This window comes from Bos indicus x Bos taurus, chromosome 21, assembly GCF_003369695.1.
Source record: "Bos indicus x Bos taurus breed Angus x Brahman F1 hybrid chromosome 21, Bos_hybrid_MaternalHap_v2.0, whole genome shotgun sequence".
Lineage (NCBI taxonomy): Eukaryota > Metazoa > Chordata > Mammalia > Artiodactyla > Bovidae > Bos > Bos indicus x Bos taurus.
In genome coordinates this window covers 21432991-21575701 of record NC_040096.1, presented here as the reverse complement: position 1 = coordinate 21575701, position 142711 = coordinate 21432991, and the positions used below count along the sequence as shown (strand labels likewise).

General features: G+C 49.1%; 2 protein-coding genes across 6 annotated transcripts; one reads left to right on the top strand and one right to left on the bottom strand.

The window, feature by feature from the left end:
* The first annotated feature begins 31405 nt into the window (after nucleotides 1-31405).
* Nucleotides 31406-47783, top strand: IDH2 (isocitrate dehydrogenase (NADP(+)) 2, mitochondrial). Its single transcript, XM_027520852.1, has 11 exons — nucleotides 31406-31651; nucleotides 39995-40086; nucleotides 41476-41641; nucleotides 42134-42294; nucleotides 42386-42529; nucleotides 43382-43518; nucleotides 43700-43851; nucleotides 46201-46313; nucleotides 46486-46583; nucleotides 46658-46750; nucleotides 47374-47783. Exons 1-11 carry the CDS (start codon nucleotides 31537-31539, stop codon nucleotides 47459-47461), a joined length of 1359 nt encoding a protein of 452 aa, XP_027376653.1. The 5' UTR covers nucleotides 31406-31536; the 3' UTR covers nucleotides 47462-47783.
* A 1769-nt stretch (nucleotides 47784-49552) lies between these two features.
* ZNF710 (zinc finger protein 710) lies at nucleotides 49553-123473 on the bottom strand. Of its 5 annotated transcripts, none has more exons than XM_027522116.1 (4): nucleotides 61898-64965; nucleotides 58271-58462; nucleotides 57474-57648; nucleotides 49553-52385 (listed from the first exon to the last, which is right to left on the bottom strand). In XM_027522116.1, exons 1-4 carry the CDS (start codon nucleotides 63353-63355, stop codon nucleotides 52216-52218), a joined length of 1995 nt encoding a protein of 664 aa, XP_027377917.1. In that variant the 5' UTR covers nucleotides 63356-64965; the 3' UTR covers nucleotides 49553-52215. The 5 variants fall into 5 exon arrangements, with proteins under 5 accessions (XP_027377917.1, XP_027377914.1, XP_027377916.1 ...); XM_027522113.1 differs by lacking the exon at nucleotides 49553-52385 and adding an exon at nucleotides 123350-123473 and having other exon boundaries at nucleotides 57233-57648; nucleotides 61898-63383; XM_027522115.1 differs by lacking the exon at nucleotides 49553-52385 and adding an exon at nucleotides 122380-122649 and having other exon boundaries at nucleotides 57233-57648; nucleotides 61898-63383.
* Nucleotides 123474-142711: the final 19238 nt, after the last annotated feature.

Here is a 142711-nt window from a genome sequence, read left to right as displayed (position 1 = left end):
CAGTACTCTTGCCTGGAAAATCCCATGGACGGAGGAGCCTGGTAGGCTGCAGTCCACGGGGTCGCTAAGAGTCGGACACGACTGAGTGACTTCACTTTCACTTTTCACTTTCATGCATTGGAGAAGGAAATGGCAACCCACTCCAGTGTTCTTGCCTGGAGAATTCCAGGGATGGGGGAGCCTGGACTGCCGTCTATGGGGTCGCACAGAGTCGGATACGACTAAAGCAACTTATCAGGGTAGCAGGTAGCATACTATTGTCTACAGTGGCTGTGTTAGGGGAAGCACACTGACTGAAACTGCCCCCCCTGGCCAGACACCCTGTAACCATTTGCATGCGTTGTTTTATGACAGGAGGTCCTGGTAAGGAACATAGAACTAATAAGCCACCAGCAACCGGAAGAGTTCAGGAAAGGTCAAAAGGAGACACTATGTGTCTGACTACCTCCCTGAATCCTTCTCACTGGCATCCATCTTGGCTGAGTGATGCATGTGCCACCAGGAAGGACTCTGATTCAGAATGATTGGCTAAAGACAACCTGGAAACTAATGCCATCAACATAAAACCCAAGATTGCGAGCCACATGGCAAAGCAGTCCTCCTGGGCTTCCTTACCCCACTGCTTTCTGCCCGGGCGCCCCTTCCCAATAAAATCTCTTGCTTTGTCAGCGCATGTGTCTCTTCAGACAATTCATTTCCGAGTGTTAGACAAGAGCCCACTTTCGGGCCCTGGAAGGGGTCCCCCCTCCTGCAACAGCTGTATCATTTTACATTCTCACCAACAGTGTGTTAAAGTTCCGATTTCTGAAAAGACAACCTACTAAATGGGAGAAAATATTTGCAAATGATATAACAAATAATAGTTAATATTAAATGTACATAAAGAGCTCATACACCTCAACATAAAAAACTCCCAAACAACCCCATTGAAATATGGGTGGAAGATCTGAATAGACATTTTTCCAAAGAAGACTTACAGATGGCCAACAAGCACATGAAAAGATGCCCAACACTGTTAATCATCAGAGAAATGCAAATTAAAGCCACAATAAGAGATCACCAAACATCTGTTAGAATGGTTATCATCAAAAAGACACAAGTAAATGGTGAGGATGTGGAGAAAAGGGAATCCTCATACACCAGTGGTGGGCATATAAATTAGTGTAGTCACTGTAGAAAACCACACTGAGGTTTCTCAGAAAACTAAAAATAGAACTGCCAAACGACCCAGCAATCCCACTCCTAGGTATACCTCCCCCCAAAATTAAAACACTAATCTGAAAAAGTACACACACCACAATGTTCACAGCAGCATTATTTATAATTGCCGAGATATAGAAGCAACCCAAGCGTCCATCAACAGATGAATGGATAAAGAAGATGTAGGATAAAACAACAACAACAACATAATGAATATTACTCAGCCATAAAAAGGAAAGAATTTGCCAGTTGCGACAACATGGTTGGATCTATAGGGTATTATGCTCGGTGAAATAAGTCAGACGATATCACTTATATGTGTAATCTAAAAAATAAACTAGCGAATATAACAAAAAGAGACTCATAGATATAGAGAATAATCTAGTAGGTTAACTATGGGAAGAGGAGACAGGGGAGGGAAAAGATAGGGGCAGAGAATTAAGAGGCACAAACTTCTACATATAAAATAAATAAACTGCAAGAATATATTGTAGGAAACAGGGAATACAGCCAATATTTTGAAATAACTATAAATGGAATTGGAGAAGGCAATGGCACCCCACTCCAGTGGAATTGGAGAAGGCAATGGCACCCCACTCCAGTACTCTTGGCTGGAAAATCCCATGGGCGGACGAGCCTGATGGGCTACAGTCCATGGGGTCGCTGGGAGGCGGGCAGGACTGAGCGACTTCACTTTCACTTTTCACTTTCGTGCATTGGAGAAGGAAATGGCAACCCACTCCAGTGTTCTTGCCTGGAGGATCCCAGGGACGGGGGAGCCTGGTGGGCTGCCATCTGTGGGGTCTCACAGAGTCGGACACGACTGAAGCGACTTAGCAGCAGTAGCAGCAGCATAAATGGAATACCACCTTTAAAAATTGTGAATCATGGCCTTCCCTGGTGGCTGAGTGGTAAAGAATCCTCCTGCCAATGCAGAAGACACAAGTTCAACCTGGGAAGGTCCCACATGACACAGAGAATCTAAGCCAGTGTGCCATGACTATAGAGCCTGTGCACACCAAGCCCGGGAGCTGCAACTACGGAGCCCATGTGCCACAACTGCTGAAGCCTACATGCTCTAGAGCCCGTGCTCTGCAATAAGAGGAGCTACTGCAATGAGGAGTTTGCCAGCACAACTAGTGAGTAGCACCCACTCGCTGAAACTAGAGAAAACCCCTCACAGCAAGGAAGACCCGGCACTGCCAAAAATAAATAAATAAATAAAATTTATTAAAAAAAATTGTGAATCACTATGTTGGACACCTGAAGCTTATATAATATTTTACATCAAGTCATACCTCAGTAAAACACAAAAGAGTTGTGGGAATTCCCTGGTGGTCCAGTGGTTAGGACTCAGCGCTTTCACTGCTGTGGCCCACATTCAATCCCTGATTGAACTAAGATCCCTCAAGCACACGGTGCACCAAAGAGGGGGAAAATGTTCCAGTTACTCCGCATCCTCACCCACGTTTGTCATTCTCTTGTTCTTCTTCCCTGACTCTGAGTCCGGGACGGGTGGACAGCAGAGGAGACAGAGGATGGAGAAGGGAGAGGAAGGGGCTTGGGAGGCAGTGGTGCTAGACTCCGGCCATCGGGGCCTGGAACACAAGGCGTCTTGACGCTTGAGCCCGGGGAACGGTGAGGAAGATGCCAGGGGTCCCACTTCCTGTGACAGGAGTGAGAGGAGATTCTGTTTAGATCTCAAGGGCCAGGGCCATCCCAGCTGGCACACAGCTCACGGCCTGGGCACTTGGTCCCTGCCTGAATTTACCTCGTGGGCAGACCATCTCCAGGCCAAGGGAGGAAGGCCTGGAGGGCTGGGATCAGCGCAAGGGGCCGTAAGGGGCTGCACGCCTGGGTGACTCTGCCTGTGGGCGGGCCCCCCGCCCCTCCCTGAGTAGACACTGCCACCTTCTGGCCTTTGTTGATCAACTGCCCCACCCCATCCCAGGAGGAGCTTTGTCTTAATCAAGAAAGGGAACTGAAATGAGGTTTCCTTTACGTAAGTGAACCTGTGTGTGTGTGTGTGTGTGTTTAGTCACTGACTATGACCCCCACGGACTGTAGCCCACCAGGCTCCTCTGTCCATGGGATTCTCCAGACAAGAACACTGGAGCGGATTGGCATGCCCTCCTCCAGGGGATCTTCCTACCCAGGGACCAAACCTGTCTCCTGTCATGGCAGGCGGGTTCTCACCACTGAGCCACCTGGGAAGCCTGAGGTTTCCTCTACCTGTTTACAATCCTGTCTTCCTGGGGCCCACCCAGGTTGCCTGCCTCAGAGCCTTTTCAACCTGTTGGTCTAGCCCACTAAGAGCTTAACGCGAGGGCTGCTGCTATACTGCTCCAGAGATAGGCTTTGTCTGCCTTGATTTTCTGTTGACTGGGGGCAGGGTCTCACTGTGGACTGCCGTCACTGCTGGGGTAAAGGGTCCAGTCACAAGCGCTGTTTCCAGGGTCTCTCCATTGTTTCTTTGTTTGCTGGTTGGTCGGTTGGTGTTTTGGTTTTGGTTTTGGTTTTTTGGAGGGGGCGGAAATCCTCAACTATTGTTCCCTCTTAGGCAGGCCCGCTGGGATTCCATGACTAGTTAACCAGTTTCTCAAGTTTCTGAAGGTGTTTCTCTTTTTTTTTTTAAAACAGTTTAACTTCCCCCCTCCCCCCGCACCCCCCCCCCCCTTTTGTCTCATTACTTGAAGTGTGGACAAACACTTTCCTCCAGGCCCCATAAGAACCACTGTAACTTGGCCCCAGGCCCTTTGGGGGACTTCCCTGGTGGTCCAGTGGCTAAGTCGCTGAGCTTCCAATGCAGGGTGCCAGGGGTTAGAGCCTTGGTCATGGAAATAGTAATAGCTCCCACATGTTGCAACTAAAGATCTTAAATGCCACAACTAAGACCTGGCACAGCCAAATAAATACACACTAAAAAAAATTTTTTTTTAGGAAGCCCTTTGTTTGGCTGTCTCAAACTCAGTGTTAAAACCCAAATCCTCTCCAGCAGTAGACCCCACTGGAAGACCACTCTTCAATCTTCACCAAGACCAGTTCCTGGGTCTTCCCATTCCCAAGTCCCAAATCGCTAGACTACCATGTTGACTGGTTTCTTGTCTTAGACTCCAGGATGTCCAATAATGTTGTCCTGGCCTTGTCCAGGGAGGCCCTGAGTCCCTGGGGATTCGGTGGGGGGAAGGAGGAACCTGGCGGAGGGGCCAAGGCTTCCCCGGTATACACCGCATCCACCGATGGTCCACCCCCCATTGCCCACCTCCTTCCCTGACTTGAAGATTCTCTTCCCACTCCACATTTCCTCCCTCCTCACCGCAGGGCAGATCCATTCATTAGCCACCTGCAACAATGCAATTCCTTCTTCCTCTTCCCCTAGGCGGCATGTTTCAGAGGTTCCTATGGAGACTGGCCTTCTGGAGGTTGAGAGGTCATGGCCAGACCACACGTCCCAGCCAGATCGCAGCCAGTTGTTCAGAGGGCGTCCTTCCCTTCTACCCAAAGGTGGTGGCTGTCAGATATTCTGGAAACAAGGATGCTCACTCCTAGAGTCCTCAGGGATTGCTAAGGGGAGCTTGGGGCTTCCCAGGCAGTGCTACTGGTAAAGAATCTGCCTGCCAAAGCAGGAGATATAAGAGATGTGGGTTCTGTCTCTGAGTTGGAAAGATCCCATGGAAGAGGGCATGCTAACCCACTCCAGTATTCTTACCTGGAAAATTCCATGGACAGAAGAGCCTGGAGGGCTACTACAGTCCATAGGGTTGCACAGAGTCAGATGTAACTGAAGCGACTTTGCATGCATACATACAAGGGCACTCTGAGGTTGTCTCTATTCCGCAGGCTCGACCCAGGGTTTCAGAAGCTGTCCAGACTGTGACGTCCGGCAGGGCAGACACACATCAGCCCTTTTGCTCCCCAAGGGCCCCGTGGGGTGACCGTGAGTGACAGTAACAGGGAAAGAGACATGGTAGGAGATGGGAGGAACCACCCCTCTGTTCCTGGGGAGTGTTCCTGGGGGCTGCGCCTCTGACCATCAGACCTAAAAGGACCAGGTCCTGCTGACACACCCCCAACCCCACTGGCCATCCTCTTTCTGGAATTTTCTGCAAACCATTTTTTTTTAAATGGTCTTTCAGCCACGTCTGACTGTTTGTGACCCCATGGACTGTAGCCCACCAGGCTCTTCTGGCCATGGGATTCTCCAGGCAAGAATACTGGAGTGGGGTTGTCATACCCTCCTCCAGGGGATCTTCCCAACCAAGGGAAAGGTCTCAGGTCTCCTGCAGTACAGGTGGATTCTTTACTGTCTGAGCCACCAGGAAACACCACTATGAAGCTCTTTGAAAAAAAAAATATATATTTCATACCTAAGTACGTGGGACTGGAATTGGGTTTATAAAGTTTCCTTAGTTTATTTATTTTATTTTTTGGCTGTGCCTTGGGGCATGAGGGGTCATAGTTTCTGGACCAGGGATTGAACCCTTGCCCCATGCATTGAAGTCTTAACCACTGGACCACCAGGAAAGTCCCTATAATGTTGATTTTATATTTAGTCTCACATAAAAGTTTTCAATAGCCTCCCGCAGATCCTGGAACAACGAAGTCCTTACCAAGTCTGGAACATCCCATGGACGGAGGAGCCTGGTGGGCTGCAGTCCATGGGGTCGCTAAGAGTCGGACACAAGTGAGCGACTTCACTTTCGCTTTTCACTTTCATGCATTGGAGAAGGAAATGGCAACCCACTCCAGTACTCTTGCCTGGAAAATCCCATGGACGGAGGAGCCCAGTGGGCTGCAGTCCATGGGGTCGCTAAGAGTTGGACACAAGTGAGCGACTTCACTTTCGCTTTTCACTTTCATGCATTGGAGAAGGAAATGGCAACCCACTCCAGTGTTCTTGCCTGGAGAATCCCAGGGACGGGGGAGCCTGGTGGGCTGCCGTCTATGGGGTCGCACAGAGTCGGACACGACTGAAGCAACTTAGCAGCAGCAGCAGCAGCAGCAGCAGTACCAAGTCTTGAAGGCCCACGAGGAACCAGCCCCTGCCCCGTCCCCTGAACTCACCACCCAGCCCTCTCCCCTGGCTCACCACACTCATCTTCTCGAGGTCCCACCATTCCAGGCCTGATCCAGCCCCAGGGACTTTGCACTGACTGTTCTTCTGCTCAGAATATTCTTCACACCGGTGGCCTCATGGCCGGCTCCTTGTTGTTTGGTTTGTAGCTTAGACGTCAGCCTCCCCTGACTACTCCAGTCTAGAGTAGCCTCCCCTTCCATAAGCTCTATCTCCTCATCCTATTTCACTTTCTTCTCCATACATAACTCTCTCTGAAGCTTACACTTCAGGATCCCTCACTCACATAGGCCCCTTCCAAGGGTCTCCCTAATTTTGTATTATTTTCTCAGAAAGGATCCCTTCCTCGGCCAATCCAACTGTGTAAGCTCCAGGCCCCTCAGAATCTAGACTCATCTGTACCCAGAGCAAAGGACCAGGCTGTATTTGGAACATCCTGTGCCTGCCATTGGCAGGAAGACAGACTCAGCATTCCTCCTGCCAGGCTATTTCAACACTCGTGGCCTCCCTGATCTCTTTGGGTCTGGATGCCAAGAGGAAACCTTGCCCAGGAATCTGGGTAACTGCCCTGCTCACTGTACCCAGGATTCAAGGTTGAGGTGGGGGGCAGAGTGGGAGTGGTGGTGGGGGAGAGAATGAGGGATGTCCAAACTCCAAAGGCAGCTCTCTGTGCATCTCCCTTCTGGACACCCCTGCCCTGACTCCCCGAAACAGACATAAACATTCTCGATCAGCAGCCATACCACTCTCTATTTAGCGAGGAGACTGAAAAATCTACACTTCTGTAGAATCTTTAATCTCTTTCTTTTCTAAGATATTTTGGCAAAGCTAATCCTAAAGTCTATCACTGACTCCTCTCACCAGCTTGAGCATATATTCAGTGCGCAGGTTTTAACCCTCCTGCTGCCTTGCGACCTGGCTAAGTGATCACACAACTTTTCCATTGGGCCTTCTGCATAACCACCACCGAGTAATCGGAGAGGAAACCTAATTACCTCCTAATGAAGTTCAGGTCTAAATGATTGAAGAAGGACTTTCCTGGTGGTCTGGAGGCTAAGACTCTGTGCTCCCAATGCAGGGGGTCCGGGTTCAATCCCTGGTCAGGGAACTAGATCCCACATGCCACAACTAAAGATCCTGCATGCCCCACCTAAGATCTGGTGCAGCCAGATAAATAAAAATAAATAGTCATAAAATTTTTTAAATGACTGAAGAGGTAACTCTGGTTCAAAGGAAAAGAGCTAATGCTTCCAATAAATTTCTATATCTACGCTGAATTCAGGGAGGCAGGTTCCAAAGACATATTTTCTATTTAATTAAGTGAGGGGAGACTTGGGGAGACCACAACACCCTGTGGTACATCCCATGACACAGTGGAAAACTCACTAACCTGCCGTTGAAAGTCCTGCTCTGTTCTGGGCAAAATGATTACCTTCTTCACGGAGTTACTATGCACGTTGTCCCAGTCAGCTCAGGCTGCTGTAACAGATCACCCCAGACAGGTGGCTGAAACAGGTAACTTGTACTTCTCACATTTCTGGAGGCTGGGGCTCCAAGAACAAGATGCCGGCTGATTCCATGTCTGATGAGAACCCATTTCCAAGCTGCAGACACCTGGCTTCCCCTTGTAACCTTCCCTGGTGGAAAGAAATCCGGAGACACCCTCAAGCCATTACTGGGAGCCACGGTGAGCTGTCCTTAGGATCCAGGCAGACTGCCACCTCCTGGTGGCCAAAGCAGTAAGAAAGTTGATGGTGAATGAACTTATTGAGCTTAAGGACTGCAGACACACAACATTCACAAAGACTCCCGTCTGTGATGTTGGGCAGTGACTCCTGCGAGGACTGTGCCTGACCCCACCCCATACACGTGTTACTTCTGACTTCAGCTCATCTCTTTTTAACTTCCACTGACCAACTGGTTGTCACACACTCCGCCAGTCTCCTGCATGTTCCCAACTGTTCACCCCCTCACTCTCTGCCTCCCACTTGTCAGAGGAAATAGATGCCATCAGGCAGCCACGTCCTCCCCAGGAAAGAAGGGGGAGACTCTCCCATCTGCCGTCGGGGTCTCAGAGCCCTCAGGGTCTGGGGTCTCAGCCACCTCTCGCCTTTACCCTTCTCTCTCACTGGCATATTCAGCCTCACCTCTGCCAGCTCCTTTTCCTGAGCATTTAAATTCGCCAAAGGTTGGGAACTCTCTGGAGGTCCATTAGTTAGGACTCTGAACTCTCACGGCTGAGGGGCCAGGGTTCAGTCCACGTTGCTGTTGTTCAGTGGCTAAGTCGTGTCTAACTGTCTTAAAACCCAAATTCCCAAAGCCCTCCTTCCGCCTCGGCTCTCCCTTCTGATTCCTTTTCCCTGAAAGAGAGGTCTACACTGGCTGACCCACTTTGCTAACTCCTAGCCTTTCCTCAAGCCATCGCTGGGAAAGCACCTGCTTTCCCTGTGGCAGCCGCCGTGCCACCCAGCAGAGAAACAGGAGTGCCCACTGCCAAGGTCAGAGATGGCCTCTGGTTTGTCTTTTTGGTTGAGCTACGTCTTTGTTGCAGCACACAGGCTTTTCTCTAGTTTCAGTGCGTGGGCTCAGCAGTTGTGGCACTGGAGCCTAGTTGGCATGCAGCATTTGGCATCTTAGCTCTATGACCAGGGATTGAACCTGTGTCCCCTGGATTGGAAGGCAGATTCTTAACCACTGGACCCCCAGGGAAGCCCCACAGATGGTCTCTGGATGGCTAAACCCAGGGAACACCTCTCAGTGCTCCATTTCTTGTCTGTTCTGTAGTTTTCCCACTTCCGTCCATCCTTTGGGAATCTCACACTTTCTGTGACAGCCCTTCTGGGTCTCCTCTTCCTCCAGGGCCCTCGGGTGTTGGTGCCCCGCAGGGTTTCATCCACCCTCCCGCCTCCTCTCATCTCCTCCATCCTCACAGCACACTGTCTTCCTGAGCAATCTTTTCAGACCCAAGGCTTCCACCACTATCTCTAGGCTGAGAACATTTAGGAGGAAGTAACATGTTGAAGGTGCTTCCCAGGTGGTGTAGCGGTCAAGAATCCATCTGCCGATGCAGGAGACGTGGGTTCTATCCCTGGGTCAGGAAACTCCCTTGGAGGAGGAAATGACAACCTTCTTCAGTATTCTTGCCTGGGATATCCCATGGACAGAGGAGCCTGGTGGGCTACAGTCCATGGGGTCACAAAGACTTGGACATGATTAGAGACCAAACACACTCACAACATGCTGAAGAATGCAAAATAAGCATATATGGGAGGTCTAGTGGTTAAGATTCCATGCTTCCAATGCAGGGGGCACAAGTTTGATCCCTGGTTGGGGAACTAAGATCCCACATGCTACATGGCTCAGTCAAAAATGGAAAAAAAAAAAGCACATATGAACTGAGACTACCGTGTGAAGGAAGACAGTTGAGGGAGAAAGGAAAAACACTGGGTCCTTCCCTTATGACTATGGGCAGATGAGCACGCCACCCTACGTCCTGGATTTCTCACAGAACTGGAATAAAAATAGTACACACTTCATAGGGTTGTTATGAGGCTTAAGCGGGATAATTCTAGAATAAGCACCCAGTGTCTGTACTTGTCAACATCATGACTCTGTTATTTGCAAGGGTAGAGAAGCAATAGGGAGAAGAGAGGTTAAGCTGAGACATGGTAGCTTGGATCCAGGTTTTGAAATATATGAAAGCGGTAGACTGATGGGGTCTCTTTGCCAAGGGCATTCCTAACCCAACAACACAGACACCATGGGGCTCAGAGCCAAGCTGGAAGCTCCTTCCCAGGCCTGCTGCTCTCCTTCTGGCCATCTGGTTGACCTTGTGAGCCCCTGACGTGGGTTCAGCAAGTGGTTGGCTACAATGCCCTACGTGCATGTCCCAGGCATTCCCAAGACAGTCTGTTCTGAAGCAGGGGGAGGTGCCGGTGGCTGGGAATGATAAACTGTTTAGAGTCAGGGAAGGAAAGGTCACCTTTGGGCTGTGACCTGGGGGAAGGGACACTTGTCCCAGAGGAACAAGCACTAGTCCTTAAGAAGTACATTGAACCTGCCCTTGGCACTTGTCCAGTCGCCAGGTCTTAAACACAAATGCTACTTGTTGGTGACACAGGCTTCAAATGAAGGCTCGTAGGCTAATTTGTGATAAGTGTGCTAAGTCGCTTCAGTTGTGTCTGACTCTTTGCAATCCTATGGACCATAGCCCACCAGTTTCCTCTGTCCATGGGATTCTCCAGGCAAGAATACTGGAGTAGGTTGCCATGCCCTCCTCCAGGGAATCTTCCCCACCCAGGGTTTGAACCCGAGTCTCTTATATTGCCTGCATTGGTAGGTGGGTTCTTTAACACTAGCTCCACCATCAGCCTGCAATGCAGGAGATCTGGATTCAACCCCTGGGTTGGGAAGATCCCCTGGAGGAGAATAAGGCAACCCACTAACAGTATTCTTGCCTAGAGAATCCCCATGGACGAGCCTGGGTCAGCAGGGTTGCAAAAAGTCAGATACAACTGAGTAACTAAGCACCACACACAGGCCACCAATTCCGTGATGGCTGCAGCCAACTTACACAAGCTCAAGAGTTCCAACTGTTAAATTTTCAGGAATTTTGTAAGCCAATTATTAAGCATAGGCACTATCAAAAATTAAGTTATGTAAACTCACAATGAAATAAACCATACTGAATGACTCTAAACTCATTGATTCCTATTTTATGGTATTTTACTAGTATTTCTCCTCTTCAGGATATTTACATGTATTGTATCTATCTGATGGAAAACTCTAACGTGGAAATACTATACAACTCTGTGTTCAGTGATGTTATGTTAGTAGTTCAAAATTGGCCATGGTGGAAGTATCTATAGTACAGAAATGCTACAAATCAACTTACAAACACACCCTCCATAGAGTTGGTTGTTAACATTTACTGGGGACTTTCCTGGTGGTCTAGTTGTTAAGAATCTGCCTTGCAATACAGGGGACACAGGTTTGATCCCTGGTGGGGGAACTAAGATCCCACATGCCTTGGAGCAACTAAGCCTGTGATCCGTTGCAACTACTGAGCTCATGCGCACCAGAGCCCACACATCACAGCTAGAGAGTCCGTGCACCGCAATGCAGAGCCTATGTGCTGCAACTAAGACCCGATGCAGCCAAATCAATTAATTAAAAAAACAAAACATTTACCAGCACTCCCCTGGGTAAACTGATGTCTAGAAAAAAAATTTTTTTTGGCCCTGTGACTTGTGGGATCTCAGTTCTCAGACCAAGGATTGAGCCAGGGCCGTGGCAGTGAAAGCCCATTATCCCAACCACCAGGCCACCAGGGAACTCCTACTGAAATTTTGCCTTTAGCCGCTTCTTATGGGCTCAGCTGGTAAAGAATCTGCCTGCTAAGCGGGAGACCTGGGTTTGATCCCTGGATTGGGAAGATCCCCTGGAGAAGGGAACAGCTATCCACTCCAGTATTCTGGCCTGGAGAATTCCATGGATTGTATTGTCCATGGGCTCCCAAAGAGTCAGACGTGACTGAACGACTTTTACTTCTTATGAGTTTCAGCAGTCTCCATCAGCCCCACAGAAACTGGACCTTCTAGGTTTGGTAGTGTAGCAGTGTTAGTTGCTCAGTCGTGTCTGACTCTTTGCGACCCCATGGATTGTAGCTTGCCATGCTACTTTGTCCATGGGACTCTCCAGGCAAGAATCCTGGAGTGGGTTGCCATTTCCTCCTCCAGGGGATCTTCCCGACCTAGGGACCGAACCTGGGTCTCCTCCATTGCAGGCAGATCATTTACCGTCTGAGCCACCAGGTAATCTCACTGGACTATATCCCACAGAATGTGAATGTTACTGTGTTCAGTCGCTAAGTCATATCCAACTCTTTGGAACTGCAAAGAGTTGCAAATGGACTGCAGTATGCCAGGCTTCCCTGTCTTTCACTGTCTCCTGAAGTTTGCTCAAACTCATGTCCATTGAGTTGGTGATGCCATCCAACCATCTCATCTTCTGTCACCCCCTTCTCCTCCTACCCTCAATCTGTCCCAGCATCAAGGTCTTTTCCAGTGACTCGGCGTTTCATATCAGGTGGCCACAGTATTGGAGCTTCAGCTTCAGCATCAGTCCTTCCAGTGAAAATAATGGTGGCCATTACTGATCACTTAACACTTGTCTCACCCTCCTTTGGGTTGCCCTTACAACATCACCATGAGCTTGGTATTAAATTTTACTCTACCATTTTACAATGATAAAGTGAGCCACAGAGAAATTAAGTAATTCTCTCTCAAGGTAACCAGAAAAAAAAAAAAGTAACCAGAAAAAATAAGGTGGAATCCTCTCCTAAGCACTACAGATAAAGAATAATCTGATAAGGAAATGTGATTAAGTGGCACAACTGCCACACCTTTAAGGCGCCAGCCCTGACTTTAATTTTCCCTACCAAAGGGCATTCATCTTGATGTTGTTTTATTGTTCTTAGTCACATTAAATAAAACAGAATATGTCCTATCCCAGAACTTTAGACTTTAATGAATAAGTAAGACTGTTCTGGAGTTAACTGATCCACTCTTTCAGTTGGCGTGTTATCATTCAGTCTCTCAGTCGTGTCCAGCTCTCTTCGACCCCATGGACTTGCAGCACACCAGGCTTCCCTGTCCTTCAGCATCTCCTAGAGTTTGCTCAAACTCACATCCATTGAGTTGGTAATGCCACCCAACCATCTCGTCCTCTGTCATCCCCTTCTCCTCCTGCCTTCAATCTTTCCCAGCATCAGAGTCTTTTCCAATGAGTTGGCTCTTTGCATCAGGTAGACAAAGTATTGGAGCTTCAGCTTCAGCATCAGCCCTTCCAATAAATATTCAGGGTTGATTTCCTTTAGAATTGACTGGTTTGATCTCCTTTCAGTTGATGTAGTACTTCTAAACAATCAATTATTAATTAGGAACTGAGATCCAGCTATGAAACCAACTCAGTTCAAGACCTGCACACCTCTCATGAAAGCTAAAGACCAGAGTCTTTAAAGTTCCCACAACTTGTAAAAGGTTACAGAGCTTGTAAGAGATGAAGACAAGATATTAACTAGGCCTGCCTGGATTCCAGAGTCCCTGCTCCAATAAGAGGCATATGATGACTGGGTTAAAAAGCAAAATTCAACTAAGTAAATTTAAAGGTTTAATTGTCCTTATTTAATGATTCATGAATTGAGCAGCAGTCCATCTGGCAAAGGAGCTCTGAGGAACTATTCAAAAGGGAAGACTTTATAGGCAGAAGGCAGTACAAGGAAGTTATTCTAGCTGAGAGTGGATTGTTTCAGGCAAGGTCACCTTCCTTTAAGGGGAGGCTGGTACTATCAGGCAGGTAACCCTTACTAGTGCTGACCAGGTAATTCCAGATTGGCTGATTAAAGATCACATTCCTGGGAGAGGCTGAAAATGCCAAGAGGTTAGGGCTTTTTGTTTTTTTATTTTATTGAAGTATAGTTGATTTGCAGTGTTGTGTTAGGCGCTTCCCTGGTAGCCCAGCTGGTAAAGAATCTGCCTGCAAAGCAGGAGACCCTGGTTTAATTCCTGGGTTGGGAAGATCCCCTGGAGAAGGGATAGGCTACCCACTCCAGTATTCTTGGGCTTCCCTGGTGGCTCAGTTGGTAAAGAATCAGCCTGCAATGGCTACCCACTCCAGTATTCTGGTGTGGAGAATTCCATGGGCTGTAGTTTTGGAGAAGGAAATGGCAACCTACTCCAATATTCTAGCCTGGATAATCACATGGACAGAGGAGCCTGGTGGGTACAGTCCATGGGGTCACAGAGTCGGACACGACTGAGTGACTAATTTTCATTTTCAGTGTCGTGTTATAGGTTAGTTATTAAGTCTTGACTTGCTGATATGGGGTTTAGCACAAGGGAATTCATTTGGAGTCTGTTGTCTCTTTTTCAACACTATTGGGCATTTACTTTAAAAAGCCTTGTAGAGGCATATTTGTGCTAGGTTGCTTCAGTCATGTCTGACTTTTTGCAACCCTATGACCATAGCCCACCAGACTCCTCTGTCCATGGGTTTCTCCTGGCAAGATACTGGAGTGGATTGCCATGCCCTCCTCTGGGGGATCTTCCCAGAAGAATATTTAATGGTAAAGAAAAAAGCCTGTTAAGTAGTAAATTAAGGGACTTACCTGGTGGTCCAGTGGCTGAGATCCTGAACTCCCAAACAAGGGGTCCCAGTTTCATCCCTGGTCAGGGAACTAGATCCCAAATGCTGCAACCTGCATGCCACAACTAAGACCCAGTGCAGCCAAATAAATAAAATACATTTTCAAAAGTATTAAATTAAAAATGGACGCTAAAAAGAATCTGAATTTTATCAATTCTTGGGTACATATTGTTTTTCACATTTAACATGTCTGGAATCGGGTGCATCAAAAACCAATTCCAGGGGAATTATAGATATCAATGTGAAAGGTAAAACAATAAAGCTTCTAGAAGATATTACAGGGCTAAGAAAAGATTTATCAAACAGGAAATAAGACATAAACATAAAAGGCTAATAAGTTGGACTAAATTAAAATTAAGATTTTTTTTTGCATCAAAAGACATTTGAAGTGAATGAGAAGGTGAGCCAGTGAATGGGGGAGAAAACTTTTGCAATACATATATCTGAAAAGGGGACTCATATCAGAATGTATATTGAACTCCTACAAATCACAAACTGGCGAACAATCCAATGGAAAAAAATAAGCAAAAAGCTTGAAACAGGCACTTCACAAAAGAGAATATTCAAATGGACAATAAGGATATGAAAAGAAGCTCAATCTCATTAGTCTCCAGGGACATTCAACTTGTTAGTCTAACACGCTGACCAATTGCTCCCCAGAGAACATGGGAAATGCAATTTAAAACCACCATGAGAACCACAATACACCCACAAGAATGCCTAAAACTGAAAAGAATGAGAATGTCGACTGTTAGCATGAGATGCAGAGAAACCAAAGCTCTCTTAACGTTGCAGGAAGAATATAAATTAGACACTCAGAAAATTGTTTGGCAGTGTCTGTTAAAGTCAAAGGCTTGTCAGTATCATCCAACAGAATTTCATACAAATGTGCAGCAAAAGATGAGAACCAGAATATTCATAGAAGCATCATTAATAATAGCCCCTACCTGGAAACCACCCAAATGCCATCTGTAGTAGAATGGACGCATTGCGGCAGATTCATGAACAGAATTTTATATAGAAGCAGAACTAATAAATTACAGCTACATGCAAAAACATGGATGAATTTCACAAACAGCATTGAGAACAAGTAAGACACAACGGAGTACATACAGTATGATTCCATTTACAGAAAAACAAAAATAGGCAAAAGCAGTCTATTTCAGTAGAAGTTAGGATAGCAAATGGGAAGTTGGGAAAGGTAGTGCCTAGAAGGTGGTTTAAGGAGGGTTTGGGGGACCCTGGTGATGTTGTGTTTCCTGATATGGGTAGTGATTCAGTCAACATTTGTAAGTTGTACACTAATAATTTGTGTACTTTCTGTATATGTGTGTTAGTCGCTCAGTAGTGTCCAACTTTTTGCAACCCCATGGACTGTAGCCCACCAGGCTCCTCTGTCCCTGGGATTCTCCAGGCAAGAATACTAGAGTGGGTTGCCATTTCGTCCTCCAGGGGATCTTCCTGACACACGGTCTCCTGCATCGGCAGGCAGATTGTTTACCGTCTGAGCCACCATATGTGTGTATAGATATATATTATACTTCAGTAAAAAGTATACCAAATAAAGATAAAATCAAACAATTTGAGACCGAGAAGGTTAATTACTCACAGATCTTTGTTGAAAGACCTGTTCAATGATGTCATCCAGTTATCAGGAAATTGAACTCAGCAGGTAGGAGTGGAATGTAAGAACCACTGCAGAGCCAAGAAACAGGCAAACACGTAGATAAATCTATTTGGAAAAAAAATGGAGGGGCTCAGAAAACCCAGTGGAACCTAAAATGCTATGGAATAATAACATGGAAAATAGGAGAGGAGAAATTGGACAGAAATTATCTAATTTTACATATTTCTAAGAAGGATAAAGACAATGAGTTGTAAACGTTTTACAGTCAAGTCAAGAATTTAATTTCTAAGCAAGTAAAAATATAATGCACAATTTTGAAACCAGTGAAAGGATGAGAAAGAATAAAGAAGTCTGCATTGTTATAGTAGAAAACTAAAAAAGGGGGGGCTTTCCTGGCAGTCCAGCAGTTAAGACTCCGTGCTCCCAGTGCTGGGGGCAACGGGTTCAATCCCTGGCTAGAGAACAGGATCTTGCATGCTGCGTGGCGAAGCCAAAAATAAAAAAGAAGAAGAAGCACTTAAAGACAAGCATGGAAAATAGAAAATGCAAAATAAAGTGACAGGCATAAGTTTACAATTTTCAGTAATCCCTATACATGTAAATAGTTTAAATGTGTCTGTTAAAAGACAGGGGCTTTTAAATTTGTTACAAAAACAAAATTCAACTACATGTGATTACATGTAAAACCTAATGACAGAAAAGAGGAAAGTAAGAAGCATGAAAAATATATATATATACCAGGCAAATACCAATGAAAATAAAGCTGATGTTGCAATATAAGATAAATCTTAAAGAAAAAAGCAGTATTAAGTATAAGGATGATCATAGGTCAATGATGAAAGGAAAAATTCACTAGAAAAATATCGCACATACACCTACACTTTACAACATAGCTTCAAAATATATAAAGCACACATGGATGGAATTACAAAGAGAAACGAACACGTTCACAACCATCCTGGGAGAGCTTACCATCTCTCTCAGAAACTAAGAGATTCAGCTTAAAAAATGTGTAAGAATATAGACTGGAAGAACACAGTGACAAGAATGTTCTAACGTGCAGTCACAGAATGCTGTATCTTACAATTCACGTGTATGTTCAGTGGCTCAGTCATCTCCGACTGTTTGCAAACCCATGGACTGTAGCCTGCCAGGCTCCTCTGTTCATGGGATTTTCCAGGCAAGAATACTGGAGTGGGTTGACATTTCTTCCTCTGGGGGATCTTTCAAACCCAGCAATCAAACCTGAGAGTCTCCTGGGTCTCCTGCATTGGCAGGCAGATTTTTACCACTAGTGCCACCTGGGAAGTCTTAGGGAACTACATTTTTTTGTCTTCAAGAACACACAGAAGTTACAAATGTGGCTACACGTGGGACCACAAGGAGGAGTCAATAAGTGCCGAAGAAGCATGAAAACTTGTGCTATAAAATATAACATCACTATCAAGCAGAAAGCCCCCAAACCTACTCTGGCACAACAAAAATAGGACAAACTAACATCGGGGCCTTCCCAATGCAATGGGAAGGACACACTTTACATAACATTTTGGTTATTTTTTTTTTAAGCTTGAATCTAAGGATAAGGAAACCATCAGACAAAAGAAACAAAGCAATTGCGAAGGACAGTCTACAAAACAGCTGCCCTGGAATTCTTCAAAAATAGCAAAAGTATACACCTCCCACTGATTCTCCCACGAAAGAAGAAGGTACTGCTTTAGATTAGAGAAAGCTATGAAGGACTTCCCTGGTGGTCCAGTGGTTAAGACTCTGAACTCTCAATGCAGAGGGCCTGGGTTTGATCCTGAGTCAGGGAACTAAATCCCACATGCCACAACTAAGACTCAGTGTAGCCAAATAAATAAATATTAAAAAAAAAGAATCTAATGAGATGTGACAACCAAATGCCATGCCTGAGCCTTGATTCTGGATCACAGACCATCTTCCCAAATTTAAAGGAATGACTGGGACAGTCTTGGGACAATTTAATACAGACTATAGATTATATAGCATTACCGTATAAATGTTAAATTTCTTGTGTGCGATAACGTGTCCCCCCGCCCTTTTTTTTTTTTTTTTTAAGCTCTTAGTGCTTTCCTCTAGGGTAATTCTCCAACCTCTTGGTCTTAGGCTCCCTTTACAGATGGTGATTGCAGCCATGAAATTAAAAGACGCTTACTCCTTGGAAGGAAAGTTATGACCAACCTAGACAGCATATTCAAAAGCAGAGACATTACTTTGCCAACAAAGGTCCGTTTAGTCCAGGCTATGATTTTTACAGTGGTCATGTATGGATGTGAGAGTTGGACTGTGAAGAAGGCTGAGCACCGAAGAATTGATGCTTTTGAACTGTGGTGTTGGAGAAGACTCTTTCGAGTCCTTTGGACTGCAAGGACATCCAACCAGTCCATTCTGAAGGAGATCAGTCCTGGGTGTTCTTTGGAAGGAATGATGCTGAAGCCGAAACTCCAGTACTTTGGCCACCTCATGCGAACAGTTGACTCATTGGAAAATACCCTGATGCTGGGAGGGATTGGGGGCAGGAGGAGAAGGGGACAACAGAGGATGAGATGGCTGGATGGCATCACCCACTCGATGGATGTGAGTCTGAGTGAACTCCAGGAGTTGGTGATGGACAAGGAGGCCTGGCGTGCTGCAATTCATGGAGTCGCAAAGAGTTGGATACGACTGAGCGACTGCACTGAACTGAACTGAATGAACACCCTGAGAAGTTGTTGAGAACTCCAAAGGGTGTTTGTTTACACAGATTATTTAAAACCCTATCTGGGGCTTCCCAGGCGGTACAATGGTAAGGAATTCGCCTGCCAATGCAGGAGACTCAGATTCAATCTCTGGTCTGGGAAGATGCCCTGGAGGAGGAAATGGCAACCCACTCCAGTATTTTGCCTGGGAAATCCCATGGACAGAGGAGCCTGGCAGGCTACAGTTCATTGGATCACAAAGAGTTGGACGTGACTGAGCACACACACGAAAAGCTATTTACTAAATTAAAAGTTAAAACAAAATTTGAAATATGTTTATATATTCACTTAAAAATAACTACATTTTCCAAAATAAAAGAGTTAGTGAGGAGAGCTGTTTTGTGTACATTTTGCAACGCTCTTCATATCTGACTTCTCAGAAGTATTAGTAGCTGGATTCTCACGCCCGCTTCAGCATTCAGTCTGTTGCTGTATTTTGTTTTGGTTGAAGTGTTTGAAGAAAATCCAGCCTCACGCAGATATGCAGTTGGAAAAAAAGAGGAGTGTTTCAATAGCTTTTTCAGATGTTAGGATTCTTCTCCCCTCCTCCATGCTCTCATTATCAAACACCATTTGATTTTTAAAGATCAACAATACCAAAAACACAAAGTAGAATAAAAGAAAAGTTTTTTATAAATATAATTTAATTAAAGCTGTTTACAACTATTATCTCCCACAGGAGTTACACATGAATTTTAAAAGTATAAGAGGAATGGTCCAGCGGTTAAGACTCTGTGCTTCCACTGCAGGGGGCACGGGATTAGTCCCTGGTCCAGAAAGTTCCACTTGCCTCACAGAATGGCCAAGAGAAAAAGAGAGAGAGATGAGAGAGGCAGCACAAGTGGCACACAGGGTTAGACGAGCCAGCAGGGGTCTGTGGAACTTGAGGGTTCACTGCCACAGGAAGGAGGACCAGGCGTGAGTGGGTTTTTTTTAAGATTTACTTTGAATGAGAAAGTGGTAAGTAGCACAAGCAACTGAGAGTGTGCCCCTAACATGAGAGCTCTTCCTCTTCCCACTTCTCTCTCTCTGTGCTGTGCTCAGTTGTATCCCACTCTTTGCGACCCCACTGACTGTAGCCCGCCATGCTCCTCTGTCCATGGGATTCTCCAGGCAAGAATCCTGGAGTGGGTTTCCATGCCCTCCTTCAGGGGATCTTCCCGATCCAGGAATTGAACCCACGTCCCTTGAGTCTCCTGCATTGGCAGATGGGTTCTTTGTCACCAGCACCACCTGGGAAGCCCTCCTACTCCTCACTCCAAGGTATAATTTTTTGGGGAAAACAAAATGTCCTATATCTAGTTAGTTGTGTTACCTACTATTACATCTCTAGTCTGTTTTCCTGCTGTTGCTGCTGCTAAGTCGCTTCAGTCGTGTCCGACTCTGTGCAACCCCACAGACGGCAGCCCAGCAGGCTGCCCCATCCCTGGGATTCTCCAGGCAAGAACACTGGAGTGGGTTGCCATTTCCTTCTCCAATGCATGAAAGTGAAAAGTGAAAGTGAAGTCGCTTAGTCGAGTCCGACTCTTAGCGACCCCATGGACTGCAGCCTACCAGGCTCCTCTGTCCATGGGATTTTCCAGGCAAGAGTACTGGAGTGGGGTGCCATTGCTTTCTCCGAGTCTGTTTTCCTACACTAAGCAATTCAGCAGGACCGAATGTCCTACAGTTTAACTAATTCTGACACGATCTACTTGCTGAAAGCATTAGATCCTTCAGATTAAGAGCTCAGATCTACAACACTGGTGCTTATCACCAGCCAGGGACATTTCAGTTGCATTTCTGACTCACCCACTAAAAACTGGGGATTTACATGACCCCTTCCTTGGGCCCCATAATTTCCTAGGACAACTCACAAAACACTGGAAAGGTTGATTCACAGTTCTCAGTTTATTTTAAAGGATGTATAAAGGCCTCAGATAAACAGCCAGATGAAGAGGTAATAGGGTGAGGTCCAAAGGGGTCCTGGGCACAGGAGATTCTGTCTCAGTGGACCTGAGATGCTCAAAAAGGATTACCTATGAATAACAGAAGGAAACTCCTATCTCTTAGGAAATTTCAACAGTTTTGTGAGCTCTGTGCCAGGAACTAGGGGCAAAGACCAAATATATTCTCTACCACAACTTTCTTATAAGGCAGGCATGGCATTGACTGATACCTGGCTTAAAGTCTAAAAATCATGCCCAGATAACACATGTAAGCATTTATAGTTTAGCAGATAAAACTTTCATTTCAGTTAAAATTGAACACGTGTCTGAACCATTGATCTTGATCAAGTTAGGGCCAATGACTGTGATTTGTTCACATCCCCACAGTCGTGGATCAGAAAATATTCTGATCAAATAATCTGCAAAGGAGATAACCTAGCTTCGAATCTATACTATAAAAGCAAAGAGACAATGATTTTCTGCTCAGTTATCACGTTTAGGATCTTTCCAAGGAATGTAACAGGACCAAGGAAGCACCTCTTGCTGTCTGTGCCAAAAGTTTCATGCACTGTCCTTGAGCACGGAAATGGTCAGCTGACCGGCTATATGCAGTCCACAGTGGTTCTCCCACAAACATCCACACAACTGTCACACAGCTCTTTTCATCCAGTGTGAAGCCATGATAAATGACTGCAAGAAGCATTATCACCTTTCGTTTCTTCATAAAAATCTGAATCCCTGTTATTGTTGTTCAGTTGCTAAGTTGTGTCCGATGCTTTTCAACCCCACGGATTGCCTCACGCCAGGCTTCTGTGTCCTCCACTATCTCCCGGAGTTTGCTCAAATTCATGTCCATTGAGTCCATGATGCAATCTAACCATCTCATTCTCTGCCATCCCCTTTTTATTTTGCCCTCAATCTTTTCCAGCATGAGGGTCTTTTCCAATAAGTTGATTCTTCGCGTCCAGTGGCCAAAGTACTGGAGCTTCAGCTTCAGCATCAGGCCTTCCAATGAATACTCAGGCTTGATTTCCTATAAGATTGACTGGTTTGACCTCCTTGCAGTCCAAGGGACTCTCAAGAGTCTTCAGCACCACAATTCAAAAGCATCAAGTCTTCAGCACTCAGCCTTCTTTATGGTTCAACTCTCACATCTGTAAATGACTTGTGGAAAAAGCCCACAGCTTTGACTATACAGACCTTTGTCAGCAAAACGATGTCTCTGCTTTTTTAATATACTGTCTAGGTTTGTCATAGCTTTCTTTCCAAGGAGCAAGCACCTTTTAATTTCAAGGCTTGTAGTCACCATCTGAGTCCATGAGTCCTCTTTATCTCTTTCATAGTAGTATCCACTGCCATCCAAACTGTAGCAAATTTTACATCCTAGTGCAAATGCTCCCAGAAAAACATCTTTTCTTTTCACTATTTTAAAATGCATTAAAAAGTAGGCTTTTAATTTATTTGGCTTTTAATTTGATTTAAATTTATTTGGCTATGCAGGGTCTTAGTTGTGGCAGGTGGGCTCTTAGTTGGAGCATACAGGATCTAGTTCCCTAACTAGGGGTCAAACCCAGGCCCCCGGGGCTGGGAGCAAAGAGTCTTAAAAACTTGACCACCAAGGAAGTCCCAAAACATCTTAACCTTTTCTTCATAATCTGGAAGTTTACTTTTATGTATGGTTATTATGTCTATCTAGGAGTAGTTTCTCCTTATGATTTTTTTTCTAATTCTGGATCATTCTCATATTTGTCAACTTCCAGTAAAGGACTCCAAGCTGGCACAGCTGCTGCAGGCTGGGCTCCAGGCCACAGGGATACCTCAGGTCATCTTGGGACTTGTCCATGTGCCAGATGTGCACCATGGTCTGGGCCTGGGGGGCTGCGGGGCTGTGCTTTCCACCATAGTGGGCATTGCAAGCACCAGGCGCTCTGTGACCTGCGTGGGCTGAGCTGGGCAGAGTCCCTGGTGGCCTCTTTTAGGGGGCATCCCAGTTTGGGCCACTGCCCAATCCTGGTTTGCCAGTCACTGAGACTGTGTAAGACCTGACTCAGGGTATTCACTTACAATAACAAATGTATGAGTGATACCTTCTCAAAGGTTAATTGCAATGTGGATTCTGAAACCACACAAATGTGCTTTTCTCCTCTGTTACATTCAGACCTCTCACATTCAAATCCATTCTCTTTACCCATGCATGACTTTTTAACATCACGCATTGGTCATTTGGAAAATACTGGCTCAGTGAGTTATGCAGATCTTCCCAAAGTGGACACAGTTCCTTATACAACATGAAAAAAAAAATCACATTTGTTAATATCACTAATCTCACTAGAAACATTATTAAGAATTGGAAAGCTCTCAAGCTCAGGGTATCCACAAGTTTTCCAAAATTTTAGTTTTCCCTTGAAAGCTCCAGTTTAAACAAATCATTGGTAACAGACACTATAAGCTATTTTCTTGAAGTGACTGGTTCATTTCATTCATTTTTGAGAAAATACCTACCAGATACTTGTGTCTGAATGGCTTCTCTATCAGTTGTTCTTTCTAGTTAAAATGATGTTCTGTGAAGAAAGCAGCTGGTGCAGCTCACAACTTAAATAAAGCATTCCAGTTCTTTCTAAGTTCTTTTCTAGGAGACAACCATCTTACATGGGTCTGCAGCCCAAGTGCTTCGTATGCATTTCCATTTGTATTATTATGTATATTATATAGGACATTAGAAAGATGTATACCCAAGAGTTATGACCTAATCAAATAATTAATTTTTACTGCTTTATTAAGATCTTATTAATGGACTTAAAAAAAAAAAAAGAGTGCAAGGTGGTGAGAAATAAAATCATCATGGTTTGGTGCCTTTGTCATGACTCAGGCTAAGTTGTAAGCAGTTATCCCCACCGTTGCTTTTGCATCATTTGGGCAAATGTTAGCACAGTGAGAAATATAACTGACTTACTACTATGATCATAATTTAGATCTCGTGGTCCCCCCCTTCCTCAGGGTCTGCGGACCATACCCTGAGAACCGTTGGCTGCTGCTAGGTTGCACCGTCTTGTTTTAACCTCCACCTAACTTTACATTCATTGAGTTCTGAGCTTTCCTTCTCAGGTGTCCCCAGGAAGAGCCCAGCACCTGAGCTGGCGGCTTCCAGTCGGAGCCAGATCCGAGGGGGAGGTGAGGGGGCAGGTGGGGTGTGTGGGTGTGTGTAGGGGGGAGGGGTGGGGGTGGGGGGGGCAGGGGAGGGATGGGGGGGCAGGGGGGTTGGGGTGGGGGTGGGGCCCCCCCCCCTCCGCAGGGCACTGCAGCTGTACCCGAGCTGCCCTCGCCCCTCTTTCCCTTACCTCACTTCCTCTTTCCCTCCCCTAGCCCCCTTAACTCTTTGCTTTCCCCCAAGTACGGAGGAAAAGCTTCAATTTAAAGAAAGCTGCCAGAGTGAATAATTCTGGGATAAGAGGCACACTGCACAGCACATAAACTACTGTGACAATTTGTTTCAAAATTAAAAAGGCTCTAATTATCCATATCCATAGATATCTTTTTTAAAAAAAACAACAATTTATTATTTATTTATTTGGGCTGTGCTGGGTCTTGCGTGGGGCTTCTATTGTTGTGGAGCACAGGCTCTAGGCACTCTGGCTTAGCTGCTTTGCAGCCTGTGGGATCTTCCCAAGAACAGAGATCCATGGCGCCTCCCCGCATGGCCCCTGGACCACCAGGGAAGCTCTATCTATAGATATCTTGATTGTTCTTTTTCTGGTTTCATATTTTCTTGTTATGTAATTGTCAACCACCATAGAATTGTATAAAGTAAAAACTGAGAGTCTCTGACTATACCCCTCTCCCAGGCTGTCTTTGGTATCTGTGCCTCTAATTTTTCCCACATATGTATGTATAAGATAGGATGCATGTGTGCGTGCTAAGTCACTTTAGTCGTAGCCTGTCAGGCTCCTCTGTCCATGGGATATACCAGGCAAGAATGGGTTGCTGTACCTTCCTCCAGGGGATCTTCCCAACCCAGGGACTGAACCAGTACCACCTCAGTTCAGTTCAGTAGTTCAGTCCTGTCTGACTCTTTGCGACCCCATGGACTGCAGCACGCCAGGCCTCCCTGTCCATCACCAACTCCTGGAGCTTACTCAAACTCATGTCCATTGAGTCGGTGATGCCATCCAACCATCTCATCCTCTGTCGTCCCCTTTTCCTCCAGTACCATCTGGGAAGCCATAAAATAGGATATTTATCTGCAACTTTCTATTTTCACTTAATATGTCACAGTGCATTTTTCTATATCAGCAAATATCTACTTCATTCTTTCTTATTTGTTCATTTATTTATTCGGCTGTGAGGGTTTTAGTTGCAGTACTCGAGATCTTTAGTTGCGGCATGTGGGATCTTTTCATTCTTTTTTTTTAGTTGCAGCATGTGGGATCCAGTTCCCTCACCAGGGACTGAACCTTGGCCCCCTGCATTGGGAGTAAGGAGTCTCAGCCTCTGGACCAGCAGGGAAGTTCCCATTCTAAGCGTTTTATCTGCATGAATTTATTTAATCTTAAGAATCTGCCTACAATGCAGGAGGCACCCTGTAATGCAGAAGACCTGGGTTCAATCCTTGGGTCAGGAACATCCCCTGGAGAAGGAAATGGCAACCCACTCCAGTATTCTTGCCTGGTATATCCCATGGACAGAGGAGCTGGGAGGGCTACAGTCCATGGGGTAGCATGCTAAGTCGGACACGACTTAGTGACTAAACCACCCATAACTGCTGGGAGTAGGTACTGTTATTATCCCCATTTGCAGTTGAAGCAACTGAGGCTCAGATTTGAACAGGCAATGAGAGAATTATAACAAAAGATTTCTACAAACGGAGAAAACTTTATGCTCTGGGACTCTGTTACCAATAGAGTAATGAAGCCTCTGATTCTTTTTAATGCCTTTCAATCATTTCACCTTCCTTCAACTTTGGATCTCTGGTTTTATTAGGAATTTTGAGGATCAACGTAAGTAATCTAAGAGAAAATTTCATGAAATTAGTGTTTTTAAATCTTCCAAATTTGTTTCTGGACTCCGCCTGTTACTGTCCATAGATTTATTTTACAAAGCTAAGATCAGGGTAGTAGTTCCTGTTCTTTTTTTAGGAGGAGGGGTCTGTTTACCTTTCAATATGATTAAAGTGTAAATGAATGTTGTGCCCCTCCCCCTTATCCCCAAGGGACAGTGCAGGCTTGAGAAGTTGAACTTGTACTTGGCCAACAAGGATGAGTTGAGTCTGTCTATTGAGAGGGGGTGGTGGTGGTGGTGGTGGTGGCAGTGGAAAGAACCCACTTGATGGAAGGAAGGGACAGTGCAACTGCTCAGAGCCAAGGACTACTCAGGGGAATGGCTAAATCTAGGGTTTGTGTGGAGAGGGAATAGTAGAAGAGAAGGGTGGAGAGGTAAGTGAAGGTTATGAATTGCTATAAGCCCTTCAGATTTTATTGTATCAGGCGTGAAGAGCTACTTCCCTAATTTGAGTGGAGTGACTGCTCAGGCCTGTGCTTTAGGATGACGAGGCTGGAAGTGGCTGGCGGCGAGGGCAGATGGGAGGGGGAGTGAGCACAGACTACTGGCAGGGAAATCACTTTAGAGATGACCATAAATAGCTCTGCTATCAACACCTCCCCCACAACCCTCCCCCTTCCCATTTTCTGACTTCTAATAATGGCCTCACCATTCTCCCAGTGCCAGGGATGGAAGTCTGAGTCACTGTGCCTCCGCCCCCGTCCAGCAAGCTGCAATTCCTGCAGATGCCATCTCTAAACCGCCTCTGGTCTTGCTCCTTCTTGAGGGTCCTCCCTGGACCCCGAGTCGGGCCTGTCTCTGGTTCAGGCCTCCCTTCCCTAGGCCTGCTCCCCTACTCTCTGACATCCCCTCACTGCTGGGCCAGATGTTCCCAGATGTTACCCTTCTGCCAACAAACAGAACATGAAACAAACATAGGGTGAAACGAAACCCCTGTGGTGTCCACCTGGAGGAAGTACAAGGCCCTCACTCTCCTTGTCTGCCTGGTCAGCTTCCTCCCCGTCTTTTTTTCCTTCTTAATTTACTATTTATTTTGACTGTGATGGGTCTTTGTTGGTGCCTGGGCTTTTCCGCTAGTTGCAGAGAACAGGGGCTACTCTGTAGTTGTAGTGCGTGGGCTTCTCACTGCAGTGGCTTCCCTTGTTGCGGAGCGCGGGCTCTAGGGCATGTGGGTTTCAGTAGTTGCTACAGGTGGGCGTAGTGGTTTCCGTTCCCGGGCTCTAGAGCACAGGTTCAGTAGTTGTGGCACAAGGGCTTACTTGCTCTGCGGCTTGTGGGATCCTCCCAGACCAGGGATAGACTGGTGTCTTCTGCATTGGCAGGAAGGTTCTTTACTACTGAGCCACCAGAGAAGCCCCTCCCATGTCTTAAAGATCAGTGAGCACACATGTGATGGGTGTTTCTGCCCTGAGCTCACCAGGGTCTCCTCCAGCAGAGGTGATTTTCTGTTTGCCGGATGCCTGGTGTGTCATCCAAACTCCTCTTGGGACACTTTCCTGTTATGTTTGGTTTGTGCTTGATTTGTGGCTTCCTAAGGGTAAAGACTGAGTGACATGCATTTTTGTGCCTCCACCGGGAACTGTGGAGAATAGCAAAGAGATAAGAAAGCCTTCCTCAGTGATCAGTGCAAAGAAATAGAGGAAAACAATAGAATGGGAAAGACTAGCGATCTCTTCAAGAAAATTAGAGATACCAAGGGAACATTTCATGCAAAGATGGGCTCGATAAAGGACAGGAATGGTAGGGACCTAACAGAAGCAGATGATATTAAGAAGAGGTGGCAAGAATACACAGAACTGTGCAAAAAATATCTTCACGACGCAGATAATCACAATGGTGTGATCACTCATGTAGAGCCAGACATTCTGGAATGTGAAGTCAAGTGGGCCTTAGGAAGCATCACTAGGAACAAAGCTAGTGGGGGTGATGGAATTCCAGTTGACCTATTTCAAATCCTAAAAGATGATGCTGTGAAAGTGCTGCACTCAATATACCAGCAAATTTGGAAAACCCAGCAGTGGCCACAGGACTAGAAAAGGTCAGTTTTCATTCCAATCCCTAAGAAAGGCAATGCTAAAGAACACTCAGACTACTGCACAATTGCACTCATCTCACACACTAGTAAAGTAATGCTTTACTAGCTTTACCATAAACTTCCAGATGTTCAAGCTGGTTTTAGAAAAGGCAGAGGAACCAGAGATCAAATTGCCCACATCTGCTGGATCATTGAAAAAGCAAGAGAGTTCCAGAAAAACATCTATTTCTGCTTTATTGACTATGCCAAAGCCTTTGACTGTGTGGATCACAAAATTCTGAAAGAGAAGGGAATACCAGACCACCTGACCTGCCTCTTGAGAAATCTGTATGCAGGTCAGGAAGCAACACTTAGAACTGGACATGGAACAACAGACTGGTTCCAAAAAGGAAAAGGAGTACGTCAAGGCTGTATATTGTCACCCTGCTTATTTAACTTCTATGCAGAGTACATCATGAGAAACGCTGGACTGGAATCAATATGCCGGGAGAAATATCAATAACCTCAGATATGCAGCTGATACCACCCTTATGGCAGAAAATGAACTAAAGAGCCTCTTGATGAAAGTGAAAGAGGAGACTGAAAAAGTTGGCTTAAAGCTCAACATTCAGAAAACTAAGATCATGGCATCCAGTCCCATCATTTCATGCAAATAGATGGGGAAACAGTGGAAACAGTGACAGACTTCATTTTTTTAGGCTCCAAAATCACTGCAGATGGTGACTGCAGCCATGAAATTAAAAGACACTTACTCCTTGGAAGGAAAGTTATGACCAACCTCGACAGCATATTAAAAAGCAGAGACATTCCTTTGCCAACAATGGTCCATCTAGTCAAGGCTATGGTTTTTCTAGTAGTCATGTATGGATGTGAGAATTGGACTACAAAGAAAGCTGAGCACTGAAGAATTGCTTTTGAACTGTGGTGTTGGAAAAGACTCTTGAGAGTCCCTTGGACTGCAAGGAGATCCAACCAGTCCATCCTAAAGGAGATCAGTCCTGAGTGTTCATTGGAAGGACTGATGTTGAAGCTGAAACTCCAATACTTTGGCCACCTGATGCAAAGAGGTGACTCTTTTGAAAAGACCCTGACGCTGGGAAAGATTGAAGGCAGGAGAAGGGGACGACAGAGGATGAGATGGTTGGATGGCATCATTGACTCAATGGACATGAGTTTGAGCAGACTCCGGGAGTTGGTGATGGATAAGGAGGCCTGGTGTGCTGCAGCCCATGGGGTTGCAAAGAGCTGGACACGACTGTGCGACTGAACTGAACTGAGCAGGGAATCTGCACATGACCTAGACTCAACAACTTAGTTGAAGTTGACTGAAAATGTGCAAGGGTGGGAGTTTCCAATTCTGCTGACCCCAAACTGGAGGATCTAAGCACCTTTCCTTGAAACATCATCTTTCTCTGAGGTGGCTTCAAGGCTAGTAGTTATCACCACCAAAAATTCCAAACAAGTACAATAAATAGGGACTCTGGTTCCTTCTCTTTTTCCTTAAAAGAATGATGGACTCTTAGCCAGGTATATGGATGTGAACTGGCTTCCCTGGTGGTTCAGACAGTAAAGAAGTTACCTGTAATGCGGGAGACCCAGGTTTGATCCCTGAGAAGGAATGACTACCCACTCCAGTATTCTTCCCTGGAGAATTCCATGGACAGAGGAGCCTAGCAAACAAAATGCATATCACTCAGTCTTTACCCTCAGGGTCACAAAGAGTCGGACATGACTGACACTTCACTTTCATGCGTATGAACCAGAGTTCTGCTACTTCCCAGCTGTGTCTTTTTGAGCAAGTGTTCTAACCTCTCTGAACCAATGGAGCTGACACCAACCGCCTCACCAAATGATACTGGATGGACAAGGCTGCCATAGAGCTGGAGCCCTGGGAGGTGGGGCAGTGAGAAGAGTTTAATCGGAAGATTTTGCCTTGATTATCCTGGGCTGCTGCTGTGCTTGCAAAGGACCCATATGTTCCCACCCTGATCCCTCTACAGGTAAGGGCCAGACTCTGGAATACGCTGAGACTCTAGTACTGCCTCTTGCCAGGTCTCAATACCCTGGTCCACAATATAAAGAAACAATATGTGGAGGGCAATTTCTTTATAACCATTTCAGATGTGGCAGTACAGGTAAGTTGTACATAACAGAATCTGATCTTTTGAGCCAAAAGGAGGCTGGGGGGGAGGGCATTCTCCCAGTTTATAGGTATAAACAGTGAGGCCTTTGTACCTGATGATACTAGGATGGCATGAAAGCCAAATACCAGAGGCTTCCACGGTCTCTGCTTGTGGGTTTTTGTTTTTTTCTTTTCTTTTTTCTACTTGGGTTTTGAGCAAGAGAATTGGGAACAAAATGAAAGGGATGATGGGTTATTCTGGGACATGCTGGCTCAAGATCAGGCCTCTGAATAAGGCCTTAGACTTTGGGGGGGCCCCCAAACAGCCCCGCTTTGGGCCCAATCTACTAGATCTCTGGGCCAAAGCGGTAGCTCTGCCTGGCTGAGGCAGGGAGAAGGAAACTTTGAAGTCAGTAATTCAAGGTCACTTTGCTGGCCCAGCTCCATCTGGCAATGTTGACTCTGAGGCAATGAAGGGGAGAGCTGGGAACACAGGGCAGAAAGAGGTGGCTAGCATTGGAGGGAGCTGGTGTAACTGGGAAAGTGGGGGGCTGGCCTCAGATGTTTCTAAATAAAACCCAGCCCCAGCTGAGACTTTGGTTGTTTATGGCAGAACCGACCAGTATTGTCTTTTGTATGAACAGGCAAAAACGTGCCTGGTAGATTATTCAGCCAGGCTGCCTGAGTACTGCCTGATAAGCATCGGTGGTTGTACAGGGTGTGTCAAGGCTTTAACATATGTTTTTTCACCCAAGTCTTCTGGCAGCCCTGTTACTGTTATCGTTCCCCTCTCGGAAGGGAGGGTACAGACTCTGGCTACGCTGAATGACTTCGAGGACTAGCAGCTTGACCTGCTGAAGCAGTGGGACTCCAGTTCTTGAGTCGGGTCAGTCTACCTAACGCGTAGGAGGATCCGAGAGCGAATCTGAGAAGACCCGAGGTGGCCATGATTTTAGTTCAAGAACGCGGAACCCGCACTGGTTTAATGCGCCCGGAAATTTCAGCCCAGCCAATGCGAAGGATGCAGTTGTTTGTTCAAATTTGCCTTTTTGGGCTTAAGCTGATGCGTCAGCAATTGACACTCTGGTTTAAATAGGGCATCCTGGAATGAGAGTTATTCCTCGCTAACGGGTCCCCCAATCCTCCAGCTCCCATCCCCTGCTCCCGGGTGCCAGTCGGTCTCAGCGTGTTCCAGGGTCTGGCCTTTACCTGTAGAGGGATCACGGTCTCACTCGCCTCTCGCTCCCGTGGAGCCGAGCCTCCTCCGGTGCCCAGGGAACCCCGCGGGGTGCGGGGGCGGAGCCTCGGCTGGTGCAGGGCCGGGGGAGGAGTCCCCCAGGCCGGACTCCGCCTCCTCCCGGTGAGGCCCAATAGGGTGGCGGCCCCGGCAGCCCCGCCCCGGCCCTGCCCGCGCGGCCCGCGCTTCGCAGGCCTTCGCAGCCCGCCGCCAGGCAGCAGCCGGCGCTCGGATCTCGCCTACCCGGGTTCCTTCGTTCGCTCATCCGCCAGTCCGACCGCCCACCCGCTCGGGATGGCTGGTTACCTGCGAGTCGTACGCTCGCTCTGCAGAGCCTCTGGCTCCGGGTCGGCCTGGGCGCCAGCAGCCTTGACAGCCCCCAACTTGCAAGAGCAGCCGCGGCGCCACTGTGAGTGCCACGAGGAGGGTCCGGGCGGGGTGCGCGCCCGGCACCGCGACGTGGCGGCCTTCCGGGCGGGGACCAGCGAGCGCGACCCGGGACGCCCGCGGGCCGGGGACGGCGGGGTAGAGCACACAAAGAGCCGGCGCACGGGGGCTTGCTCCCTTGCCCCACCTTCCAGGCTGTGCCAGTCGCAGGGGTGGGGACTTGAAGAAAGGTGGCAACTGGTAGCCCGGGGCGATCTCGGCCCTTGCAGCCCTGTGCCCCCAGATTTTCCCGCAGGGGGTTCTGGGGGTATCCCGGGCTCAGAGGGTATCCTGCCCGCCCTGCGCTCCTGGAGGGAGACAAAGCAACCGAGTGCGTGCCGGAGCGCCTGGCCCGTTCCCCAGCGAGAGGGAGGGTCTCGGCGCGGTCCCCGATCAGACAAAGGAGGGGAGGGAGGAGGCAGCCACTTCCCCTTCCTTCTCACCCTGGGCGCTAGGTAACCCCTGCTCGCTGTCAGGCACTCGTCGGCTATTTTTGGAGCCTTTTAGGCTACAGCTGGAGGAGCGTCCTTTTTATTTTCGCTTTGTTTGGACGCCCCCGTTCTCCTTGTCGACGCACTTGAAGCTCCATCCTGGGGCCTGTCCTTGGCTTGACCGGCCTCTTCTCGCCAGCCGGCTCCCGCGCCACTCCTGGGCCCTGCCCAGCTCACCCGACCAGGAGACCTGGCAACCGAACCACAATGTCACTTTTCCAAATCGTGCGTCATAACTTCTGTGGTACCCTTAGTCCACTGCTTCGGAGAGACGGCAGTAGTCTTTTTTTTTTTTTTGGCCTTGCCAGGTCTTCGTTTCGGCATATGGGATCTAGTTCCCTTATTCGGGATCGAACTGGGGCCCCCTGTATTTGGAGCACGGAGTCGTAGCCACTGGACCACCAAGGAAGTCCCGAAACGACAGTAGTCTTGATAAGTAGGGCGTCCAGGGACGGGGGAGCCTGGTGGGCGGCCGTCTGTGGGGTCTCACAGAGTCGGACAACACTGAAGTGACTTAGCAGCAGCAGCAGCAGCCTGAACTTCCATTACCAAGGCAGGCTTGCCCCTCTGACATTGGTCTGCCCCCTGGCTGTCCATCGCAGGCTGCAAAAGGCAGGGAACAATGTGGGTCCCTTGGCCCTGGCTACTGCCTGTTGCCATGGAAACCCCTCTCCTGCCTGGCCCGCAGCCCCTTGGAGTGAGGACAAGGGGGTGGGGCCCAGGCAACTTGGTCTTACTGCTGGAGTAGGTAATCTTTAACCTAGTGTGGGAGCAGCTGACCAGAACCCAGAAAGGCCCCGGCCCTCTCCTTTCAAGGAGAAAGGGGCATTTCTGTTTTTGTATACTCATGGAATTTGTCTTTAAGGAGCCAGCCCTGCAACTCAAGGTTCCATGGGTCCCCAGACCCCAGACAAAGTTTCCCATATGGCACCACCTTCAGCAAAATATGGCAGGAGTTAGATACATTCGCCACTTCTCCCTTTTATTTTTTCTTCTGCACATATGGTAAAAAACAAAATTAAATTAAAAAAAAAAAAACCACATAAACAAGAAAACAGAGCCCCTTTGGGGGCCTGAATTTTGGTAACATGTAAAAAGAGCAGCCAGTGGCAGGTCCTTTCAGAAGCCCCTAAGAGGGGTTTAGTTATTAATGAGGAGAAAGCCTGGTGTTTGAGTTGGACATGCATGCGACCGTACAGTTGTGACCTCTGCTAGCTTGTTACTTGGCAACACTGCTGGAGACAGAATACTTGGCATTCCCCTTGATGACAAGAAAAGAATATGCTTTGGCTAAAATACTCTTGTGTTTTTGCTGCCGGGTAATTCCCACACGTGTCTCTTTCTAGTTTTGCAACTCACAGGCCTCCTGCTGGTGGTGGTTTTGATAAGTTCGCCTGGGGAAGTGAGGGTGGGCTCTTCTCAACCGCTCAGCGGGAACTTTATCTGGCCTTCCTTCGCTCCGCTCCTAGCCTTGGAACTTCTTAATTTCCTCACCCCCCTGTTCCTCAACTTTTCAGATCTCCATGACCTGCTTCAGATCTTGGTGACTTGTTTACCCTTTTAGATTTCAGAGGAAATTATTTAACAATTGTTCGAAGTTGTGCAGACCTATCAGTAGTGTTCTTACGTGTTCTCCACTGAGCCTTGTTTCAGCTGCATCAGATAAGACCATAGCTACCCCATCAGACGTGGCGCTGCTGCTGCTGCTGCTAAGTCGCTTCAGTCGTGTCCAACTCTTAGCGACCCCATGGACTGCGCCCGCCAGGTTCCTCCATCCATGGGATTTTCCAGGCAAGAGTACTGGAGTGGGGTGCCATTGCCTTCTCCGCAGATGTGGCGCTAGGGGTAAAGAAACCGTCTGCCAATGCAGGAGACATAAGAGATGCAGGTTGAGTCCCGAGTTGGGAAGCTCCCCTGGAGAAGGGCATGGCAGCCCACTCCAGTATTCTTCCCTGGAGAATCCCATGGACAGAAGAGCCTGACATTCATAAGGTTGCAAAGAGTTGGACACACTGAAGCGACTTAGCATGCACGTACCCCATCCGGGGTGTTTTGGGTGGTCATGTTTCGGCCCTGTAGGTTTTAAAGAAAAACTTCTGGAAGGGCCTGGGGCCTGTCCCCCAGATCCTTTATGGAAAGCTGAGGCCTCTTTTACTGATTCCAGGATGGGGTGTTGGAAATTGCTCTCTGATTACAGGAAGTCAGCCTTGTGACTTGCTCTGGAGTTTACACTTCTGTAAACCCATGTTTAAAATGCCAACAGATGGCAAATATTAACGCGATAAATTGTGAGCTACTCCAGCCCGTTACCTGGCCACCCAAGTACATTCGTGATGGTCTGGTGCCATTTCGTGGTGAGAACTCACCGGCCTCTGTGTGGTAAGGCATCCCGGGATGGGGGAGGGGATGGAGTAACTTTCTGACCAAAGAGTAGGTTATGACAGGGCAGCCCTGACCAGACTGAACTGACCGTAGCTTGACATTCATTCATGGACTTCAGCAAATATTGTGCTTCTACTATGTGCCAGGCACTGTGCCAGGGACACTCTGGGGACAGAGCTGGGCATAAGGGACAAAGACTTATGGAGCTTAAATCCTAATGTGAGGAAGGACAGTAGACAAGGTCGAAGTTGGCTAGTGTGATGTACGTGACAAGAGCCAAGGAGAACAAATAAGGCAGAAAGATGCGGGCGAAGGTCTGGGTAGGGCTGCCAGGTAAGACCCCAGTGAATGAAGGATAGTAAGTCTCCTATACGACCTAGTTCTGTTCCTAAGACCCATTTGTTCGTAAGTCCAACAAAGTTAGCTTAGGTACCCAGCTAACACAATGGGCTATTTAGTACTGTACTGTGATAGGTTTATAATACTTTTCACATGAATGGTCCATGAAAAAATAAAGAAAACATTTTTAATTGTACAGAACAGTGCCTTGAAAAGTACAGGAGTACAGTACAACACTGGCACACAGGTGCTGGCATCGAGTGAACAGGCACGAAGAGTTACTGAGTGGAGGTGGGAGACGGTAGAGCGGAAGGGTCGTCAGCAACATGAGACGGAGGGCAAGAGACGGAGGGCAAGCTGCGGTGTCGCTCACGCCGGATGCTGGTGGCACGGGTTCCGGTTCCTTGCTGGAACCAGATGCATGTTCGAATCTTTGAAAGTCTGCATCTTGAAAGTTCATACGTAGGGGACTTACTGTACTGAGGGAATAAGGGAATGAAAACAGGCCGTTTAGTGTTCAGGGGAAGAGGGAATGCTGATGCCAAGGCCATGATGCAGGAGGGTACCTTTGCTTGTTGGAGAAGCAGAAAGTCAGGCTGGCTCAGAGCGTGCGATGGGAGATGAGATCAGGCTGTGGGGGTTGGGGGGGCTTGTAGGCCACTTTGGAGGATTTTGGCCTTTTCTGAGTGAAAGAGGAGGCTTTTCAGGGCTTTGAGAGGAGTGTAACTTGATTTACATTTTAACAGGACCGTTGCTAGCATCAGGGACCTGGTAGGAGGGTTGCTTGGACCTTGGTGGCAGTTGGATTCTGGGCTTATTTTGTAGGAAGAGCCTGTAGAATGTTTGTGATGGTTTGGACGTAGATGCAAGAGAAAGGCAGGCGTGAAGGAGGACACCAAAGAAAATGCTAGAGCCTCTTCTGGAATTGCTGCCCAGCCTTCTTGAACCCTCAGGAATTGGGGGCTTCCCCCCACATTCTACTAGGTCTCTCTGCTGACAGGAGCGTGGGTGGGAATGTGGTGCAACCAGTCACATAGACAGAGGCGGGTGAGGGGTGCCTGTCACGGGAGGGCCCTTTAGCTCAGAAGCTAGATCTCTTTACTTGAGCAGCAAGTAGATCCTGAAACCCGGGCTGGGTTTTGAAATCCTTACTCCATGTTCCCTGGCTGGGAGTTGGCCTAACGGACCTCTTGGGACTGGTGTAATTCCATCCTACACTCGGCCCAAGAGGATAGTATTTGTGCAGTGGGTCATCTGAAGATTTCATGGTGACTGTTACTTGGATTTCAGGTCACCTGTCACCACCTGTCTCCCAGAGAGAGGCAGATGGTGGGGTTGTCTCCACCATAGTGGCTAAACAATAGGCAAGCTTTCAAACTCAGATGCCTTGGGGTGCTCTGGAGGGCACATGGCAGGGCTCGGACAGAGGGAGAGGCTGACCTCTATCAGCCTGTCCTTCATCCTTGCTGTGGGCGAGCAGGGGCTCAGTGGGATGAAGTGACTCCTTCTTTAAGAAGGACTGGATTTTTATGTATAATCTTTTTTTTTTTTTTAAACTGGTTTAAACTGGTTTAAAAAGCATTTTTTAATTTCTTATTTTTTTACGGTGGTAAAACTGCACAAGAAGAACTTCCACCTTAACCATTTTCATGTGTGCAGTTCAGCGGAGTAAAATACACTCACCTCGTTGTTCAGCAGTCTCCACAGCTTTTTCATCTTGCAAAACTGGAGCTCAGTACCCATTAAACAACTCTGCTTCCTTTCCTCCCCGCCCCCGCCCCTGGTAACCACCATTCTACTTTCTGTTTCTGTAATTCTGACCACTCTAGGTACCTCATGTAAGTAGAATCGGACAATATTTGTGTTTTGTGTGACTGTCTTGCTTCACTTAGCAGGATGTCCTCAAGTGTTTTCCACGTTTAGCACGTGTCAGCATTCCTTCCTTTTTAAGGCTGAATAGGCTTTCGTTGTCTATATATAGCACATTTTAAAAAATATTCAGATTAAAATGTATTGTTCTTCTGAGTCAGGTATAGGAATTGTGAAAAGCTTGGGTGATATAGTTATTAAATCCTTACATACTTAATACTATTTCTAATTTATTATGAGTTACTTCCCAAAAATGTTAGTCACAGCTGAATTGAAAAAGTATTTGAGTACTACATAAAGTTTCCATGCTATGCTAAGTCACTTCAGTCGTGTCCGACTCTGTGTGACCCCGTGGATTGCAGCCTAACAGGCTCCTCTGTCCATGGGATTTTCCAGGCAAGAGTACTGGAGTGGGGTGCCATTGTCTTCTCCGAAAGTTTCCATAGGAGCAGGCATATAAGGCTTTGTCATATACTTATGGAGAATTGTTGTAGGTGTTACAGTTTATGAGGTCCCCAGTTTGACTTAATGGGTTGAATAAGTCTCTGCTACTAGCTGCATTGTAATTTCCAAAAGTAATAATGCATGTAATTAGAAATAAAATAAGAAAAACTTTTTTTTTAAACTTTTTATTTTGTATTGGGATATAGCCGATTGATGGTGTTGTTTAGATTCCACATATAAGGGATGTCATACGATGTTTTTCTTTCTCTGTCTGACTTGCTTCACTCAGTATGACACTGTCTAGGTACATCCATGTTGCTGCAAATTATTTCATTCTTTTTAATGGCTGAGTAATATTCCATTGTATATATGTACCACATCTTCTTTATCCATTCCAATAGAGAAGCTTTTTAAATTAAAGATCTTCTTCTCAAAAACAAATAAGTTATTTGGGAAAGGTGGTGATGTTGTTTATATAAGTATACCACATTGTAAGTCTGATCCAAAGGGAATTTACCATTGTGGAATTTGAAACAAAAGAACAAGTGGCAAAGGCTATTGAGGTAGGGCCAGATCCATCCCCGAAACTTGGAAGCGCTTCCTTTTTTAGTTTGAAAGCAAGTACATCCATGTTTAAGTTGTGTGGGGCCCAGTTTTGGAAAAAACTCAGAATCATGAACATAGTTTAACTTTTTGGCGAAAAGTTTTTTCTTAAACATCCTGGATTAGTTTCCAAAAGGTTCTTTTCTCATCTTGAATGTTCATATCACACTTTATTTCTCCATTCATCTGTTGATGGACACTTGGGTTGCTTCCACCTCTTGGCTATTGTGAATAATTCTGTTGTAAACATGGTTACACAGATAACTTTTTGAGACCCGGCTTTTAGTTATTTAATCAATTTTTTGAGGAACCGTCATACTGGTTCCCATAGTGGCCCCACCATTTTCTATTCTCACTAGCAATGTACAGGGGTTCCAATTTCCATCCTCATCAACACTTGTTACTTTATGGCTTTTGTTTTTGTTTTGATAGTAGCTGTCTTAAGGGGTGTGAGGTGGTGTCTCATTGTGGTTTTGGTTTGCATTTCCCTAATGATTAGTGATGTTGAACATATTTGTATGAGCTTATTGACGGTTTTTTGAGAAATAGCTATTCAAGTCCTTTGCCCCTTTATTAATCAGGTTTGTTGTTGTTGTTGAAAGGGCCTGTTTTTTTAAGCCTTGGTCACCAAACAGCATTAAAAAAAAAAAGGAAAAAAAAAAAAAAAAGACCCACTACAAAATGACCCACCCCACAAACAAAATGAGCCACAAACAAACAAGAAGACCCACCCCACAAACAAAATAAGCCTCTGCTGCTGTGGCTCACACCTCCGATCCCTGTTCCCAGCTCCTTTGGGCAGTTGCTTTGAGGAAGGCTGACACTTGACTTTGATAATAATGCCTCTTGCTCTCTCTGTTATCAATGGTGATAGTGATAGGGTTAGTCACTCAGTCGTGTCCGACTCTTTGTGACCCCATGGACTGTAGCCCGCCAGGCTCCTCTGTCCATGGGATTCTCCAGGCAAGAATACTGGAGTGGGTTGCCTTTCCCTTCTCCAGGGGATCTTCCCAACTCAGGGATTGAACCTGGGTCTCCTGTATGACGGGTGGATTCTTTACCATCTGAGTCGGTTTTCCTTCCCCCCCTCATTCTTTAAGGGTGGGCACTGCTGTGTTGAGGTGTTTCAGGAAAGGCCATTTACCCTCGACACCTGGTTGTAAATAAGCGGGCCCTGTGGTCTCTGAGGGTTTGACATTTGCATACACAGCTGGGAGGGCTGCCTGCTGTGGTCTTGACATTGAACTCCCCCACTGAGGTGTGGTGTCCACAGGCTGCTGTGCCTGAAGCTTAGAGCTTGAGTGGAGCCCAAGCTGAGGCTGAAACCTTTAGGACTGGCCCCAAATGGACCTCTCCTTAGGGATTTGGATTATGGTAGCCTTAGTACATTTAAAGGTCTTCCCCTGGTAGCTCAGCAGTGAAGGTTCCACCTGCCAAGAAAGAGACGGGGGTTCGATCCCTGGGTCAGGAAGATCCTCTGGAGAAGGAAATGGCAACCTGTTCCAGTGTTCTAGCCTGGAGAATTCCATGCATGGACAAAGGAGCCTGGCAGGCAACAGTCCATGGGGTCCCAAAGTGTTGGACATGACTGGGCAACTTAACAGCAAGTACATTAAAAGAAATTGATGGCTCTCATCACATTAACTCATAGAAGATGCATCTGAAAATTAAGCGAGCTAGCTCTACAACAGCCCAACAGGTCCAACAGGTTTCTGCAGGGCCACTCCTGCTTTAGACCAGACTTGCTGAAGGTCCAAAGTCCCCACTGCACCTTGGGAGGAGCTGGAGCAGTGCCAGCCGTGTTCCATCTTGTTCCCTGGGGGAAGAAATATTTGGAGCCTGTGTTTGCTTTCTGCTTCTCTCCGTCTGGCCCACAGGGGCATCCAGAGGCTATGCTTGAGCCAAGGCCCTGGGATCTATCCTGACCCTGACACAAGCCATGCTCCCTGGGTCTCATTTTTCTTCCTTTTTAGATTAAAAAAAAAAAATCTGTTTGCACATCTTTGGAGAGTGAGTCATCCGGCTACACATAATTCACTTGCTGCTTCTGCAGGAGGGGGAGCGAATGCTGGGCAGTGGGACCTGGCTGACACGCCTCCCTGCGTGGTGAAGGGTGGGTCTGGCCAGGAGGAGAAGGGCTCTCCCACCGACCTCCTCTTCTCACGGCTGTGATATGCTGTGCGTGTGTCTGGTTCTAGATGCCGACAAGAGGATCAAGGTGGCGAAGCCAGTGGTGGAGATGGACGGCGATGAGATGACCCGTATTATCTGGCAGTTCATCAAAGAGAAGGTAGTTCCCTCCCAAAGTGGGCGGCCTTGCACATGGCCGGCTGGGCTCAGTGATCAGTCCCAGCTCCTGTCTCCTGAGCCCTGCTTCAGGTCCCCGGGATTCACCCATCACCCTGGTGGACAGGAGCAACCCTATTTGTCTCCTTCCACCCACCCTTCTGTCATGTCCAGACCACTCATGGGCCTTGTTATTTTATTTATTTTTAAAATATTTATTTATTTGGCTGCATTGGGTCTTAGCTGTGGCTCTCAGGCTCAGTTCCACAGCATGTGGGATCTTATTTCCCAGACCGGGGATTGAACCCACATCCTCTGAATTGGAAGGCAGGTTCTCAACCACTGGATCACCGGGGGAGTCCCTGCTCTTATTATTTTTTAAAATACTTCTTTTTTTGGCTGTGTCAGGTCTTCACTGTATCATGGGGGAATTTTTCATTTCGGCCTATGGACTTTAGCCGTGATGCAGTCTCAATAGTCATGGTGCGTGGACTTAGATCAGGCACGGGACTGTCCTCAGCCATCTTTGTCTTGTACCAAGGTTAAAGCATTTTAAAGAATGTGATTAAACATAATCGCATATCATGTCTTTTTTTTGGCTAAATTAAGCTTTTGTTTTACTCTTCAGATTAATTAACACATATATACAGATACAGGAAATATAAGAAACACACTGGAGGAATTCAATCTGTGTTGCAGATTGCATATTTATCTCCTTTCAGAGAGCTGGCACAGGTTGACTTATCCTTTAGGAGTTTCTTTTTTGTTTTTAATTTATTTTTTATTGAAGTACAGTTGAGTATGTTGTCTTGATCCACTGCGTTCCGATGCACTCCCTTGAGGGAGTGAAAGATGAGCAGGGATCATGAACCTTTCCTTAGCCGTCTGGGGATGTCATCGTGAGTCGTGGCGTGGTGTCTGTTGGGGACAGTGATGTGTTTGAGCCACCACTGCACGTGGTTCCCAGGGTGGCTGCTTGACTGCTCCAGAGTCTCTGTGGGCTGGGTCTGCCCAGGGGAATACACGGTCCATGTGAAGACCCCCGCCTTGTGTGTCTGTCCCCAAGAACAAGGTTGAGAATTGCCGCTTCTGAATGGGGAAGGAGAGGGAACCCACTGTTCGGAGAACTCTAGATGTGTTTGGAGTGGAGTTTGGCTGAGTTGATGGGCCACTGCGGGGGATCGGTGGTGTTTTATGTGGTCCACGCTGGGGAAGAGCCCTCCAAGGGGCTTCAGCCTGATCTGCCAGCCTCTCTCCAGAGCCCCAGCTTCCTGCCAGCTTTGGCCAGCCCTCCAGAAGTCTTTCTTCTTCCCCTTCCACACGGGGTGAACCCAGGTGCCCCTGAATCCCAGTCAATCTGGGCTGATGCCTGGCCCTGGCTGTCTGTTTCTAGCTCATCCTGCCCCACGTGGACGTCCAGCTCAAGTATTTCGACCTGGGGCTCCCGAACCGTGACCAGACCAATGATCAGGTCACCATCGACTCCGCGTTGGCCACCCAGAAGTACAGTGTGGCTGTGAAGTGTGCCACCATCACCCCCGACGAGGCCCGTGTGGAAGGTGCGAGGGGGTGGGGGTGGGGCAGCTGGGACGGTGGGGGTGGGGACAAGGAGTTGGAGGGTCGCTGTCTTAGGCTGAGCGTGGCGGGTGGGGCTGGAAGCACAGCGTCTGGACTGAGGCTGTGTGTTGCCAGGTTCGTCAGGCTGGGCTCCGCCCAGCGTGAAGCGGCAATGATACGGCTGACAGAGTGCTCACCGTGTGCCAGCTACTGTTCTGGGCACTTTACACACAACATGCATTTAAGTCTCACAACAAGCCAAAAGGCCAGGGGTTTTATCAACGGTTTCGTTTTATGGGCTCTTGCCTGAGGTGACACAGCTGGATCTTGAAGCTAAGAAATCTGATTCAGGAGCGCCCATGGCCACTCTCGACTCTGCTGCTTCCCCAGGGTGGTTTTTAGGAGCCCCCTTCTAGCTACATTCCCGCTTAGGGTTCAAATCCTGGTCGGAAGGTTTGGGCTGCAGTGGGGCCACTTCCTCTTTGTCCTCATAGAGTTCAAGCTGAAGAAGATGTGGAAGAGCCCCAATGGAACCATCCGGAACATCCTCGGGGGAACGGTCTTCCGGGAGCCCATCATCTGTAAGAACATCCCGCGTCTCGTCCCTGGCTGGACCAAGCCCATCACCATTGGCAGGCATGCCCACGGCGACCAGGTTGGCCCCGGTGGGAGTGGGGCTCCGAGGGCCTGGGACAACCTGCCCCCAGCTGGAGCCCTGGGCCTGAGCCATCTTCTCGTCTCTGCAGTACAAAGCCACAGACTTTGTGGTTGACCGGGCTGGCACATTCAAGGTGGTCTTCACCCCGAAGGATGGCAGCGGCCCTAAGGAATGGGAGGTGTACAACTTTCCTGCTGGTGGCGTGGGCATGGGCATGTATAACACGGATGAGGTGAGCAGCGGCGCCTGGGCTCCCTCCCCCACCCATGTCTCTGTCTCCAGCCACATCGGGTTGGTGGTTCTGACTCTTCCTGTGTCGGTGGCCTGAAGGTCTGAGGCCTGAGAGCAAATGCATCTTTAAGTGTATTCAGGGGGCCCTATGGTACGCCTAGCATCCTGTGCTCATTCTCGGGTGCGTCTTGGGGCATATTGGTTGTCAGCTCTTGGTTTACAGCAAACTGGGTAAGTGCTTCTTTCCCTCCCTACCCCCATTTCTTGGCTTTCCTTTCCTCTGTGGTTGGCCTCATTCTTAGGCCGTGAAGAAATGGCCAACGTTGGCTCCGGGCTTATCCCTGCCAACCTGGCTATCCTGGCAGAAAAGAGCCTTTTTGGCTCCTGGTTCCAGCAAAAGTAGATGGCTTGGGTCACATGGCCATCTCCCAGCCAATCGTGAAGGCCCAGGGGAGGAAGGGCTCTGACTGGATAAACCCGGGACACAGGAAAGACAAGTAGGTGGGCTGAGGGCATGGCCCCACCCTAGCCATATGGTTTTGGAAATGGGGAAGGTGATAGCTTTTCCAAGTAAAGCTGGGCGTCTGCTTTCTCCCAGAAATTGGGAGTAGGGTGCTGGGCCAGCAGCAACAGCAGATGCTCACTCCAGGAAAATAAAAAGTGAAAGTGTTTGTCGCTCAGTCGTGTCTAACTCTCCATGTCTGTAGCCCGCCAGGCTCCTCTGTCCACGGAATCCTCACTCCAGAGGGCTGGGTGAACCCTGACTGCCTGGGTCGAGTGCGGGGAGGGGACTGCTGTTCCCAGGGCTGGGCCTGCCTGGGGGACCATTCCAGGGACCTCTCTCTCCCTGCAGTCCATCTCAGGTTTTGCACACAGCTGCTTCCAGTATGCCATCCAGAAGAAGTGGCCACTCTACATGAGCACCAAGAACACCATCCTGAAAGCTTACGACGGGCGCTTCAAGGACATCTTCCAGGCCATCTTTGAGAAGTAATGGCTTCTCCCTTTACTGTTTCCCAGGGAGTCCATGACCCTCCTTCCTGGTCCGCTCAGTCTTACCCACCTGGGGAAGCTGTCCTAGTGTGTCTGTCTTGGCCCTGAGACTCAGGGAGGGATTCCCCAACCTGTCAGCCTCCTGCCCTCTCCTCACCACAAGCCCTTTTGCTCCCAGGCACTACAAGACTGAGTTCGACAAACATAAGATCTGGTACGAGCACCGGCTCATTGATGACATGGTGGCTCAGGTCCTCAAGTCCTCAGGCGGCTTTGTGTGGGCCTGCAAGAACTACGATGGAGACGTGCAGTCGGACATCCTGGCCCAGGGTACGTGCCCCGCGGGGATGGGGTGGACCGTCGTTTTTCCCTTGCTGGGAGAGAGGGTGGGCCGGGAGTCGGGGCGCTGGTTTGCACACCCTTTTGGGAGGAAACTGCTCCAGTGGAGCAGCTGGACTGGGGCTTGCCTGCTCATCACAGGGTCTGCTGTAGACACATGGACCAGGCGCTCTCTGGTGTCTGAGTGAGGAAGGGTCATCTGTTATGTTTGGACTGGGTTATTGCTAAGGCTGCTGTTCCAGAGGAAGTAGTCCACAGCAATTTAGGTCCTAAAGGCCAGGCTTGTTAGCCCTGAGGTTGTTCCCATCCGTGAAAGGGCCTATCCATGCAGGAGATGTTCCTGTCCATGCAGGAGACTCAAGAGACACGGGTTCAGTCCCTGGGTTGGGAAGATCCCCTGGAGGAGGGCATGGCAGCCCACTCCAGTATTCTTGCCTGGAGAATCCCATCGAGAGAGGAGGCTGGTGGGCTACAGTCCATGGGGTCACAAGGAGTCAGACATGGCTGAAGTGACTTAGCACAGCACAGCGCATGGAAGGGCCAGGTGACTCTGCTTGGCTCCAGATTTGGACGAGGTTTGGCTGTAGTAGAAAAATGGGAGTAAGTATTCGGTTGACTGAAAAGTTTGTTCAGGTTTTTCTGTAACATCTTTGGCCAAGTTTTTAGCCAACCCAGTACAAGCAGATGGTCTTTAAATTGCAAAGAATTTGTTCTGCACAGTAAATCTTGTGGATATAGGAGAATATTGGGGGATGATGGCAAACCCCCCAGCCCTACAGCATCCTAAAAGACAAGCTGAGTTGCAGCAGAAAGCCATTAGGGAGGAACAGAAAGAAATATTCAGTTGTAATGGGAACGAGGGGCTTCCCAGCTGATTCAGTGGTAAAGAATCTGCCTGCCAATGCAGGAGACGAGGGTTCGATCCCTGGTCCAAGAAGATCCTCTGGAGAAGGAAATGGCAACTCACTTCAGTATTCTTGCCTGAGGATCCCATGGACAGAGGAACCTAGGCTCCAGTTCATGGGGTCGCAGACAGTCGGATACAATTGAGCAGGCACAGATACAGTCATATTGGGACTGAGAGCAAGAAAGATAATGGGAAGAGGCAACATGCATGCATAGGGAGTGGAAGAGAAACCAGGCTTTGTGAGAGAGGGAGGCGAGGTCTAGCTCCCATGAGGAAAAAGTAAAACCCATGTCAGGCTGCAGTGAAAAGGCAGAGGGTCTCTGTACTTCATAAAAACCTTCGACTTTATTTTGAAAAGTTCAGTGTGACCCTCTCACTAGAACAATTCCTATCTAGGATGGAAGGATGACAAGCCCTAGCACACAAGAGAAAGGCATGAAGTGTATAAGGACTAGTGAGTATGAAGGTCCCACATGAAAATGGAGAAGGGATCCCCCTTTCTCTGCCCCAACAGCAAAAATTCTTAGGCAAATAATTTCCCTCTAGAAGTTGCCCACTTTTTCTTTCTTGGGCATTTATAGTTCTTATTATGGTGCTGTGGGGTGCTTTTGAAGCCCAGGAGACCTTGACCATAGTAAACATTGACATCTGGATTTGAAAAAATTTGGAAGTAGATCACAAAGCTCTTTTTAAATTTTTAAATATTTATTGTTTTTTTGACTGTGCCAGGTCTTTGTTGTGGCATACAGGATCTTTGATCTTTGTTGCCGCCCTTTGGGATCTTTAGTTTCGTCATGTGGGATCTAGGTCCCTGACCGGGGATCGAACCTATGCCCCCTGCTTTGGGAGTGATGAGTTTTATCCACTGGACCACCAGGGATGTCCCAAATCGTAAAACTTTCAAGTGGCCTAAAAGAGCAGAGAGCTTCCTGGGTAGCTCAAACAGTAAAGAATCTGCCTGCATTTTGGAAGACCTGGGTTTGATCCCTGGGTTGGCAAGATCCCCTGGAGGAGGGCATGGCAACCCATTCCAGTATTCTTGCCTGAAGAATTCCATGGACAGAGGAGCCTGGCGGGCTACAGTGTGTGGGGTTGCGAAGAGTCGGTCACGACTGAGCAACTAACACACATACTCAAAAGAGCAGATAAAGTGATGACTGTAAAATAGCTGGCCACAGGCTTTATTCTTCCTGCTTGAATGAGCCTCTTGGTCACCTGCCAGGGTAGGTGGGTAGAACTTTGGAGCGGGGGGAGTCTTGCGCCCTGGGGGGCCATAGATTCTGGGGCACGTGGAGGTAGAGGATGTGGGTGTATGCCAGCAGGTGAATGAGAACCACCTCTGAGTGCCACCTGCCCTGTGCTGGGCCCTGGAGACCCAACACAAGTGCCTGAGGAGAGGTGCTGGCACTGAGGGGGGTCTTCCTGCTCTCCAGGCTTTGGCTCCCTTGGTCTGATGACGTCCGTGCTGGTCTGCCCGGATGGGAAGACCATTGAGGCTGAGGCTGCTCATGGCACAGTCACCCGCCACTATCGGGAGCACCAGAAGGTGAGTGCCAGGGCGGTGGCTGTGTGCCCTTCTATCCCTGGAGCCCAAGCCCACTGGCCCTGAGGGCTGGGTGCATGGGCCTGGTCCTGTCAGTCTAGAGGGGGCATCTGTGTCCAGGGGGCCTTTTCATTGGCTGCTTGGCTCTTCATCCCCCTGCGACCTCTTCCTCCAGGGCCGGCCGACCAGCACCAACCCCATCGCCAGCATCTTTGCCTGGACGCGTGGCCTAGAACACCGGGGCAAGTTGGATGGGAACCAGGACCTCATCAGGTGAGTTGGTTCTGGGCAGGTTCTGGGCTCCAGCTCCATACAGCTGGGGTCTCACTCTGCCCCGTGCCCTGCAGGTTCGCCCAGACCCTGGAGAAGGTGTGCGTCGAGACGGTGGAGAGCGGAGCCATGACCAAGGACCTGGCGGGCTGCATCCACGGCCTCAGCAAGTGAGTGGTCTGGGGTCAAGGCAGGGCTGGGCTTCCGGGGGCTCAGGGTCAGGTGGATCGTAGCCCAGGGTCCCTTGTAGAGGCTTCTTCCTAAGTCAGCTTGGCTGCCAGGGGACAGGACAGGTCCATGGCCCTGAGTGATGGTGGCTGGGGCTAGCCTCCCCACACCAGGCTCAGTGAATGGGTCCCTGTCCCTAGGCCGGCTGCTCAGAACCTTCCATCCCCTGCCACAACCACCTCCTGGCTTCTCTCAGAAGAGCTTTACTGAGCTGCCTGTTGTAATCTGGAAAAGCAAAGCCAAGCCTCGCTGGGTTCCTGTTGAGTTTGCTGTGGCCCCCTCCCCCGCTTTTTTTTGCCCACTCCATGCTGTATGTAGGATCTTAGCTCCCCGACCAGGGATTGAACCTGCACCCCCTGCAGTGGAAGTGCAGATTCTTAACCACTGCACCACCGGGGAAGTCCCGCTGTGGCCTCTTGACAGTGCGCTCCAGGTAGCCTCTGGCCTGTAGCCCTCCGCACAACGGCACGAGAAGCCTACTGTCTGGACGCTGCCCTGGATGCGGCGGCAGCGGCGGGGCGGCGTCTGCCAGAACCACTCTCACATGCACGTGCTCTCTCGACAGTGTGAAGCTGAACGAACACTTCCTGAACACCTCGGACTTCCTGGACACCATCAAGAGCAACCTGGACAGAGCTCTGGGCCAGCAGTAGCGGGCCAGGGTTGCTGCCAGCTGCCGAGCTGGCCGGGCTGGAGGCGAGCGGGCAGCCAGGGGTCCCCCTGCCCCCCCGACCGACACGCCCCGCGGCGGAGGGTGAGCCTCTTAGCCCCTGTTAGGAGGCCTTTCTAGGGGACGTTTTTTTTTTTTATAAGCAAGAAGTTTTTAAAAGTATCTGTGTGTTTCCCCTCATGGTGACGTGAGGCAGAAACAGTGTGTTTTACCTCAGCCGGTGGTATCTTTTGCATACTGTAATTTATATTGCCCTCGGGACACATGGTGCCATATTTAGCTACTAAAAAGTTCTTCACAAAACAGGTCTGCTGTGTTTGTCCCTGAGGGGAAGGAGGCAGCCAGGGCTGAAGAGGCAGACGCCTTCAAAGGGCTGGTGGATTCCAGCAGGGGCAGATTGGGATGCCCAGGCTGCCGCAGGCCTCTGCGGTCCAGGGGCCGGGTGCGGGGGGTGGGGGTGACCGGGCAGCAGGTCTTCGTGGGGCGTTCACTGGGATTTCCCAGCACGTTCTGGTTTCTATATCCTCTTCTCCTTTTTGAGAGTAATCACTTCCCACTTGATTCTGGTTATACTTTTTTGTGTTTTGTTGTTGCTGTTATTGTTGGTTTTAACCAACAATATTTTTTGTCATTGTTGGTTTTAACCTTCTAAACGTCCCCAGACCTCTTGATTTGCCTGTTTCTCAGTCCTCAAAACAGGTCCCACAGAGTCACCGCCTCAGTTCTCTTGCCCACGGTTGCTTAGAGCTTGAGCCTGGGAGTGTGCGTGGGGCTCCCGTGTGGTTGATCCAGGCCACTGAATCCCAGGCTCGGGCTCCTCTTCACTATTTTTTGGCAAAACTAGAACACTAAGATTATAGAGTTGTTTATACATGCTAGTGGTAAAGAACCTGCCTGCCAACGCAGGAGATGTAAGAGATGCGGTTCGATCCCTGGGTCAGGAAGATCCCCTGAAGGAGGGCATGGCCACCCACTTCAGTATTCTCGCCTGGAAAATCCCACGGACAGAGGAGCCTTGCGAGTTACAGTTCATAGGGTCACAGAGTCGGACTGAAGCGACTTGGCAAGCAAGCAAGCAATACAGCTAAACAGATCCAATTTAAAGGGCTGTGCTTTATGCAGGGATTATATTCTACTTTTGGTGTTAAATGTCCTGGGCAAGAGTTGTGACTTTTTGTTTTTTTTTTGGCCATCCTGTGTGGCTTATGAGTCTTGGTTCTGTGACCAGGATGGTACCCAGAACCTTTACTGTTAAAGTGCAGTCTTAAAAAAAAAAAAAAAAAAGTGCAGTCTTGTGCTCAGTCGTGTCCAACTCTTTGTGACTCCATGGACTATAGCCCGCCAGGTTCCTCTGTCCATGGGATTTCCCAGGAAAGAATATTGGGAGTGGGTTGCCATTTCCTCCTCCTGACCCAGGGATCAAACCCGTGTCTCCTGCATTGGCAGGCAGATTCTTTACTACCACACCACCTGGGAAGCCCATACCTGGTCTCAGGTCTTGACTTGAAAAAAATAAACACTTGGCAACCCGAAGTCCATTTCCCAAATTCGGGCGGGCTCTTGTAGGCTCCTGAAACCAGATACCTGGAAGCTTTGAGATGGGCTCCTAGGCGCCCATCTCCATGGAGGTGTTTTAAGCCCATTCTTTCCCAGTCATCACTGGAATCCCAGGGCTGGAGGAGGAAAGGCTGGCATGCTGGCTGTGCCCGGACCAGCTCCTGGGGGAAGCTCAAGGTTTCCAGGCCTTCTTCCCCATCAGTGAACAGCCAAGGGCTGGCAGCTCCCCAGGAGACACAGCCTCTGAAGCCCAGTCTGGCACCAGGAGCTGGCTTCTGTCCTGGAGGCCTGTTGGTGGGAAAGCAGCTTTTCTCTACAAGTGGTAGGAATTCTGGGGTCTTGGGCGGCACCCCTTTCTCATGGGCTCAGAGCCCTGCAGGTGGCCATTCTAGTGGGAAGGACGGTCAGGTGCTCCTCTGGGCCCCCTGGAGAATGAAGTACTCATAGGGGGTTCCTTCCCGGGAAGGGGTGAGAACAGTTCCACCCAGAACCATGGAAAGAAGCACTCGCAGTCACCTCACTAAAGAATATTCATTTATTTATAATTATTGCTAAGTAAACTTCTCTTTGAAACAGGAACATAAAAACACAGTAGGGCTTTGCACGAGTGGAATTTCTAAAACAGTTGGTTCGTATACATGTCAAAATAAGTTAGAATGGAGTTCGTCCAGGAGTTTCCAAGTCACATGAGAGGCCTCAAGAGCCTCTTCTGAACAGGTTGGGGCAGGGCGGGGCAGGGTGAGGACTGGAGCCTTGCTGAGACAGCCGCCCTCGCCCCCCAGCTCAGATTGTGAGTTGTGCTGCTGCTTCCTTCTCTCAGCCTTGCCCAGGTCCAAGGCACGGGGCAGGGGTGGGGGTGGGGGGTTGTTCAAGTATGGAACCTCTCAGAGGGCTGGTGCTGATGGCGGGGCTGGGGGAAGACAGGAGAGCACCAGCCTGGGGGCTGGACCTTGTCCTGTGGGCTTCCAAGACCAAGGCTACCGGGTGGCCGGAAAGAGGAGGAGGAGGAGATATGGGTTTTTGTTTTTGGTACCTGGGGTGGGGGGAGAAGACGTGGTGGAAAGAGGTAGTTTGCAGGGGACAACGCTTCTGCTCAGCAGGAGAAAATGTCATCTACAGTGACGGGGTCACTGCCACCTGAGGGTCGTCATGGCGGGCACCTGGGAGGCTGGGGGCCTCGGGGTCTAAAGAGCCACACTTGGGGTGAGTGAGGACCCCCAGTCCTCCCATTTGCTGCTCAGCATGAACTCTAGTGAAGAAGGAAGGGGCACCTGGCTGCCTGATCCTGAGGCTTCTGTGTCCTCCCCTCCCCCCATCCTGATCTCAGCCACCCTGAGGCCTGGCTTGTGTGTGTGTGTGTGTGTGTGTGTGTGTTAGTCACTCAGTTGTGTCCAACTCTTTGCCACCCCATGGACTGTGGCCCGCCGGGCTCCTCTGTGCATGGGGATTCTCCAGGCAAGGATACTGGAGTGGGTTGCCACTGGTCCTTCAGGAAGGACACAGCTCTGGGGGCACCTCCTCCCAGCTGCTCCCTGGGGCCCATGGCCTCACCTCCTGTGCCTTTGAGGATGGCCCTGCCTGCCCCCACTCCCACCCCATCTCACAGTCCTCAGGGTGCGAGTGGGTGGGAGTCTGGGTGCCCTGGCATTCCTCAGTGTGCTCTTTCACCGTCCCGGGGGCCCTGCAGTCTTTTTCAGCTCCGAGGCAGGAGCTGGGGACAGAGAGGCTGAGAGCGGGCAGGCATGGGAGCTCTGGCCGCTGCTCTGAACGGCATGGAGCGAGTCACTGGCGGGAGGGGCCGGGCAGGGGTGGAGGGCCTGCCAGGCTCTGCCCCTTCCTGCCTCTCGCCCTCGCCTCCTGAGGCTTCCTGCCCACAGCTGCACGCGCCCTCCAGGGCCAGACCAGCAAGTACCCCCTCCATCCCCACCCCGAGTCCCTGGGCTGCTCTTGGTTGGTTGGGGAGCCACAAAGCATGCACAGCACACAAGAAAGCTTCCGCGGGGAAAAAGAAAATGATGTCCATCAGAAAAGAGAATAGGTGACGCAGATTTGGAAAGAAAAAAAAATAAATTACCTTCAAAATACCCCCCTTTGCTCAAAAAAAAAAAGGGTTTTTTTGTTTTTTTCCTCTATGGTCTTCCTTTTTAAAATATGTTGCTCTTCCTAGGACTCTGGTGACTCTTGGCTGTCCCCATCCTCAAAATGCATACTTATTAGACCTTAAATAAGAAAAAGTCCAGTCCCCCCTCCCCCCCACAAGCCATCCTTGGCCTCCTTGAGGACAGCCCCTCTTGGTCCCCAGTGACCCCCTCCCTGTTCCCCTCACTTGGGGGGCCGCCACCTTTGTTAGCAAGTGCCTCATGCACTGCATGTCCTGGCTTTGTCAGGGGACCCTGGCGTGCTGCCCTGGATAACATTTTGTTGGAATCCACTTTTGGGACACCCATTTCCAACCAAACAGGGCTGTGAGATGGGGGCTTTCTGGGGGCTGGCTGGAGAGGATGGTAGCCAGGGTTGGGGCTGCACCCTGCTTTCCTATGGGCCACATGCATGCCTGGCTGGCAGAGAGTGTGGAGGGCACCAGGAGGTAGAAGGCAGAGGGCCCTGCCTGGCTGTCTGTGGACTGGGTGGGGAACGGGACTCGGCCTGGGCTTTTCCCAGTCTATGGGCTGATGGGAGTGGGTGACGGTGGGGAGCAGGGCTGACCAACCAGCACAAGAGCTCCACCATCCCTAGAGACAGGAGATGGTCCAGAGGAGAAACACGCCATGGCTCAAGAGATCTCTTCTCCAGTGACAGGGCCCCTGAGGAGCCATGAGGGCAGCCCCCCAACACTGGTTGCCCCCGCTCTGCTGGGCCTGAAGAGACAGAACCACTGCCCTAGTGGCCTGTCCCCAAACAGCCCCCATCCACATTTTTCCTGCAGCAGCAGGCCCAGGAGATGGGGACCTGGGCTTCCCGGGTCATCCTTCCTTCCCCACCATGCTTGGGGCCTGTGCTGGGTTCACAGCTGAGGCCAGTAGTACAGTCTCCATTTGGTCTCCAAGTCCCTAGTGGTGCAAATGACCAAGTGGGAGGACAGGGCTCAGGACAGTGGGGCAGCAGCTCGTTCCTCAGCTGCAGGGAGGCAGCCGGCACGCCCCACGCCCTCCTCGCCCGTTCCGGGCGGCCGGGCCTGTGCTATAGCACGTTGTAGTAGGCCATCTCTTTCATGGCCTGTTCAGAGAGGACGCTGGCCTCGGCGCTGCCATCCACACCCGCGTAGGCGTAGGCGTTCTCCTCGAAGTCCTCCATTTCCTGCTGGCTGTCGAGCTCAGAGGGGTCTGTGCCCGTCAGCTCCATCATGGGGTCTGCAAGAGAGGGCACAGTCAAGCTTAGCTGCTGCCTGTGAGAATGGCCAGTCACTCCCACACAGGAAGCAGAACTAAAGGAGTGGTTCCTAGTCACGGCTTCCAGAAGACTCAGTGGTTTCCTCTACCGCCCTGCTCTGGGGGGACCTGACTGACTCCCGTGGCTTTTCAAATGTGTGCCGAGTGAGTTCAGGACTGGATTTGAACTCTGGGGGGGTCTCTTGCACCTCCTGAGTCATGAAAGTGAAAGTCGCTGTTTTCTCCGACTCTGCCACCCCATGGACTAGCCCGCCAGGCTTCTCTGTCCATGGAATTCTCCAGGCAAGAATACTGGAGTGGGTAGCCGTTCCCTTCTCCAGGGGATCTTCCCAACTGAGGGATCGAACCCACGTCTTCCGCTTTGCAGGTGGATTCTTTGCCATCTGAGCCACCAGGGAAGACCCCTAAGTCACTAAGCCCTTATTTATTCTTTGCAACATGACTAATTAATCCCCTTTCCCATATGAAAGATTCCTGTGCTGTATCATGTTGGCCACACCACTTATTTGGCACCTACTGTATGCCAGGCACGTGACATGTATCATCTCCTGAATGCTCACAGCGACCCCATTTAGGAGAGCAAAAGCAAGTTCAGAGAGGTTTATCAACTTGCTCAGGGGCACCCAGCAAGTGCTATTGTTTTGATCTACTTGTGACTATCTCAAAGGGCTGTTTCCTCTGGTGCCAACTGTATCCTCTGGCCCTGCTCTCCAAGGCCAAACACTCAAGGTAGGTAAACAAAGATGATGAGATAAAAACTCTTTTAAAAGGCCTCCAGTCATTTTATCAAATTGAAATCTTTTATAAAGCTCTTACTGTTGGAACAAAGCCAGATAGAAAACTCCACAGAGGTGGAGGCCTGGGTGGGGCTGCCTTCTGATGAGTTTTGGAGGGAGGGAGGCCCAGAGGACACAGGGAGGCTTGCTGGCAGGGACTGTGGCTGAGTCCCAGTGTGCATTGTGCCCCGTCTATCTAGGAGATGCGATGTATTTGGGAGGAAACAGAACCCAGCCCAGGGGTAGCCTTGATGGGTCTAAGGCATGGTTTTTCAACCTTGGCATCATTAACACCTTGGGCCATGAGTCTTTGTTTTGGGGGACTGGCCTGTGCATTGTAGGATGTTTCACAGCATCTGTGGCCTCTGCCAGCTAGATAGCAATAACATCACCCAAGCTGTGATACCCAACTGTCTCTTGTGTATTAGTTGCTCAGTCGTGTCTGACTCTGCGACCCCAGGGACTGCAGCCCGTCAGGCTCCTCTGTCCATAGGATTCTCCAGGCAAGAATACTGGAGTAAGTTGCCATTTCCTCCTCTAGGCAATCTTCCTGACCCAGGGATCAAACCGGAGTCTCCTGCATTGCACGTAGATTCTTACCGTCTGAGCCACCAGGGAATCCCCAAATGTCTCTTAGACATGGTCAAATAAATGTCCCCCATTGAGAATCACTGATTGAATGGCAATCCCACTCCTTGCCAATGAGTGGCTCAGGATGAGGAATGGGACCCAATTCTGGCCAATGAATCATGAGGAAAGGCCTACTAGTGAGTTCTGAGAATGTTCTCATTGGTTTCATAGAGCAAAGGACAGCAGGCTCTTGCTCTTCCAATGGAGGTGAACAGGGAAGCATGTTGCCCTAAAGGCTACTGGCAGCTATTTTGTGACCATGAGGAAAATCACAGCCAATGCTGTGGAGAGAGGGAGTCTCACCCTGTCATTGCTGAGGGGCTGGATCAGTCAACTTTGCAGATAACCTGGACTGCAAATCATTTCTTCATTTATTTCCTTATTGTTTAAGCTGGTCTGATTGGGGTGTCTGTTGTGTCCATGGCATATGACACACTGAGTCTTCTGACTATAAAACAAGGTCAACTGCACCACGTCTTATAGACCCTAGGCTGTTTCTTCCTCAAATCCTAGTGGCACACTTTAATCAGCTATCATATAGCTGATTAAAAATAAGCTACATAAAGGCTGAAGAATTGATGCTTTCAAATTGTCGTGCTGGAGAAGACTCCTGAGAGTCCCTTGGACTGCAAGGAAATGAAACCAGTCAATCCTAAAGGAAATCAACCCTGAATATTCATTGGAAGGACTGGTGCTAAAGCTGAAGCTCTGATACTTTGGCCACTTGATGTGAAGAGCCATGATGCTGGGGAAGATTGAAGGTAGGAGAAGACGGGGACGGAGGATGAGATGGAAAGATAGCATCATCGACTCAGGGGACATGAATTTGAGCAAACTCCAGGAGATGGTGGAGGACAGGGAAGCCTGGTATGTTGCAGTCCATGGGGTCGCAAAGAGTTGGACACAACTTGGCAACTCAACAACAACAACAAAATAAAGCCAGGAAAAAGTTCTACCTTCGAGTCACTTGTTACCCTCCCAACTTTTTTTATTAACTCTATTTGGCAGTTCCAGTTGGCCCCAGGGAACAATTTGTACCATTTATTTATTTATTTATTTTGCAAAAACATTAATCTACCTCTTGAATTACAGTCCTATAGTTTATTGGATAGCTCTATCTAGAATGTATGCTGCCTTCCTCCTGCACAAGATCAAGCCTGAGCTTCTCAGACCAAGGTTATATATGAGTGACTTGGGCCCCAGCCAATCCCTGCTTTACTGTCTGTTATCTGGTACAATCAGGAAGAAAGCCATTGTAGGCATCCTTGGTTGCTGACCTCAGATAGAAAGAGCTTATGCCTTAGCCACACCCTGGAAGAGAGGTTTGTAGGGACAGCTGCTTTCAAAGGACCAGTCCTGCTCTGTCCCTCCTGCTGGGTTTGCTTCCTAGCAGATGCACTAGAGTACTGGCTCTCAGACTCTACTCTGCATAGAATTAACTAAGGGGCTTAAAAAAGAAAAAAAAAAAATTCGGATCCTGGGCCACACTCCAGATCAATTACATTTGAATCTCTGTGGTTGAGACTCAGGCATCAGCACTTTAAAACTTCTCTAAGTGATTTCAATGTGTAGCCAAGTTTAAGAACGGCTCTCTAGAGCTTAGAATCAGAGGTTCCCAATTTGAGTTTCTTGACCGGTAGCTTCCCTTTGACTTAGGAACTTGGAAATGCAAATGGTCTGACCCTACTCCAGACCTACAGAATGAGAAGCTCTGGGGGGTGGGATTCAGCACTTTAACAAGCCTCCAGTGATTCTCATGCTCCCTGGCTCAAATTTGAAAACCATCACTTCATTCAATGCCTCTCAAGTTTTCCAGTGCAAACAAATCACCGAGGGATCTATCCGAAATGCAGATCCTGATTCAGCAGGTCTGGGGTGGAGGTGAGTCTGCAGTTCTAGCAAGATCCCAGGTGATGCCAACACTGCTGGCCCCAGAACCACATGCTAAGGAAGAAGGTGCAACAGAGCATCTATATGCAGTCAACAGCATTCCATCCTCACTCAGGGAGAATGGAAAACTGAGGACACTTGTTTCTACCAGAAAACCCCAGGCCACTCACTGTTCCAAAGCTAAAGCAGGGTTATTTCCATCATGCCCCAGCATCTGATTGGCTCCTCGTGAGTAACCTCACATGGCAAGTCAACCCACCCAGTGATTGTCAACACACATTCCTAGCTGTGCATCTTGGAAGAAACTCCAGAAAAGTCAAATAGCTCCAGACTATACAAGGAACCTTCTGCAAGTGTGGCTGTCTACTCCTTCCTGTAGAATCTCTAGTGTCTCCTCCCCATGAGGCCAAAAAGAAGAAGGTGCTTCCACTACTGACCAGTGTTGAGGGGAGAGGTCATCACTAACACGTGGGGATGTTATAACAAACAGCCAATGAACCCTCCGCCAACTGCAGAGGTGAGCAAAAGTCTCCTGAGTATGTGGGCTGCATTCCTTCCGCCAGGCACTAGGAAGAGTGTGACTGACTGTATTACCCTTTTTGCCTTGGCCACTGGGAAGCTCAGGGCTCCCTTTTGCATGCCCACAGAACCTCCCACTTGTACTTGGGCTTGTGACCTCACCTGGCTCTCCCTTATCTTTCAGTTGGCATTTTCCCTTTTGTTACTTTCCTTCCCATCCATTTTTAAACTCATTATAAACTGGGGGATTTTTGCAGAAACTAATGCCTTTGACCAGTTATTTTTACTTTGGCCAGTCAAATATTAATTCCGTTATTTCACTAACACTTTGCAGATTATTACATTCAATAGTTATACCTGACACACCTATAAAGTCTTCTCCAGCACTATGAGTTTCATTTTCATTTTGAATATCCCAAACACTAAGGTTTTCTTTTGTCTTTTTGTTGGTCTAATACATTCTGAATCAGAACTATATTCTGAAGAACTATCATCTTCTGAGACACTATTATTTATGTTGCTTAGACAATCAGAGGAAGTAACTGCATAAAATTCACCGAAAAATTCTTGTTTTACTCAAAATTTTATAATGCATCATTTTTGAAATTTTATGGTAATAAACTTGCGTTTATAACATACACAAGGTTGGAACAAAAATCTAACAGAGCAAAATGTGAATTATAACAATCGTAAATTGTATAATGAACCCTTGATCAGTTTTAAGCTCTAATAACTTTGCATGGTGACGTTAATTGTATCACTCTCTAAAAACATATTGATATGTCTCCAGACAAAAACGTCTGGGTAATAAAAGACATATTAACACATCTCCGGTCAAATAATGTGTTAAAAATGCCCTGTCTCAGTGATGATCTTGCATGAGTTCCCTAACTTCTCTATCCTTCAGTGCCTGCATCTGTACAATGGTGATAATAACAGAGCCAACCTCGAAGTGAGGGTCACATGAGTTAATAAAGGCTTGGCACACAGCACTCAACAAATATTCTTTTTATTATTGTTTATGTGAGCCCACGTAAGTCCTTTGGAGAATACATAAACGTCCCATCGTTATCACGCTGATGGCCCTCCGGGGAGCCCTCTCTCCAGACCTGAGCCCACCCCAGTGAGGTCTCAGGCCTGGCCAGCCTCCCCACTCCCCTCACTGGACAGGAGGCTCCTGAGTGCGCCATGACAGGACCATTCCTGCTCCGTCCTCGGCGTGTGGCCCACCCACCTTGGCTGTCCAGGCCGATGTCCATGACGCCGTGCTTGACCTTCATGTGCCGGCTCAGGTTGCCCTTGAGGTTGAACTTGCTGGAGCAGTAGGGGCACTTGAAGGGTTTGCTACCCGCGTGAAGGTGCATGTGGCCCAGCAGGTTGTACATGCGGTTGAAGGACTTCCCGCACACCTGGAACACACCCCGCCCCAGCCCGGCCTTGTCAGCCTGGGGGCCTGTCCTCCCCCGCCCCTAGCCGCTCCCACCTCCATGGCTGGGCCTGAATCGCATCCCCTTTGTCCCTTCCTATGTGACTGCAGAGGCCGAGGACTGGGCCCCTCCTTGCAGGTCACCGTTCCTGCGGGTCTGCCCCACACTCCCCGAGCCGAGGCTGAGACCCAGGCTGGGAGCTCCAGCAGCACTGAGTCTCTGGCCTGGGCTCCTTCCCTGAGGCTGCACCGTGACCTTCACCCCCGCCCCCAACTCTCCAAAATCAACTTCGGGGAATTCCCTGGCGGTCCAGTGGTTAAGATTCTGCACTTTCACTGCCAAGGGCCTGCGTTCCATCTCTGGCTGGGGAACTAAGATCCCACAAGCCTCAGTGCAGCCAAAGAAAAGCAGCCAATTCAGTAGCTTGTAGGACCTCAACCCTCACCACCTACCCCCCACCCCCCCAGAGCCCAGCAGTTTCAGCCAACGGGGGTTGGGTGGGGGGAGCGGCCCCCCCCTTGCCCAGCCTGGGTCCCGCCTCCTGTGATCACACGCCGGGGCCACTTGTGAGCAAGTCCTGCCCTGGGGCCCGAGGGTCCGGTACCTTGCATTTGAACGGCTTCACGGGCGAGTGGACGATCATGTGGGTCTTGAGGGTCTGCTTCTGCACGAAGGTCTTGAAACAGATGTGACACTGGTAGGGCCGGACGCTGGTGTGGATCAGCATGTGCCGCTTCATGTTAGCCTGCAGGGTGAACTCTCGGCCACACACCTCGCACTTGAACTCCTTCACGCCCTGTGGGGAGGGGGGGGGGCGGGCGGGAGCTGTGGTCAGGACCGCACGATGGACACAGGTTCTGGGAGTGTGTTCGTGCGGCCCTGACCATCAGGGCTTCTGGGAAATGACTTTCTGTGGTTTGCTGTTTCTTAGTCTCTCAGACGTGTCTGACTCTGTGACCCCATGGTCCCATTGTCTATCTCTCGGCAGACAGACCGTGTCTCCTGTGTGGGCCGGCTTGACACAGTGAAGATGACGTGTGTGACCACCAGGGGGCCCTGCCCTTGGGGAGCTGACTTCGTGCATGGTGTGTGCACTGCATACACTGAGGCTGATCACAGGAATGTTTTCAGTTTTATCAGCCTTTGATTTTTGCTTTCCCCTTTTCTTCATAGTATTATTTATTTATTTATTTTAACACTTTGTGGACTTGTGGGGATTTTAAAGTCTACAAAGATAGAGGAGAAAGATGGCAAGTACACAGCACGTGTACTTATCGCTCTCTATTCTCATCACCCAAGCCCCCTGCAGGCATAAATAGTCAATCATCTGGTTTTATGGCCAAGGCCAGATTTAGCTTCAGAATCCTTCTTAACATTACAGTCTAGGTAGCTACACCAATTGAATGGAGGAGCCCAAGGGGACTTCCCTGGTAGTCCAGTGGCTAAGACTCAACGCTCCCAATGCAGGGGACCCTGGTTCGATCCCTGGCCATGGAACTAGATCTTATATGCCATAACTAAGACCCAGTGCAGCCAAATAAATTTTTAAAAATATATTAAAAAAAAAAAAGTTCCCAGGGCTGGGACAGGCTGGATTCTCGGCTTGGCAGGATATTCTCCCCTACTCACTGCAATGTCCACTGTGAGAGACAAGGACACGAGTTCAACCTGGAGCCTCTCTAAGGCCACAGCTATGGACAGTGGTAGCTCTATGCACATGCGTGCTCTGCTGGTCAGTCATGTCCGACTCTTTGCGACCCCATGTACTGTAGCCCGCCAGGCTCCTCTGTCCATAGGACTTTCCAGGCAAGAATACTGGAGCGGGTTGCCATGCCCTCCTCCAGGGGATCTTCCTGACCCAGGGATCAAATCGGAGTTTCTTATGTCTCCTGCATTGTAGGTGGGTTCTTTACCACTAGCGCCACCTGGGAAGCCCCAGCTCCATGCACATTCAGCTTCAGTGTGAAGCTGGTTGGCTTTGGGTGGAAACCACAGCGCAGGCCAAGTGCCAGAGTGGGATGGTGGGACCCGAGAAGCCTCATTCAGCCTGTCTGGATGTAAAGGCCCCTCAAAGGAGGTGACGCTGGCTGAAAGTCAGGGTGGTTAGCAGCCTCCAGGGAGGCAGGAAGGCAGGGGAGAACTGGTCAAGGTGATGTCTAGAGACACGGCAGACAAGACAGTGTTGCTCTGCCATCTGTCTCCACAGGCCACTTTGCCTCATTTCAGAGTATTTGGAACCAATTGTACTTCTCCATAACAAATATTTTCCCTTACATTCATTCCCTTTTTAAAGCTTTTTTTTTTTTAATATTTATTTGGCTGTATCGGGTCCATGTTGTAGCACATGGGCTCCAGAGCACACAGGCTCAAAAGTTGTGGCCTGTGGGCTTAGTTGCCCTTTGGCATGTGGGATCTTAGTTCCCCGACCAGGGATCAAACCTGCATCCCTGCATTGGAAAGTGGATTCTTAACCACTGGACCACCAGGGAAGTCCCTCATTCCCTTCTACAATGAAATATATTTAGTATTTGCTTAAAAGAGAGTCAATGGCACCCCACTCCAGTACTCTTGACTGGAAAATCCCATGGATGGAGGAGCCTGGTAGGCTGTAGTTCATGGGGTTGCTAAGAGTCGGACACGACTGAGTAACTTCACTTTCACTTTTCACTTTCATGCATTGGAGAAGGAAATGGCAACCCACTCCAGTGTTCTTGCCTGGAGAATCCCAGGGACGGGGGAGCCTGGTGGGCTGCCGTCTATGGGATCACACAGAGTCGGACACGACTGAAGTGACTTAGCAGTAGCAGTAGCAGTAAAAGAGAGTCACACACTTTTGATAGACTCTCGTAATTATGAGAGGCAAGGGGAGCCCTTTGTGTTCTTGAGCATCTCATCTACTTCCCTACGGCATCCTGGCCTGTCTCTGGCCGGGTCCTCCCAGCTGTGAGATGGAAAATCAGCGATTCTCAAACTATGCTCCTTGGGTCCTGCAGGGATTCTTCAAACACTTCAGTTCAAATGTTTTAAAATGAATAAAGTTTTACTATTTAAAAAACTAATTTCAGAGCACCTGAGACACTGGGGCTGAAGCCCCTGCAGAGCTCCAGGCTTGCGGCCCAGCAAGTCCCCCCAAAGCGTTTGCTGTTGACCTAAGGGGACCCAGCAGGGTGGCAGATGTGTCCCCTCTGCTCACCTGCATCTGAATTGCAGATGTCAGGATTAGGGAGGAGAAACCACATTCAGAAACATGTCTTTGGTTGTTAAATTAAAAAAACGGTTCATATCTTAAAAAAAAAAAAAAATCCCCCAAACCACACACACAAAAACCAAAATCCAAATAAACAAAAACTAGTTTCAGTTACATCTTTTTCCTAACACTCATCAAAATAAAGCAGAGACATCACTTTGCTGACAAAGGTCCATCTAGTCAAAGCTATGATTTTTCCAGTGGTCATGTACAGTCCCTTAGACAGCAAGGAGATCAAACTAGTCAATACTAAAAGAAATTAACCCTGAATATTCATTGGAAGGACTGATGCTGAAGCTGAAGCTCCAGTGCTTTGGCCATCTGATGCAAAAAGCCAACTCACTGGAAAAGACCCTGATGATGGGAAACATTGATGGCAAGAAAAGGGGGTGACAGAGGATAAGATGACTGGATGGCATCATTGACTCCATGGGCATGAATCTGAGCAAACTCTGGGAGATGGGGAAGGACAGGGAAGCCTGGCATGCTGCAGTCCATGGGGTGCAAGGAGTTGGACACAACTGAGCAACTGAACATCAAAATAAATATAATGATAAAAATAAGAAACATTTGGGAATTCCCTGGTGGTCTGCTGGTTAAGAATCTGCCTGCAATACAGGAGATGCAGGAGACAGGAGTTTAATCCTTGGGTAGGAAGATCCCCTGGAGGAAGAAACTGCAACCCACTCCAGTATTCTTACCTGGAAAATCCCATGGACAGGGGAGCCTGGAGAGCTACAGTCCATGGGGGTTGCAGAGTTGAACACGACTCAAGTGACTGAGCACACAAATATTAAAAAAAGAAAGAAAGAAACGTTCACCACCTAAGTGGTCTCATCCAGCACTATGGGAAGCCCTGGATGAAAGCTTGGCAGGAGGAGAAAGCAGAGACTCAGAAGGCCGGCCGGGGGGAGGTGTGTGCCTGGCGGGGAGGTTCCAGGGGCCAGGTCTGGCCAGGGTGCGGCTGGCACACGGCGCCCTTACCTTATGGGTGAGCGAATGCTGCTTGAGGTGGTGGATCTGGCTGAATTCCATGCCGCACTCGGTGCACACGAAGGGCCGCACGTTCTGGTGCTTGAGCATGTGATTCTGCAGCTGGCTGCGGTAGTGGAAGGACTTGTCGCACTCCAGGCACTGGTAGAGGGTGGGGCCCTGGTGGGAGGCCAGGTGGCGCTTCAGCTGCGTCAGCGTGGAGAAGTCCAGGCCGCACTCGACGCACACATGGCAGCGGCCGCTCTCGTGCTTCACCTCGTGGGCCTTGAGCTCGCTGGGGTAGGCGAAGCCGCGGCCGCAGAAGTGGCAGCTGTAGGGCTTGACCTCCGAGTGCAGCAGCATGTGGCGCTTGAGGTGGCTGGTCTGCGTGAAGGCCTTCTGGCACACCTGGCACTTGTGTGGCCGGGTGCCCTGGTGCGTCAGCAGATGCGTCTGCAGGTGGCTGGGCTGCTTGAAGAGCTTGCTGCAGTGCGGGCAGGAATGCGGCTTGATGCCGTTGTGGCCCAGGATGTGCGTCACCAGGTTGTACTTGGACGTGTAGGACTTCTCGCACATGCGACACTGCCAGCGCTTCTGCCGGTCGCCGGCCTCCACCAGGTACGAGTCGTCGATCTGCACGTTGATGTCCAGCCGGTCCAGCTGGGCCTTCTTGTGGCGCTCCACCGTCGAGCCGGCTGCGTCCGCTTCGAACTCGCCCACCTCCTGCCACACGAAGCCCTGCTCTGGCTTCACGGGCTCTGGGGACTCCATGGTGGGGGGCTCGGGGTCGCTCAGCGGGGGCAGGTGCGGCGGCTCGAAGCCGCACTCCACGGGCAGGGCCTCCGGCCTGGGTAGCGCCATGCTGGGCTCGGCGAAGGCGTCCCGGGCCGGGTCGGGGAAGTGGGGGTCGAAGGGGGCTACGTCCAGCTCCGGCCGCGGGGCGCGGGGAAGGTGTCGCAGCGTCCGGGGCTTGCGGCTGAAGACGCTGAGGTCGATCATCTTGACCGCGCTGCTCTGCACCAGGGCCTCGCAGCCGCCGCCAGCCGCCTCGGCTGGGGCCTCTGCTGGGCCGGCATCCTTGTCGTCGCCGCCGGGCACTGACACCTCGTAGACCTCCTCCTCCTCCTCCACCTTCTCAAACTTGACCTTGGGCACCAGGCGCACAGGCGGCCGCGTCTTCCGCCGGGTGTGCTTCTCGAAGGCCGCCTCCACCTCCAGCACCTCCTCCTCGGCCGGCTCCTCCAGGGCCCGCCCGTGGCAGGCCAGCTGGTAGACGTCGGGGCCCGGGGGCCGGGGCTCCCCTATGGCTGCCCCGGACAGCTCCGGCCCCAGGTCCGGGTAGAAGGCTTCGGCGCTTATGGTGGCTCCAAAGAGCTCATTTTCCGAGACCAGGCCCAGCACGGCGGCCTGAGCCAAAGACAGCACCACCACGGCATCAGTCTGTGTCCCTGAGTCCATGAAGCCCTCCATCCCGTGGCGGCTGGCTAGGAGGGCATCGCTGCGGGAAGAGAAGGGAACATGAGCACCGCCAGCTCAAGGCTGCCAGACCGACGACAGACAGACACAGCTCAGCGAGGGCTCGCCCAAATCTGGGTGTGTCTGTCCCCGACGTCTTTCTATTCCTGTCTTGGGAACAGGGCACAGGGTAATTACGGGGAGCCATGACACCCTCTGTGTATCTGATCTTTGTTTGCCACAACCTCCATCTGCCTGTGGGGGTCCTGGTTAAGCCCTGCCCCCTTGCTGGCCTCAGTCTTCCCATCTGTGAAATAGGGAGGCTGGGTTTCCCCAGTGGTACAGGAGTTCCCAAAAGAATGGGATCCAAAATGGCAAACAGTAAAGATTCTGCTCTTTTAAAAACTGATGTTAAAAAAACCCATCTTTACTCAAATGAAATATATACCTTGTTCCCACACAATGGCTTTGTGTCTAAGGTATAATTTTACACTGACCTTGAGACTGTACAACTGTCACCATTTGCTTGGCCATGTGAATGTGGTGTTTTGGGTTTTTAAATATATTGGGCAAGAACAAGGCAACACACAAAAATAAATTAGGTGCCGAGGCCAAGCTCAGACAGCAGTTACCACCTGTCAGCCCTGATGCTAAATGACTGTGCCTTGCACAACAGGTCATTGCTCTTGATTAGCTAAATGTTGCACATTTAATGACCTACGTTTACACTGATTAAAATATAGCTTGTGTCTGATATGTACCCTGGAATTTCATAAAAGATCTGACTTGAAAGGAGTCTGTGATGGCTAACAAGCTGGAGAAAACTGGCTGAAGTGAATGCTAAAACTAGCTCCCAGCTTCACAGCCACGTTCTGTGATCCAACAGGTGTTTCTACAAAAGCCACTAAGCCCACCTGTCCGGGTCCAAAGCCGGGGCATCAGCTTCCTGCCTTCCTAGGGGATCTGCCACACCGGTGCCCTCTGCGTAGCCTGGCCTTTGCACAGAGTTCTCCCACCGGGGTGCCCTTTCCCCAACCCCACTGAGCTCCTGGCTCCTCCCACCAGCTCCCCAGGCTTCCCTGAAATTCCCCCAGTTCCCGGTGCTTCTCAGCTCTCCAGCTCTCCCTGATGTGGGAGGGCCTCCTCCCTGGCCTGGGGTCCTCATCAGATTGCACCCTGCCCCCCTGCTCGGTGTCTAGCACAGCACAACAGAGGCGCTCCATAAGGAAGGGGAAAGACAGGACTGTGGTGGCTCCTGCCTGAGGCTTCCTCCGGGGCCAGGGTCAGGTGCATGGCGGCGGCCCTTCCTCAGGAAGCAGGCTCCCGGCCGGTGTCTCCCTCCCCCTAGTAGGCCAGAGGAGCTTCCCCTTCCTGAAGCCAGCTAAAAATAAAATACCCCAGAGAGGAATTTTAGCCTCCTTGAAATGGACACTAAAGAGTAAACTATTAAGCTTAAAGCAGGGCTCTTGTGGAAAGGGTTGGACGGAAGGAAAACCTCTGGAACAGGCTGGGGGTTGTGAGGAGGGGGTGGCTAGCCCTGATGGAGAGAGCTCACCCTCCCACCCTGAGTTGGAAAGAACACTCAGCTGGGAGTCAGGCAGCCTGGCCTCAAGTCCCAGCTCTGTCACATACAAGTGACTAAGCTAAGTCACTTCTGCATCTCAGTTTCCCCATCCAAGAATGGGGGAGGGGGACTTCCCTGGGGGGGCCCAGTGGTTAAGACTCTGCATTCCCAATGCAGGGGGGAACCCAATGCAGGGTTCTATCCCTAGTTGGGGAACTATAAGACCGCCCCCCCTATGCTGCATGGCATGGCCTAAATAAATAAATAAATAAATAAAATTAACTGGACCGCCAGGGAAGTCCTCAAAGAAGCAGACTTTCTGGATGAAAACCACAGACCTGAGAGATTTCTCCATTCTGGGGTCCCAAATTCATCAAAGGTTTGGGTGATTCTATGTCAGCCTCTAGAGACTAAGAACTCATTTGATCAGTGCAGCAAATAATTTGCTAAATCCTTGGTCTGGGTTGGGCCCTGTGCTTGGAGATGAAAGGCAATGAGGTCCCCCGTGGTGTCCACAGGAGACTGCTGCGCCCACTGCAACCCCCCTGCCTCCCTGTGCGGGGAGCCTCACTGCCTCGGAGGACAGCGGCCCATCTGACCCAGCGTCCAGCAGCGCCCAGCGGCAGCCCTCGTGTCAGCTGTGGGCTTGAGAAAACAAGCAGCTCAGCACTTTTTCCAGACTTCCCCAAAGGCAGGGCCAGCAGAGGGGAGGGACTGACCCTCAGCGGCGGAGCCTGTGCTGGGACTTGGCCTGGATTCTGAATTCAGATCTGGACTTTGCCCGTTTCTGGTTCAGGCTCATCCTGTCATGCCCTGAGCCTCAGTTTCCTCATCTCTGCTGAGAGGGAGGTGATGCCTGAGTCCTGGGGTGCTGAGGACATGAGATGAGTATGTCGGCAGAGATGTCAGTCCCTCCCCTGTGCTTTTCTCCCCTCCAATCCCACCTACTTTATTTTTAATTGGAGGATAACTGTCTTACAATGTTGTGTTGGTTTCTGCCATACAACAACACAGATCAGCCTTAAGTATACAGATGTCTCCTCCCTCCCACCTCCCCACCCCACCCCACCCCTCTAGGTTGTCACAGAGCCCCAGGGTTGAGCTCCCTGCATCATACAGCAAATTCCCACTATTTACCTGTTTTACCCATGGGGATGTATATGTTTCCAGGCTCCTCTCTCCAATCATCCCACCCTCTCCTTCTACAAGTCTGTTCTCTATGTCTGTGTCTCTATTGCTGCCCTACAAATAGGTGGATCAGCGCTATTTTTCTAGATTCCACATCTCCTGTGCTTTCCTCCAGGCCCCAGTCCCTGGCAGCACCCCTCTTCTAGCACCTGAAGGGAATGGGAGCAAAGAAACCCATAACACATCACTCTATCGGCAGATGAGGGCTTCTCAGGCGGTGCAAGTGGTAAATAACCCGCCTGCCAATGCAGGAGACGCGGGTTCGATCCCTGGGTCAGGAAGATCCCTTGGAAGGGGAAATGACAACTCACTCCATATTCTTGCCTGGAAAATCCATGGATAGAGAAGACCGGGGGGCTACAGTCCATGGGCTCGCAGAGTCGGACATGATTGAGCACACACACAGACATTGGCAGATGAGCGCCTGCCCATGGAAGCACATGTCTGGGGCAGCTCCCCACAGGGAGGGTGGTCGTGTAACATTCCAGCCCTGTTAGGAGGACCTTCTAAGAGCAGAAGGGCCACTCCCAAGGCTCATACCAGGAACCCAGGTGCAAGCTGAACCTGCCCCCGGCCACCATGCATCCCCCTCCCACGGGGACAGGCTGGTGGTTTACTTTGGGGCTGAGGACTACAGCCTGTGCCTGAGTGTAGACGGGGACCTGCCCACAGCCCTTGCTCTCGAGGGGTTTATGCCCAAGTGTGGGGACACACAGCTGCCAACAACTAACCACAAATGCGGTGATTGAGTGCTCAGCAGGTCCTAGGCAAGCCTTTTAATCCTAAAAACAACCCCGTGGGGGTGGGCAGTAGTGGGCACCACACTCCACGGCCCGGGAATCCGAGGTGTAAGCAGCAAGCTCAAGAGTGCCCTGGCAGGCCAGTACTAAAGACTCTGTGCTTCCAATGAAGGGGGCATGGATTTGATCCCTGGTTGGGGAACTAGAAGACAGAACAGTGCCCCGGCAGCGAGGGCAGCACTGGGTCAGCACCTTGGCCCATCCAGGCTCCGTACCTGCAGCTCCGCCCCGCCGACCGTGCAACCTGGGAGGCCGCGTCTTGGCTCCGAGCCCTCCCTCCTCAGGCTCCCGTGAGCCAGCGGGAACGCACAGGTAGACTCAGGACCCGCTCCTGTCTGGCTGGTCCAAGGCTCCAGCCGGACTGGGCAAGGCGGGTCCCCTTCCAGGGCAGCTAGAGCCCCTCTCTCCTTGGGTATCCACTCAGAAAGCACTTCTTCCTGGGAGCCTTGATTAACCCACCTGCTGGTCAGGCCCCTGCTTAACCGACGCATATCACCCTGTAAATACACGCTGAAGGGGCTGAGTGTTCACTGGGGCAGCCAGGCAGGCTGTGTGTGTGTGTGGGGGGGAGGAGCTGTGTTTGTTGAGACAGAGGCCCGGAGAAAGAAGACAGAGGGAATCTAATTCTCCTGCATTTCACATGCGAGTTTGTCTGCCTATCGCACACGGGGCCCGGGGGTTGGGAAGCTGGGGGTTTTGCAACGCGGGTGCCATCATTCCTCCTCCTCCTGGGCCATCTTTTTGTGCCCCCCACCCCCGCCCCAGCTCTTCTCACAGGCCACAGCCCTCCTGTTTTAACATCCTGGCACGGGCTGCCCAGGGCAGGAGGCGCACCCCACCTGTGCGCCAGGGCGGGGTCCCCACACTTCAGGGCCCCTCTTGTCATCGGCCTGGGCCCTCTTGCGGCACGTGGCTTCTCAGGGCAAGGCCTCTCTCCCACCCCTTGTGCTGTGGGCTCAGAACAAAAGCTCTCTACAGTGTCCCAGAGAAAGGGGAACTCAGACCGCCCTGGGCTCTGCACTGCCTGGGCTGTGAGATGAAGGGCCACCAGGGGAGGGGATGTGGCTCAGCCTCCTACCAGGACACCCTGGTCCCCAGGGTGGAGAGAAAGGGAATGGAAAAGGCAGGGAGACAGAGGGAATAGAATCACTGCTTAATTGTAGTGTGAAGACCTGCAAGGGGAGTTGGGGGGAGGGGGGCCACAGCAGAGAGAGACAGAGAGAGGGGGAGAGAGAGAGAGGGAAGGAGGGGAGAGGCTGCGGAGGCCAAGAAACAAAAGCGGGGGAGGGGGAGGAGGCGCCTGCAGAGGGGGAGGGGACTGTGCCAATGACACCAGAAGCCCAGGGCTGTCCTATTTCCCAGGGCTTAGCATCACCCTCTCCCAGGCCAGCCCATGGGGAAAGACACAGTCTCATTCCCGGAGGCCCAGCAGGAGGCCTCCCCAACCCAGGCAGGGCCCCAGGGCCCCCAGAGCTCTCACTGATGCTTCATCTATTGCTGTGCTAAGGTCCCTGTAAAACACTGACACAAGCTTGTCAAATGAATTAATGAGTGACTTGCTCGGTGACCCTGGACAAAGTCACCTGGTCCCCCAGGGTCTCAGTTTCCTCATCTGTAAAATGGGCACAAGTGGCTTCTTGGGAACTTGAGGGCGGGTTAATCCTTGGCTTACCTGCCTGTCTTCTGGGGTCTCCTCCCCAAGACGGGAGCCCACTTCCTCTCAGCTACACTGCTTTAAAAGCTCCTCTCATGGAGACCCCCACCTTCATGCACCAGGGGAGGGTCATGGAGCTCAGGGCCACCATTGTCCCTGGGAACCAGACAGTGGGGGAGTTGAGGCCTGGTCTTACTTGGGGCTGGCAATACAGGAGTCATTTGGAAGGAAGAACCAACAAGACTTTGTGATCATCTGGCTATTTTTGCCTCACTCTTGCCACCAGGACATCTCAAAAACCAACTGAAGACACAGGAATGCTCCGGGGCTTTTGCCCAGTCTTGGGACGTCACTCAGTGCCCTGTGATCCATTACCCTCAGGGTGATTTTTGAGGGTCTGCTCCCTGACACAGGCCCCACGAGCCCCGGGCTCCTGCTGGGGAGACAGGTTCACCCCTTTGGTACTGCAGCTGAATCACTGACTCAACCCACCGGCCAGGCGCGGGGTGCCATTCTTGGCTGTGAAGATTTCTTAGTTGTTGCTGTTGTTCACTTCCTAAGTGGTGTCCGACTCTTTGCGACCCCATGGACTGCAGCCCGACAGGCTCCCCTGTCCATGGAATTCTCCAGGCAAGAATACTGGAGTGGGTCGCCATTCCCTTCTCCAGGGGATCTTCCTGACCCACAGATGGAACCTGGGTCTCCTGCATTGGCAGGAGGGTTCTTCACCACTGCGCCACCTGGGAAGTCCGAGGACATGGTAAGAAGCATAAGTTCCCACACCAGGGGGAGCTGCTCTGAGCAAGCTCAGTCTAAAACCTGAGGCACCAGGAACTTTGGGAGATGAAGCACTGGGCTCAGGTGGGTACAGGGCCCCACAGAATAGCCGCTGGGTCCCGAGAGGCTGAACTCTGAGTGGCGGGGACAGGACCAGTGTCTGTGCCCAGGGAGGGGGATAGGGAGTGACAGGTATGAAAATGACTGTTTTTTTTTTTTTTTTTAAAAAAAAGCACCTCACGGGACTTCAACTTAGAGCAAAACCACCCTCTTTGTTTCCTCTGTTGTCCCCCTCTTAAGGGTAAACTCTGCTCACATCCCATGAAAGGAAAAGGAAGCGAAAGTAAAGGCTGGAGGTTTGTGCAAACCTCAGGGCTCCTTGCCGCAGTCTCACTTCTGTCCAGCCCACAAGGTCTCACTGGACTCTGGAGCTGACCAGGCGGCTGGGGTGGGGGTGGGGTGGCCCAGGGGGAAGTGTCCGAGGCTCTTCCTTACAGGAGTCGCTCTCTGCCTCAGCTTCCCCTTTTTCCTTGGACAGATTTGCTAAGCTCTGGCTCCAGAGGTCAGAGTGGCTGGGCCACCAACCCAACACAGGAGGGCCCGATGAGGGGAAAGGACTGGTCCAAGGTTACACAGTGAGATGCTGGTGAAGCCCAGAAGCCCATCGTCAGCCAAAATCTACCTGACCCTCTTTTAAAGCTTCCTGTACGTCTGCATCTTACACATACACACAAATATACACAGTGCTGTTTCCTACCTCAGGGCCTTTGCACAGGCTGACTCCCCTGGCAGGACTTGCTCCTTCCCTCCCACTGGGTGAATACCCATTCCTTCTTTAGCAATCAGGCTTCCTAGGTGGCTCACTGGTTTAAAAAAAAAAAAGAAAATCCACTTGCCAATGCAAGAGGCATAAGAGACTCAAATTCAATCCCTGGGTCAGGAAGATCCCCTGGAGAAGAAAATGGCAACCCGCTCCAGTACCCTCGCCTGGAGAATTCCCTGGAAAGAGGAGCCTGGTGGGCTACAGTCTATGGGGTCACAAAGAGTCGGACACAACTGAGCAACTGAGCCCACACGGCACACACACACAGGCATGGCCTCCCAGGAGATATTCCTTTGCCTGGGGGCAAGGCGAAGGCCTCTTCCACAGCCTGGGAACAGCAGGTTAATTTTACCAGTGTCTAGGCTGGGTGCCCAGGTGTTTGGTCAAACAACAATCTGGATCTTCTGATGCTGTGATGTCATGGTTGATGTGATTAACATCTACAATCAGCTGACTTTAAGTAAGGCAGATTACCCTCCTTAACATGGGCAGCTCTCATCTAATCAGTTGAAGTTTTCAGAAAAAAAACCTCAAAGTTTCCCCAGAGAAGAAGGGGATTGCATATCACAGAAATCCTGCTTGGGCCTCCAGCCTGCCAGCCTGCCCTGCAGATTTTGGACTTGCCAGCCTCCACAACCGCATGAGCCAATTCCTTAAAATAAATCTCTCTCTCTGTGTATATATCCTGCTGGTTCTGTTTCTCTAGAGAACGCTGATACAGTTGTAGCGATTCACAATTGTATCTGTTGATGGGCCCTCTCCCCCACCAAAGGTCCACCCCGTAGGACGGTGACTGCAGGGGACTGTCCGGAGAGAAAGACACCAGGCTCCTCTGTCCATGGGATTCTCCAGGCAAGAATACTGGAGTGAGTTGCCATTTCCTTCTCCAGGGGATCTTCCCAACCCAGGGATCAAAACTGTATCTCCTACATCTCTTGCACTGGAAGGCAGGTTCATTACTATTAGTGTGACCTGAGAAGCCCCAGAAGTGTTAGTCCACTCAGTCGTGTCCGACTCTTTGGACCCCATGGACTGTAGCCCGCCAGGCTCCTCTGTCCATGGGATTCTCCAGGCACAATCTTGGGCCCACTCTCAATTCAAACTCTTCCAAGGACAGAGGTCCTGACTTCACAGGGTCCAACTGGCACTGCCTGATGAGAGCACCGGTGCCTGTGCCAGTTAAATCAGAATCTCTGCCTCTGGGGCCTGGATATCATGTTTCTCCAAATCTTCCCAATACATTCTGATTCTCAAAATGAATTAGTAAGAGCTGATGAGCACCCACATGGCCTGGGCCTGAGGGTGAATGAAGAGTACCCTCCCATGGATGCTGTGACGCCTGCACCTGATGGGCCCTTCTTCCCCACTCTGAGGGGTCCGATGCCCAGGCCAGGACCCCCATGCAGCACACCCACGCCTACCCACCACCGCAGGCGGTTCATACAGGAGCTGAGACCACTGGTCTGCTTCTTCTCATGTCCCAGATGGACTTAGGCCATGGAGGTTCCCCTCTTGGAAGCACAGCTATGCATCAAGCCTTACACTCTCAAGCAAACTCTTCATACACAAAGGTGCATGTGAGGTGGAATAAGGCCAAAACTCAGGGGCAGTGACACGGAGCCAGCTGGAGCCAGCCCTCCGAGGAGGAGGGGGTGAGCATGTCCGGAGAAGCAAGGCCATGCACTCCTGGGGAGTCCGGGTTCCTGAAAGCTGCCAGCCCCTGCCGCCAGCCTGGGGACCCTCAGTCACCGTTCTGTCCTGAGGAAAACTGCGTGGGTTCTTGATTCTTGTAGAGAGTGCTTGTGACTCTTTGCGGCCCCATGGATGTAGCCCGCCAGGCTCCTCTGTCCATGGGAGCTTCCAGGGAAGAACACTGGAGTATTCTTCATTGCTGTGCCCTCCTCTAGGAGGTCCTCCTGACCCAGGGCTCCAACCCCTGTCTTCTGTGTCTCCTGCACTGGCAGGCAGATTCTTTACCACTGAGCCACCTGGAACCCCTTGTGGAAATGAGCCCAAAATAACAGAGCATCTAATTAACTGCCAGGAACAAACACTGAGCTGCCTATAGAGCTGCAAACAAAGCACATGGCATCCTCCTCGGGTACAGGGGTGACGTGTGCCTCTGATCTCAAGTCCCTGCGTCCCCAGAAGGCTGTGGGCGAGGGTTCCTCCGGCCTGATGCCTTGCTTGCCACAAAGAGAGAAAGCTGGGTTCTCCCGCAGCAGGAAAGTAGCCTTGCTGAAGACCCCTCATCTTCGAGGCTGGTCTTGGAATCTTCATCAGTAGGGTTGGAAGGGCCTTTGGGGACGCTTCTGTCCAATGCTGTCATTTGACAGATGTGGAAACTGAGGCCCCAAGGCTCCCGCCCCACAACGGGCACCAAACTGAGGCTCTCGATTCCCAGTGCATGTCCATCCACCCACCCATTCATCCACAGCAAACATGGCAGCCGCCCCACACACTCAGGCTCCCCCACCAGCCTGTCGGCTGCATCAAGTCCAGACACACCAGTAAAGACCTATAAGAACTTGCTTGATTGGCCCTTGCTTACGTGGCAACTTCATAGCACTGCTTGTTCCCTTAGTCATCACCCTCCAGCCACGTGGCCCTTCCTTATTTTCTTTAACAGATTCACATGCTATTCCCGGTGCCTTGAATGCTCTCTTGTCCCTCAGCCTCCAGCCTTCAACTCCGGCATCACTTCCTCAGGAACCTTCCCTGCCCACTCTTCCAGCCAGGTCTGGTCCCCCAAGTTCTAAGTAGTTACAAGCTTACTGCTTTTCCTTCCTGGACTTTACCACAATTTTCAACGACAGGTCTAATTGTGTAATTATTTGCTCAATGTCTGATACCCCAGTTAGATCACAGACTATGGGAGGGCAGACAGCACGTCCGTGCGCCCATGGTGCCGTCCTCACAGAGCACACATCTAGAATGATCGCTGTGCCTTTCGAGAACATCCATTCCAAGTGGGAAGAAAAAAAAAAAAAAAGAGCCCCTTGCCGATCCCCAGGTGGACACCCCCAGGTCTGTGCTTCTTTTCCCTGAGCTCCAGGACTAGTCCCGGTTCCCAGGAGAAGGAATGGCAAGCTTCATGTTTCTGCAAGGCTCGTGTCTTTTCTCCAATTCCAGAAGCAAAAAGCAAGTCTATTCTTGAAACAAGGACACTCATCTGGACCCAAAGATCACCAGCGTAATGTAACAGGGAAAAACAAACAAAACTTGGGCTCACAAGTTCACGGACAAAGATAAGAATCACAACTGAAGGAACATCGGGAGCCTTTATTGGGCTTGACCTTTGTCAGGTCCTGTGATGAGCGCGTGCAGTTCCCAGGCTTCCAGGCAGCCCTCATGGGGAGGAGAACCATTTCCATTTTACAGTTGTGGAAACTGAGGCTTAAAGAGAGGCAGTCCCTGATGGGTAGGGCAGGGCAGACCCCAGCTGGGCCAGCCCCAGGGGCCCAGGCCCAGCTCTCTCCACCCTGCCACCTTTGGGTGGGGATGAGCTTTCTGGGTCAGCTCTTATTTCCTTTCCAACCTCGGTTTCTCCACACCGGGCCCGATTCAGACCTGGGAGCCCCTCCTGGCTTCCCTTCCTCCTCCCCAGCCTTGTCTCAGGCCCCTCCCACACTGAGCCCTCAGCCTTCTCCATCCGTCTTCCTCTCCCTCCTTCCGTTTCCGTGGCAACCCCATCCTCTGCTCTGCCACTCGGTCCTGCGTTCCCATCTCTTTCTTTCCTCTTTCATCTCTCCCCTCATTGCGGTATATAGCCCAAATCCCCCTCTGTCCTTTGCTTCTGGTCTCTAGTCCCTTTTACTCGCCTTTTTATCTCTTTCAATATTCTCTTGTCATCTCAGGGCGACATTTATTTATCTCTTGCTAAAAAGAAAGAAAGAGAGAGGGAAGAGGGGAGGGAGAGAGTGAGAAAGGGAGGGAGGAGGGAAGAAAGAAGAAAGGAGAAAAAAGAAACCCTATTTCATCAGCTCCAGCCATCTTTCTTTCCAAGGGCTAGACTCAGACAGATCCCAGAATGGACCCCCTGCTTTGCCACCATGCAGACCCTCTACTGACCTCACTAACCCCTGAAGAAAGAAACGGCAACTCACTCCAGTATTCTTGCCTGGAAAATCCCATGGACAGAGGAGCCTAGTGGGCTACAGTCCATGGGGTTGCAAAGAGTCGGACATGACTGAGCACACATGCAACCACAGGGAGGAAGTAAACACAGGTGGGGGTTGTCCAGGGGATGAGGGCTCACTGGGAGACGGGGCACCCTAGGGGGCTTGGCCCTGCTTCTCTGAGGTCAGGCTAGGGGAGGCACCAGAGGCCCCTTCAGGAGAGAACAAGGCTAGACCCAGACTCAGGGTTAAGCTGGGCCCAGCATCCCTTTGCATCCCTGTCCCAGCAGGAAATCACTGCAGTTCAGGAAAAGTGCACACACAAACTGCCCCACGTCCCACACCTCCTCCAGGCCCCACCTTGCCTCGTGCGCACGTATGCATGAGACACAGGGCCTGTCCCAGTCTGGGGCCCACAGCGATACTGCGGTACCCAGCTCCCCTCACTCCAAACACAACAGTGAGATTCACAACCACTCTTCATAATTCGTTCTTCCTCGTGATCCTAAATGGCCTCTGAGCAAAGGTGGCACCAACTGGTGGGGACTCTCTGACTCTGCAGTTTTTTTGACCATGCCAAGTGGCATGCAGGGATCGAACCTGTGCCGCCTACAGTGGAAGCACAGAATCTTAACCACTGGACCGCCAGGGAAGTCCTGTCTCCACAGCTGAAGACAGAAGTAAGGGTTGTCAGTTTTTTCCAACTTTTTAGCTGCCATTAGTTGGGCTTATACTACCTTCCAGGCACGCAATATAGCCACCCCAGGGAGACAGGCATCTTTATTTTCATTTTACAGATAAGCCAACTGAGGCTTGGGAAAGCCTGTCATTTGTCCAAGTCACCAAGCCAGTAGGAGGTGAAGGTGAGATCTGAGCAGGTTACAATCATGCCCCTTTTTCTTTTCTTCTTCCTGTGTTCCCGGGAGAGGAAGGTCATGCGACTCCCGGCCCAGACACCCCAGCCCCTGCCTTCAACACAAGAGAAACAGATTTACCACCGAAAACAAAGCAAGCCGATCACAGCCGGGCCCCAGTGTCTCAAAGTGACAGAGAAAACACGGGAGCTGGTGGAAAATGCTATCAAGTCCTCTGGGAAACCACAGCCACATGGAGAAGAAAGAGGCCCTGGACCCCTTCAGGAGTCCATGGGCAGCTTGAGCTACTGCTGAAGCTGAGCTGTGTTGTGGGCCAGGGAGGAAGTACTGGTGTCCACGAAGTCCTGGGGCTCAAAGGCCCTTCCAGAGTAGCTCCCACCTGCCCCATGCAAGCAGCTGGCAAGGCCCGGCCTCAGGACGCAGCAAGGCCCAGTGATCCAGGCCTGCCAAGCCCAAGGAGGTGTCAATGACATGACCTCTCTGTTTCTCCTCTAAAAGGCAGGCTGAGCACATCAGGAAAACCAGGAGCAGGGCCCAAGGAGGAAGAGATGGGCAGCAGCAGAGGGGGAGGGGAGGCATAGAAGGACAGCCCCTCAAGGTCTCCGCAGTCAGTGGCTCAGCCTAAATAAATCTGCCTGCAATCCAGGAGACCAGAGTTCGATCACTGGGTCAGGAAGATCCCCCTGAAAAAGGGAATAGCTGCCCACTCCAGTATTCTTGCCTGGAGAATCCCATGGACACAGGAGCCTGGTGCGGTACAGTTCATAGCATCGCAGGGAGTGGACACGACTTAAGTGACTGATACACAGAGGGGAGAGGAACCCAGCTCTCGGTCTGGCAGGCCCAGCCCACACCCCCATCTCTGCCACAGATGAGCTAGGTGACCTTGGGCAAGTTCCTCAACCTCCCTGGGACTCGGTTTCCTTGTTGTAAGACAAGGAACTGTGACATGAAAAGGATCCACCACATACTGAGCCCTTCCTTCAGGCCAGGCTTTTTTGCCTGATGAGATCATGGGCAGAAAGCACGACTCCCTTTTTTCTTTTCCCCTTGGCCACACCACGCTGCATGTGGGGCCTTAGCTCCCTGGCTCTGAATTGGAAGTGTAGAGTCTTAACGAATGGAATGCCAGGGAAGTCCCAAGCGTGACGTCTTGAAACAAACCCACGTTACAGAGGAGGCAACCAAGGCATAAAGGAGTAACTCACCCAACTCACCCCATCTAGGATACACACAAGAGAAGTAAGTGAAGTTTGGGTTTCATTCTTGAGTCTAACTTAAGTGCTTTAAAATTTTTTTTTTTTAATTTTGGCTGTGCTAGGTCTTAGCTGTGGCCTGTGGGATCAGCTGCTGTGTATGGGCTCTAGTTCCCTGACCAGGGATAGAACCCAGGCCCCCACATTGGGAGGGCAGAAGTCTTAGCCACTGGACCACCAGGGGAGTCCCTTAAGTGCCTTTTAAGGCAAAGGAAAGAAAGGAAATACAGGTATCCGTGGGGGATGGGCTCCAGGCCCCTGGTGGAGACCAACACATGCAAATGTTCGAGCTCCTTAAGTAAAGTGGGCAGTACAGTCAGCCGCCTGTGCTGTGTTTGATAACAAGGCTGGTGGTGCACAGTAAGGACTCGATTCCCGGGAGTTGTTGCTGCTGTTATCATTCCATTCATCATCCACGCCCTGGGCCAGGCTGGTGATGGTGGCTGGTGGGAAACACAGACCCCACTCTCGGGGACCTCACATTTTGGTTTCAGAGACAAGACAAAGAATCATGGAACAGGAGAGGAAAAAAGCACAAAAAGCATGGGGTGCCACAAAAATACAGAGTAACTTTGCTTTTTTTTTTTTAAAGGGTGTCAGAAAGATTCTTGCAAGTCAACGGGCACTTTGGGAGTCAACGGAGACTCCACTGGCTGTGGGGTCCGGCTTCACCCCGTTATATATTGGTTTGGGGGAGCCTCAGGCCCCTCATCTGTGACACAGGATCCCAGTTTCCACTTCCCAGAGCTGAGCCCTTCAGTCCAGTGAGCATGATCTATGGGATGCAGTACACAAGAGAGGGGCTGAGACAGTCTAGGAAGAAGAGAACCTTGCTCAGAAGCCCCCACCCACCTCCCCATCTGCTGCAGCGAGAGATGAAGGGAAGGGAAAATGGCAGAAGAGCAGCAGGCAGAGAACGTGCCGAGGGCTGAGGACGGCCGAGGAGGGTGGCCTGGCCGCGGAGCCCTCTCCTCACTCACGGCAGCCGGCGTGACTCATCCTGAGCCTCCAGCCCAGCAGCGTCCCTGGCAGCGTCTGCCGATGCTGTAATCAACATTTATTTTGCAGTCACCCACACACCCAAGTCGAGTCCGGATTTATGCCAGGAGAGGAGTAAAGAATGCCTCTCTCATTCACGTAATGCCTTCATGTATCTCCGGAGGGGAGGGACAGCTGGGGAAACATTCAGCCCGAGAGTGTACACATGCATACATGAGACGCACATGGCCATCCACGCAAGCCATCGTCAGCAGCAGTACTGTGCCAGCTCGCTCCTTAGTCACCTAACCACCCGCACTGTCACATGGTGAGTCGTGGGTCAGAACCCACGTGAGGGGTGGACACCTGCAGTCCAGCCAGGAGGATGAAGGTGGGGCCGGGGGCAGCCCCTGAGACATGCAGACGTGAGATGAGAGGTTCAGGGCAGACTGCACACAGAAAGCAGGGAAAGAGGCTGGAGCCCCAGGACGGAGGTGACGCAGCTGGCCCTCAAGGGGTCTGTACTCTCCCAGGACTAATGGGGGCTGGGGAACCTCTCACCTGCAGGCTAGAGGAGAGGTGGGAGGAGGACCAGAGGGCAGAGGCCAGAAACCTCTGGGGTGGCCTGGACGGAGGGCAGTGGGGCGGGAGGGCCTTGAGGGCAGGCGGGTCCACAGACATCAGAGGAGAAGGTGGCCAGGGTGGCCGGCTCAGCCCAGAGTGCAAACCAGTTTCCTCTGATCTGGATCATAAAGGATGACACTGAGGCCCTTCAGAGCAACAGTCCCCAGGCTCTTTGGCACCAGGAACTGGTTTCGTGGAAGACAGTTTTTCCACGGACAGGAGCAGGGTGGGGTAGGGAGGGGGGCGTGGTTGGTTTCTGGACAATTCAAGTGCATCACATTTACTGTGTACTTTATTATCATCACATCAGCTCCACCTCAGACCATCAGGCATTAGATCCTGCAGGGTGAGGACCCCTGCTTTAGAAAACCTCAGACCATCAGGCATTAGATCCTGCAGGGTGAAGACCCCTGCTTTAGAAAACCTCACCTGCAGAGTGCTAAGCTGTGGACCACCTGTCCCCAGGTGCTAAAATTCAAATGCATGTGGTATGTGACGCAAAGGCCAAATGAGTTTAGTGGAGGCGACTATTATAAACCAACCAAACGTCTGGCCTTCACCAGAGGTGTTTGCGGTGGACTTGAGGGTTTCCTCAGCACACCACCTGCTGTGGTGACAGCCTGTGGGGTTGAGGTTCCTCAGAGAGGGCCATGGTGAGGCCCCACGACCGAGGGTGGCAGGAGGGCCTGGAGCGAGCCAGGCCACTTCCTGGTTGTGAGCCCTTGGGGCAAGTTGCTTCATCTCTCAGACCCTCAGTTTCCTTAAGTGCAAACGGGAGGGACGGCTGCCTTTCCTACAAGATGGCTGAGATCGTGTGAGTGAAAATACCTGGCACAGGTGCTATCAGCTATGAAAGGAAATTCTTTGCTTTACCCTTGCAAGATATATAAACACACTGTGTGATTCACCCACAGCCCCCAGATATTTGATATTTTCTTGGGAGTTCAGTCATTCAGTCGTGTCCAACTCTGTGACCTCTATGCACTCTAGCCCGCCAGGCTCCTCTGTCCATGAGATTCTCCAGGCAAGAACACTGGAGTGGATTGCCATTCTCTTCTCCAGGGGATCTTCCCAGGGATCGAACCCACATCTTGTGCATTGCAGGCAGATTCTCTACCGCTGAGCCACCAGGGAAGCCCGATACTTTCTTAATATCACTAAATATATCTGCAGTAAGACCTACAAAGGAGTGGTAAGTGCATGAACATTTGGAAAAAGCAGCTACTATTTTGAGAGACAAAAAGTAACCAAATCAGGTACACGGGGAGAGATGCTGGAACTGAACCCAGCATCTTCAAGGAAGTTTCCAGCTGCAGCTTTGAGCCACACAAGAGCCCCTGGGTTGCCAGACAGGGGTGCGGTGAGGGTCTCTTGGGATGTACCATGAAGCCCTGGGGAGGTGGGAAGTCCTTTCCCGGTGCACCTGGAGAAGCCCGTGTCAGACACCAGATGTTTTCTCTTTTCTAAAATTTCACAACTCATCGGGGTGGCTCAAAAGACCAAAATTTTTGGGAATTCCCTGGCTGTCCAATGGCTAGCACTCTGTGCTTCCACTGCAAGGAGCCTAGGTTTGATTCCTGATCAGGAAACTAAGATCCCTCAAGCCACACAGCACAGCCAAAAAAGTAAACAGATAATTTTAAAGAGAACACGCTTCTAAAAGAATGACAACACCCACCTTTCCTCTCACCAGAATGTGTGTGTAGTGTCTCTTTCTGGGACCACTGGGCACCTTCTTAGTCTCAATGCTACCAGCTGGGATGACCCACTCTCAGCAAACAGCCCCCACAGGTCACAGGGTGAAGAGGAGAGTCTAAGACCCCCAGGCTGGCCTTGATTCCTTGAAACTAAAGTGTCCAGGAAGCTTCTTGGGTGAAGACCGCGTGTATGTACACGCACATGTGTGTGGGCCAGAGCCACGGGCCACACTCCTTCCTGCATTGTGGCCAGGACTATTCAGAGTCCTGAATCAGGAACATGCGGGGCCTCCTCTGAACACCCCCAGATCTGAGTGCCAAGGTGCACGATAAAACAAGTTCTTTTGGGACCCAGAAACACAGGCCGGGCAGGGAACAAGCACACCTGCTCGTCCAGGCAGAGCCCTTGACGGTTTACAAAGCCATTTCCGGGCACAATGCCACTGGGTCCTCCCCGCCCGGTCTGAGCAGCCGTCTGTATGGGCAGCACCTGTGTAGGCAGTGTTCTTATTCTTGTTCAACTGGTGGCATAATCCTGATGTTAGCAGACTGGCTGGCGGTCCTGAGAACTCCAGTGCCAGCCTGCGCCAAATCTAAGAGCGTTATCTGATTTAATACCGACCACAGCCTGCATAGCACAGCACGTACTCTGTGTGGGGCTTACCAGGTGCTGCCAGTGGTCAAGAATCCGCCCGCTAATGCAGGAGACACAGGAGATGCGGGTTCGATCCTTGGGTAGGGAAGATCCCCTGGAGAAGGAAATGGCAACCCACTCCAGTATTCTTGCCTGGAGAATCCCATGGACAGAGGAGCCTGGCGGGCTACAGTCCATGGGGTCGCAAAGAGCTGGATATGACTGAGTGACTAACTCTCCTCACTCTTCACTATATAGCCAATTGTGTTAGTTGGGTACCCAGACTAACTTTGTTGGACTCACGAACAAACTGGACTTAAGGAACACGCTCCCAGAACGGAACTTGTTCGCACGTAGATTTACTGTAATTTAAAGACAGGTTGAGAAGTGCTGGTTTAGAGCTGAGACTCTGAAATCTGAAGGCCTGAGTTCAAATCCCACCTCTGCTTCCTCCCATCCCCTTGACTCTTTCTCCTAAGGTGGGGCTGGGTGCCGACAGGACCTGCCCTCAGAAATGAAAACATGTAAAGTGTGAACCCAGCGGCCTGTTTGCTACTATTATTAGCATCCGGGAATTGGCCTGGGGCCACAAAGCGACTTCCTAGAAGAGCCAGCTCCTTGTGCCAGGTCTTGAAGGGCTGACTGACCATTGGGCCCTCTGCCACCCTGGAACAAGGGGTGGCTGGGGGCCCCCGGAAACCTGTCTGTCTCTTAAGCCTGATCACCTTCTTGCCTCTGCCAGGAGCGAGCTGCCTTCCCGGGCTCCCCTTTCATCTCCAGGCCAGGTGCTGTGGGAGCCTTAATGGGGTGTAAGGAGATGTTCTTGCTCAAACTGGAAAAACCCGATGGGCAGCCAGACTCGCCCTGGCAGGTGTGGGTTTGGCAGTGGGTAGTCTTCAGAGGTGGGCGGGGCCAGGCGGGCGGTGGTACCCTTTGTGGCCTGGCCCCAGGATCTCAGCTCTGGGAGATGCTGCAAGAGATGCTGTCTGCTGGCTGGGTACCTTCACCCCTTCACTGGAGCACAAACCTACTGTCCCCGGAGGCAGGGTCTGCCACCCCCACCCACAGCTCCCCTGTCTCAGTCACCCAGACTTAGAGGCAGGACACAGCCCAGCCCTTCGGAGCCCAGGCTGTCCTCCTCCTGAGGGTATGTCGCCCACTGAACTTGCACACAGTAGGTGCTTCACCTGTGTAAGATTTCCTGGATAAATCATCCTTCGGGGGCATTCAGATCCACTTCTCTGAGGTTCCTCCTCCAGTGAGCCTGCTCGCTGTCCCGCCCTGCTCAGGCCACCGCTGTGCCTCGTGGGACTGGCTTGTCCTTCCACCTTCCTCCACGGACACGGCTTGGTCCCTGCCCTGACCGGCAGCGGCGGCTCCAGCCAGTGGTGCTGCCCTTGAGTCTCTGTCTCCTCCTCCCTAGAGATGCCAGGCTCTGGCCTTGGCCTCTGCTTTCTCATCCTGCAGGGGGTTCCCTGAGAGAAACCCTCTTCCATGTGCTTCAAAACTCCATCAGGCCCTGCAGCGCTCCGGAGCTGTCAGGCCTTCCATCAGTCACACCTGTCTAAGCCCCAAGGCTTGCTCAGCTGCCTGGAGCAGTCCGCTGGGCCAGACCCCTCCTTTCTGCCATTCCAGGTTTCCAGCCTCCTTTGCAGGACTCCAGGGCCAGCTGAGGCAGGCCTGCTGACCCTGAGGCCAGGACCACCCGGGGCCAAGCCAGAAAACCCCGTGATGCCTGCGATCACTCGGCCTTTCCTCTCGCGCTCAGCCCTGGCCCAGGTTCCCATGGCCTCCCTGAGCCCTCCCCCAGCCAGGGGGGCCAGGCTCCCACAGAGAAGGGAGGTCTAGGGGCTCTGCGCCCAGCTCAGATCCTTCTCTCCGCACACATTAAGGCCCACTCTGGGGCCAGGCAGAAAGGGAGACCATCCCCAGGGCTGTGTCTGCATCCTGGTGACCAATTCAGGGTTTCTCAGCGAGAACCGCCTGACCTGTGATGAATAGCTCCCTCTTGTCTGACAGAGACCCTTCCCTCTCAGAACACCCTTCCCTTGCAAAGCGAGACCCCAGAGGGAGCCGGTGTCCTGCGTGGTGGTTCTTTTTCACACATCTAGAGCACACGGGGCAGGGGGGTGGTGGCGGTGCTGGTGTGATTAAAACCTCCACACTCTCCCTTCCTCAAATAAACCGACTTCTCTGCTCATCCCGGTCCTTGAAAACAGAAGCACTATTCAAAAATAAAAAGGAAAAAAGAATTTAAAAAAAAGGGGGGGGGAGCAAAAAAGAAAAAAAGAAAAGGAACTGAATAGAAGAAGAAGAAAAGGGATAAAAAAAAGAGAAGGAGAAGCAGGCGGTCCCCGAGGGAGCGGGTGAGTGCTGAGAATGAAAGGCAGGAAAGTGGAGGGAAGGAAAGCAGAGATACAAAGGGGGAGAGAAAGACAGAAGCTTTGAAAGGAAGAATGTTCCAGCGTGAATGCCGCGTGCAGGGGAGAAGGGGGCGCTTGAAAAGGAACAGCCCCGATGCGGTGACCCCTCATTCACAGAAGGTGCCAATCACCGGGACAATGCAGACCCTTTCTTCTTTCTCTTTCTCTCCTTTCCCGGAGAGAGGGAGGGGCTGGGAACCGCAAGTTAATTCCTAAAAGTAACAAAAAAATAAATGCAGTTTTCCTGGAGAAGCATCAAAGGGTTGCTTTAAATGCTTCCCCCCAAAACTCACTACACCCACAAGAGAAGTGCTTCTTCTCAGGGAAGCAGGAGGCACAGGCCAACAGCCATCAGCTTTATTTCAGGGTCAGCTTCCTCTGCCCCAGCCCCGGGTGAGCCCAGGCCGGGAGAGCCCTGGGCCAGGACGCTGTGAGTAAGGCCTGGCCTCTGCGGTTCTTGGCCCTCTGGGTTCTCCTGTTTGGGTCTGAGAGTTGAGAGCCCAGGTAGGAGGACCAAGGAGGAGGGTCTGAGCAAGGCGGCTGTTCTGGCTGGAGGCCAGCCTGGGGCCCGAGTCTGCTCAGGAGGGGCTGGGTACCAGTGGGGGGGGACACTTTGAGAGGGCCCTGGGATGGGGTATCCTCTCCTCGGGCTGCCTCAAGGAAGTGGCTGCCTGCTCAGGAGGGTGAAAGGGTGGCGGCTTCTCCCTTTTCACTGGCTGCCAGCTGTTGGATCAGTGTCCTTCCAAGGGTGGGGCCCTGTGGACATCACAGATCAGCAACTTCCTTGGGCTGGCCGAGACCCAGGACTAAGAGCCAAGTAGGCGCCCCGGAGAATCCCAAGTCCCCCTTTTGAAACAGGCCTGGATGTGGGCTCTGTCCTTGCTTCCTTTCTGCAGACAGACAGCAGCTATGACGGGGTGTCTACTGTGTGTGGGACTCATGCTGAGCTCTGGGGAGAATGCGGTGCACGGGACAGTCCCTGCCCGCACTCGGCCCTCAGTCTAGTGACCAAACATCTCCCTGAAGGTCCCCCTGAGAGGGTGGGGCAGGTGAGTATCCCTGGCCCCCCTCTTCGTCTTCCCTTCTCTGGCTCTTCCTGTTTCTCAATACTCAGTGAGTCACGGTGAAACCTGAAATGGGGTCACCTTTATGCAGAGGCTTCTTTTTCCTTCTGATCATCCAGACGCTGGATAATGAGAAATGCCTGGGAGCAGAGAGGCTGAGTGGAGGAAGACTGATTGGTTTATTGATTGATTGAGCGAGCTTCAACCTCACTCATCTATGGAGCCATCAGTCTGTGCAGAGCTGGGTGGCAGGGGCTGGGATCACAAAGTGACGAGGACCAATACAAGGCCCCGAGATGCTTGAGGCCCATCTGGGGGGAGGGGCGGGGGAGGGGCTGGGATGCAGCACAGACCCAGGAATGAAAACTCTGCCTTTGCTAGCTTCACCTGGGAAAGACTGTTGCTCAGTCTGAACAGGCCCAGAAGGGCCTCCGAACCTGAGGAAGGAAGCTGAGAGAAGGGGCACGTGGAAAATGCCAGGGAGCACAGGGCGAAAAACATCGCTGAACTACCCGGACTGTATCATCACACTGGCAAACCCAGCACATGCGAAGTCCAGTGAGTATTTATTGAGCACCTATGTGCCCCCAGCCCCTGGGCATTCGTAGGGAGACCACAGTGAACCGGACTCACTCTGCCCTTGGGAACTCCCAGGGTGGGAGGAGTGACAGGCAAGAAAACAGGCGATTGAGTTCAGCGCACTAAGATCTGGGTGAGGGCGAGAACAAGGGATCACGGTGGGGGTGGGGGGCGCCCAGAGGAGGGGCAGCCTTGGTGAGGTAGGGGGGTGTCCGGAAAGCCTTTTCAGAGGAGGTTGGCACAGTCACTATAATAGATTAAAATGAACTAAATTTTCATTTGCTTTCAAGAAACTTTAAAGAAGTTTACGGGTGAGATAGCCTAGTGTCCTGGAGAAGGCAATGGCACCCCACTCCAGTACTCTTGCCTGGAAAATCCCATGGACGGAGGGGCCTGGTAGGCTGCAGTCCATGGGGTCGCTAAGTGTCGGACACAACTGAGCGACTTCACTTTCACTTTTCACTTTCATGCATTGGAGAAGGAAATGGCAACCCACTCCAGTATTCTTGCCTGGAGAATCCCAGGGATGGGGGAGCCTGGTGGGCTGCCGTCTATGGGGTCACACAGAGTTGGACACGACTGAAGCGACTTAGCAGCAGCAGCAGCAGCAGCCCAGTGTCCAGAAAACAAAAAAGGAACCTATTAATGACTAATAGACAAAGTGTATGTGATAGAGGGACTTTCCTGGTGTCCAGTAGTGAAGACTCTGGGCTGCCAATGCCAGGGATGAGGGTTTGATCCCTGGTCAGGGAACTAAGATCCTGCATGCTGTACAGTGGGGCCAAAAAAAAAAAAATCTAATAGAGGTTTTCTTGACCTTTTGGTGTACTGAGAAGAATCAGAGCTAGACAGAGAAAAACCAAGCAGGTGAAGACAATAATGAATTCTTTTTAAAGAAGTAATAGGTCAGTGCTAAGCTTAGCAGAGAATGGTATATATTGTGAATTTAACCTCGAATTGTGATAGAATGATATTAACAGGAAAGGCAGTGACATGGAGGCAATAGGTAACATCCAAAATTGGTAAATTGAGAAGTAGTGGGATAAATGTACTTTTTTCAGAGTATGGAGGTGAATATCAGAAAGGAGAAGCGAAAGGAATTGAGAATAGTGAACCAGTCTGGAGGGCTGGAGTGAGGGGAGCGAGATGGGCCGGGGTGGCGGCTGCTTCATCTGTGTTAAGCCTTTCAGTACTGTTTGACATTAAAAAAAAAAGATGCATATGCATTACTCTGATAAAGACAAATTAAATGCAAGCAAACAAGCAAAACAAGGGTTGGCCAAGGAGTCACTGTGAAGTCAAACTGGGATCCCTCTAAGGTCCTTGGAGGACTGGGCCAAGCAACAGAAAGGGCACTGTCCTTACACGCTTATGAGGATAGAAATTTATTTGAGAAAGAACAGAATTCAGTGGGCTCCCGCCCAAGATAACACAATTAGCGGGAACAAGACGGAGGGAAAAACCTTAGGGAAAGAACATGCACAATACTGGCACGTGGCTTTAACAACAAGACCCCAGAGCTAGGGACCCTTCCCCAGGAGACCCAGAGACCAGGGTGCTGTTACTAGCGCCCTCGTGCACGGGCCCAGATCCCCAGGAACACCGGGGTACATTCATACAGCCGAGTTGGGCCAAGGCAGCATGATCTACCTGCAGGGAGTGGGGTGGTCAGAGCGCACCAGCCTGAGCCCGGGGATCCTTCACCCCGCTCCAGCCCCTGCTGACCCTCGGTATCATGGGCACCCCACCCAGGGCACCCTCAAGCTCCGGCACTCACACATGTGCTCACTGTTCTCACCAGTCACTCCTACCATCTTATGGTCTTTTCTAGGCCTTTTAAACTGGAAACGTGTGGAACTTGCCTGATGGTCCATGGCCCAAGACAGCACGCTCCCAATGCAGACAGCCTAGGTTCGATGTCTGGTTAGGGAACTGGATCCCACATGCCCCAAATAAGACATGGTGCAGCCAAACAAACAAATAACTTGAAACATGGAACAGCAACACCCCACTTGCCCAGGTCTCCTCTTTGGTAAGCACAAATTCCCCCAAGAACAGAGAGTGTAAGGTATTGTTCCCAAAGCACAGGAAATCTATTAATACAAGTAAGCCTGAAGTGGGCACCTCCAAGAGGGGCCTTCGGTGTCACAGTCACCCCTCAAGGGGACAGAACCCCTCGCTCACAGCCTCTGGACCCAGTCCTAAAAAGCCTCTTTCTCTGGCTTCCCAGACCACAGCAGATGCAAGCTGCAAATGAGGAGGAGCGAGGCAGTGTGAGGGGTGCTCCGGTGAGGCTGTGTGGGCTGACAGCGAGGGTGCAGGATAAAAATTTTACCAAATGAGACTCCCCTGGTGGTCCATTGGCTAAGACACCATGCCCCCAATGCAGGGGGCCCAGGTTCCATCCCTGGGCAAGGAACTAGATCCACATGCCATAGCTAAGAGTGCCCATGCCTTGACTAAAGATCCTGTGTGCCGCAACTAAGACCCGGCACAACCATATAATAAATAAAAATATATATTAAAAAATGATGACCAAATGGCAGCCTGGGACTGTTCAGGGTAGGGCAAGCAACTACAATACCTGAGAACACCGTTCAGTCACTAGATTCAGATCCATGACTCAGAGTCAAGATAGGTGAGAGCGTATCCGAGTATATACCACAGTCTCTGTCTAGCACTGTTGGGTCCAGGCTTGAGGCTCAGGGGCACTACCGTGTAACTTGCCCAGTCCTAGGGCAGACACGACAAAGGCATCAACTCTGCCCAGTCTCCCAGGTGCCACTGCGGCCGTGGGTCAGCAGGGCTGGGCTCTGGGCCACTTCTGCCCATGCCATGCTCCTGGGTACAGACTCAGCCTCTCAGAATCCCACCCGCTAAATGAGAACACCTTGCCCAATCAGGCTAGGCTTGCTGTGAATCAAGTGAACCATTCTTTCTTTAAAGAAAGTCAAAAGTCAGCTGAGGCATTTTACAAATGTAATGTTACTAGAGCCACCTCTTTTTGTGGGTGGCTGGACAGGACATCTCATGACTCACACAGGCATAGGGAACAAAGGAGTTACCCCAACTCTACCTTCTGCCTTGGGCTTCCCTGGTGACTCAGACAGTAAAGAATCCATCTGCAATGCAGAAGACCCGAGTTTGATCCTTGCGTGGGGAACATCCCCTGGCGAAGGGAATGGCTACCCACTCCAGTATTCTTGCCTGGAGAATCCCATGGACAGAGGAGCCTGGTGGGCTACAGTCCATGGGACCACAAACAGCTGGACACGACTGAGCGACTAACACTTTCACTACCTTCTGCCTTAGGACCTTTTAGACACAGCGAAGCAAGTATCAGGCAAGTTTCAAAACCATGCAAACTTATACTCGAATGTTCTCAATCAGATAAAGCCAGAATCCACTCTACAAGGCCTGCCTGGACCGTTCAAAGCCAGTGTCACACATTCACACACACAAAAGAGGGAAATTATTTCAGATAAAAAGAAGCTAAGAATATATAACAACCAAATGCCACACACGAACCTTTTTGGATCAAGACAAGAACCTAAAAAACTGTTTTGGAGGACAACTGGGAAAATTTGCATAGGACTGTTTATTAGATATTATTGACTAATTGTAGTTTTTTAGGCATGATGGTACTGTACTTATGTAGAGGAAACCCTTGTCCCTACTAAAGACACCTGGTGAAGTATCTTTTCAAGGGTGAACCAGCATGTTGCCTAAAACTCACTTTCAAAGGATTCAGCAGAGCCATTTGAAAGAGAGTGAGATAAAAGATAAAACAAATGTGGCAGAATGGTAATGATCGTGACTCCAGAAGAAGGTTCTTAGCTTTCCTGCTAGGTTTGACATTTTCAAAATAAAAAGTGGTGAGGATACAGACGACACAGGCGAGTTATCACCTGTTCTTTGCATTTGTTGGGCTGATGTTGGTTTGTTACCCCACCTGCCCAGTGAAGAAAGTGATGTGCTTGTGATGAAGAGATAGGCCACTGGGACTTTCTGGTTGGTCCAGTGGCTAAGACTCTGACCTCCCAATGCAGGGGGCCCAGGTTTGATCCCTGGTCAGGGAACTAGATCCCACATGCCATAACTAAGAGCCTGCAGAGCCAAATTAATAATTTTTTTTTTTTTTTTTTTTTTAGAGATGGACCACTGCAGTGCATCCCAATCTGTTCACAGAGGAAATAATGCTGGGACTGTACACGGGGGTACTCAGCCCCGCCCTACCTAGCTGCCTGTGAGCCGAGGCAGAGCTTAGTGGCTCCAGCACTCAGCCCAGCGTGTTGGCAGGCAAGCCAGGCCTTCGGTCCAGGCCTGCGGTCAAGGAGGGTGGAAACTTTCAGGTCCTACCTGTTTCTCTGTCTCCTCATTGAATTCTCCCCTGGCAGAAGAGGGGGACCTTTCCCCCTCAAACCTATCTCCCTTACAGGTCTGGAAACACAACATCCAGATTTGAATTCCTTATGCCTGGACCCATCACTCCCCAGGTCCCCAGTTCTTTGGGGGCTGAAGCTCTGCCCTCCTCCTCTTTAAGCACAGATCCCTCACTTGCAGGTCAGAGAAGGGACTTCCCTGGCTGCCCCGTGGTTAGGATTTTGCTTTCCAATGCAGCGGGTGTGGGTTTGATCCCTGGTCGGGGAGCAGGGATCCCACACTCCCCCAAGGCCAAAAAATCCAAAACATAAAACAGAAGCAATATTCTAACATATTCAATAAAGACTTTAAAAAAAAAAAGGTCCACATTAAAAAAAAAAATCTGAAGGTCAGAGAAAAGGATGTAAATTGTGGGGATTATGAATGCCAGTGTCAGTCAGGACCACGGCACACCTGTTAGGGATCATTTTGAGTGTCATGTTCTAGTCAGCTCTCACCTAGCCGGGGGGTGGGGGGTGCAGAGATCTGAAACCCCAGGCTCTGCTACCCAGAGGCGGTCCTTGCTGGTGATGGGGCCTGGTTTCCCCTTCTGAAGAAGGTCCCTTCTAGGGCTCCAAGTCTGCTTGTGCTAGTTGCTCCTCGTGTCCGATTCTTTTGCGAACCCAAGGACTGTAGCCCATCAAGCCCCACTACCCATGGGATTCTCCAGGAAAGAATACTGGAGTGGGTTGCCATCCCCTTCTTCAGGGGATCTTCCCGATCCAGGGATGGAACCTGCGTCTCCTGCAATGTGGGCAGATTCTCTACCGTCTGAGCCACTGCAGTCTGCTTAGAGCTTCCCAGTTCATCCTGGTCCAGGACTCAGAGCTGAGTGAGCAAGACAGGCCTTTCCATCCACGGAGAAAAGTCCTAGAGCATTCCTGTCCTGGCACATCTGCCTACTGGCTCCGGCCACCTTCCCAAAGTGTTCATCAAGTGCAGCGTTGGTGGTATAGCAGTGAACGTAGCTGCCTCCCAAAGTGTTCTAAGAGATTCCTGGACCTGTGGCCTAGGGGAGCAAACGCAAATCCCAGGATAGTCCACCCCCAGAGACTCTGGTGATTTTTAAAAGCCCCTCCAATGGTCCAAATGTGAGCCAGGTGGAGTCCATCTCCCAGGCACAAGGTCCTTGGAGCTGAGGCAGACTTCTAGTTCAGCCCCGCAGCCTCTCCTCCCCAGCCTCTCCTGAAGCCCACCTTCGGAAGCCTGCCTGGGAACCAACCCTCTCCTTCCCTGCGCCTTCCCAGACCTCTCGCATTATTCAAGATACTTGTACCTCAAGTATCTCTTCAGAACCCCGGGGCTGCCTGCCTCTCAGGAGGGCAAGGCCGGGGAAGGCCACATGCAGGGCTGGGTGCCTTTCAGAGGCAGTGGGAAACTTGAGGAGGCTTTTAGGAGAGGACACATGAGCCAATGGCTGCTTTGAAGATTGTCTGGTTACTGTGTAGAGAGGGTAAGGGAGGCCGGGACAGGGTCCCACCAGGCTTATCCATTTAACCCCTTGCACTCCGGCCCCCTGCACCTCACCTCCACCCCAACCCCTGCACTGGGGGCTCCAGGCCCTCGTGGAAGCTGCAGCCTTGGGAGCCACCGTCAGGTCCATCCCCAGGGCTCAGTGGTGTCACAGGGGAGAAAGGGACGGGTTTTCTTTCCACTGTGGCCGGCAGCACTGACAGCTGAACGTGCAGCGGAGGCGGTGAGTGCCGAATGCTAACAATGAGAATTCATTCCAGGCTCCCAGTGGGCAGAGACCATCTGGACCCCACCAGAGGCCACTGGCGGGACATCCCCCGTCCCTCGGTAGGGGGCAGGTGCTCGCCTGGGCCGAGAGAGGCTTCGGAAATCCGAAGGGGCACCCTTCCTTTGCCCTTCAAAGGGACGTGGAAATCAAACAGCACCAAATGAATGGGTGGAAAATGTTACACAGCAAACACGGGAAGGGTTTTGCCCCCAGATAAAAGGGATGGAAAGAGGAAGAGAGAAATGGAGGTGGAGGGAGGAAGGTAGGGCAGCAAGAATGGAGGGGAGGGGAGGGGAGGAAAGAAGGAGCGGGGGAGGGCCTCAGAGCTTTCTCAGGTTACAGAGAAACAGAGGGAGGGACAGAAAGGAGAAGCTGAGGTGGGAATCGCTCCAGCCCTAGAGGAGCTGCCCCTGGGGCAAAGTGGAGACAGTGCCTCTCAAAACCCACAGCTGGAATAAAAAAAAAACCCACACAAAAAAACCCACAGCTGGGTTTGGGCAGAAAGCCCCTCGTCTAATGAAGAGAAGCCCACTGCTGCCACACTTGAGGCCTCAGTCACAGGTTTACAAAGCTGCTGGGACTTCCCTGCAGCCCTGGGTGGTCCCGTGGCTGAGATTCTGCACTCCCACTGCAGGGGGCACGGGTTCCATCCCCGGTCAGGGAACTAGAGCCCAAACACCATAACTAAAGATCCCACATGCCGAGACCCATCGCAGCCAAATACATACATAAAATATTTAGAGGGGGAAAAAAAAAAAACCAGTTCACAAGACTGGGCAATGTGGACCTCAGGACGCTGTCCCTAGGGGCCCTGGGAATCGTGCTTGGCCGCAGCCATCTAGGAATTCACACTAATTTGCAAACAAAGGGGCCCTCACTTCCAGGTTGTACCAGGGCCCGCACACATTGTGTGGTCGGTGCTGGCTGTTCTTTCCAGAGGACGTTTTGCTAGAAAGGCAGAATCAGGAAGGCAGGGGCCGGCTCTGACTGCTGCTCCCTGTTTGCTAACCATACACGTGGCCGGCGTGTTGACTTAGCCACAGAGTGGGAGTAAGCACAGGGCTCCCTGCCTCCCCCTCCAAAGAGCCAGCCTCAGATGACACGTGTGTGGAACTGTGCCCCTGCATGTGCTGTACATGTCATTGTTCCAGAGGCGGTCAGGGCCTGCCGTACTCCAGGCACCAAGTGCTCCTGACCTTTCCAGCCCTTCGTGCGGAAAGCATGGCCGGCCTGACGAAACCCGCCCAGTCCCGAGAGACCTGCCTTCCGCTGGTGGCCGATGAGGCTTCAGAACCCACATTCTCAATCACCCACATCCTTCACTGTGTGGAGTGGAGACGCCATCCAGGATGTTTTAGGACCAAGACTACACCTCGAGATGTGGCTCCCACAGTGCTCGTGAGGTCACCAGGTCTCCAAGTGATAGGCTGAGGCAGACCCAGCCTAACCCAGGCTCCCTCCCCTACGAGTGCCCCCCCCCCAAGATGCAGGCTAGGGACCCTCAAATTCCAATACAATACGGGCCTCTCCCCCTGCCAGCACCTCCCTTCTGAAGACAACAGGCAGAGGCCCTGCAGACTACCCTTCCACCGGCAGGGAAATCTTGGGGTACACTGCTCTTGCCTGGGGTCCTTTCCAAGATCCCTGCCAACAGGCCTCCTCCTCTGAAGGGGCAGAGGACCCTAAAAGCATAATTTCCCAGGGCTTGCAGTCAGATCATTGTACTTCTCAAGCCCAACTTAATGGGTAACATGGAAGACACCTGAGTCCCCACAGATGCCAGGTGCGCCGAGGATCACACCTGAGACAGCTGGGTCCTGGCACCCCGCCCACAGCGAGAACAAAGCCAGGCTCAGCGGGCAGCATCGTGTTTGGGCCAAGGGCAGGCAGGCGGCTCAGAAGGGGCCATCCAGAGTAAGCAGAGGAAGCAGGAGGCCAGGCCTGCGAGGGAGCACCCGCCAGGAACTGAATTAATCAGCAGGAAACTGATGGCTGTTTCCTGACAACTCCACTCCACCACTACCACCACCACGAGCACAGAACACACACACACGCACAGGAATTCGGAAACAGGGAGGGCAGCTGGCAACTTCCTCGAGACCCACAATGCAACCACTTTTTCAAATACCTAGACAAAACAACATGGAGCACCCACCCTCTCCCCAGTTGTAGAGGGTGCGAGGAGCCCCTCCTGCATGTTATTTCTATCTTGCATGAAAACCTTTCCAAGAGGGGCTGTCATTCCCCGTTTTCTAAACTCCGAGTTGCGAAGCAAAGTGAGAGGACCTAGGTCACAGCTAACAGTGCTCGAGTTTTCAAGGCTAGGCCTGGCAGGACGACAAAGGCCAGTTCTTAAACCATCTCACTCCACCCTGGACCAACAGATCTCTCCCACAGACTCCAAGACCAGGGCTTAAAGGAATCCTACGGGGACTTCCCTGGTGGTCCAGAGGCTAAGACTCCAAGCTCCCAACGCAGGGGGCCTGGGTTGGATCCCTGGTCAGGGAACTAGACCAGACATGGTGCAACTAGATTCCACGTGCTGCAATGAAGACTGAAGATCCTGTGAGCCGCAACTAAGACCCAGTGCAGTCAAACAAATATTAAATGAAAACTAAAGGAATCCTACGGCATGAGAAGGGGGCTCAAAAGTGAGGAACCAGCTAGTGTGGCAGTGGACGCCCTTCTGCATGAACTGACCCATTGACATTCGGAGGGTGGGGCGAGCGGTCTTCCACTTCTCCCGACTCTCTTGCTTTCCACTTCTTCAGCTTAAGAGTACACTTTTAAACATACCAGTATGGATGGAGGAGCCTGGCAGGCTATAGTCCATGGGGTTGTAAAGAGTCGGACACAACTGAGTGACTGAGCATATACATGCATGTGTTTCTCAAACTTCCTGCAGTTGAAGAGCTGTTTTATTTGAATCCCTGGAAGAATTAACACTAACAAGCAGCTCCTGGTCCCAACACCTGTCACATGAAGTCAGCGATGCCCATCTCGGTCCACTCTGATCAAGATGCAGCTGTCAATCATCCACTTGGATGTCGTCGTGGCAACGTGAAACTATGTAAGTTTCTCAGCCTCATTTTCAATATTTCTTGGCTGGGTAACGCTGTGCAGACCAGCAATGGTCCATGGCCAGGCCTTTTACGTGGCGCTGGCCTCAGAATGCATGAGAATGTTTATAAATTCAAGAATTTTAAATGCAGAGGGATATCTTTCTTCTTAGGTGAAAATTCTACTCACAGGTAATAGAGCCTCAAATCTGCCCTTAATATTTCAAACATGTTTGTAGTCACCACTGTTTGGGGGCAGTTGATTTTCCAGTCATCTCTCCTGCCTCTCCTCTCTCTTAAAAACAGAAAATAATACATTAAAGTTTCTTAAGCATTCTTGGAATTTACACTCAGCAACACATGACCCACTGAGCTCCATGAAGGTGAGGCGTGAAGAGAATGTTCTGTCAATGAGAAATTCATAAGTGCTCAGAACAGAGCACAAAATTTGCAGTTCTTAGGCAGGGTTACAGCGCCATTGGATTCCTGCAGATGAAAAGAGGCTTGGGTTTAGATCAGCCCAAGCATCTCTGTAGGTTAAATCTCAGAAGAGAAAGGCTGCTGCAGTAGTTCAAAGTTGGTCCACGTTGGCCGTAACAAGACTGGTAACTGGGAACGACCCGAAGGCATTGTAAGATACAGACTTTTGAGTCCCGCCCAGATCCTGCAGGCTTGGGGCTGGACACAGGGAACTGCATTTTATTTTTTAATAATTATTTGTTTGGCTGTGCTGGGTCTTAACTGCAACATGTGAGATCTCTTAGTTGCAGCATGTGGAATCTAGTGCCCTGACCGGGGATCAAACCCAGGCCCCCTGCTTTGGGAGTGTGGAGTCTTAGCCACAGGACTACCAAGGAAGTCCCCAGGGAACTGCATTTTGACCAGTTTCCTCCAGCAGGGAATCACAAATGGTGTGGCCACTGAACCTGCCCTTCTGCGAAAGAACCAGGAGTGACCAGTGGCTCAGAAGATTTGGTCTTGGTAAAGTAAAACAGGTCCAAATAAAACCAACTGGGTTTATTGCACTGGAGCGAGTGCTAGCACTACAAAGCCCTGGCATAGAGAGACCCGTGGAATAAATCCACCTGCTTGTTTACTGAAGGTGGTCTCATATTCTCCACTTAGCTGGGCCCAACACCTAGCAGTCTCAACTAGTGTCAGCTGTCGTCCACAGCCCAGGAAATCAAAGCTCAGAAGGCTTGTCATTTGCCGAAAGCCAAGTTCTTAGAAAAACCAAGACTTGCCCCAGGGCTCATGCCTCTTTTCCTCTGTGCCTCAAGTTTCCTCATCCATACAATGGGGATAATACTTGCCAATTCTCAGGGTGGTTGTGAAAATTAAATGAGGGAATGTCTTTGTAAGTGCACTTGGCCTGGTCTCTAGTAAACAATAATAGCTGTTCAGATAATCATGATCAATTTTGAAAGTCTGAGATGACATAAAATCTGTTTCCATTGCTGGAATTTGCTTATCCCAGATGGTTCTTGTTAGCACTAAATACCGTGGAGATGCTGATTGGCCAGAACTGTCCTTGCACCTTGGTGGAGACTTTCCATTTGGGCCAGGAGGGCCAAGCACCCTGCAAATACCCCACCCTGGACACACACCTGGCCTGCACTTGTTCTTGGGGAGACCAGCTGGCTGGCGGAAGTTCCCTGCAAACATGTTCCTAGGCTGAGCCCCTCTGAGAGGTTTCACAGTGGGGACCCATCCAGAACATTTATTATGTCCATAATATGCCAGGCATGGGGCTGGGCACTGGAAAATAAAGGAACTGCAATAAATGAAGCAGAGTCTTCCCCTGCCATAAGCTTACAAAACTTTCAAGTGGGAATAAATTGGTTTTGATTAAAATTTTCCATTATAAAATTCATAAAACCGCCCCCTGCAAAGAGTTATGGAAATGAACAAAAAATTAATACTCCTCATCCTAACTCAAGCATGTCTTGTGTTATTTCTTTCTGGTCCTCTTCAAACATATGGTTTTCGCACGGTTCTAATCATGGAGTGTATAAGCCTGGTGTCCTGCTTATTTTCCCCGGATTGGACACTAGCAAGTTTCCATGTTGCGTGTTCAGAACCAATGATCCATATTCATAAACACAGAACATTTGCAAGAGTGCACAGATCACCGCTTGCCTGCCCATTCTCACAGTGAAGGACATTCAGGGTGTTTCCAACTTGTCCACCCTGCCCACTAAACACCTTCATGCATTCATGCAGAAAGACAGAGGGAAGCGGCAACTGGTGTGTAATGCGATGGTGGCAGACAGGCCTGGGTCGAATACTGCCATAGAATGAACTCGGGCAAGTTACTGAACTAACCTCTTTGAACTTCAATTTCCCCCCAGATGGGCATAACACTTCCATCACACAGTTGTGAAGAGGATTTAACAGGAGACCATCAGTAGAACAACTTGCAACGAGCCTGATGCTCAATAATTATGTGCCTTCTCTTTTCTTAAACATCACAAGGTCCTGACTGACTCCTTGGTGCCTTCTCAAGGACCGGGGCAATCAGCAGACACCCTCAGAGCACAGAGTGCCAACTTCCCCCACCCTCCACACAGATCGCTAAATCCTGGGAGATGAAGCATGTGCAAGCTGAGGTATCCAGGAGGGAAGTGATAAGTGCTCTGCAACTTACTTAAAAAATGTTTCACGGGTTAAAAAAAAACATATACATGTACAGATGAAGCAAATATGCCAAATGTTCACATCTGTTACATCCAGTCTTGGGTGTATGAGTATTTCCTGTACTATTCTTTCAACTTTTCTATGTATTTGAGATTTTTCATAATAAAACCTTGGGGGAAAACCTCTTACTAATTCAAAAGGTTTAAAAAATGGTATCATGCTTTAAAAACTTGCATTATATCCATTTATTTGTTCAACAAATATTAATTCAATAGTTAACAAATATTAATTCAATAGAGTGTCTGTCATGCGGTGAGTTGATCCAACCTCATAGAACATACCATCTGGCATTTCTTTGGGTTGGGTTTTTATTTGCTAATTGTATATAGTTTGTTCACTTTGCTTTTTAGTTTAAATCTTGATTTTTAAAACCGGTATGTATAGGTTCTTGGTGGAATTAAAATATTAACCCCTTAAGTGTCTTAGGAGACGATCTTTTCCCCCTAGCTCTCAAGTGTTTTGTAGAGTTGACACAGCAGCTACAATTTGTAAAATGTAGTCAAATCTGTTGAATTTTTTTGATGACCATTTTTATTTCTAAACTTTGGAAATCAAACTCCAGACCAAGATTTGGTATAAATTGTACACACTGCTATGTTTACTCTTTATATTTGTTTCAGTATTATCGTGGTGATTAGCATTTTAAAAGCCATTATATTAATCAGTGATGGTGATGGCAGGCCCTTGTTACTAGTTTTAACAGGAATGCCTCTAGTGTTTCTCAGTTAATTATAACTTTGGCTACCGGTTTGAAATAGATATCCTTAACCAAGCTAAGAATACACCTTTCTACTTTTTTTGGTGTATTGATTAGTTAGAAAGGGTTGTTCAATTTTAATCAATTATCCTGCTGCATATATTGGAATCAATCTGGTTTTATTTCCTTAAACCATTAGCATGAGGCAGTTACTATATTAAGCTTCTCTAGCATTGACAATTTCCCCCACTTGCCCCATTGGGTTTTGGTGGATGACTTCTTTAATATATTATTGAATTCTATTTCCTCTTAGCATTTTCATTCTTTACCATGGTCTCTTTGCCATGTTTAATATCAGGCTGATTTTGCTTTGTAGAATGAATTGGAGAGCTCTCCATCTTTTCTTCTAAGCCGTGGAATAGCTTAACGTTAACAGTATATCAAATTTGAAACAATTACCTAGCAAAAACACTTGGGACTGGTGTCTTCTTTAGGTAGAGAGGGCAGCACTTTGATAACGATTGCAAATTTGTTCTCAATTAACACATCCATTTTCAGAAAAGTATTCATTTAATTGAGATTTTCAAATTTAAGCCTAGTGTGCATAGATTTTCATTTTTTGAAACCTTTCTACTTACTCCAATGTCCCCTTTCTCATTTCTATTGTTATTTTCTTTTCTTTTCTCTTTTATTTTTCAAATAGATTTGCCGAAGGTTAAGCCACTTTACTGTTGGTTCAAACACAGAATCAGCTCTTGAATATACTTGCTAATTTCATTGCATTTCTATTTTCTAATTCACTTATTTCTGCCTTTTACTTTTTCCCCCCTCCCGTTTTCCTTAGGGGCTGTTTTTTATTCTTTTTTCCTCCCCTAAGATCTCAGGCTGAATACCTAGTCTCTTTTTTCTCTTTCACTTTTTAATAATAAAAACATTTAAGGCTATGAGAACAGTGCCAGCTGTCTCCCATAGGTGTGCTTATGTGGCACTCAGGTTTCCAATGCTTTCTAAATATTTGTTACTGTGCTCTTTATTTCTTCCTTGACCCAACAGCAATCTAGGAAAGCATTTAAAATTTTTTTCAAGCAGTTCGGTTTTAGTCTGTATAAATTTACACTATTTTGTCGAGGTTTAACTGCATGGTGATCAAAGGACTCTCCGACTGGCACAACTTCTGTTTTGGGTAGACTGTGAGCTCTTACATTCGGTTACTGGTGACTGGTTACAGAAATATTTGCAGAGCATATGCTCGCTAGGAAAGCCCAAGTGCTTTTGAAAAGTTTCTGCTTGCCATAATGTTATGTCAAATGAAAGAGGGTATAAAGTTCAGTGTGCTTGTAACCAGTTTAAAAGAATATGTATTTACCCATGTGGATGGAAAAAGACTGAAAAAATATATAAAGGTACTAATCAGTGCTTTGGCCACCTGATGCGAAGAGCTGACTCATTTGAAAAGACCCTGATGCTGGGAAAGATTGAGGGCAGGAGGAGAAGGGGACGACAGAGGATGAGATGGTTGGATGGCATCACCGACTCAATGGACATGGGTTTGGGTAGACTCCAGGAGTTCGTGATGGACAGGGAGGCCTGGTGTGCTGCGGTTCATGGGGTCACAAAGAGTCGGACATGACTGAGCAACTGAACTGAACTGAAACAGTGCTGGAAATTTTTCTTTTTCTAGTTGTTGTTGTTTGTTTTTTTTTTTTATATAATGTGGACCATTTTTAAAGTCTTTACTGAATTTGTTAAAACATTGTTTCTGTTTCATGTTTTGGCTTTTTTGGCCATGAGGCATGTGGGATCTCATGCACCCGCTGTGGGTTCCCTGTGGGAACCTGCACCCCCTACGTTGGAAGTCTTAACCACTGGACCACCAGGGAAGTCCCTGTGTTGGTAATTTCTAATGGGTGAGAGTATGGGCAATTTTCACTTTCTTTACAATTCTCTGCATAAGATTTACTCTTTTAAAAAGATTTCTTTCAGTGTCTGGTAACGAAAATGCTTGTTTCAAGCTTTGTCTTTGCAAGCTCCCTTTGGCCAGATAGTTAAGAAGTCACCAGGAAGAACCTGAGGAATAATTGGATTTGGACCCCAAACAGTGCCTACACCTGAAGACAGTGGCCCTGCGAGGAGCTCACAGTCACTCAGGCTGTGGAGGTCCCCCTTGCTGGAGGAGATTCACTCCCCAGGGGCCTCCCCTCATCTCTCCACACTCTTCATGCTTAATGATGAGCCCCCCCCTCCAATTACTGTCACCGAGGAGTTTTCCCTCAAAGGGAAAAACAATGAAATCCAACTTTTGCAACTGATGCATGCAGACTTTTATTTCCCTTCTACCTCTACACGATCTCTAAGGCCCACTCCAAAAAGTGCATTTTCACCCCCAAATCAACTGCAGAGCCCCTGTAAATCCAGGGAAGCTCTGGGCCCTGGAAATGGACAAGGTGGCTGTGCCTCCAGCTCATGCCACTCTCAGCTCAACACCAGCAACTCTGGAGAGAGAACAGCCGAGTTCCCATGAGCTGCGCGCTCATGGAGTGGGATCGAAAACTCCAGCGAGGTCGAGAAGCCTGCTGCGTGACAGGGGCAGAAAACAGGGATGGAAGGTAAGAGAGAGGTGGCAGGGATGAGAGAGGGTGAGAGAGAAGAGGTGTGAGTGACAGCGAGCGTTAGGGAAGTGGAGTGGTGGTTCCAGGCGCTTCCTGGGAGCCCCATGGTTTCAGAAGCATTTCACAGGCATGAAATGTGCCAACAGCGAAGCCCTGGCACTCCTAACAAGGAGCCATGGGACTTGCCTGGTGGCCCAGTGGTCAAGAATCCACACTTTCACTGTGGGTGGCACAGGTTCAATCCCTAGCTCAGGAACTAAGATCCCACACGCTACTCAATGCGGCCAAAATATGCCCCCCTCAAAAAAACCCCAATAAAACCCAAAACGAAGAGTCATTTTACACCAGGGTCTTTTCTGCTGTTTCTCTGTCCTCCATCCTTGCTCAGCCCTGTCCTCTGCTAGAAGACAAGATGTCTCAGCTGGCTTCCACTGAGCACCCCCACGGAGTCTGGGGACACTCCTAGAAAGTCAGGGAAGAGAATCCTGACCCACAGAGAACGTAGTAAGACAGCTAAGCAAAGAGGGCAAGGGCCAGAGGAAGTGCAGCAACACACAAGGAGATGCTGCGTGTGCCGAGCACCCCAGAGGAGTGGCTTGTCTCCTGGGAATGTCTCTTGTCTCTTTCTCCATAAACCTTCGCCCCCACCCCACAGTGGCTTCCTATATCCAGGCAGGTCTGCCCACCACCCTGACCGTTCTGGGCAGAGTGACCTTCAAGTATGTCTCTGTTTCAAACTGATGTCACTTACGGGTAACAGCTGCGTGCCCTCTGCTCTGTGCAGTATCTCCACAGTGGACTGAGTCACCCAAACCAGAATGCAGCCACTACCCTTTGGAAGAATGGTCCTCAGGGAAGTGTTTCAGCTCTAACTTTTATCTAGAAATCAAGAGGCTCTCCATCGGCTCATCTGACCCATCTCTGCATCTCCTGTTTTTCTTTTCCTTTGGCTGCACTGGGTCCTCACTGCGGCACATCGGTGTTCTCCTGTTGCAGAGAACGGGCTCTAGAGCACGCAGGCTTAGTAGTCCCACAGCATGTGGGATCTCAGCGCCCTGACCAGGGACTGAACCCCTGTCCTTTGCATTGCAAGGCAGATTCTCAACCACTGGACCACCAGGGAAGTCCCCCACTTTACTTTTCTACTGTCTTGGAAATTAGGTGGCAGAGTGGTTCAACGAATGGGAGTGTGAATTCGGGATTCACTCATACCTGGTTCAAATCCCACTACTATCCCTTACAGGTGCAAGGCCTGGGAAAGTGGCTGCCTTTATGAACCTCAGTTTTTCTGCCTCTAAAATGGGTCAAGAATGCTGTTTCTTACAGAGTCACTGAATTAGAAGTGCCTGGCCCAGAGCAGGTACTCAACAAACATTGGTCCTCCTTATCCTTCCCTTGCTGGAATTGGGGAAAAGTGTTAGTCACTTAGTCAACTGTGTCCAACTCTGTGCGACCCCATGGACCCCAGAGGCCCACTAGGCTTCTCTGTCCATGGTATTATCCAGGTAATACTGGAGTGGGTTGCCGTGCCCTACTCCAGGGGTTCTTTCTGACCCAGGGATCAAACCTGCTCCTGTAATGCAGGCGGATTCTTTACCACTGAGCCACAGGGTATCTCATTCAGTAACTATGAAAGTCGCTCAGTCGTGTCTGACTCTTTGCGACCTCGTGGACTATACAGTCCATGGAAGTCTCCAGGCCAGAATACTGGAGCGGGTAGCCTGTCCCTTCTCCAGGAGTCCTTCCCAACCCAGGGCTTGAATCCAGGTCTCCCATGTTGCGGGCGGATTCTTTACCAGCTGAGCCACAAGGTAAGTCCAAAAATACAGATCTTCCCAACCCAGGAATCGAACTGGGGTCTCCTGCATTGCAGGCAGATTCTTTACCAACTGAGCTATCAGGGAAGCCCCTCAGTAACTATAAACATGAATTAATAATACATCTCAGTGGGGACTTCCCTGGTGGTCCAGTGGTTAAGATTCTGTGCTTCCAATGCAAGGAGTGCAGGTTCTATCCCTGGTTGGGGAACTAAGATTCCACATGCTGTGCAGCATGGCCAAGAAAAAAAAAAGCAACTATACTCCAGTAAAAAATGTTAAAAATATATATATATATATAACTCAAGGGAAAAATTTTACTTGGGATTATTTCCTGGTCAGTTTTAAGAAACACAGTCAAGCACAGAAAACATAATTTTATAAATGATCTGTAAACGGCTCATACAGAGCAGATATTTCAGGTGAAATGAAAAGGAATTCAAGCAAAAATACTGTATTTATTCCTCTTAAGGGTTTTTCAACCCTCAAATCAACCTTTCCAAAGGGGATTTCCCCACATGGAATGACAATGTAAACCCCAAGTCCCCTGGCTTATACCAGAGTGATCTGTCAATGGCTTCTCTGCTCAGAACCCACTGGTGGCTCTCCCAGGTCTCTGAATGAAGTTCAAGTCTTTGGACACATTCCCAATCGGCCTCTCCAGCTCCATCTTCTGCCATCCCACCTCGACACCCTATCTCCCATCCGCAACAAACCACCACTGACTCTTTGAATGCCCCTGTTCTTTCTGACTTGGTATATTCTAATCCCCCAGTGGAATGCCTCGGCTTCCCTTGCCTGCTAAGACTCAGCTAAACACCACCTCCACCAGTAAGTCTTCCCTGAACTGCTCCCCAGCTTCACTATGTCTGCAGAGCAAACTTCTCATGCTTTTGTCTGCATATCCCATATCCCTTCAGTTTGAGGGCCTGCTGGGGACAAAGACCACGTTGTTTCCCCTTTATATCAGAGTTTACTAGGTGTTTGGTATTTACTGACTGAACAAAGGAATAAAGAAAATGATGGAGGTTTTTAAGAGAAAAGAGGACTCACGGTGGAGCAGGGCTCTCCCTGACTTCACATGCCTGCAGTCCACAGGTAACAATGATCACCACGTATCACACAGCACAGACAAGGTCTGTATAGTCAAAGCTATGGTTTTTCCAGTAGTCATGTACAGATGTGAGACCATAAAGAAGGCTGAGCACCGAAAAGAATCGATGCTTTCAAACTGTGGTGCTGGAGAATACTCTTGAGAATCCCTTGGACTACAAGATCAAACCAGTCAATCCTAAAGGAAACCAACCCTGAATATTCATTGGAAGGACTGATGTTCAAGTGCCAATACTTTGGCCACATGATGCAAAGATCTGACTCATTGGAAAAGACATTGATGCCAGGAAATATTGAAGTTAGGAGGAGGAGGCAGCAGCAGAGGATGAGATGGTTGGATAGCATCACCGACTCTACAGACATGAGTGAGCAAACTCTGGGAGACAGTGCAGGACAGGGGAGCCTGGCATGCAGTAGTCCATGGGGTCGAATGGGACACAACTTAGTGACTGAACAACAACAATACAGCATAAAGCACACCTATTAAAAAGTAGGTACATGAACCCACTTCACAGGCCATGAAATCAAGGCTTGCTGGGGGAGGCTGTGGCTCGTCAGGGCTGGGAGATGGCAAGCCAGGACAAAGGCCGTGGCTCCTTGGATCCTGAGTCCCATGGCTTGAAGTAGGTCCTCCACTTGCCTGTGATTCTACTTCTGTGGCAGACAACCCTTTAGATTCATCCCTGCTTGTGGGGAGAAGAACAATTCTGTGTTTCAGTGATTAAGCCCCTCCAGGGCTTCCCAAGGCCAAGAAGGTGCCAGGTTAGAAGTTATAACTCAGGGACTTCCCTGGTGGCCCAGTGGTTAAGAATCTGCCTTCCAGTGCAAGGGACACGGGTTCAATTCCTGGTTGGGGACTGGTCAGGAAACTAAGATCTCACATGCCCGGGGTGACCAAGCTCATGTGCCACAACTACTGAGCCCAAACCCTGTGGAGCCCATGAGGTGCAATGAAAGATCCCACATGCTGCAACTAAGACCTGATCCAGCCAAATAAATATTTTTAAATTAAATTAATAATTTTTTATAAAAAAGAAGTAGCAGCACACATGGGAGCAAACCATCAACTGTGTCTTGGGCGACCCAGAGCCAAGACCCTCACCCTTGGACCCAACTCTTCCATCCTGCTAAGGGTGGGTGCCACACACCATCTCTCACTGGACACCAAAGCTGCCCACTTCTCATGCCTTTGGTGGGTCCACCATCACCAAAAGTGGACCCTGGTTTTCTCCAAATCAATGAGCTAAGAAGCAAGGTGAGGAGTTTCACTGGAATCTAAGGTTGCAGAATGAGGCCTGCAACACTGTGTCTCAAATGGGGGAGGCGGGTAGAGACTGTGGGAAGGAGGGGCCATTGAGGGATGAGAGGCAGGGCTGGGCAGATAAGAGATCGCATCCACCAGACAGATAACGGGACCACAATGACAAAGGAGCTGGAGGCCGTGCTGGAGTGTGGAGAGAAAGAAAGAGCATATTAAATTTTAAACAAAGCCCACCCCGGGGGAACCTCCAGCCTTGTCTCCCAACCTGTGCCTCCCATCTCCAGCTCACAAGTCGCCAAGTTCACAGAAATCGAAACATCCCTCATCTCTAGGGGGTTGGGTTTTGTTTTGTCGCTGTGTCTCTGGGGGGTGGGGGAACTTGGGCCTCCCAGAGGCCCAGGGGTCTTCCCACCAGGCCTGAGAAAGGAGGGCAGGCTAGAAGCAGCTTCAGCTGGGACAGCCCTGCTTGGAAGGGGGAGCAATGGCAGGGCTGGGAACCAGAGCAGAGCGGGTACAAGAAAAGAGCTGGCAGTGCCAGGTCCAGATGGTGGGCAGCAGCAGAGATGTCACCAGGAGCCAAGAGGAGGGAAGAAACTAAGAAGTAGGGAAGGTCCTGAGAGGCCTTGCCAACTGCCATAAAGACTGTGCTGGCGTGGAGGAGGAAGAGAACAGAAAAGGAGGAAGAGCGAGCCCAGAGCTGGAGCAGGAAGGCCCAATTTAGCCCAAGCACGTGTTACTTCCTCTGTAATTCCATCAAACCTCCCCCACCCCACCCCAAGGTGATGACTGGGGAATGGGGCTGCAAGGGCTGAAGGTCTGGAGAGAGGCACTCCCCTGGGGCAGGACCCATGGGGCAGGGCCTGAAGCTTGCACACAGCATCCTCCATGCCAGCCCCACAAACACCAACCCAGCCAGGCAGGACCGGCTTCGGGTCTCCGGAGTCAGGACAGGATGTTTGTTTCACAAGCACCTTCTCCGAAGAAAGACCAGCCTAAGTCTGGAATCCTCAAAGCTAGCGCTGCCCCGGGCACCCTGAGGATGGGCTTCTTGAGGATTCCCTGGGGAGCCACAGGCCTGCACTCAGAGGAGACAAGAAAGGCTCTAGTCTCGGTGCTCAAGGCCCACTGTGAACAAAGGGGCAAGGATCTGCGGGTTCTCTTTCAAGGTCAGCTGTGCCCGGGGTCAATCAGGCCTTTCCCAGGCCAGTCCCTCTTAAGCAGTATCTTAAAAAAAGCACAACCAAGTTTTATTAATAAAAGAATAAGACTTAGTATTCACCTAAAAGTAACCAAAAATACTACATAGCATTTCTGGAGGCCAATTTAACCATCTAAATCCAGGGCCATTAGAATGTGTCCTGGGCCCAGTAATTCCCTGCTAGAAATGTATGCCAAAGATTTAATAAAAAAATACCCAAGGTTGTTCACCACAGCATTCAAGAGAAAAAGAGAAAAAAGTTTAAATTTAGGAAACTGCTTAAATATATGGAAGAGTATATCATACACTGAAATATTAATAATTACAGGCATTTTAATTTTCTTCTTTTTGCTTGTTTCTATTTCCTAAATTTCTTGCAACAACCGTAAATCTCTTTGTTACAAGAAAAAAAAAATCAATAAAAGCTATTTTCTAAAAAATAAAAGGCAGAGATCCAAGAGACTGTGCATTCCTTGGACATTCGAACCTGAACTGGATTAGAACAAAACAAACTAGACAGACACTTAAAACCACCTAAGAATATTTTTAAGGACTAAGAGGTGTTTTCCACTGAAGAGGAATTAAAATCCTCCAGAAGGCTCCCCTGATGGCTCAGTGGATAAGAATCTACCTGCAAATGTAGGGGACACAGGTTCGATCCCTGGTCCAGGAGGACCCCACATGCCACAGAGCAACTAAGCCCGTGTGCCACAACTATTGAGCCCAAGCTCCAAAACTACTGGTCTGTGCTCCACAACAAGGGAAACCCCTACAATGAGAAGCCCACGTACCGCAACTAGAGAGTAGCCCCCAGTCTCTGCAACTAGAGAAAACCCGGGCAGCCATAAATAAATCTTTAAAAAAATAAAACCAAATCCTCCAAAAAGCCCAAGTGAGAGCAGGGAAGGCAAGTCAAGAGCAGAGAGTTAAGTCAGGACCCAACTTTTCTGTCCGTAGAGTGATGGCCATGGGGAGAACAGGGGGTGGGGATGAGAGCAGGCAGAGAGGCTGATGTGTGGGAAAAACAACACGAATGTTCCTTTCGTCCTTGATCAAGGAAAGAACAATGACCACCTCCTTCGACACTGAATTCAAAGCGGGGAATTACAAAATGGCCATTCTGAGACTTCCCTGGGGGTTCAGTGGTTAAGAAACTGCCTTGCAATGCAGGGGACGTGGGTTTGGTCCCTGGTACCCACTCCAGTGCTCTTGCCTGGAGAATCCCAGGGACGGGGGAGCCTGGTGGGCTGCCGTCTATGGGGTCACACAGAGTCGGACACGACTGAAGTGACTTAGCAGCAGCACTAGCAGGGAACTAAGATCTCACATGCCTGGAGTAACTAAGCCTGTACCACAACTACTGAGCATGCGCTACAATGAAAGATGCCACGTGCCGCAGCTAAGACCCAACACAGTCAAATAAATATTAAAAAAACAAACAAAAACAAATGGCCAGTTACGGAGCTGAGTGACATTTGTTCATCTACTTGGCCATAGGGAACACATTTTTACAACCAAGATACAGAAGCCCCCAAAGAGGCTCTTGGGAGAAATTCTGACAAGCTCTGCAGCTGAAGCAAAAGAACTTAGCTGGGAACTTCCCTGATGGTCCAGTGGTTAAGACTCCACACTCCCAATACTCGGGGTACAGGTTCCATCCTTGCTCAGGGAACTAAGATCTCACATGCCACACAGTGAGGCCAAATAAATAGACAGACAATAAAAATACTTAAAAAAAAAAAAAAAAAAACTGAGCTGATGTTACAACAGAAATTTTCCAGATGATGAGCTAGGACACAATCGGGAACTGTCGGGAAGGCATGAGAGGACCACGTGCACCAGTTGCAGAAGTTGGCCTTTGTGTAAGATGAGCCAGAGCCCAAGAAAGGAAAAAGCTCACTGCCATGGACTTAATTATTCAAGCATCAGGAAAACTTGAGGAGCAGTGGGAGCTGTCTGAATTTCTCCATTCCTCTTTCTGATTGAAAGCTTTAAAATCTATCTCAAAGATCAAAATCTGTCCTCTGGGGAAAAGTTTATGGGGTGCCTCCTATCCATGCATGCATTCAGCAAACAGCCCAGAGCAAACTTAATGTGGGTACCACTCTGTAATGCTCAAGGTGCTTCCACTTCCTCTGGTCTAACAAACAAAAACAGACAGCGTGAACCACTAGGACGCATCCTTGGTAAAGATGCCGAGTAGCACGGTGACCGGGCACTGGACATGCCAGCTCCAGCCCACGGGTTCCAAAGACCGCCACAAACATTCCTCAGCCCCAGTGGACCCTGCCTCTTCCTTCACAAATGATGATTCCAACTTGGATAATCAATACGGTGCTGCCCATGAGGGCAGCTGGTGCTGGATGATTCTATGTCTCTTAAAGACATCAAATTCTCCCCCCAGGTGAAGCTGTAGCCTACAGATGACAGCCTCGTATTATATACGACCAACACCTTTAGCTTTGTTCTCCGTAGAGAATTTCTCTTCAGCGAAGAGGAAGCAGTCAACACCCCACTTTGAAAACAGCACAGGTGTTTTCTGCCAGACAAAACCCAAAACCCCAAATCAAAAAACCACCTCCCCTCCCTTTTAATTAAAGAGATCCCATCCAATCGCACCTGTGTAAAGATAGGAAAAGTTGTGCTTCCAGAATGTTCCACGTTCCGGGTACCATTAGCCCTGAAAACTTCCCCGCTGTAAAACAAAATGAAGGCACCAGGAAGCGCTCCCTTGGCACCTGACAGCTGGGACCTACCCGAGGCCGGTTCACACAGACAGTAATAAAAGCTCCCTTGAAATAACGTAAAGCTCCAGACATTCTGATAAAAGCTGGGAACTTCAAAGGTAGGACCGCAGAGCCCATCCCTCATCCTCCTCATTGTGTCTGATGTGGAGGGCTGGGTTCTGGGCTGACTCCACCACCTACTGCCCAAGCTTTGCCCAGGAGGACTCGTGAGCCAGCCAGCCAGCCAGCTATAGGAGGTAGGGTGGAACCTCATTAAAAAAAAAAAAAAGCTTTTATGGCTATTCTTTTAATTATTTTTTTTGTTTGTTTTTGTTTTTGTTTATGTATGATTCTTTTTTTTTTTTTGCTTTTTTTTTTTTTTTTTAAATTTCAGGTATACACGTGCTCCCCATCCTGAACCCTCCTCCCTCCCCCCTCCCCATACCATCCCCCTGGGCCGTCCCAGCGTACCAACCCCAAGCATCCAGCATCGTGTACTGAACCTGGACTGGCATCTCGTTTCATACATGACATTTCACATGTTTCAATGCCATTCTCCCAAATCTTCCCACCCTCTCCCTCTCCCACAGAGTCCATAAGACTGTTCTATATTTTTTTATTTTTTATTTTTTAATTGGAGGATAACTGCATTACAATGTGTTGGTAAAACAGACAGCTAGTAGGAAGCTGATACATAACACAAGGCGCTCAGCTTGGTGCTCTGTGACAACCTAGAGGGGTGAGATGGGGTGGAAGAGGGAGGCCCAAGAAGGAGGAAAAAGTGAAAGTATAGTTGCTCAGTCTTGTCCGAAGTTGTGACCCCAGGGACTGTAGCCTACCAGGTTCCTCTGTCCATGGGATTTTCCAGGCAATACTGGAGTGGGGTGCTATTCCCTCCTCCTGGGGATCTCCTCCACCCAGGGACTGAACCCGGGTCTCTTGCATTGGCAGGTAGATTTTCACCATCTGAGCCACCAGGGAAGCCCCGAAGGAGGGGATACACAGAAGGAGGGGATGTATACATATAATTATGACTGATTTGCATTGTTGTAGAGTAGAAATCGATACAATTTACTTTTAAAATATTTTCTTGTCCGTGCTGCATGAGTGATCCTAGCTCCTCGACCAGGGATCAAACCTGAACTCCTTGCATTGGAAGCATGGAATCTTAACCACTGGACCACCAGGGAATTCCCAGGATGGAACTTTATACTCACTACTCTGCCCTGGGGGGATCAGGGGAGAGGAGAGCTGTCTAGGCCATGATGCACAGCCCATTGGTCCTTGACCTATGAGAGGCTGGTTAAAAATAAAGGAAGGAAACAAGAAAGTACTGATCTACAGATATGAGCTCGACGATTCTGCAGTGAGAGCTGGACTCAATGCTAGGTTCCAAGGCGCTCTCTGTGAACTTGGGCAAGTCATTGCAGACTTTCAAGCTTCAATTTCTTGGTCTATAAAATGGTAGCCTCCTTAGGGGCTGTTGAGTTGAATAACTAAAATAGCCTATGTGAAAAAGCAGAGCAAAGGTGAGATCCTTCTTCTCTTCCTCCCTCCTTCCCACTCTAACCTCCTTCTTTGAAAAAAAATGTTTTGTTTTTTTTTTTAAATTAGGTGACATAAGGAATTCTCTGGTGGTTCAATAAGCAAGGAAATCAAACCAGTCAATCCTAAAAGAAATCAACCCTGAATTTTCATCGGAAGAACTGATGCTAAAGCTCCACCACTTTGGCCACGTGATGCAAAGAACTGACTCACTGGAAAACACCCTGATGCTGTGAAAGACTGAGGGTAGAAGAAGGGGGTGACAGAATGATATGGATGGAATGGCATCACCAACTCAAGGGACATGTGTTTGAGCAAACTCTGGGAGATGGTGAAGGACAGGGAAACCTGATGTGCTTCAGTCCATGGGGTCAGAAAGAGCTGGATATGATTTAGTGACTTAACAACCACCACCAGTGGTTAAGACTCTGCACTTTCGCCGCAGCGGGCACAGGTTTGATCCCTGGTCGGGAAAGTAAATTGCTGCAAGCCACATGGCATGGCCAAACAAATAAATTAGGTAGTATACACACAAAGTGCAAAATTCAAAAAGAAGAAGGAACACACTGAACAGTCCGCATCTGCTGTGGGAAACCACTATTACCAGTCGCCTAGGTATCCTTACAGCATGCCACACAGCCACTCATTCTGTCTCTTACTTTCTTACTTAATGGCTTGGCAACCACATCCACATACAGGGAGCTTTCACATTCCTTTTTACCGCTGAACTGAATTTTCAGTGCATGGACATAGGATAATTTATTTAACAGTTTTCTACTGATGGACAATAAGGTTGTTCCACTTGCTTTTTTTTTTTTTTTGCTTTTACAAACAATGAAGCAATAAACTATCTTGATAAATGCATCATTTCACAGGTATACTCATACCTGTGAGAGGAATCCTCAGAAGTGGAGTTGCTTGTGCAATTTTAAAAAATATTGTCAAAACACTCTCTATACAGGTTGTACCAACTTATACTTTTTTAATAATTCGGAGAGTATCTATTCCCACTGTCACTTCTTCATAGCAGAGTTAACACTTCTCTTAACACTGGTGGGCTGAAAGAACACTTCATATGGTGAAGAACCATTTGTATTTCCTTTTCTGTGACTGGTCCATTAGCCCATTTAAACAATTGGGTTAATGGGACTTTTCTGGTGATCCAGTGGCTAAGACCCCACACTCCTAATGCAGGGGCCCAGGTTTCATCTCTGGTCAGGGAACTAGATCCCACACAAAACAACCAAGAGCTGCATAGACAAAGAAGTAAGTATTTTTTAAACAAATTTGGTTGATGGTCTTTTTCTTACTGATTTCCTCTTTAGATATTAAGAAAATTAGCTTTATCTCTGATATGCGTCATGAAAATGTTTTCCCAGTTTTGAGACGTAGGAGACTCTTTTGACTGTTTATGATGATTTTTGCCTCGTAGAAATTTACTTGTGTAGGGTCAAGTATAATCAGCTTTTCTTCTATGGCTCCTGGGTTTTAAGTCATACTTGGAAACTATTTTCCCTGAGTTTGTTTTTAACATCTAACATCTCTAATCCATCTGAATTTATTTTGTTATAGCATGTTCTTTTTTTTTAATGTAGCCATCAGGTTGCCTCACGGAGAAGGCAATGGCACCCCACTCCAGTACTCTTGCCTGGAGAATCCCATGGACGGAGGAGCCTGATAGGCTGTAGTCCATGGCGTCGTGAAGAGTCAGACATGACTGAGTGACTTCCCTTTCACTTTTCACTTCCATGCATTGGAGAAGGAAATGGCAACCCCCTCCAGTGTTCCTGCCTGGAGAACCCCAGGGATGGCGGAGCCTGGTGGGGTGCCGTCTATGGGGTCGCACAGAGTCGGACACGACTGAAGTGACTTAGCAGCAGCAGCAGCAGGTTGTCTCAAGTCACAAATTTTAAAATGTCACCTTTCTTATTAATTTATTTTTGAGTCCCTTCTCTTCCTTCTCTTCCATATCATGCCCATCTTCTCAGAATCATACTTTCTCTCTCCAAGGCCCTCCCATCCCTTCATTCCATTTGTGACCCAGGTGGTGATTCATGTTATCATGCTTGACAGTCATACAAGTTATGCTGAATGCCAGTATCTTAGAGTAGGTAGAGATTTCAGAAGCATCCTTTTATTTTAAAGCTCAGTCACTCAGATCCAAAGAGGTAAACTGGGCTTCCCTGGTGGCTCAGTGGTAAAGAATCTGCCTCCTAATGCAGGAGAAACAGGTTCGACCCCAGATCTGGGAAGATCCCACATGCCACAGAGCAATTAAGCCCATGTGCCACAATTACAGAGCCTGCGCTCTAGAGCCTGGGAGCCGTGACTGCTGAAGCCACGTGCTCTAAAGCTTGTGCTCCACAGCAAGAGAAGCCACTGCAACGAGAAGCTCGAGTACCGTAACTAGAGAGTAGCTCCCGCTCTCCCCAAGTAGAGAAAGACCATGCACAGCAACCAAGACCCTGCACAGCCAAAAAATAAACAACTGAAACAAAAAACAAAGAGGTAAACTGGACTTGTCCAAGATCACAGGGTAGGTTAATGCTTAATGCCTGTGATTTTATTACTATTCAAGAAGAACAGAAATATTGATTTTGCCATAAATTCCATCCAATCAATAGATATCTATTAAGCAACCACTCTGCCCAACAGTGAGCCAGGCACTAGGGCTCCAGAAATAAATGACACAGCTCTGCGCTTTTAAGAAGTTCAGAATCCAGTGTGGGGTCTGAACACACATCCCCACAGCCTAACAGGTAAGGTGACAAGGGCGAATTAATGTACAAGGACTGGTTAATTTTGCAAGGGATGGCATGAGGAAGGCTCAGAAGTACAGTTTTCAACTGTGCCTGACATAATTAGGCCTTTGTCCAAATACGGAGAAAAGGCATTTGGCAATATAGGAACAATAGGACAAGGTGGGGTGTCTGGTGGTATACAGTCAAGTAGGAAGTCATCTGGCTTAGTGTTAGTGGTGGGCAGAATTTTCGATGAAAAGGCTCCTCTGACAATCCACGGTCATTAGCCAGCCTGCATGTGGGTTTGGGCTCTGGTCCCCAAACTATAAGCTAAGAAATGTAAATAATGGCTTATCTGTAAGACCTTAAGGTGTCTGGCAGAAGGCAACACATATTCTCCCAGGAAGAATGTACTCTCATCCCACACCTTAAAGAATTCTCACAGATGGAATTCTAACAAACATAAGCTCACAACAGAAAATCACAAAACACATAAGGAAACAAGCCTTCATGAATGGGAGTGAGCAGAACCATCAAACAACAGAACCATACCTGCAAATACTGCAGATACTAGAATTACTGGATACAAAAAAAGAAAAGGTATGTACAACATGATAAGGAAATAAGGATTTAAAAACCCAGGTAAAGGAAAAAAACAAAATAAAATAAAAACCCAGGTAAAGAGTAAGAGATTTTTAAAAGTCACACATATTTGAAAAATGATAAAACAAGAAACACGATTCTCATCCAGATTATAAACTTAAAAATGAACATCAAGGAAAATAACTGCAATGGATTAAAACACAAAAAGTATATTACAACTTGTGAGTTAATACTGATATTAAAAATACATCAGTGGAAGGGCTGAACAGAAAATCAGAGATAACTGAAGAGAGAATTAGTGAACTGGAAGACAAATAAGAAATTACCCAGAAAACACTATAAAAGTGTTGAAATTAAAAAGAAGTTAAGAGATGAAAAAAGGACAGAACCAGATCTAGCATATCTAATCAGAGTTCTGAAAGAGAAATCATAGAAAATGATAGGTAACAGTCAAAGAGCTAAAGGATAAAAATTTTCTAGAACTGATAAAAGTCACTAATCTTTGGTTTTAGGAAGTCTAATGAATTCTTAGCCAAACAAAATATAATCCACTCCTAAACACATTAAGCTGAAAATAAAGAAAAAAAAACCAACAACCAAAAAAACCCACATACTCATGTGTACGTGTGTGAACACACACCACCACCACCACCACCACAATAACAAAACAACAACCAGAGAAGAAATTGCCTGAAATCAATAACTGGGCTTCTCAATATCAATAAGGAAAGCCGAAAGACTATAGAATACTATCTTTAAATACTAAGATAAAATAACTGTCAAGCTAAAGTTTTATACCCAGTAAAACACTCTCTATGAAATAAAATTCGAATCAAATAGGAACTGGAAGTTAATGATTAAAACACCTCCACCACAGATGTTCTGATTTCAGAGAGAAAGCCTGAGATGTGGGAAGCAATATGAGTGAACAAAATGGTAACTGTGTGGAACTCAAAAGTTAACCAACCATATAGAGCACTGAAAAGAAGGTTCAATTTGTGGTATTAAACAGTGAAACAAGACAGAGCTAAACCACTCCAAGACAACTGAACATGAGCAGGGACGATGGTGACTTCACATAAAGCATCCTGAGAGCCTTGAATTGCTTGGAAAAAAGATACCAATACCAACTAACTTTAAACCTTATACAGTCTTCATGCATCAAAAGAACAGAAATAGAGTGTATAAGTTCCAAAGCAATAAAGAGGAAAAAACAAACAAAAAATGGAGAAGAAAGAATGAGGAAAAGAAGAAACTTGATGCTTTCCAACTGTGATGCTGGAAAAGACTCTTGAGAGGTCCTTGGACGGCAAGGAGATCAAACCAGTCAATCCTGAAGGAAATCATCCCGGAATATTCACTGGAAGGACTGATGCTAAAGCTCCATTACTTCGGGCACCTGATGAAAAGAGCCAACTCATTGGAAAAGACCATGATGCTGAGAAAGATTGAAGGCAAAAGGAGAAGGGGGCAACAAAGGATGAGCTGGTTGGATGGCATTACCAACTCAATGGACATGAGTTTGAGCAAGCTCTGGGAGCGCGTGAAAGACAGGAAGCCTGGTGTGCTGCAGTCCATCACAGGGCAGGGATAACCAACCAGCACTGCCAGCCTCTGAGGCCTCCCTGAGCCTGAGAGGCCAGCTTGGGTGTGTCCTCATGAGGACATTCTGACATGGCACATAAAACAGCCATTATTAAAGTTTGTATGATTTTTTTTTTACACCAAACACGTACAGGACAACCTTCCCCTTTCAAAATTGCATCCCACTGCAGCCCCAGTGGGAATAAGTTGGGGGTGGGGATGGTGTTTAGGTACCACTCAAAAGACAAACAATACAGAACTAAGAGTCATCACAGAAGTTAGTCTCCCACATAAATCTGCAGGGTGGACATTCCTGCTTTCTTTAATTTTTAGAAAATTATTTTTAAGGTGACTTTAGTATTTAAAAATATATACTGGATTTATTACAGTATTACTTCTGTTTCATGTTTTGGTTTTTTTGGCCACGAGGCATGTAGGATTTAGCTCCCCGACCAAGAATCGAACACACACCCCTGGCACTGGAAGGCGAAGTCTTAACCACTGGACCACCAGGGAAGTCCCCATTCATGTTTTCTGTAGTGATCATTTTTACCTGATTTTGATTCCCTATTTGTTATACCCTGGGAGGCAGAGAACGCAGGTGGGCCACAATGTGATCTCCTATTCTCAGCTTCTGACTACACTGAAAACCCTCACATTTCCAACAGTCCTCTTGGTTCTCCCAAAATATACACATGATGTGTGCATGCTCAGTCTCCTCAGTTGTGTCCGGCTCTTTGCGACCCTATGGACTGTAGCTTCTCTGTCCACAGGATTCTCCAGGCAAGAATACTGTGGTGGGTTGCCATTTCCTTCTCCAGGGGATCTTCCCAGACCAGGGATCAAACTCACGTCTCCTGCATTGCAGGTGGATTCTTTACCCTCTGAGCTATCCGGAAAACCCACACATGATAGAGCATAGGATTTAATAGTAGAAACTCCTTTACCATGATGGTGGTAGAAGACAGAACCAAAGCCCCCTCTAGAGATCAACCTGCTTCTAATAGTCCTTTTACTCCATTTATAAATATACAGATTATAAAGATAATACATAGCGATAAATATTCAAATGGCACAGAAATGAGTAAGAGAGAAGACAAAAGGCCTCTGTACTAGGGATGCAGGAAAGGTCCGGTCTGGGAGCTATACACATTAATTAGTAGGTAATAAAAGCCAGTTCGGAGAAGGCAATGGCACACTGCTCCAGTACTTTTGCCTAGAAAATCCCATGGACGGAGGGGCCTGGTAGGCTGCAGTTCATGGGGTCGCTAGAGCCGGACACGACTGAGCGACTTCACTTTCACTTTTCACTTTCATGCATTGGAGAAGGAAAGGGCAACCCACTCCAGTGTTCTTGCCTGGAGAATTCCAGGGATGGCGGAGCCTGGTGGGCTGCCATCTATGGGGTCGCACAGAGTCAGACACGACTGAAGTGACTTAGCAGCAGCAGCAAAAGCCAGTTATTTCACCTTTTGAAGCTGCTGATTCAACATACATTTAGCCCCACTTTGACCTCTAACATTCTTTGATCCCCCCTTTCAGAATCTACCCCAATTTCCTGCAAGCACCTCACTTCCCTTATTTGACTGTGTTCAAGCACCTTCTATTCAATTCTAGAACTTTTTAAAAACATTATTAATTGTATTTTTTTTAAGATTTCTTTTTTTTTTATACTGACCATTTTAGTTATAGTCTTTATTGAGTTTGTTACAATGTTGCTTCTGCTTTATGTTCTGGATTTTTTTTTTTTTTTTTTTTTTTTTTGAGCCACAAGGCATGCGGGTTCTTAGCTTTCCAACCAGGGATCAAACGTGCATCCCCTGCACTGGAAGGCGAAGACTTAACCACTGGACCACCAGGGAAGTCCCTGGATTCTAGAATTCTTAATTTTCCTTGAAGTACTGCAGCAGTCTTGTTTTCTAATTTTTTTTTTTTGCAAATTATCATGAGTTGAGTATAATAGTGACACAGGCTCTCACTGGCTAGCCTGGCAACTCTGTGCTACTTGTAACACGTTTCCTTGGGAAAATCCTTGCAGTTTTATGCATGAACAATTGGGAGACGCTTACTTGTAAAGTGGAGGCCTCCGTAATTTCAATTTCTGTTCCCACTGAAAACAGCAAGCCCCTGGTTTCACCTGCCCTGTTTCTAAGATGGGCTTTGCTCAGAGACTCTGGGGCCTGACTGCCTGGGTGCCAATCCTGGTCCTGAAACTTACTAGGTGTGTGACCTAGTATTCAACCTAAATGGGCTAATACATATGTGGGAAGTGCTAATACATATATGAGAATAGCGCCTGGGACATAGCCAGTGCCGCATAATAAAAGAGCTGGGAGACATTAGTCAAGAAAGCCCTTTGTCCCTAGTTCTGGGAGGCTATAGACCACCCCCCCCCACTTTCGGAGAAGGCAATGGCACCCCACTCCAGTACTTTTGCCTGAAAAATCCCATGGATGGAGGAGCCTGGTAGGCTGCAGTCCATGGGGTCGTCGGACACGACTGAGCGACTTCACTTTCACTTTCATGCATTGGAGAAGGAAATGGCAACCCACTCCAGCGTTCTTGCTTGGAGAATCCCAGGGACGGGGGAGCCTGGTGGGCTGCCGTCTATGGGGTCGCACAGAGTTGGACACGACTGAAATGACTTAGTAGTAGTAGTATAGACCCCTTTGAGGCTGGTGAAAGCTATAGGCCCTACCCCTAGAATGTCACCCTCTGTACAGCTGCAGATGTAACTGAAGCCGCACCACGGCTGTGAAGGTCAAGAAGGTCTGATTCTAGCCCTCTGGTTCTCTCTACAGTGATGTGAGGATCTCAGGGTCAAAACACCATGGCAGTTCTTGAAGTTATTATGTTCACATGTACAGCAGTTAAGCAGGTCCCTCCGCCCTCAGTTTGGGTAAGAAATGTTACACCCTTCTTCCTCAAAGTCCCTTTGACCCTGCCCATTTTTCTCCTGCTTCAGGTCAACTCATCCCTGGGTCACCTTAAGACAGTCTCGCAAGACTTTCCTGGTGGGCCAGTGGTTAAGACTCCATGCTCCCAGTGCAGGGGGCCTGAGTTCCATCCCTGGTCAGGGGAACTGGATCGCACGCGCTGCAACTAAGAGTGCATATGCCACAAGGGAAGACCCCCTTGTGCTGCAACTAAGACCCAGTGCAGTCAAATAAATAGATACATACATACGTAAATATTAAAAATAAAAAGACAGTATTGTATGTGCCACAAAGTTCCACATGTTTTTTGTGAATTATTCTCATCTTTCCCCGAAGAATGGTCTGGCCCCTCTTTAGTGTTCACTGAAGTCAGACTAGAGCATGGACTAGTGTCCATTGCTGGCCCTCCGACCAAGAGCATGGCACAGGTGGATGCTGTGTAAGCCCAGGTCCTCTCCCTCCATAAGCTTGGAGACAGCACCCACCACAAAAGCCAAAGACCTGAGAAGCCAGAAGGAAGCTGTGTGTGTATGCGATGTGTGCTCAGTTGTGCCCGACTCTCTGTGTAGCCCACCGGGCTCCTCTGTCCATGGGATTCTCCAGGCAAGAATACTGGAGTGGGTTGCCATTTCCTCCTCCAGGGGATCTTTCCGACTCAGGGATCAAACCCGCATCTCTTGTGTCTGTTGCACTGACAGGCGGATTCTTGACCACTGAGCCACCTGGGAAAGAACTTGTGGGATGATCTAATTGCCTTGTTATTACTCCTCCAAGTCACTTCAAGGTGGGTGACTTGCCTGAGGTCACCCAACTCACTTGCAGCAAAGCTGGGAACCTCCCAGTTCGGTACTTTGATTCCATCAGCATTTCTTAGACTCTACCACGCACGGGAATCTTAAGATGCAGATTCAGCAGGTCTGGGGCAGGCCCAAGATCCTGCCTTTCTAACAAGCTCTCAGGTAATGCTGCTGCTGCTGCCTGGACCACATACAGAGCAGCAAAGGCTTACATCAAGGCTAATGGACTGTCCCACCTGGTTAAAGCCTCTTTGCCCACCCTCTGCGTGGCTGTTTAAATGCCTTTTCTTCAGGAAAGCCTCCCTTCCCCCATTCTTGATTATCAGCTCCCGTGGTCTCTGTACTTCTTCCTTTGAAGCATTTGTAACAATTGTAATTAAAGAGTATTGGTGTAATTATTAGTTTAATGTCTGTCTCCCAGGGAGACTGCAAGCTCCACGAGGATGGGACTGGCAGACTGTCAATAAAAGGGCAGCTGTTGTGGACTTCCCTGGTGGCGCAGTGGCAAAGAATCTGCCTGCCAACACAGGAGACTCGGGTTCAGTCCTCGATCAGGGAAGATCCCACAAGCCTCGGAGCAACTAAGCCTGTGCGCGGTAACTACAGAGTCCGGGAGCCACAACTGCTGAGCCCATGTGCTACAGCTGCTGAAGCCTGTGCGCCTCAACAGAAGACACCACCACAGTAAGAAGCCTGCATACCGCAATTGTAGAGCGGTCCCTGCTTGCTGCAACTAGAGAAAAGCCAGAGTAGCAGTGAAGACCCAGCATGACCAACAATAAATACATTTTTTTTTAAGGGCAGCTGTTGTGGGCTGAGTAGCCTGGACCAGCGTACTTGGAGTAGGAAGGGAAGGCTTGAGCAGGTGGGAAACACTTTCTAGAGGCCTCATGGACAAAGGTGACACTTTTGGCTTTAAAATTCCCACCAGTTTCAAATACATGTGGACTAAAACATAACTTGAAAAGCAACCTAAAAAACAAAGTCTCTTAAATCTTTATCAAGCGCAAAACAGACCCAATCTGGTACTAGCCACTGTGCCTGGGAAATAGTTAGGTCCCCAAAATAAATATTCCCTTACAGGGGATTTCCCTGGTGGTTCAGTGGCTAAGACTCTGCACCCCCAATGCAGAGGGCCAGGGTTTGATCCCTGGTCAGGGAACTAGATCCCACAAGCAGCAAGAAAGCGTTCACATGCCAAACTAAGACCCAAAGCAGCCAAATAAATAAATACTTTCAAAAAAAAAAAAAACTTTTACAGTCTTCAGACACCTTGAGGGCCTTGGCAAAGGAAGCAGAGGGCCATTTCCCTGACCAGCTTCACTGCACTGCAGACCAACAATTTCTTTTTCAATTTTTCCGTTGCTATCCTTTCTAGCAACCCCAAAGCTCTGAATGCCCAGCTCCTTGACATGGGCAGAAATACCTGAACTCATCATCATTCTAGGGCAGCCAAGTCTGAAGTCAGTCTGCTTGAGTTCAGACACCACCAGCTTTGTGCTCTTGAATGAGTTACTGACTCCTCTGTGCTTCAGTTCTCCAATCTGCTAAATGGGAAAGAACCTGCCTGCCAATTCAGCAGTTCAATTCCCGGGTCAGGAAGATCCCCTGGAGGAGGAAATGGTAATCCACTCCAGTATTCTTGCCTGGAGAATCCCATGGACAGAGGGGCCTGGTGGGCTACGGTCCATGGGGTGGCCAAGAGTCAGACACGACTGAGCAACTCAGCCTGCAAGCAACAACTAGCACCTGTGAGGACTCTTAGGGAGACAATACACACAGAGCACTTACACAAGCCTGGCCCAAGACCTATGGTTATTATTATCCTCCCCACAACCTGTCCAATTCAAGATCTATTGTTTCACAAGTCTCCACCCAGTGGCTCCACCCCATGAGATTTGCTCTTCCCAGCCCCTCCTGCCTTACCTGTCTGGAGCTTGTTCAAAGCCCTGACTCACAGCAAAACTCTGCAGCTCCCATCAATTACCTCCCTGCCTCTGCCTCCCGTCTGTCATTTGTCGGTCCCTTCTGGGAGGGAACTCTTTCCTAACACCCAGTACATTTACTCAACAAGAATTTATGGAGGGCCCACTATGTGCCGGGCCCTGTTCTAGGCACAGGTGATCATTAGCAATGAACAACGAAAGACCTCATGAGCTGAAGGTAGTAAGAGATGTAGCCCAGGAAGAGATACCAGTTTGGGTCTCTGGCCTTTCCTTTCCATCCCCATTCTTCTCCCGGATCATGCCTAAATAAATCACACACAGGTACAAAGCAGGAAGAAAGCATCCCAGATGAAAAAATGCTCAGTGGGACTTAGGTACAAGCCGATGACTAAACTGCTGCCCCGCTGAACTGGCAGACTTTGAAGAAGTCCGTGTTAAAACACCCTGAAACACCCGGTTTCCCCACGTAGTCACACCGGCCGTCAAATCCTCCAGAACAGTATGCGGAACACAACCAGAAAATAAAGTCCTTCATTTACTTATGTCATGAGCGTATCTCAGGTTTTCATGTTCTCACTGCCACATTTTTTGGATGGAGCGTAACTCCAGCAGGCATACAGGCAGCAGCTTTGTGTTAAGAGCCCTTGGGGGACTTACTTCCCTGGTGGTCCAGTGACTGACTCCACACTCCCAATGCAGGGGGCCTGGGTTCAATCCCTGGTCAGGAAACCAGACATCACATGCCACAACTAAGACTGGGTGCAACCCAAAAAATAAATACATATTAAAAGAGAGAGAGAGAAAAAAATAAATAAATAAGAGAGAGAGAGATCACTGGAAATAGGCTCTGAAAGGCTGTGTTTGAGTGCTGGCACTGTCAATCACTGCGTGATTTCAGGCATAAAGTTTTTCTCTTGTCTCTACCTTTCAGACAAGCTCTAAGGTCCTCTTCCAGTTTTGTAGTCTAAGGGCTAGATCGACCACCATTAACACGAGACTCAGCAGATTCCTTAATTCAACAAGATGAGCCCCCGCCCTCAGATTCCTGGCTGAGCCAGCCAGAAGAGAAGCTGTAAACAGCATCCTGAGATGCGCTGACTCCTCCTTTATTTATTTACTCCCTTCCATCTTCAAACCTGAGATTTCCAAGCACAACTCTGGTAGAAATATCCCTAGGCCACAAGGCAAACCTAAAATAGAAGGTATGCAAAATCTCTGGTGGGCCCATTAGTCTCCCTTCCTCCAACTCAAAAACCATGCCAGACCTTGTCCGTCTCCTTGTCTCCAGACGGAGAGCCTAAAATAAGTCTCCCTGGTAGAAAATGCCTGGTTGGAATGGAAGTGCCTCAAGTTCAGAAGAAATGGCTCGATGGCCACACACCACAGGTCAAGGACTCACCCAGAAATCTTTTCTGAGAAGCGGGAACCTCTGTTCCCACTTCAACGCCTCTCCCTCCATGGGCATACAGGCAACCAGATGAGCCTGGAGGAAAGGAAAACATGACCCAAATGGCCAACTCACCCTGCCTCAAAGAGAGCAGCTGTACCTCCACTGCCCTCAAGCAAGAAGGCAGGCTCCTGCAGGTTACTGGAACACTAGAGCCACTAGAGCTACAGGTGACCAATTAGAGGTCCTGTTCCCAGACTGGCAGGTGCCTGGCACACAGTGACGTGTGGCTGGAGGGCCAGCTGACAAAACCACCAGGAAAGTTCTAGAGACTAATATTTGCTTTAAACGAGAAAGGGACTACCATAAGTCTCAAAAATCAAAACCAGACAGGCCCAAGGCTTTGATCACAAACACTAAGAATGCCTTTTCTTAAAGTCTAAAGACAATTAGGGGCGGTTCACCTCCCCTCCCCCACCTGGCCCGGCGGGTCCTTTGAAGGCCCCCAGGTCTCCGGGCAAAAGCAGGGATGCAGGCTCCAGGCCCTCCGCTTGGCAGAAATGAACTTTGACTGTTTTACTTACACGTGTACAAAGGCAGCACTGAAAGAGCAGCTTCGAAGTTGGCTGGGTGACCCCCACAGTTCAAAGTCCCTCTCCGCACACCTGTGGGGTAATCTTGTGAGTTTCCCCGGCGCCCTCCGGAACTGGCTATATCCCCTCCAGGTCTACGCCGGCTGGGAGTTTCCATTTTGCACAGAAATCAAGGCGTTCTCGGTGCCCTTAGCACTTAGGGCGCTCCGCCCGCAGCTCTAGGGTGGGCCTCCAGGCGGGTCCCTCATTGGACCGCTCAGACCGGGAAAGGACCAGCACCTCGTAGTGACCCTGTGAAAATGCACCCGGGCTCCGAGTACGCCTTGCCCGATCCCTCGCAGAGCTAAGAGATACATTAATGATCGTTTCGGGTTAGTTAAAACCCACGCAAGCACCTCCCTGGCCTCTTAAATCTTCCCAAACTACAGCACAGACTGAAGGGAAGCAGTTGCAGCGACCATAAAAGTCATCTTAAAAGGCAAGTTGGAAAAAAAAAAAAAACCCGATACGCACTAGTTAGCAAGTCCGTGGTTAGGGGGGCGGTGGCACCAGGGCCGGATCTGTGGGCTCTGCACGCTGGCTGGGGCTGTCCCGTCGGTCCCCAAGTCCCCCGCGCCCACCTGGCAGCCTCCGGGGCCCCCCAGTCTGACGCCAGCGATCACACCCCACAGCTCTGTCCAATTAGGAAAATGACCGCGAGGAAACGGAGAAGGGTGGGCGACGAGGAAGGGGAACCGAGACCGACCAAGGAGGGCCGTGGGGACCCGGCCGGACGGCGAGCGCCTTCAACAGGTCCCTGGCCCCGGGCTGGGGGGGCGCGCGGCGGCCCCGGGGGGGCGCCCCCCGACAGCCAGGCGGCGCGCCCGGCCCTCCCCCACCCCGGACGGCGGGGACGCGCAGCCACCCCACCCGCCCGGAGAATAAAGTTTGTGGGCAGCGGCGGGGCGGGGCGGCGCGGCGAGGGGGTGAAACTTTGAGTCCCGGGCGGGCGGCGGGGGGAGCGCACCGGGCGCCGGGACACCCACGTGCGGGCCCGCGAGCCGCCGCCGCCGCCTCCGGGCCTCCCGCCCCGCCGCCGCCGCGCTTTCCTTTCATTTTTGCTTCTCTCTCTCTCTCCCCTCCCTTTCTCTCTCTTCCTCTCTCTCATTCGCGCGCTCTCCTCGCTCTCGCCCGCTTTCGCTTGCACGCTCCCTCCTTCCCTTCCCCCTCTACACCCCCCTCCCTCCCTCCAGACGCCATCTCTCCCTCTTTCCCCGGCTCTCCCTCTCTCCCTCCAGCTCTCCGGCATGAGGGAATGTGGAAGTGAAAGGAAAAGACGACATGTTTGCAGCGCGGCGAGGGCCTGCGCGCCGCCGTCCCCGGGGAGAGGCGGGGGGCGGGTCGGCTGCGGCCGCAGCGACCCACCCCCGCGCCCCCCGCGCCCCCGCCGGCGCGCCGCCCGGGGCTGCGGGGCCGGGGGCCGGGGGCCGCGCGGGACACTCACCCTGGGTCCGGGCGCGGCTCCTGCGCTGGGGCCCGTGGCGGGCCGGGGCCGGGGGGGGCTCCTGGCTGCCCACCGCCCGGGCTGCTGCTGCGCGCCCGCCGCCCGCCTCCACGCGCGCCCGCCGCCTGCTCCTGCCGCCCTCCCTCCGGCTCCTCTCTTTCTCTCTCTCTCCCCCTCTCTCCCTCTCCTCTCTCTCTCTCTCTCTCGCTCGCTCGCTCGCTCTCCCTCCCTGGAAGAAGGGAATGAGGCAGGGCTGACGTGAAGGGATGCAAAACAGCTCCTCCTAACCCAGCTCGCGGAGGAAGAGAAAGACAGAAAAGCAGCCCTTTTATCTCTCTTTTGTTTTCTCACTTCCTTCCACCCCCCCCCCAACACCCCCCTCTTGTCAGCCCAAGTTTTCTTTTCTCTTTCTACCGCAGAGAGGATTTTTCTTCCTTTCTTTCTCTTTCTTTCGGTTCAACTCTCCCACTCAAATTGAAAGCCTGGAGGGGTTTCTCTCTTTCTTTTTTTCCCTTCCCTCTTTTCTTCCTTCTTCCTCCTTTCTTATTTCTCTAAAAGGGTTTTGTTTGCTGTGGGAGTTTCGTTTGAGAATCAAGTCACGCCTTTTTTCCTCCTTTTCTTTCTCTCTTTTTTTTTCTCCTCAGCAGAAAAGGGGAACAAAGATTAACTGAAGCGGGGGAGAGGGGGAGCATAAGAACCTCTCATGGAAATGGGGGGCCCGGTTCTGCCTGGCACAAAGGGGGCCAGGGGACGCCCCCCCCCCCGCCCCCGTGGGAAGCATGGGACGTTCTCCCGAGAGGAGAGTCGGTGGGGGTTGGGGGGACGCAGCCGCGGGTGCTGATTGCCGGTTCCTTCCGAAGTGCGGGCGGGGGCCGCCAAGCCCGCCCCTCCCCAGCCAGAGGTGGAAGGTTGGGTGTGTTCTTCACTTATATATTTTTAAAGTAGGCAGATGGGCTTGGAACAAACATCCCCGCAGAGCAATGAACTGTAAAAAGCCTTTGAACAGCTGTTTGCAGAGCCCTGGACGTCCAGACTCGAGGGAGCGGGGCGTATTGCGAGCGCCTGGGTCGGGGTGGGGAAGGGGATCGGAGGAGCCGCTGGGATCCGGCCCCCGCAGCCTCGCCCGTCGCAGAAGGGCGCGCTGCTGGGGGGCGCCGAGGCGTGGCCGTTGGTCTTGCGGGGGTCGGGCCCCCAGCTCCTCCCTGCAGGGCCGCGGGCCTTGGCGCAGCTTTGCTTTCCCCCGGCTCCCGACCGGCCTCTAACGTCCAGCCGCTTCTCCACTCCGAGCCCTTGGACCGAACGCGGCAGAGACCCCACGAAGGGTCAATTATTCATGGGGCGCCTGGGCGTGTTCTCAAGAACCTGCTCTGCCTTCTTCTCCAGTGGGGAGAAGGGAGGGGAAAAGTTCCCAGAGCAAACTTGGGCCACATGTCTCTTTTGCCCAACTAAGTATTGAGCACCTGCTGGATGCCTGGCCTTTGGACTGGGGGCTGCTGCCAGGGACTGGGGAGAAGCGTGAGTCTCCATGGGCCCCCGACGTTTCCGCAGGAAACAATGCTAGAGGAGGCTGCGGCTCCCGACCAGGTCACCGGGAGGAAGGAGAGCCTGGATCCTCTCCCCTCCCTCCGCTCTTCCTTCCCCTTCTCTTCCTTCCTCCCGGCTGCGTCTCCTTGGCTCCACCCCTTCTCCTCATCAATTCCTCCCACACTTCCCTGCTCTCCCTGGCTTTTCACTGGAGGGTCCCTTCTCCCAGCGAGGAGCAGATGCTGAGCCCCATTGTCTCCCCCCCCCCCGCCCCCCACTCACACACAGGACCTGCCACTCTGCACCCCTCCCCCCAGCCCGCAGGCCTGGGCCTTTAGACACTGGAGCCCCAAGGCCACTGCCCCTCACCCCACCCTAAACCAGCTCCCGGTGCTGTGAGCAATGACTCCAGTCACTCAGAACATGATTTGTTTCTGACTGGGAGTGAGAAAACAGTAGCCTGGGACTTGCTTTAGCAAGGAGGACTCCGTGGTTTTTAATATCACGGCAACTGAGCCCTGGATGACCCCAGTGCATCCATCCCCCATCCATACTGCCCTCTTAACGGGGTGTCCAGAGAGCCACATTTCTGTCATTTTAGAGTCTGCTTAGTGCACCTAAATTATTTCCTCCAACTAAAACAAACAGCACTGACCGTGGAGCATTCGGGTAACTCATGCTTACTGAATACCTGCTCTGTGCCCACTCCATGCTGGGTGCTAAGGACCTAACAGCCATCAGTGCCTGTGGTCGTCACTCAGGCTTTAGACTGGCAGGGGAAGAAACAAGAAGACAGGCAACCACAGGGCCTCATGTTACACGTAAGGATGAACCAAGGGAGCATCTAGAAAAGGGGTGCTTGGACTGAGACAATCAGGGATGACTCCTGGAGGAAGTTGTGTCTAGATGTCTAGGTAAATTCGTGTGATAGCACAGCCTGTCTGAAGGTGCCAAGGCAAGAGAGCGCATTCTTCTGGATTCTTGGAGTCTCCAGCAGTGGAGAGTACAGTGGCGGAGCAGGGACACACAGGTGTCCGAGCACCAGTTGGGGAGGGGCAGGATAGCAGGGAGATTTTAAAATTTTCGCCTCTCCCACTTGCTCACATCATGAACTTGGGTGGTTAATAGCCTTAGTTTCCATCTTTATAAGATGAGGGTAAGAAGACCTATGGGCTTCCCTGGTGGCTCCATCAGAAAGAATCCTGCAATGCAGGGGACTGCTTGGGTCTATCTGGGTTCGATCCCTGGGTTGGGAAGATCCCCTGGAGAAGGAAATGGCAACCCACTCCAATATTCTTGCATGGGAAATCCCATGGAACAAAGGAGGCTGGTGGGCTTCAGTCCGTGGGGTCTGAGAAGTTGAACACAACTGAGCAACTAAACCACCGAGAAGACCTATGGGCCGCAGAAGTGGTGTTTTATGTTTAAGGGTCCAGGTTGACTTGCTGCATATTCCTGGGCCAATTGACCTCTCTGAATATAAGTTTTCTCATCTGTGAAATGGGGTAAAAACAACTGACTCACAGGGTTTCTGTGAGGCTTAAAAAAGCCTGTGCCCAGCTCAGCGTCTGGGACATAAGCTCCAATGCATGATAGCTTTTATTCATTGTCATTATGTGTTAGGGAGTGACTGGAGGTGCTCTTACCAACTGAAAATGAGATTTATGTTAAGGGTTGAAACTTGAGTGAGTCACCATACCTGAATTGTGATGAACTGGCTGTGGAGAGAGCATTCCTTCAGAGATGCCCTGTGTCCTCATGGGTGGCTGGGACTGGGGATCACCTACATCCAACCAGGATGGCCAGGGTGTCATCTCAGGAATGAGACCAGAATGTGACAACTGTGGTTACCAAGGCCTGGCCTGATGGGTGGAGATGTCGCCTGCCCGAAGAGCAAATAGGAACAGAGGAGAGTGGGCCTTGTAAAATCCCGGAGGACCCCTAGGAGTAGGTGCCTGGCTGTTTGCTCAGTGGAGAAAAGTAGACGCAGAAGTTCACACTGGGGAGAAGAGACGGGGAGAGAGTGACTTTTGACTCCTCTAGAGCCCACATTACATCTCTTGAAACCTCTTAGTCCTTTGCTTGGGTTCCTCATTCTCCAGGCAACCTGCAAATGAACTTGGCATCAGCAACCTGCCCCCTGGATCCAGGCAGACACCAGGGTTCCAGTTCCTGCATCATAAACCTTTTGCACTTCTACTATTTCTTTATGACACAAGTTCATTGTGAGAGAATTTGATAACCAGCTAAGCAAATCTGAAAAAGAACTCCTGTAGAGACATTACAGTTTGGTATATAACCTTGGACATTCTATAGGCACACATCTGCACATAAATGCGTAGTAATAAAACTATGCAAAGTAAATATTGTTAACCAGATGAATGACTATACATGTAAATATATTATTTTAAGAAAATTAACAAAATGACAATGTTATTCCTACCGAATAGCAGCCACTTTTACTTGATAATATGTCACAGATATCTTCCCCTGTCTGTAAACATCCATTGTCATTCTTAACAAATGGTATTTTCCCATAGCATGTGTTTATATTACTTGTTTAAAAACAAATCACTGGACTTGCAGGATATTCCCAATTTTCTGCTTTTATGGACCTGCTGTGATAAATATACTGTACAGTCACCTTTGTGCCAGATAAATGTCATATTCTGGTCACCATTTTACAGCTGAGGAGACCGAGGCACAGAAAAGTTTAAAAGCTTTCCAAGAAAAAAAGCTTTCCAAGGTCACAGCTATGGAGTGACTGAGCGAGAATTTGCAGCCAGTTTCTAGGTGGGAGTTCCTTTCAACATCTCTCTTTTCTTCTTTTCTTTCCCATATCCCCTCCTCATGGGTGTGTGTATGCGCGTATTAGTCTCTCAGTCATGCCTGACTCTGTGACCCCATGGACTAGCCCACCAGGCTCCTCTGTCCATGGGATTCTCCAGGATTCTCTGGAGTGGGTAGCCATTCCCTTCTCCAGGGTATCTTCCCGACCCAGGGATGAAACCAGCGTCTCCTGTGTTGCAGGCAGATTCTTTACCATCTGAGCCACCAGGGAAGCCCATCCGCTCCTCATACTTCCCCGTTTTCTCTCCCAGATCACCTCCCTGCAAGAACCTGTCTGGGCAGTGACCCACTTCCTTCTCTGCCACCTGAGTAGCTTCGGTAATGGCCATCTCCTGGGATTGTGGGCAGGCATGAAAGCAGGTGATGTATGACCCGTGATGCGTGATACTTCATTTGGCAAACGGTGAAGCCTGTGTGAATGACCGTGAGGAAGTACTCACAATGGCCTACGCTCACAGACACCACCACCTTTAGCCAAGTCCCCCGATCCTCTTAAACCCAGGAAGGAAGCCTTCAGATTCACTCACATGAGAGAGAAAGAAATCAGCTGTTCCGATGCAGAAGCAGTAAAGGAAGCCTCCCCTGGGCTTTTCAGGAGCCCCATGGCTGGAATGGGAGGGAATATTTGTTAGTATAAGGTTTGTTAATGGGAGGATGCAGTCATGTCACAGACCTTCAAGAATGTTCATACCCATCTCTGAAATCTCTGAAAATCTGAAGAATCTAATAAACCAAATAAAGGGATGAAACACAGCTCTTCAGTGTTCCAATTGACGTATTCACCAGAGTAACTGCTGGGAGATCAGCAGATGATTATTAAAATTTGTTGCTTTCATTGGCAGAACCAAACAAACATTAAAAATTTATATCAAGGACTTCCCTGGTGGTCCAGTGGCTAAGGCTTTGTGCTCCTAATACAGGGGGCCTGGATTCCATCCCTGTTCATGGAAGTAGATGCCACATGCCGCGACTAAAAGGTCCTGCGTGCCACCGCCACTAAGACCCGTGCAGCCAGATAAAGAAATATTTTCATAAATACTATATATCTTTTTGCCTTTTCATACTGTTCATGGGGTTCTCAAGCAAGAATGCTGAAGTGGTTTGCTATTCTCTTCTCCAGTGGACCACTTTTTGTCAGAACTCTCCACCATGACCAGTCCCTTGGACCGCAAGGAGATCAAAGCTGTCAGTCCTAAAGGAAATCAACCTTGAATATTCATTGGAAGGACTGATGCTGAAACTGAAGGTCCAATACTTTGGCCACCTGATTTGAAGAGCTGACTCATTGGAAAAGACCCTGATGCTGGGAAAGACTGAAAGGCAGGAAGAAAAGGGGATGACAGAGGATGAGATGGTTGGATGACATCACTGACTCAATGGACATGAGTTTGAGTCAGCTCTGGGAAATGGTAAAGAACAGGGAAGCCTGGTGTGCTACAGCTCATGGGATCACAAAGAGTTGGTCACAACTGAGCAACTGAACGATATAATATATATGTGTATATACATATATATATATATATATATATATATCAGTGACTTTGCAATGTCTAATATAAGGTTTTGAGAATCAGACCTCCCCACTGGATGGATTCCAGTCAATAGAAGATGCAGGACCCTGAGGATGGAAGGAACTTCAAGGGGTTTCAGAGAGCAGAGGCAAACCTTGAACTCCTGAAAGGATGGGATGTAGGAGGTGGCAGGAGGACCAGAGCTGGAGAGTCACTGAGAACTAAGTCAGGGACCAGAGTCCTACAGAAGTTGTATTGGGCAGCAGCTCAAAATTCTCAGAAGTGTAGTGGCAATTTAGGGAGACTCAAGGGGGGCCTCCCTGGTAGCTCAGCTGGTAAAGAATCCTCATGCAGGAGAGGAGGTTCAATGCAAGAGACCCTGGTTCAGTTCCTGGGTCAGGAAGATCCCATGGAGCAGGGATAGGCTATACCCACCCCAGTATTCTGGCCTGGAGAATTCCATGGACTGTATAGTTCATGGGGTCTCAAAGAATCGGACACGGCTAAATGACTTTCAGGGTTTGTAGGAAAAACCCAAAGAAAGCAAGTCTTTGTAGCTGGATAGATGGGGTGAGCATCTGACCTTTGTGCATCATTTTTCAGGGAATGACGATAGGGTGAAACTTCCATCCCCCTTACGACCAAGAGTGCATAGTTGTGTGGCTTTATTCCCATCATTGTTTGGACCGGTAAATTAACTGGCCTTATTTGCATAAATATAAGACTAAAAATAAGCTAAAAGAAACATGGGCCACCTACCATAAACAGGAAACTGCTAGCTTCACCAAACAGTTAAAAATACATAAATACATAAAGACCACAATGATGACATGTATTCCTATAAGAAGGCTGATGGATCAAAGCCTGGAAAATAATTTGATATTGTAAGTCAAGAGAAGTTGAAAAAGTTTGTGTCTTTTGATTAATAACTTTAGTTCTAGAAATCTATTGGAGGGGGAATCATCAGTGTGGACAAAGATGTGAGTTAAGGATGTTTATCAAAATGTTATTTATGTTGGCAAAAATTACAGCCAATAAAAAGGAAAAGAACAGAAGGAAGAAAGGAAATAACCCAAGTATTCAACAGTGAGGAAATGTTTAAAGAAGTTACGGCATGCATGTTTGATGTAACTGCATTGCTATTAAAAGCCATGTTTTTGAAGAATATTTAATGACCTGAAAAATGTTTCTGATGTAGTGCGTGAGATACAAAATTGCATATGCAATTGTAGTCTTGCCAAGTTTTGTATATACATATATATTGAATATTTATCCTGAAAAGTACATATAAAAACTTGGAAGGAAATACAGACAAGTTTAAAAGTTACTTGTAGAACTTCCCTGGTAGTCTAGTGGTTAAAACTTCCGTTGCAGGGAGCATGGGTTTGATCCGTGGTTGGGGAACTAAGATTCTGCATGCCACACAGTGTGGCCAAAATTTTTAAAAATAAGTAAAAATTAATAAAAAGTTATATGTGTTTGTTGGAATATTAGATAATTTTTTATTGTCTTCTTTGTCTCAAAGTATTTGTCAAATTTCTATAATGATTATATTATTGTAAACAATAACCTGTATATTTAGAGAGCAAGACCTGGGTTTTTCATTTATTCTACAGTCAATAGTGAAAAGACCCAGGCCAGGGCTTCGAGGACCTTCCAGTTTGCAGGAGAAACAGCCAAGCAAACAGGGACAGGAAGTTACGCTACAGAATGCAATTATTCCTCCTCCCCTGGAAACTTTTGAAGACCTAGGAGGAAAGAGGAACCAAGCATTTTGGTTGCTGATGATTTGGGCTCTGGGTTGAATAGACTATCTATTGTGAAAGTGTATTGTGCAAAAAGAGAATGGGGCTTTTTGTGAAGGGAGATAAAGAGAGTGTGGGGTGGGGACTGGGAGGGTGGGGGAGGAGGAGGCAGGCCTGGAAGTGGGGTGAGTGGACTGTGAGCAGAGCGGTCCTGAAGGTCCCCGAAAGTCATCCTCCCCACCCTTCACCTGGGTCCCAGTGTCCAGGCTAGCAGATAACCTGGCTTTGCATTCTTAACAGGGCCTCAGTCAATGCTCTGTCAGTGTTTATCGTCCATAAGAACAGATGAATGAATGAGCATGTAACATCAGGGATCACCCTCATGAATTTCCTTTAAGGCATTAATTAAACATGTTGTCTGAAGAAGAAAGACTCCATTGTGAAACCACAATGATGAGCGAGGCAGGAGAGGAATTGAACGTCTCCTCTCCACCGAGGCAGCAAGGTATGTTTGTGCGTGAGCGTGCATGTGTGTGTCTGCAGGTCTGCTTTAGCATCAGGAGGGACCTGGGTTCAAGTTTGAATGTGGCATTAAGTGGAGTCTGAGGAGCTCTTGGTTATGGCGACTTGCAAGCTGTATGACCTTGTTGTTCAGTCGCTGAGTCAGATCCGACTCTTTGCGACCCCGTGGACTGCAGCACGCCAGGCTTCCCTGTCTGACCTTGGCCAGACTCAGTTTCTAAATGCTTCACTATTATACCTAGAAAATGGGGCTTAGGACAACCCATTCTTGGAGACCAAATAAGATAGTGCAGATAGGATAATGCTGTGTAGACAGCAAACACTTTGCAAACAGATCGAGCTATTAATGCCAAAATTATTACTTGTAAACCCCGAGGCATCGCCATTTGGCAGGAGTCGGAGAAGGGTCCTTAGGCTGATGGCTTGGCTGATGGCTTTGTTGTGTTCTTTCTTCATACAGGAACTCTTTTTTGGTCCTTTATTTTGGTCCTTTTGCCTGTATTCTTCACTTCATAACAAATATTTATTAAGAACCCACAACGTGCTGGCTGTCCTTACAGGTCTTACAGGGTAACAAGGGTGGCAGATGTGACTAGCGATGACTTCTACACGAATAGAGGAGGGGTGCCCAGCTCTTCTCTTTGAGAAAAAAGGTGATGTTTAAACTGAGTCTTGAAAGTGGGAAGCTGCTCAGCATAGCGAGGGGGACAGGACTGTGAACAAGGAACAGACTTTAGGAAGTTACTTAACCTCCCCAGGGCACCATTTCCTGCTCTGAAGAATCCTGCTTGGCCTCAGAATGAGACAATACATTCAAAGCACCCAGCACAGTGCCTGGCCTTTAGTGGGTACTGGAAAAAGCCAGTCCTTTGTCTCCTCTGTATCAAAATCACTTCCTCTTTGAAGCTTACTTCCTGTTCACATTTTGTTCTTTTCCCCAGTTCCTGAAGATATACTGACTTTGGCTTGGGCTGTAAGTTACTCAGCCTGTTTCCCAGGATCCAGAAAATAACTTTAAAAGTGGATCACAGTTTCCTCCACAAAGAAAAGCCCAATGAATTCAAAATACAAATGTCATGTGGATCATATTCTTTGTTCACAATATGCTAACACTAGAAATTATTGTTAGAAATTGACTATTTAAAATTCTCCCAAATAAGCTTTTGGATAAAGGAGAAAATCAGGAATGAAGTGGAGTTTGTGTGTGTGAGCTTCACTGCCTTTATTTATTTATTTTTTTGCATGAATACAGTTTTCTTTGGGGGGCGGTGTGTGTGTGTGTGTGTGTGTCTAACTTTGTTTTTTTGAAGTATAGTTGAGTTACAATATGGTGTTAGTTCCAGGTATACCACACAATGATTCAGTTATATATACTAGGAGTTGTGTTAATTTAGAAAGAAAAATAAAGAGTCACACCTAGGAAAACCAACAGCATGTACACAAAGCTTTACTCAAAATTTTATTTAGTTTTTAAAGTGATTTTACTATTAAATCCAGAGAAATTTAAACAAGCAAAATGCTCATTAAATACTTTAGAAATACATGAAAACAAAACCCCAAATAAAGATGAGGAAGGAAGAGATCAGAAAAGAAACAGAAAAAAATTAAAAAATAGAAAAACAGTACATAACACATACATCCTTGAGTTGATTCTTTATGTAAAAAACAAGATCTAAATAATACAATGGACAAATATGATGAAGGGAAAAAAACAGAAATAAAACTTAGGGTGAAATGGTAGAAATGACAAAATAGACTTAAAAATATAAAAGAATATGTGAGATTGTAGACAAATTTGAATACTTCTGAGATAATTTTCTGTGGGAAAAAATAGAGAAGTTTCTCTGACAGAAGCAGAAGCAGAAGCAGAAAATTTAAGCCACCTCCTTCAGCTTCTGTTCAAAATCAGCGGACAGAGCGTCTGCCCCTGACCAGCTTTTGGAAACTGCACTTTTTCTCGGCAGCATTTCTCACCATCTGATATGACATATGCCTAATTGCTTACTTGTTTCCCTTCTTCTCTCCCCACTAGAATACCAGCTTCCTAAGAAGAGAGGACTTTAGTGTTTTTAATTAAACTTTTAATTTCGAGATAATCGTGATTTTTTTTTTTTTTAAAGTAAGCATTATATTTTGAGATGCTTGTACGAAAACTATCTGGGAATTCCCTGGCAGGCTAGTGGTTAGCACTCAGCGCTTTCACTGGCGGGGCTGGAGTTCAATTCCTGGTGGAGGAACGAAGATCCCACAAGCCAAGAGGAGCTGTCAAAAGAAAAAAAAAGAAAGCTATTTTATTTGCTGCTGTATCCCTATGCACAAACCTGGGCCTGAAGCATATCAGGCACTTGAAATAAATACTAGTTTAACGAATAAACAAGTTGAGGAGGAATTTAAGACAGATATCAAGAATGCTGTGCCCCAAAGTTGTGAGTTCAAATGGTTTTACTGGGGAAGAGGGTTTATCTTCTAAAGTTTTGAAGCATGGGATATATAAACTAATCCAGAATATAGCATTTTCTCTATGAAGAAATCTATAATTTTTTTTCCTAAGGTTAAAAGAAAAGATGACTAGGGAGAGACATTCTTTATGCCTAGTGCAAAGGCTAAATGATGTAAAGATGGAAAGGTCAATTTAATTTACAGGCTTAATGAAAATCCAAATGTGATTTTAACTTTTCAAAAAAAAGGAAAAGATTATAAAATTCATTAACTCATTTAGCAGAATAAAGAGGTAGAATTTCAACGAAAGTTTTGTAAAATGAGAGTGAGGATGAGGGAATAGAAGTAGCCACAAAACATATTATGAATTTGTGATATTTAAAATTGTGTGGTATGAGGACAAAAATTTGTAGTTGTCTTAGTAGTTTAAAATAGGACTTTTAGAATGAGACAATGATACACATGTAATGTGTAATAAAGTACCATCGTCAGGAAAAGAAAGGGTAATTTAGAAAATTATTTTGGGCTAACTGGCTGGCAATTTGGGGAAAAAAATGTATCCTCATCTCACATAATACAACAAATATATTTTATTTGGACATAATAATAGCAATAATAATAAAGACCAAATGTAAAAATGTTGTGAGGAAAAGAAAATAGACAGTTTCAAACACCTGGAGAAGAAATGACTCCCTAAGCTTAGAACCAAAGGGAGAAATCAAGGAAAAAGAGAACATTTTTGGTTGTATAAATAAGTCAAACTTTACATGGTAAGAAAACAAAAATTATCTCTAAATGATATGTTGGAGGTTTTTTGTTTGTTTTTGAAAAATACGTATTTATTTATCTGTGTCAGTCCCAGTTGCAGCATGCAGGATCTTCCTTATGTCATGCGAAATCCTCCTTGTGGCAAAGGGACTCTAGTTGTAGTTGTGGCTTGGTTGCTCTGAGGCATCTGGGATCTTAGTTTCCTGGTCAGGGATCGAACCAGACACTGTCCCTTGCGTCGGAAGGCAGATTCTTAACCAGTGGACCACCAGGGAATTCCCTCTAAGATGTATTGTTAAGCAAAGAAGGCAAGTTGCAGTTAGTATGATGTTCACATAAAGAAGAAAAATGTACACAAAACAAAACTATGTATTTTTGTAAATGTATGAAGTGTGTAAATACCTAGAAGGTGGTCAGGATGAATATACACAAACTGATAGCATTTGGAGTGGGCTAGCAGTGGCCACAGGACTGGAAAATGTCAGTTTTCATTCCAATCCCAAAGAAGCTAAGCTAAACTAAGCTAAGTAGCTTCAGTCGTGTCCGACTCTGTGCGACCCCATAGACGGCAGCCCACCAGGCTCCATCGTCCCTGGGATTCTCCAGGCAAGAATACTGGAATGGGTTGCCATTTCCTTCTCCAGTGCATAAAAGAGAAAAGTGAAAGTGAAGTCACTCAGTCGTGTCCGACTCTTCTCGACCCCATGGACTGCAGCCTACCAGGCTCCTCTGTCCATGGGATTTTCCAGGCAAGAGTACTGGAGTGGGGTGCCATTGCCTTCTCCAATCCCAAAGAAAGGCAATGCCAAACAATGCTCAAACTACCGCACAATTGCACTCATCTAACATGCTAGTAAAGTAATGCTCAAAATTCTCCAAGCCAGGCTTCAGCAATACATGAACCATGAACTTCCAGATGTTCAAGCTGGTTTTAGAAAAGGCAGAGGAACCAGAGATCAAATTGCCAATATCGCTGGATCATCTAAAAAGCAAGAGAGTTCCAGAAAAACATCTATTTCTGCTTTATTGACTATGCCAAAGCCTTTGACTGTGTGGATCACAATAAACTGTGGAAAATTCTGAATGAGATGGGAATACCAGACCACCTCACCTGCCTCTTGAGAAACCTATATGCAGGTCAGGAAGCAACAGTTAGTACTGGACATGGAACAACAGACTGGTTCCAAATAGGAAAAGGAGTACGTCAAGGCTGTATATTGTCACCTTGCATATTTAACTTATATGCAGAGTACACCATGAGAAACGCTGGGCTGGAAGAAGCACAAGCTGGAATCAAGATTGCCGGGAGAAATATCAATAACCTCAGATATGCAGATGACACCACCTTTATGGCAGAAAGTGAAGAGGAACTCAAAAGCCTCTTGATGAAAATGAAAGAGGAGAGTGAAAAAGTTGGCTTAAAGCTCAACGTTCAGAAAACGAAGATCATGGCATCTGGTCCCATCACTTCATGGCAAATAGATGGGGAAACAGTGGAAACAGTGTCAGACTTTATTTTGGGAGGCTCCAAAATCACTGCAGATGGCGATTGCAGCCATGAAATTAAAAGATGCTTACTCCTTGGAAGGAAAGTTATGACCAACCTAGATAGAATATTAAAAAGCAGACATTGCTTTGCCAACAAAGGGCCGTCTAGTCAAGGCTATGGTTTTTCCTGTGGTCATGTATGGATGTGAGAGTTGGACTGTGAAGAAAGCTGAGCGCCGAAGAATGGATGCTTTTGAACTGTGGTATTGGAGAAGACTCTTGAGAGTCCCTTGGACTGCAAGGAGATCCAACCAGTCCATTCTAAAGGAGATCAGTCCTGGGTGTTCATTGGAAGGACTGATGCTGAGCTGAAACTCCAATACTTTGGCCACCTGATGCGAAGAGTTGACTCACTGGAAAAGACTCTGATGCTGGGAGGGATTGAGGGCAGGAGGAGAAGGGGACGACAGAGGATGAAATGGCTAGATAGCATCACCGACTGGATGGACGTGAGTTTGGGTGAACTCCGGAAGTTGGTGATAGACAGGGAGGCTTGGTGTGCTGCGATTCATGGGGTGGCAAAGAGTCGGACATGACTAAGCGACTGAACTGAACTGAACGGAACTGAACGGGACATTTGATTTATTTGAACTGTAAGGGTTTTAATATCATACAATAAGAGCACACACACTTTGTTGTTTTTCTGTTGCTAAGCCATGTCTGACTCTTAGCGACCCCAGGGACTGCAGCATGCCAGGCTTCCCTGTCCTTCAGCATCTCCCTGAGTTTACAGTAACTCATGTCCATTGAGTTGGTGCTACCATCCAACTGTCTCATCCTCTCTCGCCCCTTCTCCTCCTCATACTCATAAATCACTTGTATAGTTTTAAAAGAAAAAGTGATGACAAAACTAAAAAGACAGTGTTGAATATGTTTAATACCTTAAAAATCACATTAAAATGTTTTTATGTAAATGATTTTTTAAACTAAAATCCCAATAGACAAATCATTAAAAGTTACATGAGTCAGGTCACTGAACAGAAAATACCAGAAACAAAACTAGAATGTTTGCACTCATGTCATTTAAATAAATCCAGAGTGAAAGCTGGCACTGAAGATTAGGATTCCAGCTTCTCTTCTGGACCAGGGACCTGCTCAGTCTTGGGAAATAGGCAGCTTAGGGGAATCTGCAGCAGCGGGGGGAATGGGAGACCCAACTTAAATTCTCTCAACTGGACATTTTGTTGGTGTTGGATGCTAACCCTTTCCTCTGGGGTGGGTCGTCCTACTTTACCTCCTTGCCTTTTCTGCAAGAGAGTGCGACTCGGAGAAAGGAAGCAGAGAACTGGTGGGATGGCCTAGTCTGCAGACAAAACTGGGGATATTTGGTCTAGTGCCCTCATGCAGGTGCCCTTCTTGGGGACTGAGCTCCAGAGCATGGGGAAAGGTTGGCTTTAGGGCTTCCTCAAGCTGAGAAGAAACCATGGAAACAGGTGAGCAGGACTGATGAACACAAAGGGATTTTGAAGCACTTGGGGTAGAGTGGAAACCCTCACTTTTACCCGTTGGGACCGTCTCTTTTGCTGTTTAGATCCTCAGCGTTGGTTCCACTCTTGAGCCACACAAGTCTACACTGTCTGAGCTGCTTGTGTACCTGCCCACGTGACCTCTTTTGCCGCATCGGTACAACCTGGGTTTCTCCTTGGAAGAAAAGCTATGACAAACCTAGGCAGCATATTAAAAAGCAGAGACATTACTTTGCCAACAAAGGTCCATCTAGTCAAAGCTGTGGTTTTTCAGTAGTCATGTATGGATGTGAGAGCTGGAGCATAAAGAAGGCTGAGCACTGAAGAAGTGATGCTTTTGAACTATGGTGCCGGAGAAGACTCTTGAGAGTCCCTTGGACTGCAAGGAGATCAAACCAGTCAATCCTAAAGGAAATCAACCCTCAATATTCATTGAAAAGACTGAAGTTGAAGCTGAAACTACAACACTTTGGCCACCTGATGAGAAGAGCTGACTCATTTGTAAAGACCCTGATGCTGGGAAAGATTGAAGGCAGGAGAAGGGGCAACAGAAGACGAGATGGTTGGATGGCATCACCGACTCAATGGACATGAGTTTGAGCAAATTCCAGGAGAGAGAGAAGGACAGGGAGGCCTGGTGTGCTGAAGTCAGTGGGGTCGCAAAGAGTCGGACGTGACTTAGTGACTGAACAACAACACAACCTGGGTTGAAACCCAGCTCTGCCTGCTGCTTGACACTGGGAAAGTAATCGAACCTTCCTGAACTCATTTTTCATGTTTTAAAAACCATTCTTCATTCATTATTATTATGATTTAACTTACGAGTTATTTGGCTGTGTTATTTTCAGTTTTGGCACATGGGATCCTCCTTGTGGCATGTGGGATACTTTGTTGCAGCTTGTGGGTGTCTCTAGCTATAGCGTGTGGGCTTAGTTGCCCTGCAGCCTCTGGGATCTTAGTTCCTCAACCAGGGGTCGAATTTGTGTCCCCTGCATTGGAAGGCAGATTCTTAACCACTGGACCACTAAGGAAGTCCCCCACTTTTCTAAATGAAAGGCCAGAACAGAGCTCCGCTCAGGGTGTGGGGAGGATTTAATGAGACCATGAAGCATCAGAACCGGGTCAGGCAGAGTAAAGGACTAGCAAATGATAGGTGGTCCGTTGTTCGCTAAAGGCTTAGCCTCTTACAGCACAACACAGGTCATGGATTTGAACTTGTGCATGTCATAGCTGCTGCCCATCTCTACTTACATGTCCTCTTTACGTGTCACTTGTCCGAAATAGACAAGTCTCCATGCCTAATCTGTCCCACACACTGGGCTCCTGTCAATGGCACTGCATCCGAGGCCAGCCAGAAACCTGGCTTTCATGCTAAGTCGCTTCAGTTGAGTCTGACTCTTTGCAGCCCCATGGACTGCAGTTCACCAGGCTCTTCTGTCCATGGGATTTCCCAGGCAAGAATTCTGGAGTGGGTTTCCATTTCTTCCTCCAGGGGATCTTCCCAACCCAGGGATGGCATCTGCATCTCTTATGTCTCCTTCATTGGCAGGCGGGTTCTTTACCACTAGCGCCACCTGAGAAGCCCAGAAACCTGGCACTACTCTTTAAACCTCAGTACCCCTCGATGCCCAAGACACATGGATTCCACCGTGGAAATACCTTTCAGGGATTCATTACCCTACTCGCACAAGTCTGATTTGGCTGCTAGTATTTCCCTCTCCTGTAACAGTCGTCGTCTTCTTTTTAGTATTTTTATTTATTTACTTATTTGGCTTCACCAGGTCCTAATTGTGGCACACAAGATCTTTTAGTGGCGGGATGTGGGATCCTTAGCCTGGCATGCGAACTCCTAGTTGTAACAGCCTTCTAATTACTCTCTCTGCGTCTACCCTGGACTCCTCAGAGCCATTCTTTAAAAAAACATCCTCTTGATGGCTTATAGCCTTTTAATGGCTTCCCGCTGGCCTTAGGATAAATCAAAATAAATAGTAAAAATTATTGAGCAATCACATTGCTCCCTCACTGTCTGTGGGGATTTGTTTCCACAGTGCAAAATGGCATGGTCTTTGTATATAACCAGTTTCCCTGGTGGGTCAATTGGTAAAGAATTTGCCTGCAAGGTAGGAGACCCAAGTTTGATCCCTGGGTCAGGAAGATCCGCTGGAGAAGGAAATGGCAACCCAATCCAGTATTCTTGCCTGGAGAATCCCACGGACAGAGGAGCCTGGTGGGCCATAGTCCATGGGGTCACAAAGAGTCAGACACGACTGAGAGACTAATATTTTGCATATTAACACAAGCACATCCGCCTCTGTACTTTAAGTCATCTGTAGATTACTTGTAATATCTAAGAAAATGTGAAATCTATGCAAATAGTTATCAATACAATGTAAAAGCTATGTAAATAGTCACTGGCTTGACAAATTTAAGTTTTGTTTTTTGGAACTTTCTGGTTTTTGTTTTTTTTTTTTTCCCAGATATCCAAGGTGGATTGAATCTGGGAATGCGGAACCTGGAGATATGGAAGGCCAACTGTGCTGTGTGCCAGGCACTGTGTTAAATGTTACACTTTATTTATCTCTTTCAACTCTGGAAACCCTGCCAGGTAGATACCTAACAGCATGCTGGGTCACCTTCAACAAGTTAATTTAGTGACTCAGTTTCATTATCTGCTAAGTGGTAATACCTTATCTCTTAGGAATATTGTAAGGATTAAATTAGTTATGTCCTGTAAAGTTCTTGGAAAAAATGCCTGGCTTGTATTAAGTGCTTATTAAATTCAGCTAGGTGTTGGAGAAGATGCCCCATTTGCAGCTATGAAAACAAAAACAGAGAGGTTAAGAAACTCACCAAGGGACTTCCAGGTGGCCCAGTGGCTAAGACTCTGTGCTTCCAATGCAGGGGGCCTGGGTTCGATCCCTAGTCAGGGAACTAGATCCCACATGCTGCAACTAAAGATCCCGCATCCCCCAACAAACACTGAAGATTGTGAGTGCTGTGACCAAGACTCAGTGCAGCCAAATAAATATTAAAAATAAAAGAAAAGATATTCACCCAAGGCCCCACAGAGAGTAAATGACCCCATCAGGATTCATACCCAAGCCTCTTGAGGCCCATCCCTGAGCTGAGTCTTCGAGGAGACTCTTAGGTCATTTCCTGTTACTCACTGTCCTCTTCCAAAGTCCCCCCACCTGCTGTACTCACTGCAGCCCCTAAATGCACCTCAGTTCCCCACCTGTGTCCTTCACATGCTGTCCTGTCTCTTACGGGCCTTTGTCTCCTCCAGGAGGCCCTCCCTGGACACCAGATCAGGTTGTTGCAGGTGTGCATGCTCAGTCACTCAGTCATGTCTGGTGCTTTGTGACCCCATGGACTGCAGCTCACCAGGCTCCTCTGTCCATGGGATTTCCCAGGCAAGGATACCCCCAGCTTCTGCTCCTCCTAAATGTGCAGTGGCTATAGTGGCGACTGCCAGAGCATGTAGGCAGACCCTCCTCACCTTCAAGGGATGGGGTGTGCTGGCCCAGCGGTGTTTCTTTTCTTCTTCTAGGCTTCCTAGGTGGCTCAATGGTAAAAGAATCTGCTGGCCAGTGCAGGAGATGCAGGACATGTGGGTTTGATCCCTGCGTCAGGAAGATCTCTTGGAGGAGGAAATGTCAACCCACTCCAGTATCCTTGCCTGGGAAATGCCACAGAGAGAGGAGCCTGGTGGGCTACAGTCCATGGGGTTGCAAAAAGTCGGACATGATTGAGCATGCACATATTATTGCAGGAAAGATAGTGGGGCCCAAGAGGTTGGTCACATCCCAGTGTCTGGAACGGCTGCCAAGTATAGGTTCTTGGCTTCCCACAGGAAAGAATTTAAGAGAGAGCGACAGAAGAGTGAAAAAAAGTTTATTCAGGGAGAAAACACATTCCATAGACAGAGTGTGGGCCATCTTGGAAGGCAAGAGTGGCAAGAGACCTCTGGGTATGGGGTTGTCAGTGTTTATAGGGGTGGGTTATTTCATAGGCTAATGAATAGGAGCTGAAGCTCCAATACTTTGGCCACCAGATGTGAAGAGCTGACTCATTGGAAAAGACCCTGATGCTGGGAAAGTGAAGGCAAAAGGAGAACGGGGTGGCAGAGGATGAGATGGTTAGATAGTATCATCAACTCGATAGACATGAATTTGAGCAAACTCCAGGAGATAGTGGAGGACAGAGGAGCCTGGCTTGCTGCAGTCCATGGGGTCGCAAAGAGCTGGACAGCACTTAGTGACTGAACAACAACAATGAGTGGGAGGAGTATTCCAGCTGTTTTGGGGAAGGGGGGGGACTTTCAGGCATTGGGCCACTGCCCACTTTTTGGCCTTTATGGTCCTGGCATCTGTGGGTGTGTCATTTAACGTTTTGATGTGTTACAATGAACATATACTGAGCACCATCTGGGACATAGCTGGTTCTAATCAGCTTATGTCATGTCCTTGGGCTATGCCATTCTTTTAAAGGTTGTGCCCTGTGCCCTTCCTGTCTCATTCTGTCCCTCTCATTGGCCCATCCCCCCACTTCTTGGCAATACTTTGCACATTAGCAGTTATTGAATTGATCATTACACTGTGTTTCCTGTCTGTCTTTGCTGGCTTGCAGTGAGGGTGGGACTATGTCTATCTTAAAACCTCCAGTGCTTAATCAGTACTTATAGAATGAATGAATGAACCCCAGAGATCTCAATCATCCTTGTCAAGTAGGTGCTGCTAAGCTCTTTTCTAAGAGGGACGTTGGCAATGAGGGGAAATTCGATTGAAGACCCAAGCCAGGGAGAGGTCTAGGACAAGGGAGAGGGGGCTCATTGGTACAAGGCACTGTGGGGGCCAAGTGGAAAGAGGTATCGAAGCATAGAAGGCAACAAAGTCATGGTAAGCACCTTGCTCCGGTGCCAAAGCCATGGGCCTGAGTGGGGAGAGCTGACTGGGGAGGGTCTGGCACATGATAAGTGCCCCCAAAATG

Bases quoted from the DNA above. Each gene is read 5' to 3' on its own strand.
- ZNF710 (XM_027522113.1), bottom strand. From the start codon at position 63,355: ATGGAGGGCTTCATGGACTCAGGGACACAGACTGATGCCGTGGTGGTG. The intron at 58,463-61,897 runs GTAAGGGCGCCG...CCCTCCCCACAG, and splicing joins AGCATTCGCTCACCCATAAG to GGCGTGAAGGAGTTCAAGTG. The intron at 57,649-58,270 runs GTACCGGACCCT...GGTGTGTTCCAG, and splicing joins TGAAGCCGTTCAAATGCAAG to GTGTGCGGGAAGTCCTTCAA.
- IDH2 (XM_027520852.1), top strand. From the start codon at position 31,537: ATGGCTGGTTACCTGCGAGTCGTACGCTCGCTCTGCAGAGCCTCTGGC. The intron at 40,087-41,475 runs GTAGTTCCCTCC...GTCTGTTTCTAG, and splicing joins GGCAGTTCATCAAAGAGAAG to CTCATCCTGCCCCACGTGGA. The intron at 46,314-46,485 runs GTGAGTGCCAGG...CTCTTCCTCCAG, and splicing joins ACTATCGGGAGCACCAGAAG to GGCCGGCCGACCAGCACCAA.